The sequence below is a fragment of the Cinclus cinclus genome, chromosome 5 (genome assembly GCF_963662255.1).
Source record: "Cinclus cinclus chromosome 5, bCinCin1.1, whole genome shotgun sequence".
Lineage (NCBI taxonomy): Eukaryota > Metazoa > Chordata > Aves > Passeriformes > Cinclidae > Cinclus > Cinclus cinclus.
This window is the reverse complement of record NC_085050.1, coordinates 8,312,247-8,430,717: the sequence shown is the minus strand read 5'-3', so window position 1 is coordinate 8,430,717 and position 118,471 is coordinate 8,312,247. Positions and strand designations below refer to the sequence as shown.

The window sequence follows — 118,471 nt, the reverse complement described above, 5'->3', positions numbered from 1 at the left end:
TAAAATCTAACACATCTAACTTGATTTTAACTTAGAGAATTAAGACTCCAATGGTGTTATTTTTTTGACATGGATGAGTATGAGTTCAATTATACCACATGCATATAATAATAGAAGTAGAAAAAAAGTTACTCATTGATCTACAAATAAATTACAGTGATAAATACCAGTATTCTGAGCATCTGACCGTACACTTTGCAAAACCCATTTCAGTGGATGAACTTAAAATGCCAAAAGAGGAGAACTGGGCAACAGAAAGAAGTGAAGTAACGAGTGTGGGCTCTGCCTGCAGATCTGCTCTGAGGCAGGTACTTCTGCTTTTTCTAGAGTACTTACAGCAGTCTCTGCCCCTGGACAAGTGATTATTTCACCATTTTTCCAACTTTTTGGCAGACTGGTAATTAGTGGTGATTTTTTTCATCCTTGCAGATCAGCTATGTAGAAAGAAACACATTTTTGAAAAGAACCACATCATCACAGCTTTTAATTAATATTAATTTTATACATTTCTTTTTATGATGCTGCTGATAAAGGAATGTCTTCAAAACAAATTACTCCCTCATAAATCTGTTAAATTTGTTTTTAAACAGAGGTAGAGGCCATTGGTTATGTGGTATGAGCCAGTAACAATGCTGATATTTAATTCATTAACTTACACTTTCCAAAATTGATAGAAGAATAATTGAAACCCTTTAGGAACCCTTTAAGGAAGAGCTGTACTCCCTACAAATACTAATGGGGCAAACACATCAGAAATTAATTTTGCCAGCAATGAAATGAGCCAATTTGCTTAAGTGACTGTCTAAATGCACTGTTGTTAATTAGTAGCTGTAAAGAAAACATCCAAGTGTGTTCCGTAGCTATCCAGAATTAAAATGCAGGAGATATATGAAACAGAAAAGACCATTAGGTCACCTTGGATGTTCTCTCCGCCTGAAATATTGTAAATAATTCTAGGAAAGGATTCCTGGGGAGGCATGGCCCACCAGAGGCTTGCCTATTGGCAAAGCAGAGTGAAGGTGCCCCAAGTTCAGAATTCCTTTCTTTCATTTTTCACGAGAGGCATAAATTGGTTACACAGGATTTATGGCATTGGAAGGGTCTGTGTAGTATGGATGTTTAAGATAAAATTGTGGTGCAAGTGAAGCACTGACTGAGAGCCTTCTGCTGCTTACTGGTAAAATTGTTACCTAAAGGTGTTAGCAAGTGGGTTCTGTGCCAGAGCCTCTGGGTCCCAGAGCCAAAGGAATGGTTCATAGTCTGTGAGATGCATTTTACTGTATTATACAGATTCATTTGTACACACGTACATGGCGCTCGCTACATTCTGTAGCACACAGAGTATTGTGTTGTATCATTATCTCATCATAATATAAATACAAATTTTTATACCTTTTTGTTGTGTTATTCAGGTTTCTTTTTAACTTTCATCACTTGTTTTTTGTGTATAGTGTTTCTTCACAGTTCTTTCAATATTGCAAATCTACATGTCAGCTTATTTCATGTCAGCTATTTCATAAGAAGCTCACAGAGTTTTAGCTATTCAAATTAATAACATGGTATGAAGATTGGGTGCTCTAAGCTGCTGCTTAGAGTTCTTTTACACACACACTGGCCCCAAGAGTCATTAATCTTACTTGTGTCTAACCATGGGTGCTGTATAAATTTCCACTATTACATTTCTGAAGACAAACTAACCTGTTTGCAAAGTGCAAATTGAAATGCATTAGTGTCTGTTCTAAGTAATTACACTTGAAATAATTTCAGCTCTGTACAAGACAGGGAAAAAAGCATTAAAAGGCAGCCTACAAGTTATGCATGTTTATTTTGTCAAATATGAAAGTCACATCACAAGTGATGTGCAGCCAGAAAAAAAAAAAGCATTTTAGCTGATGAGAGATGAGAGGAGGGATGGGGCTGAAATCCTTCTGTGAATTACCTTGTTTACTCTCAGCTGCAGTGTCTGACATCCCCTGGTTTGTGTTTCAGTATGCAATGCATGTTGGTCTTAAACACAGTGATATCTTAAAAATAAAGAAATAGTAGTTTTACATTGAACTCATGGCCAGTAGCTAGTTGATATGCTTATATTTGATTTGAATAAGCTAAGCTGCTGAATCAGTAAGATACTCACGTGCAAAGCATAGTAAACTAATTTTTCTATCACACTTTTCTTTGAAATCCACATTATCACAAAATAAACATAAAATACAATATATCACTTAATAACTTATTATAAATTAATCTCCAACAGAAAAAAAAAGGTATAATAAAATTTTAGCAGTGCTGTACTTTGTGACAGCACCAGTTTTCTCAGCACAAGAATTGCACTGGGTAAAAAAAAAAATATTATAAATGTGGCGGCACTATTTTTGCAAATCCTGTATAGTTTATGATCTGTACAGCTTTGTTTATAACATTTGCCATATCATACCATTTATTTATAGGAAATAAAAGTTCCCTCATTTTGCTAATGATGGATGTTTCAAATTTAATACACTAAACATCCAGAAGCTTACCTTGTCTGTCAGGATTTTTCGTTCAAAACAGGGTCAGGAGAATGAACAAACAATTTTCTAGGAAAATTTCTGCATTATAAGTTTAAATCTGTTAGGAGTGGTAGCCCAAACATGTAGGAGCTTCTTGTATATTTATGGTACTGAATCCAACAAAGCTGAAGGAAACTAATCACTCTGACCTGCTTTTCTAAGAATACAAGATCTCAGAATGAAATCTACCATTCCTCTGGAGAGAAGATACATGCACTTGGCAAAGAAAGCAAGCTGGTGCCAAATTCCTGTCTTCTGACTTTGTTATAATAAAAGTTCACATGGCACTTCAAAAGTTGTGCTTAATCCAGAATACAAATTTGCTTAAAGCAATGAATTACACTTTAGGACAGGGTGTTTCCAAAGAGTGATTGTTGCTCCAACAATCTGCAGCAGGAACCTTTGCAATCCTGCTGCTGTGAGCGGATGTGCAGTATGATGTGCAAAATCAAAAAGCTTCTGTAGATACAGTTCACCAGCTAAAATCCTCCTTGCCTACTCCGTGTTGATTTTTTTCCCCCAAAACCAAACCATAACCAAAACAAAACCCTCAAGCAATAACAAGCAAACGACTTTGAATTTTTCGTGTGACAGATGTATCTTAGTGGGTGGGTTTAGGCTGGACAGCTGCAACGCCTGTGTGGTGGCACTGCACTCCTTGGCAGTTTGTTACAGCTCAGACGATGGGTAACCAAGAGCTCCTCTCTGAGGTGTCAGGCACAATGATGACATATTTTGCAGTGGAACAAACAACATGGTATGGATGGAATACTGCAGAGCTTGCAGACATTGTTCCAAAAATGTTTATACCTTGATCTGCTGGAATTCGCTGTAAAATGGCTCGTAAAGGCAATATGCTATCTAAGCAGCCTCTCCAGTTCTAGGAAACAGATGCAAAACAACTGCTCCTAGAATGGAAAAAAAGGGTAAGGTAAGCCTTAATTATGTTTTGACCGAACACAACAAAAAAAAAAAGTGAATCAGAGAAAAACAATCTTGACCTAAAAGGAGCTGCAAAAGCAAACACTGAAGCACATGGGTCTGAGGCTGGGTGGGGAAAGGGGCTGTCAGAAATTTTGACAATATATTTGTTGAAGACTGTTGCTTAATCACTGCCCTAAGAGCTGTTCGATGGCCTAACAAATGAAAAATTGCTTCTCTTTAGAGGCTTGTCCTTTCAAAATGAGAATTTTAAGTGCATAGTGTTCTGACCTAAAATATTTCAATTCTAGCCTGAATTCCTATGTCAGCGGGGATTATGAGATCATGCTGTCTGTCAACTCCTCTTTTGTCCATCTGTTCCCTTCCTCCTTTCCTTGATAACTTCTGAACCTTCTGGCTAATTTTCACCAAATTTAACAAAGCAGAGATAGAATGGAGCCTGCAATTAATAATCCATGATGAAAACTTTCATGGAAATTCCAAGTCTGGGTAGAAAGAACAATAATTTCCTGCATTGAACACGGCGAAATTGAGCTCTTCCCTGTTTTCAAGAGGTGGCCACTGGCCAGCACGGACGTAACTCCAAAGCTGCTACAGAATGAGCATGTAGTGCTGCTTTCCCAGGTAAATCGATGGGGACATAGGTTTTGGGAAAGGCCACGAAGGAGGTGGGACATCATAGCTGTGTGAGTCTGGAAAGAGGGAGAGGAACCAGTCACACAGGGAACTGAAGGAACTGAACTGAGTTGCAGCAATCCAGGCAGATAATTTGATATATTAATTTATTTGTGGACTTCATTGGCAGAGCTGATTTGGACAGCAGAATTTTAGGAATTTTTCTAGGTGTTTAAAATTTGCTTTTATGTGCGCATTTTTTACACGAGTAACACTGATATTTGTAAAAAAAACCCAAAACCTCAAACCACAACACCGTGAAACACAAGTCTGCAAAATACCACTGTAGGAGAAGTTGACTTTGGTGCAAGTAACTGACTGAACTGAAACAGCGAGGGCATTATGACATAAGATGGTGAATGCTTTGGTTCCTTTCCTGTTGGACAGACACAATGCACTTTATCTGCACGATGATTTGAAAATTTCAGCCAGCCTAAACTGCAGCTGCAGATCAGGCTGTAATCTGATGGGGAGGAATTCAACACTACATCTCTTTTTGCCCATGAGAACTCACTGCCAGGTCAAGGCTTAGTCTAAAAATGTCTTGCACAGACCACATTTATACCAAAAATCAACATTTTGCATTTTGTAAGTGATACAGGTGCTGATTTTGATCAAGAAAACCTAATGTGAGCTTGCCTTAGCTGTGCTAAGCTGCAAGGTTGCTCACTTCCCTGGGCTGGCTCATTTCAACAATTGCATTAAGTGAGATTAGAGAAGCTGCACATTTAGGACAAGTAGTGGGAGGGCTCAACCACCCACACACAGACTGGCTCAATGCTTCATCAGGGTGAAATGTAGAGATAGCATTTCTGGATACAATAAATGATTTCTTTTTAGAATAACTGTTCTTATGAACCACAACAAAAAAGAAATGCCATTCTGAATTTGGTCTTCACAGTGCAGAGGATCTAATTCAAGAGCTATTAGTGGGTGAGCTGCTCAATAGTAGCAACCCCAATATAATTAAACTTAACACTAAGATGAATGTAAGACAAATAAAGCAAAGAGATACTCAATTTTAAGAAAATGACCTATGCAAAAATGGGGGGGAATGCCAAAACAAACCCTAAATGAGCAGCTGAAAACCAAGAAGGTTTAAAAATATAGTTCTAGAAGCCAAGGTAAAATGTCTGACATAAATAGAAAAACGTGGCGTAGACCTCCCCCCCCCTTGCATGATGACTCAATGAGAAATTTAAGGAGGCTATTACAAGGCACATGGGGAAGCCCAGGAAAATGTGGCATGCGAAATGTAAAGAGGAAGTGAAGACAGCTGAAGTCGAGGAGTGGCTGATAAAGGATGCTCAGAGTATTAGTGACAAGTTTACATGATGCTCGGCAGAGAACCAGCCTTTGCAATGCAGAGGTTCTGCTATCTGTGGCGAGAGCTTTCTGGTAACTTCCCGGGCAGCAACAGCCAAGATGCCAAGAAAACGGGGAGCATTGTAAGGAAGGCACTAGGAATGAGGATTCTGTGGAAAACCCTGGTACACCCATACCCTGAGGACTCTGCAGTCTCGTCTCTGCACCCTGAGCAAGGCACAGCAATGCTGTAAAAGGTCCACAAGAAGATGTTGGGAACAATGTGGGGAATGGAGAACTGGCTCTACAGAGGCCAAATTTTGGGACTTTCCAAACTGGAGAGGACAAAGCTGAAGGAAGATGCTCTGGTGGTTGGTAAACTGCCAGGAACACCACGGGTAAGGTACGCGCAGAGGTGGCAGCGACCAAATCCTGAAATGCTAGTAACAGGATTTGATGGGTTTTAGAGAGAGCTACAAAACAATTCGGAAAGTGCCTTTTCAAGCAGCACTTAATGATGTTCTGGGATGTTGCCTTGTTATGTGTCAGCATGTTCAAAAGGCACCAGGCAAATCCAAGGACATAAAGCCCATGAACTACCGAACGGACTAAGCAGGGGTGAAAACCAGCACCACAACAGCATTGGGTACGGACGGCGAAGCGCCCGCCGCTAGCCATGTCTGTGCTTCAAGGAAGCTGCTAGGCACAGCGCTCAAAGCTGGGCGACGTCAATTGCGCGTAAGCCCGCCCCATCAGGCTGCCCCATCCTCCTCCCCCTCCCGCGTGCTGCGCAGGGGAAGCGGGGAGCCAGGGCCGCGGAGAGCTGAAGGGACGGACCTGCCGGGCCTGAGGGGACGGGACGAAGCCACCGGGTCCCCGCCCTGAGGGGAAGCGCGGCCGGGCCGGGCCGGCCTCGCCCACGTGACGTCATCGGCGAGCGTGCCGGGCCGAGGCGGAACGCTGCGCGCGTGCGCGGGGGGGCCCCCGTAGGCGGAGCGGGCGCGCGCGCAAGCGCGGCGGGAAGGCGCGCGGCGGGCGGTTCGAGCTGCGGGCGCTTCCCGAGTCTTCCCTGAACCTCCCCTCAGCCTTCCCTGAGTCTTTCACCCCACCCTCGGCCTTCCCGTCGCCGCCGCCGCCCCTTACCCTCCCTAAGCCTCTTTTCCGCCCTCCCGCCCCTTTCCCTCAGCCCTCCCTGAGGCTCCCTTCAGCTTTCCCGCCATTTCCCTCCTCGCTCCCCGCCCCTCGAGCGGTCGCTGCGGCAGAGCAGAGCGCTGGGGTGAGTATGGAGCTGTGCTGAGGGCTCGGGACTCGATCCGGCGGGACGGGAGCAGCCGCCGCCACCGCGTCCCCGCTCCTCTCCGACCTCTCGTCCCGGCCGGGGTCCCCGTGTGGCTGGAGGCAGCGGCTGCCCCGGGGGCGGGACGGGGCCCTTGAGGGGCCCGCTTGTGCGGCCCGCGCGGGTTCGGGCATCGCGGGTGCTCCCTCAGGGCTCCAGAGTTGTTTGTGATGTTTGGTGGCGGTGGCAGTGCCGTGGTGGCCCGGCGTGCCCGCGCACGGGGCTCTGTGGGGGCCCGTTATTTCACAGAGTCACAGAATCAGTAAGGTTGGAAGGGACCTTTGGAGGCCATCCAGTACCACCCCCTTCAGGGTCACCTGGAGGAGGTTACCCAGGAACGCGTCCACGTTGTTTTGGAATGTCTCCAGAGAGGGAGATTTCGCCACCTCTCCGGGCAGCCTGTTCCAATGCCCTGCCGCCCTAAACGTGAAGTTCTTCCTCATGTTAAAGTCAGACTTATTGTGTTTTAGTTCATGGCCATTGCTCCTCGTCAGTGCACACCACTGAAGAATGTGGCAGCATCTTCTTGGCACCCATACTTACGTATTTTTAGGACATTAAAACGTCCCTCCCTTTTACGCACGGAGGGCAGAGGACGCTTGGGGCGCTGCCCTGTGACACGCAACATTCTGAGTCATCTGTAGCCTCTGAGCTAAGTCAGACGCATGGGGAGCTTTGGAGGAATGGCATTACTTGTTCAGCACTCCGGGCTGGATGGCACAGTGGGGTTCTCTGGTGAAATGTATGTTTTAGAAACAAATAAGTAATATCAAACTAAATAAAGTCCCTTAATATTACCAAAGTATTGCACACAAGGCCTCCTGACTGTTGATAACTTATCCCATGTCCTTTGCTGTCTCTTACACATCCTTTAGGATCGCAAAGCTGATTATTTGTCTTCTGGGAAACAGAAAAGCAGCAAATTTCCTTTTCTTGTAAGTTGTTATTGTTTTCAGAAGAATAATTTTACACTGATCTTAATTTTATTTTTTTATAATTGATCAAAAACCCCGTAGTTTTATGTTGAGGTATTTATATGTTAAAATATTTCTTGTTCCATTTTCAGAGGAAACTTTGAAACAAAGGCTTAGAAGACAAGATTCTGCTTGCTGTTGAGGTAAAAAAAAAAAAAACCTTATAGCCAAGATCCTGAAGTGTAATGTCACTGTAGTTTTGTTTTAAGAGCAAACTGAAAACCCTGATCATTTTGGAAGATTTAAAATTATCGTGGGTGTTTTATTAAATGAAGGTGCGGAAAACTGTAAGTAAAATCACTTTTGCAGGCCAATGAATTGCTCAATATTAATAACATCTGTTGCTTTTAAATTAATGATACTATACTGTTTTCTTAAGTTTGTGTAAATTAAGGAAAAACATTAGTTCTTGCAATGATCTGGGATATAATACGAAAATATGTCCTGATTTGATAAAAAATATGTTAACATATCTGAAATTAAAATTGGTTTCTAGTCTTTGAATAGCCACTTTAATCCAAAAACAGCATTCAGGGTTGGTTTTTGCTTTTTTTTTTTTTTTACTGTGATCTGACACTTCCTTTTTCCTGTACAGACTCTTTTTATTAAAATACTGAATATTCATTTTAAATGGCAAAAAAAATAATGCTGGAACAATACCCCATATTTTTTCATGTGTTTGGATCTTTTCTGATTACAAAAATATTTTCATCATGAGCTGTGGAAAGGATTTTGTGGAAACTCTTAAAAAAATTGGATATCCAAAGGCTGATGAGCTTAATGGAGAAGATTTTGACTGGATGTTTGAGTTTTCAGAAGACAAATCATGTTTGGAGTGGTTTTGTGGAAACATAAATGAGAAGCATTTGGTATCTGAAGAAGAACTGCAGGATTTTGATAATCTTCTCCAGTGTGGTAAGCCTGTTTTGGAAGGAAATGCACTGGATGAAGTCCTTAAAACCTTGGAGCCCACCAGTTCGACAAACAGTAGCCAAGAGGAGGACAGGGAAGAAGAGGAAGAAGTGAAGAAATTAGAGAATGAACTTCAAACTCTTCAGAAGTTAAAAAACCTTCAAATTCATCGGCATAATAAGCTTCAACTGGTGGTTACTACGAACAGCCACGTGTTACAAACATTCCAAAGCAGAGAGGAAGAAGCACGTAAGAATTGGAAAGAAGGGCTGGAAGTGTTTACTGCAGCGAATAAGAAGCTTGACAATGAGCTGCAGTCTCTTACAGCTGCAGTGAAGAAATTTGCCTCTTTCTTCACTGCTCCAGGTTCAGAACAAGGGTTGGATACACATCCAGTGTTTTTTTCCACACTTTCTTTGGACAAATATTTGTCTGTGGAAGAACAAAGCACTGCAGCGCTTGCATCACACATAAAAAAGTATTTTTATAAAGGTGCGTTTGAATGCACTGAAGATACACATGAAGGCAGCTTTCAACTTGAGGATTTTATCAAGCAAGTCCCTTTTGATGAGACTGATGAAGTTTGTGAAGAGAGGCAAGAGGTAGCCAGGCTCCAGGCAGCATATATTTGTGGTCAGAACCAGCTAATTCAGCTGCAAGCTCAAGAGGAGGGCATGAATTCAACTCTCAAGTGTGCGGAGAGCCTGCTGCAGTCCTTGGACAAGGTAAGGCATGAAAGGTGATAGAAGGTTTTAAACAGACAGGCAAGTTCTGCTGGATCTAGTGAAAGGAATTGCTGAGTTATTGTTATTTTGGTTATTTTTATGTAGTGAAATGGCACTTTTATGAAGTTTGGGTCTTGCTCAAAAAACTGCTCTTGTGAAATATCTTCAGTTTCCATAGGTAGAAATTCTTCAGTGTGGTACAGTACCTTTAATTCTACTTTCCAGCATTACTGCCTTTAAAATTGTAGAATTCGTAGTATCTTTCTAGTTCAGTTTAGCTTTGAATTTTCAAATTAGAATTGGCTCTTTGTACAAGAAACAGAATCTTGGCTTTGATTGCAATTTTGTGGTATCAAGGAGCCAATCTGATAAATGTATTCCTGTTTATGTTGCATAGCCTAAGCTTAAAAAGTTGTTGTTCACTGGCTCTGGAAACTCAAGAATTTGTACCAAATCAATGAATCTCATAGTTGAAGCCTCACAAGTCTCTCAACAAGTGAGTGACAGGCAGATGTGGCTAGTGGGATTTGTGAAGAAATCATAATGAAAGGAAAGGTATTTCCTTATGCCAGTCGTGGAATAACTTGAGGCATCATGTCAGTTTGTATATTTTCATTTATGGATGACTAGTTTATAGGACTTGATTGATTAGAGTAATTTGAAAAGGATTGATTCTGCCAGCAGTATTGATCATCCAGCTGAATATAAAAAATTGTTTGCTTGTGAGATTTCAGTTAGACATGCTTGAAATAGATGCTAGATAAAATGCAGCTCTTTCATGTTTAACACAAACTGTTTCCTGACCCTGTGATAGAATGAAGTTACTTTTTACTGAAATATATTTATTATGGACTTTGTTCATCTGTATTTGCATTATTTTGTAAAATTCTGTAAAACTAGTTGTGGAGTTTTCGTTTAATTTTGTAGCTAAATGTAACATAAATATACTAATTTTATATGAACTGAAGAAATGGTTGGGAGGTGACATGGTGGGAGCCATGAAGAAATTCACAAATATTTTGTTTCATGCAGGGCATTGGACAACAGGAAAACATTGATGCTAAAATACCTAGTTTAAGGGCTGAAATTTCAGCAATTAAACAAGATATAGCTCAGTTAAATAATGAAGAGCTGCTTCCCCTTCTTAAGAAGAATGCACAACTTCTGACTGCCCCAGTGGTGAAAGAATACTTAGATCACCAAATTGCTCGGCAGGACTGCTATGCTGCACTTCAAGATAAAGTAGGCAGGCATTTGATAAGACAGAAAACATCATTTGAACTTATTCAGCTGGCCTGTGAAATGGAGATGAGGAAACACCAGGAAATCAGCTGCCAACTTGAGAATTTGGTAGAATCGCTGAAACAAAGCACAGATGAGTTGCAGCAGAGACTACAGGTGATAGCTGAACGAACTGAACGGGCAAAGCCAAGGAACACTATTAGTTCAGAGGATGGTTTATCTTGCAGGTAAGTATTATAGTCACTGTTGAACTTCCTTTGAAATGATAGTGGGGAGATGAAGGCTCAGGCAAGGTAAGCCTTGCCTGCTGCCAAGTTCTTACTTACTTGCTCTAGCTAATTAGAATTTTGAATTTTCAAGATCTGAAACCTTCCAAGATGTGAAACTTGTTTCTTCCTTGTCCTTTGAAATTATTTTCAGGTTTGCCCAAGGAAGAACTGTACAATTATCAGTCTTTTTAATAATGCTGAAGCATTTCTAATTAATATCCATAACATGAAGAATGTTTAAATTCAAGCCTGTTTTATCTGGCACCTCCTGATACTCTGGAGGTCTAGGTGTTAATAGCAGTGATTTCCCAGGTTGTGTGCAGGGGCTCATCGGCTGAGCCGGCAAAAACCCCCCGTGTGGTAGGAGAGAGGAATGACTCCTTCGGACTATGACGTGTGTTTAGCTCATTTTTGCTGCCTGAGTTGCCGTCTGGTTTGACTGTCCTGGCACCCATGTAGGAGTCTGGTTTTTCACCATCTAAATAACTAAGTCTCCTTAAAGTTCAGGTGATACAGTTAAGGATGTGTGCTGTGCTGCTCTTCCATCAAGACTAAATCTTTTGATGAGATATGTTGAATAATTATAGGTGTGTTTCTGTCAGATTTTTTCCTCCTTCTTTAAACTGGTGCTTTAGGTGTTTGTTTTTTTTTTAAAATAATTGATAAGTGATAGCTGAGTATGGTTTGGCACAGTGAACAACTGGAAGAATTAGGCAGAAATTTTACTCCTATTGTGTGTTTGTGTCAGCTTGTCACATTTTTGTTCAGGTTTATTATAAAGTCACCAAATCACTGAATGTTTCTGGCTACTTTTTTTTTAAAAAAGGAAAGGGAAGTTGAAGGAATTAAAAACCTTAGAGGGTTTGTAAACAGAAAGACATGAGTTGAAAGACGCTTGAAAGACATTCAGTTACTTCTGAAATACAGCTCCTCTTTTTAATAAAGCCAGTCTGATTTTATATCAGGGATCAGCTCCTGAAGATTGTTATGCAGAGGTGGCAGTAACATTTGGACTATGTAATGTTGTCTGTAATTGTATTAAGCCCATTCTAGATGCAGTGTAAGGTACAGATTGCTATAGTGTGTAACATTGTGTTTTGCATGACTTGCAACTAACTGGAGAATTTCTCAGCAGTCTCTTCATAGATAGAAAACAGGAAATACTTCAGTAAACTTGAAAATGTTACAAAGATTGTTCTTATTTCTCATTGGCTGTTGAAGTCTGCTTTCATTCAGCACTTTAAAAAAATCGATCTTATTTTGCAGCCCTTGAAGTGTTAGGAAATAGTTGGCAAAAGCACATTGTCAGCTTCTGTTTGTATTCATGAGGTACTTACTAACTGTTACTTTAGTATTTCATTGCTGCTAATTTGATTCTGAAATATTTTGGATTCCTATTAATCACTACTGTATACAGATGGAATCCTGAAATCAGTGGGAGATATAGCAGTGTTGTAAAAGTGCCCTCAGCAGTACTTAACTTACTTGTCCTCTGACTTCTCAGCACGGACATGTTCTCTTAACTAATGATGATAGAGTGCTTAGGAAAGTTAAAATATTTGTGTGTCTAACTTTGATTGTTACAGGCTGTATCAGCTATTGGAAGGAAGAAGTAAAAAACAACAGTTGTTTAAAACATACAAAAGCCTGGAGCAGATGGCTCAGAAGTTAAAGCAGGACTGTGCTACAGTACAAGATCAGCTAGCAGCATCTGCTCAAGAGCAGTCTCTCCTTTTGTCCAACCTAGAAAAGGATGTGGATGCCCTTCATGATGCTCTCTATTGTGGAACAAATCAGATACAGCTCCGGAGTCCAGTAAGCCCTTAATGATTTTTTTCAAATTGCTACGTTGTGTGTCATGTTCTTTTACTGTTAAAAGTATCGTGTGAAGGCTCTAGACATGCAAACTGCCCCCACTTAGCAGCAACAAAGTTATTAACATGATGATGCTGGATGCTGAACATTTGCATTGTTCTTGGCAAATGGTGGATTTTTGTAAACGCTGGCAGGTAATTAATATTGTTTTTTGTTTCTGACCAAACCATTGCATCTAACTGAATTTCTTTCAAAGGCATGTGCAGTCCTGTATTCCTGTAAGCTTGTGGTGTGGGAGATCCTTTGTCTGGATAGGATGTCACTGGAGAACTCATTTAAGTTGCTCTTCATTTCATATGGGCTTTTCTCCCCTGTTACCTCTCAAGACCCCAGTGGTACGCTTTGGCCCCTTAAAAGCCTGGCCATGGGTGGGTCATTTGGACAAAATAAAAATACCAGAATTTTGAAGGATGGTTGTAATAGGACAGTCCTGCTACACAGCCCTCAGGTGTTATGTTTAGAACATCTTTTAAATGGGAACAGGGTTTGTTAAAAGCACCTTGTTACGGTTTTAAAATCATTGTAGATACCTCAAAAATGCATCAAGGGAAATCTTCTGTTATGTAATACTTTCCTGGTTAATTACATAAAAATACATTTAACATTTATCTGTCTAATTTGCAATGTGTAGAACAGTTTTTATTTAAATATGAGACTGTTATTGGAACTGTAGGTATTTAGGGGTTGCACATTCCTATTGATTGAAGTTACATCTTATAATATGACATCCTGCTCTACTGCTACTGTTTCTCAAGAAAAGCAATTCATTTAATAAGGGAATAAAATTAGTCTGCATATACTGAACTATCATAAGAATGCCAGTTGGGAAAGTTGTAGCTGGTATTTAATGATTTAATTATAAAATCGATTTGGCTATTTTGTTGTGCTTTTTTCTGTTTGTTTCCTTTAAGATTTGACTAGCAATGAAGACTTGTAATTGACAGAAAATGTCTTTCACTCATCTCTCTAGGTCAGGTTCAGATTCTTATGGTCTTAACTCATCTGGTCAACAAGTAAATAAAATTACATTTGCATAATACAGTATGAGTTCTGTTACATGGAGCTCAAAAATTACATAAATAGAATGGAATTCCTTACTATCTTTGTTTCTGTTTTTTTGTGATTACTTTTTGATTATAACAAGTGGCTTCCCAAAGCAAAAAACCCTTTATATTTCTAGTTCAGCTAGTGTATTAACAATAGAAAAGTAATAATTTTTTTTGGTCTTTTATTTCTTTTTAGGAACTTACTGAGCAGTTTCACCAACTGGAAGTGGATTTAGATGAACTAAATCATCTCCTTAAGGATCTGGTTGCTGATCTGAAGTCGAAGAGAAGCTTTTTAGAGTCTAATAGGCTACATCAGATGGAAAGAGACTTGTATGTGCATTTTTTCAGAGATGAAGAGCACTTAAAAGAGATGGTGGAGAAGCTTGAACAGCAGTCTCAGGCTAAAGCCAGTGGCCTGGAAAACGAGAATTTCACAACCAGTGGAGTTTCTTAATGTCTAAACAGCAATGTACCCTTAAGAAAGGGAAATGTTAATGTAAACTGTCTATGAGTTCATGGAATAATAAGCATTAGGTTGTCAAGGTTGACACTTAGCTGTCCTTGCAGTGAATCTTAACTGCCACTGTTACCAGCTGAGATTGTGGTGCTTTATGGCTTCTGCCCACTGAATTCAATCTCAGTTTTGTCAGAATGCTTGGATACAAAGTAACTGTTAGTTGAAAGAAGTACATTCAGGCTGCTCTTCTGCTGGCCTGTGTGTTCATTTCTGCTGCGCACAACATAGCATCAATAGGAATGTGTCATACCCTTAAGTCTTTCTGCATGCTAAGAACTTTTGATTGAACTGCAAAGTAAATGTGGAGAAGACATTCCAGATTTTGGAACAATAATGTTAATGTACTTCTAGTGAAGAGGAGAGTTTTCAAAGGCAGCAGATACTCTGTGATGGTTTCCCTTACAGTTCTTCTAAGAAGACTTGGTTTTGTTAGAAATGTGTTGGAGTACCAGAATCTGTTTTAACTACCAAGACCATCTGTTTTAAGACCATTCCAATATGTCTTAGTTTAACTTATGGCCTATCTTCTCCATTGAAACCAGTCCATACTTATACTGGGCTTGTCAATGAACAAGAATTTTAAATTTGTCTTTTGCACTTCTGAGTTTGCCTTATAATTTATAATGATGGGTATTTCAATTCAGAGTGCTGATGTTTTCATACTTGTGCTTTCATGTGCATTGTTAGCCTGTTTATCAAATTTTTATATGGCTTCCTAATATACCAATGAAACTAAATGGGCTTGTATGATAAGTCTTTATCTCTATTCCAGTCTATTCCATTTTGATGGGATCAGCTGTGCCTGCTTTCAGGCACTGTACATGTTGATGAAAGTTAGTATGTTAGTTTAAATTCACTAGTCTTAAAACTATTTTGAGGGCAGACTTTTAACTTCTGTGTGATTCTAACTTATTTTGAAATGTGCAATTTTATTTTTTTAGCTTACTGGTTGGGTGTTTTTATGTCTGGATTTCATGCTGTTTATACTTTGTGTTTATTATTAAATGCCAAACTCCATCAATTCAGTTCAGAGTGGTTAATATTTATGGTGAATCTATGTGGGTTTTTCTAGGCCTGTTCTCAAGCATGGTGTCTTGTTTATATTTAGTCCGATGGGTTCTCATTTTGATCTGTCCCTGGGGCAGTGACTGCTGCTTCCCAGCCTGAGAGGTCAGGGAGTAATTTAGGCCTGTGTAGGAAAGAGGTGTTTCTCTTAGTCATAGAAGTTAGGAGGAGTTGAGTGTGGGGAAGGATTGTACTTCTGACTCCTGGAATGTCAGGGAGAAGAAAGCCATTCCACCTCACCCTTTCCTTCCATGGTTACTAATCAGATATAGCCAGTGCTAATGCAGTGTGGTGGATGTTCCTCTTTGAACTGGATGCAGCTATTTGCACTTGTGAGTATTAAGTTACAATATACCTGTGGTCTTGAGCCAAGAAAAGTGTTTCTGTGTAGGCAGAGGAACTGCTGCTTGCTGGTGGTTGACAGTCTGCTCATGCACTGTATCTAGTGGGAGAAGACCAGAGTAACAGGATTCCAGTTACCCACCTGTATAGGAATAATTGAGTCAACAGCAGATTTGGATTAGAGTGATTGATTTGTACAGCTTGGATCCTTTAAATATTTTGAAAGTGTTGGATATTTCTCTTGTTTTTGTGTCAAGTTTTACACGTTCTTCTGATCTAACTGTAAAACAACAAGAATTCATCAGTGTGGACACTGTTACTTGTGATTCTCCAGTGTGTGTTGTACCTAGGGATTCTTCAAGTATTTTGTAGGTATTACAGGATTTTAACAGGTCAGCTGGAAAAACAGCTCCTTTTCAGAAAAGGATAACATTTACAACAACAGTAGCTGAGGTCAAAGCTTGTGGAGACTATAGATGTTGCCTACCAGTTGCTTAAATTGACAAGCTACAGTAGCAATTTTGAAGTTACTGATTTATAGCAATATTTGAATGCATCAGTTATACAAAATTTAAGAAAGTAGAGGTTTTCTATGGAAAGTATTTTCTGAAACACCACGTAACTAATGGCTGTATATTGTGATAGTATTTCTTGTTTCTTTGGTCTTGTGTTGGCTTAATTTTGGCAATTACTTGAAAATTATTTGTGTTTTTCCTGATAAAATCCAAGCACTTGTAACAATAAATGTAGGCATGTGCTAGATACAGACGAGTTTAAAGATGCTAGGAGGGGGAAAGTATCTCAGACATACATACTTCTTGTTTTATTTGTCAGATTTTTTTTTTTTTTAGTACAAGTTAGCTGAACTTAGGACTGCTGATTTTTTAATCAGTGTATTAAAACACTATTTCAAATAAGTTAGTTTTTATAAATTATTGCATTTCTATTTCCAATACAGTACTGGTAAGTATGTCTGGGAGCGAATGTAATTTTCCATTGAGAATGAATGTTTAAATGTGTTCACTATATTTTGTCTTTAGCTTCAACAGAATATAAGTGAATGTTACTTAAGGCCCTGATTAATTCATAATTTGTGTGTTCTGTGTTTAGGTTTAATGTTAAAAATGGAGTGGTACATAGGATGTGAGATTTCTAAAGTGCCATTATCTGATATTGCTCAGAGGATTATGACAGCTTTGCAGTCTATTCCTGTAGAAGTTCAAACAAACAGAGAAAATAACCAGAGTGAGTAAATATTAGTCTATTTGTGTATTTCTGTTGAAAAATTGAAACACAGCAATATCAAACCTCTATTCCTTGTTTTTAAATAGAGGAAAAGGTGAGACTTCAGGTTTAGAAAAGGAATTTTAAGCTGTAACTGTGACATTTGCTGTGACTTTTCTGATTCAGTGTTAAGTGACTGCAAGAAATGGTACCACCAATTTAATTTTTTCTTTCTGTTCCTGCTGTGTGGTACAGAACTGTATGGGAATTTCAAACTGTTACTTAAGTACTACATTGTCATAAATTAGATGCATACATTAACTTGACTCTGGACTAGATATTTAAAGATCACTGGAGATACTAGGAACTTAACGGGAAACCTATGACTCTCCAGTGTCATGTCTGTCCTTAAAACACATTCATTAGCAGTGTGCTCCTTGTGAAATTCTAGGGGAAAGAGTGAACTAAGGTCCCAGTGAAAGAACAAATTAGGTAATGTTAGAAGTGCCTCAGCACATCTAGAACATTGTGGTTACTAGGGAGGTTTTGCAAGGTGCAGGCTTTATTCTCAGTTCTGTGCAAGTCACAGTCAGTCGAATTGTGGCTCTGGAAAGAAATAAGAGTTTTGCTTAATTTCAGTTGTCTATTTTCTCCTGAGAACTAGATCCTGGAATATTCTCTTATCAATGGGCTTTAAATCTAACATTTATTCCTGTGCACATTGTGTTTTTTGCAGCTACATTATATAGAAATGTTCGGGCTCCACTTCAAGTAAAGTATTGATCAGTGGAGCCTGGTAAATCAGTGATACACATTTAAAGAAATGTGGGATGAGTTAATTTTAAAATGTTACATTGTATGTGGTTCGTCTGAGACCAGAACCCAGATGATTTTAAAGACAATACTATCTCTTTCTTGCCTCAGTTTGATATTTTACTTCTCTTCCTACCTTGTCATTGCCTACACACAGATATTTGTGTGTGTGTATATATATATATATATATATATATATGTACACACATACACACATATAGCTTTGGTATGACTCTGTAAAAAAGTTTGCCTCTCAAAAAACCAAAACCAACTGCAGACCTCTGATGTTAGTTGGCGTGTTTCAGACTGCATTGAACTGTGTTTTAGAGATTAGATTTTTAAATTTTTAATTCTACTTAATGGAAAAAATGTTTGTCTTCAGAAGGTAAATGTTGGGCTCAAATAGAGCGAATATCTGGAATGTTGGCCTAGGTAAAATTCTGTGGTTATCCTGGCAGTGGAGCTCTAATCTTTCCATCAAGGCTTGAGGAGCTGGAAGGCAAGGACAGGTTTCTGCTGCCATCTGGTGATGCTTTGTCATAATTCAGAAACTGGCAAGTTGCAGATCTCTTCAATACCTGTCATACTGATTATTGTGTGCTGGAAGAGAGAAATGTAATGCTCATTGTCTTCTCTGGGGGTTGGATTTATCAAGGAAAAGTGTCTAGCTGTGAAGCAATTAAAAGCACTGAATGTAAACTCAGATACTATCATTCTTAATTTATTATCTTGTTGTAGAAAGTGTCAAGAAAATGAAATGTAAAAGGTTTGAAGCTACAAACACAGCTGTGCCATATTGGCTGTTCTAACAGCTTAGGTTAGACGTTTGAGCTGGAGCTAAATGTCTGATTATGCACTTACACCAACATGCAGAAATAAGCTTATTTTCTTCTGTAGACAAAGGTCTTGATTTGCTCAGACAAGTGTTTTAAAAACAGTTCTAATAAATTGAAATAGATCACTTTATGCTTTATTTGACATTGGTTAACACCACTGTTGTTTCAGAAAGTATCTTGCTGCTGGTAATGCAAATTGATAGCTGACAGCAGCAGTTTAGTGTTGTACTTCAGTGTGGGGGGACAAAATACATGCTTTGCCTGTGAGGTGTCTTTTGGCTGGGCAATAAGATAATCAGGACATAAAGGAATCCTAGCTAATTTCAAACTCGGGAGAGACCTGCACTTCAGGGTAGTTCTCTTTTTCCCTGTTCCTCTTTCTGTACCCACTGAGGGAATTAGTGCTATCCTGTTACCCCGGCTCCTTCATTCCAGGCTTTACTTCTCTTCTTGGGACTTGTGGACAATGTTAAGGCAGAAAAGAAATGTGTGTCCTAATGGTTTCACTTGCCATGGTTGTGAGTCTGAGGTGCATCTGCAAAGCCTTCTTGGAGCTGCAGCATCTGTGCTTTCAGAACTATGGGCTAAAGGTCTCTGCAGTTCAGTGGGGGCCCAGACTCCCAGCTGTGCTGTGCCCAGTGTCAGACCCAGCACTGGTAACTGGCCTGATCCTCGTGGGACTGGTGTCACCTTATCTTCCTGTCAGTTTGTCAGGTCTGAATTCTCCTTGCTCTCTCTTACCTGGTCTTAAAATGCCTATTCTGTTGCAAGATGAACAGTGTGAAAAAGTTATCCCCTGCAGGTAAAACATGGTCAGTTTGTAGAACATGATATGCTAAACTGAAATACAAATAATGCTTTATAGAAAAAAAGGTTTTATGCTGCTGAATCCCAAGAAAACAGTAAAGCTGTATAAAGTTTCTAGAGTTTGGGTTTTTCTTTTTTTTTTCCTTCATGCTCATACCCCCAGCTTTACTATGATCAAAATAAGTTGTGTTTTCTTGAAAGAGGGATATTCACAGAAATACAGAATTACAGTGATGCTTCCTCTGAATACCATGGAAAATGTTTTTCTGCTTTGTAGTGAATTTTAAGTATTTTTTTTCTTAATGATGACAGAACATTCTTTTGCATATGCAAATTTTGGAACCTGCAGGGCCCTTTTAAGCATGAGTACTTGATAAATGGTTGTTGAGGGAAATTTTTTTACAGTTCTTTCCATTTTGGTAAAAGTGTCAGTAATATAACCCTGTATGAAACCCAAGTTATATGGACTGCTTGCAGATTCATTTGTATCGTAAATTGTTTCTTCTTTCTTAAAGGTATAGAGAAGACAAAGGAAAATATACAAGGTGATAAGGATGCACATCTGAGAAATGAAAAGGCAAGCATTTTGTAAGATTGAAAACCACTGAAAGCAGTCTTTTTGTAGCAGGTTTGAAGTTATAGACTTGTTGTTTCATGACAAGCTCTATCATGATATATTTTGTACAGTCATAGTTCAGGTAACTTCCTCTGTCTTATTTTACACTTGGTCTGTATTTACCTATGAGAGTCCGGGCCCAACTTCTGTTCCCTTTTCACAGGAAGTTGTCTTTCATGACAGATCCATCAGAAATGAGGTTGCCACATTCAGGCAGTCACCAGAATTTAGAAATATTCCAACACTGCTGTCACTGAACAGTCATAAAGTGAGCTGATTCATATGAAAAATTACTTTGTATTAGGAAGCTTAATTTTGGGTTTAATCGTCTCTCTGAATTTGGTTTGATGTACCTGTGAGTGCGTGCCAGTACATGCGTGGGAACAGGTAACTGTGGCAGCCCCAGCTCAAGCTTTGCTTGTAAAATCCATCAAGTTGATAGATGAGCTGCAGATGCTGCAACTAATCACAGCTGCAAATTTCACAGCATTCCTTACTCTGGCTCTGGTGCATGTTGCACACTGAATTCCATTCAGTTGCTCAAGATGCAGAAAACTGATGCCTTGTGTAGAATGAGATAGTTTCCTACAAATCACACTGGCTCACAGGTGCTCATGCAGCTGTGGATGCTCATGCTTAGGAGTGGAACCCCTTTTTGTAATGATGGCAGTCTAATTTTGACTCACTGCATCTAATGAGATCCTCCTACATTGACATAAATTATGAAACTACATCCTGTGAGTAATTTTCTCTACATCCAGCCATGTCATTATTTCTAATAGAAGAGCAGTTCTTCACAGAAGCTGCTGTTTCTCTCTGTGGTTACTTATAGTTCCAGCTGTATTATTCTGACTTGATAATTAATTTGCTTTGTTAGTATTTTTTGAACCTTTAAAAGAGAATTGCTTATTCCTGGTTCTATAATTAGTAGAATGTCCTAATTTAAATTCTGCTGTTTTAAAAGATAAAACTATTTGCAGTTTGACTGGAGAATACACTTGAGTGAATTAGTTGACTTTCTATGACTCTTAAACATTTGGCCCTTCTGTGGTGTGATTTTCCCCCTTCTGATAACTATAGTGCCCACCTTTTGATTAGCATTGCATAAATCCAATTAATTTGTCTTCATTCAGAACAGACACTATTCATTTTGGTAGTAGCAGAAGCTGAATTAGCTTCCTTTTCCTGTTTGCTTGTAATTCTACTTTTGCTATAGAGTTGATTCTGTGAAATATGGTCTAAAGCAGTCTTAAGTCTCTTCATCACTTGGCCCTATAGTTCCAAGGTTTGGAAATATGGGAACTGGGTTGAGGAATACTGTGAAATCATAAAAAAGCCCCAAACTTACTGGCTTTGTCATTCTGGCTCATTCAATACAGGTGGGATGGGGGTGCACAGTAGCCTTTGATCAGTAAAAACTCATCTTGGGGACTGGAGGGAGCCTTGCAGGGCCTTGTGGTTCTTTTGAAGTGAGGTGGTCTCAGTTTTTGCAGTGGTAGTGACAGCAGATGAACTGAATGGGATTGAGCTAAAAGAGACCAAAATAGAGTAATTATGAGAGACTTCAGTTACTTTCCTGTGGAGTTAAGCTTAATATGGATCATGTATGATGCTCCAACTGAAAATTAGAAGACAACTGCTTTTTGGAACAGTTGGGGAATTCACGAGAAAAGTATGTTTTTATTTGATTCTGTGTGAGATCAGGTCCAAAATCTTCCCTGCTGACAGGTGCTCTTACAGAGACTATAATCTTTTGGAGGCATTGAAAGATAGATAAGACAGTAATGCTTAATTTTCAAAAAGAAAATGATATAAAATTGAAGAAGCTTTTAAAAGAAATTATATGGAATTGCCCTCCAAACCCAGAACATTTGTAGGTTGTTACAGGGATTTATTCAAAGCAGAATACTGAAGATTTGAGATGAATAGTAAATTGTGTCTGAATAAAGTAGTATGGCTAAGAGACAGTATGAAGGATACTAAAAATGTCATCATGCAAAAATGTGAACTTAACAGAATTTGTATTATTCTATACTTGCCTCATTTGACCAAGTTAAATGAAATATACAGTGGTATAGTTCAAAATAACTTTGAGGAAAAGCTAGCAAATGCATCATTAATACATGATTTTTTCAAATGCCTCCTTTCTAAAGGAGTAGAAAGCTTGCCAGCTCCTCTAAAGCCTATTGGTGATTGAGACATAAAAAGTATTGAGGGAAGATGTGAATCTGTAAATAGTTAAACACACATTTACATTGGAAAGGTCATTGATTGCTATTCTAGAGTCCTAGTTCATGAAATCAAGGCAGAGGATCTATTTCAGCTGAGGAGTTTGTAGAAGAAACTAGCAAAATAAATAGTAAAAAAGTACTAGGGCCAGTAGTATACCAAGGAAATTTCTGAAGGAAATAAGGATGAAGGAGTAGAATTCAAGCACTACCATGCAGCATCTTCCTTAAAGCTGCTGAGTAGCATGCTGCTGTAAAGGGATCCAGGGACTGTCTGGAGTAGGAAAACTGTTCTGGGTATAGTGGATTAAACGGACTGGAATATAATACTTATTCATACAGCTCAAAATACTTCTTCAGTGCAACTTTCTTATGTCTTGCAAGCCTGTAAGTTGATTGAAGGGATCCAGTTGATTCACGTACTTGAAATTCCAAACCAGTCATTAAAGTCCCTTGCCAAAAATTCTATGATTAATAAAGCTGTCATGAAAAGAGCTCTGAATGTTGAAGCTAAAGATGAAGGGACTATTCCCTCTTCAGACAATAATAACCTTGTCACTATGGAAGACAAGCTACTGGACTAGATTCATCTTACGGTTGTTAATTTGCCATTTTTTGTGTTGGACTAATTCTAGGTTTAAAAAAGTGGTTATAGATATAAACAATATATGTCAACAAAATCTCTGCTGATACTTACTTAAATTTTGGTTTATGTAATGTAGTTCCCCTAAATTGGCTCTGTTTTGTTAGTATGAACAGTTTTAATAGAATTTTGCTTTCTTGAAAGCTTGTCTAAATTAACTTTGTGCAATTTTTAGTTTCTCCTAATAAGTCAAATAATTGGTTTGATAAAAATTTCTGATTTTCCCAGATGGATTGTGATTCCAGAATTGCCATATTAAAGGCAACTGATAAAAGAACTGCTGGTCAGATAGTCAGGACAGTGCATATGGATGAAATACTTGGCTGTCAAGATACCAAAATATTGAGCTGTTACCAGGATTCAGGTTTCCCAAAATGGGGATATCAAGAAAGGAGTCTTTCAGTAGAAGAAAAAAACCTGAAGGATGGGGAAAAGAAAATAGTTATTCCTCTTAAAAGAAAGCAAAATGTGTCTACATCTTGTTCAGAGAAAACAAGAAGATTGCATATAAATACCTACATGTTCTCACATGAAAGAAGATATAGCTGTATTCCTGGACAAATAAAGTCTTCTGGAAAGTATCCTCGTGATATCAGCAGTTTAGGATGTGAAGAAAAATGTGAACTGCTTGCAACTATAGAACAGGCAGCAGCTTTTGTAACTACTATGATATTTCAAGATGGTTCTTCACAGCTCAACTCAGAGCAGGTTAGTGAAGGATGGGTTTTGTTTAGAGTCAGTTCTGTAGAAGCATTTGAATGTGCATGTGACTAATAGTCACAAACCCATGTTCATTGGCAACACATGTGTGTGGCATACCAAAAATATACAGTTAGATTACATTTTATTTTAAATTACCAAGTAAAGTTGGAGAAAAGGAAACCACTAGTATTTTTGTTTCAAGGCTGAAACACTTGCACGCTCCTCTACTCTGTCAATGGTGTATGCAGTAACTGTATTAGTGTACATAATAGCTTTCATATTGTAAAATGTTTGGGAATTTTTCTTTATAGGATTGCACAAAATCAGTCAGAGGAAACACTATTGTAATTATGCTTCACAGGCCCTGACCTCATCAGTAAAAGGAGTTGTTGTGCTGGTGAAGAATCAGACTGATCAGCCTTGTCCTCCCAGTCACACATCAACTGGCTGTACTTGGAATGCTGCTAATGAAAATGATAAATTAATTTATTTAAAAACTGAACAGTCATCTCTCTGGGAGCAAGAACAGGCTCACAAGAAATTTTCTTGGTGAGAGTATGTAGGAAAAAATACTGTTTTGCTTTACATATGCTTTCAGCAGTAATGATATTGGTTACTTAGCACAGGCCTAATCTCCTTGCATGTCAGGCTTGTTGAATTTCATTTTGGCCATGTTATTTCTGTATCAAGTCTGGCTAATAGAAACCAAATAAGAATAGACTGTTCCTTTGGGTCAGCATATCACTGACTGCAGCCCTTGCAGACTTTAAGTTGGGATTCTGGTAGGACCTGTTTACATTCACCTGCAAATCTATTACGAGCAGTTAAAGCTGGACAGCACCAAAGAATGTTTTGTCCAGGTTTATCTTTCTTGTATTTTGTCTTCCATTTCTTAGCTAGTACATTTTTGATGGACATTATTGTGATAAGCACCTTTTCTGAGCTTTGTTAATACTTAATTTTTTTTTTAGCATGGGTTTTTTTAATGGTTTTTGACATTCCAAATGAAGTTTTACTAATATTCAATAATAATACAATACAATTTTGGAAGTAAAGGCTTTATGTATCCACTTAATACTTGCACTAAATTTTAATAAAAATTGGACTATGTTTTAAACTTAGTTATTATAACCAAAGTCCATTTTATTCCTATTAGCTTGAAAATCATATGTCAAAAAGGGAGAAATGAGAATTGAATCTGATTTCTGGATGTAGTACTTTAGCATGTTAAAACTTCATCAGAATATTTTATAACTTTCAGTAATAGCTGTCCTATTGTAAACTGCTGAATTTGGGTTATTAAATTGCAAAACATTAATTTCAAGTTGTGGGACTTGGTTCTTAGCTGCATCTCTTCCACTGCTTGAAATCATGGCTTGAAACAAGTCATGACTTAGCTTCTTCAGCTGTCGTATTTGGGTTACATGACAAGTTCAATAACATGTTGTCAGCTTGAATATAGATTGTTGTGAACTGAGAATAACATACCAGTAAAGCATATACATATATGAACAGTAAAAATTTGATAAATTAAGAGTATTAGCATTTAGATGAAACCTATGGGTAATTATTTATTGTAAGATCTATAATGCATACAGCAGTACCTTGTGATCTGTGTGATTTCTAATATGTCCAAACCCTTGTGGACTCATACCATCAAAAATGTTTTATCAAAACTATTAGTTTTCTATATTGCCCAAAATGTAACTTATTTTAAAAAAATAAACATAGTTGGTAACTCTATATACTAATATATATGTTATTGCTTATATTTATTTGAAATATCATGAATGGGGGAATTATAGACATTTTCAAGAGGTGTGAAAATACATGATAAAGATGAAGCATTCTGGATTTAAACAGCATATTAACACATGGCAGTTATGGCAATTTAGATTGCCTAGTAACTTTTAAATCAGTGTTTTATAATGCTACATCAATTTAGCCTCTGTGATCTTATTTGGGTATATTGAAGTATTACAGGGATGTCAGTTGGTGTTTTGGTTTAAGATTGCACTTCAGGAGTTAAACAAGGATTTGTTTCCTTTTTATATACATGATAAAGCATATCTGCTAGGTTGTTTTAATTTCGTATAGAACATAGCTTTGAGTATTACTGAATTGAAAATTTAATATTCAAATGCAGTATTCTGTTCTTACAGGATTAAGGAAATGTCTTGGGTTAACTGTTTAGTATTAGGTGATAATTAAAAGAACAAAATAAATAGATTGACTAAATCTCAGCAGTATAGTGTGTGTTAATGAACTGCTTCTGTGCAGGCAAGTGTTGTTGCAAATGCTACAGTGCAAAGTTCCAGTAATTTGCTTCAATGCTAAAGATTTCCTGAGGACTCTACTTCAAATTTATAGTAATGAAATCAGCTGGAAACAAAGCAAGTATTGAATCTATGGTCTCATCCTGTAATCTCTGTGCTATTGGTGTTTCTGTTAAAAGCTCTAAGTGTGGAAATAACTAAATTGGTGGTTTAAGTAATATATTGGAAAACAGAGTTTAGTACCCTGAAAAAGAATGCCCTTCTTGGGGGAGGCTGTGACCAGAGGCTTGCCATGTCAAGATAATGTATTTTCTTCTCAGAGTAGGCACAAATCATTGAGTAACTTAAGGATAGCTTCCAGTGGAAACAAAAGCTCTCAACACAGTCCTGACTATAGCTGAAAAGGTCAAACTACTTTGTATTCTCTAGAAAAAAAAAAAAACTTCCTCTGCTCAAAGGGAGGGCTGAAATAAATCCCAGAAATGCTCATAGTTGTCAGAATTAGGAAATCACCTAAATGGGCCCATGTTCTTTTGACAGAAACAAGTAAGACTCTTCTCTATGGATTTAAAAGCAACTACAAACCTACAAACAACAGACATTAGATGTAAAGATAATGTGGTTTTTTTTGTTTTTGTTTTTGTTTTTTTTTTTGTTGCATATATCAAATCACTGCTGAGTGAGTTAGAAAAGTACACATGACCTTTCAGGATGGGTTCCCTCTATGGAGAATCAGCAGCTTGTGTTCAGCATCTAAAAAGTTTCAGTAAATCACAGTAAACTGCTGATTAAAATCTGATGCAAAGATCTGTAAAAAAATCAGCACTGGGAATGGGAAAGGTGGGAAAAGAAATGCTGTAATGGGAACTGGCAATAGTGACAGTTTTATAACTTGTACACACAGGAAGTGCTTGTGAGGTTATATCCTACCTGATCCATGGGATTTGAATCTGAAGTTTCTAGTAATCAAAATAATTCTTGTCTAGGCTTTTAAACTTCAAAACGTGATGCCTTGTCACACATGATTTCTACTATGAAAAAACAAAGCTCCAGTAAAACAAACAAAACCCCTAAAATTATCTTTAGAGTAGTCCTGTAGCTGTAACTTGCATAGTGGACATTAAAATTTACTTCCAGGTAACTGAGTCTGCAATGTTATGTGTGTAGCATGGAGCTCTATAAATGTACCTGTAGGTCATCATTTGAATTTACTTAGGGATTACTGAAGAGGATACTTAAGTTTATCTTTGGATACCTCACAAAGCAGTCACTAGTTTCTCCTGTTCTTTGTAGAACTGCAGGACACATGTTGAGACTGTAGTTCAAAGGGAAGTGAAACAGCACTGGGCTTACAGTGCCATCCTATCCCTCTATGTGAACATGAGGCTGCAGTCTAAGCACACATGATGCTAAAGGACAAAAGGTTCTGAGTTTTGGCAACAGTGCATTGTGCACCCGTATGTGAATTCATGTATACATTAACAGTCCTGGTCTGATTGCTTGGAAGTAAATCTCTCCTTGATCCCCAACAGTAATTTTGTGGGTATCAGTCAAGTTAACAACAGTAAGAAAACTGTACCAGAGGGAGACTCTCATAAAAAACACAAAATTTTAGCTTGAAGTTTTTCAGTTCTAAAAAAGGGAGATTTTTACAGTAAATCTAAGGAGACAAAAGTTTACTTTTATTTGAAAACTTGAAAAAATCAACAAACCAAAAAAAATCCACCCCAACCTCACAAAACACTCTTCAAAAATATGCAAGACAGAATTTCCTCCTGTGTAGTCATGATATTGCCCATGTGTTACAGCTCCAAATTCCATGTTTAATAGTTTTGTAGAATAACTGCTTGTCCTTTTATGATGTGTGCATGCAGGAAAGATGGGCAAATCTTTAGAGCTATTTTTCACTATGGGAGGTAATTTAACTATTTTGAATAATTTATTTTTGTAGTTGCCAATAGTGTCGTGTTAGATCCAAGGATTGCAGCATGGCTGATAAACCCCAGCGACACAGTTCCTTCCTTTCAGTGTTTAATACAGAAGTATTTTGAAAAGCCTTTTTCCAAGGGAGCAGAAAATGCAGATACAGGCACTTTGAGAAATCTATCTGTAAGTAGTTTTTTTTTCAATTGTTTGTGGCTGGGTTAAAAAGGGAAGGAAATGATAACAGAATTGCTATTGCTTAGAAAATACTGCAAAAGAAGATAGATAATGCTTTTTAATAGAAGAAAATTATATTAATGTTACATGTTGGAAATCTAAAGAAAGGGGAGAAGAGGAGGTTTTACTGCATCTGGCAAGATGGGAGCTCATTCTTCAGGAACAGCTGTAATATTTTCCTTTAAGACTGAAGTTCAGTAACATGATTAATTGCTACACAATTTTATATTTTTTCTCTTTACCTCGTGCAAAATGATTTCCAGCTCTCCTTGCCAAAAATGTCTAATGCTGTGTTCTCCAGTTCCTGTGCACCGTAGCTTGTATTTAGTTGATTGTTATTAATAATTCTGCTAAATTTCACAGCTGGTAAAGACACCACATCATAGGCTGAGAAACAGCAGGGAGCTAAATGTGAACCTTCCAGCATATGTATGAAAAAAATCTGTGAATTTTAATTCTCAGTGTGGGAGAATTCATGATGAACTTCTTGAGATGTTATCCCCTGCACTATGGAAAGTTCTTCCTGTGTCATATCAAATGTCTTCTGTATTTCTGTTGAAATGTAATTCCTGAATGTATATAAAATATTTATCTGTTTTGGGCCGTGGTGATCTACTGTAGACCCATTAACTTTCAGAGGTTGATTGAAGGATAAGATGATGTAGAGCAACCTAAATAATGTTTTTGGGTTTTTTTATGCCATTCACTTTTCAGAGACCTTGCTCATTCAGAGCAAGTATTGCACCACGATTATAGGACTTGTAGGATATAGACCAAACAGATGTCAAGTGGGCTTAGAGCATAAACAGAGGTTGGTTGTATTGGCCCCTACCCATCAGTGCAGACATTTCTGAGAAAATCAGGCAATTTACTTAAAAGCATTGGCTATAATCTGCAGTTGTTCAGAAGCTACTTCATGAATTAAGTTAGTATTGTAGGGAATAGACAAGCAAACAGACAGAAGTTACCTGTGGCTATTTCTATATGTGATGGCCTTGCTGTGAGTCAGCATCCTTAATCTTGTTTCTTCCCCTAGTTTGACTCAGTCTTTGTTCTTCGGTTATCACATCTGTTCTTAGTTATTTTTCAACTTTGTCATTCTGATTCCTAGCTCTGAGTTAAATATTGAAATTTTACTTCCTTCCTGTCCTACTTCAGGTCTCGTTTATTTCCTTTCCCCAGCCATCTCCAGTGTCTTTATGCTGACTTGTTCACTCAATTCCCAGTTAATGCCTCCTTGTAACATCCTGTGATTATTTCCCCCCCCCCCCCCCCCCCCCTTTCCTTATTCCTTAAATTGTCACCTGCACTCTCACCCTTCCCTTTTGGCTTTTCTCTTTGGTCAGTGAGTCCCAGTTCTTCCTGTGTTTCCTGGCTCTTTGCCAGGTTTATCTCTTCAATCTTTTTTTACTGGTAGATTCCTAACAGTTGTCTATACTGCCAGAGGGATCAGTGGTAAGTGATAAATCATCTTGTGCCTCACTACTTGAGTGAAGCTTCCTGTCTTGTGCTAGTCTTGTCCACCTACCACAGTACTTGGAATGACATATGATGGTTTATTCTGTAGTCCACAACTCACCCACATGCCTCTGGCATGAAGATGTGCTGCTTGTTTCTTGTCTGTTGTTTATTTGGTGCTGTGCCAAAGTGGTCATGGTCCATATTCCCTGAAACATTTGCTGGAGCAGGTGCTAAACATTGCGCTGGTCATGTCATCGCTGCATTTACTGATGAGGAATTTAGGTGTCAGTTGAAGCCTGTCACTGGGCTCTCTTCCACCTCCAGAAAGGGATCAAGCAAGCTCTCTGTATTTCACAGACAGCTCGTTTGTTCCAGAACAAGTTGGTTTCTTGGAGACAGGTTGTTGACTTTTTGCTGCAGTATGGACTAGAGTGTTTTAGAACAAGGATCATCACCGGTGGATCTGCCTATTTGAGATTTGAAGACAGCCCTCTGCATCCTACCTTCCAGAGCCTGCTGTTTTTCAGTCTTTATTAAGTTTATTTTTAGTGGTCATGTTCTTGGAGCTAACAGTCATTCTCAGTATATGTATATATTTCAAAATGTTTTTTTAGCCAATTGAAGGAGGTGACCTGGTGCTGTGTGGAACACAGCTGGAAGAGAAGGGAAGGAACTGAACAGTTCTGGCAGTGTCAGTACTAATATGAAAAAAAGAATGCAAGGAATTTTTCCTCTTTTTACAAGTCTAAGGGAACTCTGACTTCAGTGTCAAAGGCAGTTTATCAGTACTATATTTCTCTGTACTTGATACAAAATGTAAATATAGGAACAGGCAAAATCTGGAATGTTCGTGATCTAGTGCTGTGTTAATGATTTGGGTTTGAAAGAGATCTAACAATGTTTCAAAAATGTTAACAAAAGATAAGAGCACATTTTTACAATTTATACCTTTTTAAAAGATAATACTCTAAGTATTTTTGTGTTAGCAATAAAATTATTGATTTTTAAAAAAAATTTATATCAGTATCAAAACTTAGGTGTGAACTTGGCGAAGCTTTATAACGTAATGATGGACCTTGCTCAAGACTTAAAGGTAAGACAAAAAGAATTTGTTTGGGAATAGCTATGTAAGTATTTAATTAAAGAGAGTTAACAATGTATTTCTCATTCAAATGAGAATAATGCAATGCTTCAGTCCTTAGTGGTTTATATTGGCAGTCAACACTTAAATTAAATTGCCCATCAAATTTGCCATTTTTTTGTAGAAGGAGATGGTGTCAAGGTTAATCTTTAGGAGAAACTTTTCCCCTACTACATTTAACTAAATGAAGATTCTGAGAACAGGAAAGGTTCAGAATATTGACTTTTCTTTTAGTATTAAAAATCTATATATTACTGTCTTAAAAGTACTAGAAGAAGTAGAACATAGTATAGATATTTTTTCTATGAATTCCTTGCTTATGAAAACTCTCAGCATATCTTTTGTTCTAGTTTGTGTTAACCAAGCACTGGTCACATGCTGGGACAGGCTGCCCAGAAAGGTGGCTGGTGGCCCAGGCTTGTCAGTGTTTAAGAGGCAATGGGACAGTGCCCTTAATCATATACTTTAAATTTTAGTCAGCCCTGAATTGACCAGGCAGCAGGACTAGACAGTCATTGTAGGTCCCTTCCAAGTGAACTATTTTATTTCTATTTTATCCCTTATTGCAGTTTAGAATGGGATGTGTGTATTTAGTTTCTGCCTGTGATCATATACCTGGAAAAGTGCCAGAATTTAGGGATATGCCCAGGTTCTGATGGAAGGGGCATCATAGTTTCCCAGGGATTGTCTTTGACATTGCTGGTAGCAGGTGTAGGGCTTAGACCATTAGGTGATGGAGCCATATTAATGTGAATATCCAAGTGGCCCAGCAGTATGATAAACAATCCATGAAGGGAGGCAGCAGGGAAATACCAAAGTGACATGGAGCCCACAAGAGTTTTTAGACAAGTCAGATTGCTTCAGTGGTTAGAAAAAACCAGAATTTCTGTTCTCTGTAAGTAATTTGGGGACATAACCCTTTCAACTCTTATTTTCTCCTTAATGAAAACAAATTATGAATTATGAATTGTTGTTTAATTGTTCAAGTGAACAAAGGAAAAGGGATAACTGTGTGTAATATATGAAGCTTGCTTTAAAACTAAACTGCTTAGAAGAAGTGTACATATATTTCTTTATTAGCGTTCTTGCACAAAATGGTTACTGTTGCAAAATTCGTATTCCCCACACAAAGAAGTGTGCAGACAGCATTTAGATACTGTACTTTACACGAAGTAGTATTTCATGCCACAAACAGTGTTGTCATGTAAAAAGGGAATATACAGAAAGTGAAACACTGCTCACTGGAAAATACGTTTGCCTAATGACACTACTGTATGTTTTGAGATCCAAGTTAGCTGGTACTGAAGAATGGATTTATATCTTACTTTACAGGCTCAAGGTTTGTGGAACTTATTTTGCACATTAGAGCTTCCACTTATCAAGATTCTGGCAGGTATGAAAGTTCAGTTCAAAATATGAATCTCCACTATTTTCACTCAGCTGCTGACTATGCTCAAGTGGAATGTAATTGCTCAGAATATGAAACGTTATCTTAGCCTTATAACAGCTGTGTGAGTTTGAGTTTCCATTTTACAGTCTAAGAAGAATGTAAGATTGAAATTGTGAATTGTAAATGTTCTTAACCTAAAATTGTATTTACAGTGATGGAGACACACAAAATATATGTGAACAAACAAGAAATGAAAAAAACATCAGAGATTCTAGGGGTAAATTTTGTATTAATTTTTTTCCTTGAAAATTGTATCACATAATCTTTGTGCTTTTACTGAGGTTAACTGATTAAAAAGAGAAGGAACTTTTGTCACATATTATGTAATAGTGTGGTGGTTTTAGTATATTATTATAAATATACATAATTATATTTACATATTAGGATATGTCCCTGTTTATTTACACAAGTAAAAGAGATACCTGCTTCATCAGCCCTGCCCCAGAACTGAAATTGCATTGAAATTGCAAAATTCACAGGTCTCTTGGGGTTATGTGTTTAGAGTGAAAATGGTAATGACTCTTTCTGAACCTACAGTTTTCAGTAACCATCTTCCTGAGAAGCGAAAGACTTCTCTCCCTCTTTTTGTGAGCAATACATTCCTTAAATGAGTGTTCTTTGATAAAAATAACTACAAGAGGATCCCATTTTGTAACATAAAACTTGACTAGATAATCATACTGGTCTGACAGATCACTAATTTATCAGAACAGTTTGCATAGCTGTGTTTCTCACAGATCTCTGTAGGCTTCAGTAACATCAATTCTTTAACCACAAATGTCGGTACTTCTTACTGCAATAAATCTCCTTTCCAGATCACGAAGCACCATAAATTAAGGAACATATAAGCAATCTACTCAAGCAAATATTGATAGACAGCAATGATTACGCAATATCAAGTACTCAGTTTTTAAATAAAGGTCCAGTATTCTCATTAACCTTGGAATTAGCAGATATTGAAGAAAATAATAATGTGAACAGAGTAATTTTGTTGTCCTGATTTATAGTTGCGGCTCAAAGAGCTTGAACAGGAGGCTCATGAGGTTGCTGGAGAACGATTCCTTTTGACCAGCAGTTGTCAACTCCGAGAGGTATTATTTGTACTACTATTTCTTCTTAAGGTGCATGTTCTGTAGATTTATTGATGCACAAGAACTGTAAAGTGTATATGTCCTTACCACTTCTGACTTTTTTTCTATATTATCTTATTTTCTGATGTTAATGAAGGACATAGCAGTTTTTTCATAAATATGATGTTGAATAATCTGTATTTGAATGTGTGTACATAAATTATGCATTTTTTAGTAAGTATGTCACTGCTTCAATAACTCAAAAATAAAGATTTTCAGTTCTGTGTTAGTTCTCTTTGCTACAGTATTCTTTATTTACCTTGTAACCTGTTTTCTGTTTAAGTTCAAGCACGCAATGATTTTCCTTTCTATTTCAGCACTTGAAACACTGAAAGATTTATTGTCTTTTTCTTACTTTAGGTACTATTTGATAAGTTAAAGCTGCATACGCTGTGTGAGAAACTTCACAGAACTGAAATACAACAGCTCATGTCCACCTCAGAAGTTGTGGTGAGACAGGGAAGGGTTTTAAAACCAGCTGCATGATTTAGCAAAACTTTTAAGTTATATTCCAGTGAAACTGTGATTTGTCTAAAGTTTTTCTAATGATCTTTGTTTATTTTCGTATTGTACTAGTGCCAGAAAAGAAAGTTGCACTCCAAGGTAGGGAAAAACAAACCAGCTACTGAAGGTCTCCCCTGAGCCTCCTTTTCTCCAGGCTTTCATCCCTAGCTCCTTCAGCTGTTCCTCACCAGACTTGTGCTCCAGACCCTTTTCCAGCTCTGTTGTCCTTCTCTGGACTCACTTCAGCACCTCAATGTCCTTTCTGAAATGAAGGGTCTGAAACAGAGCATAGTTCTCACTGCTGAGTACAGGGTGACAGTCACTGCCTTGGTCCTGCTGGCCACACTACTGCTGTTCCAGGCCAGGTGCCATTGGCCTTCTTGGCCACCTGGGCACACCTGGCTCATGTTCAGTCACTCTCAACCAACACCCAGGTCCTTTTCCACTGGGCCCTTTCCAGCCACTCTGCCCCAGCCTGTGGCACTGCAGGGGCTGTTGTGACCCAGGGGCAGGACCCAGCACTTGGCCTTGTTGAATCAGATCACTGACCTTGGACCACTGATCCAGCCTGTCCAGATCCCTCTGTGGAGCCTTCCTGCCCTCCAGCAGACCAACTCTTCCATCCAACTTGGTATCATCTGCAAACTGATTGAGGGTGCTCTTGATCCCCTTTTCAGATCATTAAAAAATCATTTTGTGAAGATAATAATAGCAATGGAGATTCTTTTTAGAAGAGAAAAAGCTGCTGTACAGCTGCCTGTTTCTGATTTGGTGCCACAGTTGAATTGCTCTAGTGTACATAGGAGTGCACAACTCATTGCTGAACAGGAACATCTTTGGGGAAGGTAGAAAGGAAATACTTATTTCTTAAGGAGGAAATTCCCCTTTTCAGTCAAGTGTCTGAACTACCAAATATGATCTCCAGTAACCTCAACATTTTAACCGTAAAACACTACTCAAGGAGAAGGTTTCATAGATCAAACATAATCTTGGAATGACAGCCTTAGGAAATGGGAGGGATCAGTGAAATAGAATTCATGTCACCATTTTATGGGAACATAAGGTTTGTTGCTATAATCTAAGCAATGCTTTTATGTAGTCCAGTATTCTATTTCCAACAACTGCTGAGACTTAGTTATTTAGAGAAAGGTAGGATGAAACCTTCCAGGAGATAAATAGTAGACATTTAGTCTTAAGATGTTGTTTCTCCCTGATAGCAAAAAAAACCAAAACAACCCTTGTTTGTTTAAAGATGCATTCTGTGACAATTGCATCTTTTTTTCATCTTGGACTTGTAGTTCCAGGTATTTTTTGTTGTACTTATAAATATCCAGTCTCTATTTTAATAATTTAATTCTTTTCTCAATAGATTTTTTGGCAGTTTCCAATCAAAGTAATCAGAAATATGCTTTATCTTGTTGGTTTTTAATTTGACAGTTTGAATTTCTCTTGAAGTTTTCCTGGAACATTTAAGGCATGAACAGGAGAAATTCTCCTCTTGGACTGTGTGTGTATAAATATGTATGTGTGTGTATATATATAGTTTTGTCTATTTTCAAAATGTTCTCTCTTGCACTGGTGCTGTATAGCAAAAGAAACAAAGGGCCATAAATAATATGCACACGTCACACCCCAGTGTTTTCAAAGTTCCTGTGGGAAAGTTTTTAAGTCTATGTGTCTTTTTGTCCCTGTCTGGGACAGGAATGAAAATGAAATGGGAAGGAGTAATCTCCAGCCTTCCTAATGAATGCTACCTTGAGGCTGGGGTGGGACTGCTTGAAGGACATCATCCTTCAGCCAGTATTTTGTCCATTCAGCTTATCAAGAAAATTTCTTCCTCCAAAATATATTCTGTTAAGGTACTTTTAATAATATAACTTCAAGAAAAGCATGTCAGTAATTCACATTCTTGATTTTGCAGCTAAATAAATTGCAAGATCTTCATCCTTTGCCTAAGATAATTTTAGAATACCGCCAGGTGAGCTGATATTTTTTCACAAAATGTAGTTGCATTGAAGCAAAATTTAGTAAGATAGATAACAAATTTGTAGCTAAATAAGTTGGCTCTAGTGAAAGTTCATCCAAATGCTGATTTGAAATCAGTATTCTTAAGACTTTTTAAATTTTAATGCTTATAGTTATTTTATTCTGTGTTAGATTATAGCAAGCAAACAACTTGTACAATGTTTCAAAGACAATTGGGAAAGTTCACTGTTAAATTTCTGTAGTGATATAAGGCATACTTAGGACAAAACATCTATCTTATGGGTTCTGAAGAAATGCTTTACATAAACTGAATGAAATAACTGTTTATGGGGAATTTTGGGGTAACAAGCCTGAAAATCCAAAACTATCTAGTTAGTCTTCTCCCACACTTAATCATTAGGTTTTCAGTGAATGAGCTTCCAAGTATTTAAAAACAATTTAAAAAGGTAAAAAGTGTGGTTTTGTGTGTGTTTGGTTTTGATTTTTTTTTAAATTTTTTTTTGTGGGTTTCTTCGTGTGTATGGTTTTCATGTAATTTATTGACCTGGGGATATAAGAGGTAAAAGAATAAATTCCATTAGTTAATTTAATATTATCTGCAGGATCCTGTCTTTAGGTTATAACCAAGAACTTACCTAAGTTACATGAATAGGTTAAGCTGTCAGTGAGTATATAGCCATTATTTACTCAGATAAAACTGCCTTTAAAAAAGAAAAGTCTACAAACAGGATGCACTTGCAAATTAGGATCTTTAATTTGCAAAATACCGTATTTTTGTAACCAAACATTTACCTTAAAATTTTTGTATTTTAGGTTCATAAGATGAAATCAACTTACATAGATGGACTACAAACGTGCATGAAAAAGGTAGAAATATATAAAGTGGCTTTTAGTAGAAAGTGGCTTGTTAGTGAAATCATAAAAAGATGTGAAATTATTGCAGTGTTTACAGTTTAAGAACTTTTATACATGGAAAATTTAGAAGTATTTTTTATATTTTCTTGTTTTGATTGCTGAGAATTTTTATTCCCGATACTTATATTAAATAAAATATAGCTGTGTGTTTTCATTCTTGTTTTCATTTTTGTTTTTTACTTTACTTGATTGCAGGGATTTATTTCTTCTACTTGGAATCAAACAGGAACTGTGACTGGCAGACTTTCAGCCAAACATCCTGTAAGCGAGCAGATTGGAAGATTTGCATTTTAATTGGAATGAAAAAATAATATTCCTTGTACAAAATATGTAATATTTTTAACACAGGAAATGTTTGTTTTCATGCAAGTCTAGCAGTTGCTGTATTGTATCTAAATGGTGTAGACAGAAAAAGCTTATTAAATGGGTATTTTACTGTGGGACTGTTCTTAGACATATTTTGTGTTATCTGTGATCAGAATTAACATTGTTACCTGAAGTAGAGGAGTACAGTTCTACCCATGCATGTACCTTGAACACTTCCTTGTCATGAATTCCTGGTGTTCATGAAGCACTCCTTGTAGAGGGTCAGTGATCCTTGGAAGGTGGGTATTACAGAGAAGGAAGCTCTCTTCTGAAATTTGGCTTCAGGACTCATAGCAGTAAAGGGCTCAGCTGGCAGTGCTGGTGCTCTGGCAGTCTTGCTCATATGGCTGTGACACTTGGGCTCTTTGTGCTTCCTTTCTTCTCTCTAATGGTCTCCATGTACAAGGTTGTGCCTAAAACAGGTTTTGTTTCACTTTCTGGAGTGCTACAGTCTCAGGTTATCTCTGTTTTTCTTTTTTTTTTTTTTCCACAAAGTAGCCTTTCAAGGACTGACTTGAATGTATTCTATGGTCCTATTTCTCTTGGTGTTTCTCACTGACTTTTGGCTGTAGAGACTGGTGAGGCCTTTGCGTTCCCCTCTGTCACAGCCCATGGCTGCATGAACACGAGAATGCAGGACCTAGTGTGGGATGAGATAGGGCTGGAGAGCTCCAGGGACTCAAGGCATAGGTGAGACAACAGCAGAGCAAAAGTAGTGCCTGTCTATCTGAGGAAACTTTCTGTTTGGTTTAACCATGGTCTTTTCTAGCAAAGACCTGGCCTCTGGCCCTGTGGATGACTGGGAGCAGATGCAGAGATGGGACTTGTCTCATAAAGGCTAGAGGGAATCTGTGAGGCTGTTGTCCTTTTAACTTGTGACCCAGAGTGTTTTCACTTCAGATTCAGTTCAGTTTTCAGCACAGATTTGGGTACTGCTTATCTCTGTGCAGGACCCAACCTTAAGCTTCATGGGTACAAATGGCATTAGGAGCTTTCTGCAGTCTGGGAGAAAGGCCGTGGTCTTCCACAGCTCTGTGTGGAGCAGAGAGGTAAACCTGAACAGTTGTGCCCACTTTGCGTGGATGGGCTCGTGTGCTTCCTGGCAAGTCCTGCCTGGAATGTTGACTTTGAAGTTCTGACAGAAGGCTGTCCTGGGGGTTCTCACCCTCACCAAGACTGGTGATTTCCTTAGCTCTTCTTTCACCTGTCTTCACAGTTCATGTTTCATTTGCATCTCCCTACCCTTGTGGTACATATTTCCATACAATTTGTCATCAAACAATTTATAGGAAGTGCTTGTGCTTTTGCAGAGTAAAAATCAGTGTTTAGGATTCTGAATTGACAACAGAATGGGGAAGTGTTACTGCCACTCATTTCTCATGCACCTCAGATGGAAGAAAATGAGAGAAAAAGATGATAATGAAGGTCACAGTTTGCTGAATTCTCTGGTGTGATGTACAGGCATTTCCAAGTCAGAGCTGAACAGACAGCTGTCTTGAAAAGCCACATACAACACAAAGTAACCTTTGGCCCATCATAGTAAAAAGGACATGAAATCTATTTTTCTTAAAAGTTGTTCTTCTTCAAAGTGATGCTGCCAGAGTTAGCATCCAGGGTTGCCTAAGGCTGGCTTTTCCTTCTAAGGAAGAACACTGGCATGGCTTTTTTTGTTTGAAATGTTTATGGAACTTATACCATCTGTTTCTGAATCATTTATTGATATAGAAGATATACTGCAGTCACTGTGCTAAGTGTTAAAGGATTGGGAATATTCTTGCCAGAAATCATAAATATTGGAGATATTTTTGTGGTTACTATGATAGTATGTCAAATTTTAGCTGAATTTTTGCTGAGGTAATTTATTTTTAACTGTTTTAAAATGCTTTATCAAGTGATTAAAGCAAAAGAGAAGTGTGAATCAGATACTGTGAGAATTCAAATGGAAAAACATCCCATATTCTGCAGTGCTCCTGAGAGATAGGATTCCAAACAAAGGTTTCTTTATCCTTCTTTCGTTTTGTCAAAGTGATGGATCTATCTGTCCTCTGTCCTTTAAGGCATTTAATGGAGTCCAGAAGGGATTTACTTATAGGTTTGAGGGGAAATGACTAGACATTGGATACAGAGCAGAATTTCTTTTTCAGATAAACTCTGTCATATTCATTCAGACAGTTTCACATTTGATTTATGGATGATGTATATTTTTGGCTTTATGTGGGTTTTTCTCAATAGATGAGTTTATTCACGTGAATTTTTCTAACTTTCGTCTTGTAGCAACTTTTAGGGAGTTTCTTAGCAGCACTTTATTTCAGTGGCTCTCCATTTTAGTTTAACTGTCCATTTAATTTCTTTTAATTTGGTTTCTTTCTCTACAATGTGTGTGCTGTATAAATCATGTGTTTTTCACTAATAACTGTTAATGTATTATTGCTGAATAGGGACACATTTGATCTTGCAGTCTCCTCTTATTGCATTGTAGATGTCTGTTTGCTACTTTGGGAGAACCTGAGTGTATGAAACCTAAAAGTAAATATAAACCTTACAAATTATTTTATAATATATCCATACATTATACACTAGTTGTTCTTTTGTTTCTGTGATGGATTGCTTATGACTATTAAGGGAATTTAATTAGATTTATTGTTTGAATGTGCTATTTTCAAATAGCACATTTTTGTATAAACTTGTTAGTCTTGTCTACATTAGGATGCTCTTTGATTATATTGCTCATCAATTACTTTTCTATTAGATATATTTATGACATTCATAAAAGCTTGTTTCTGTTCTCCAAACCCACCTGGAAATATCTCTTCAGCCTCTCATGTTTTAAAGCAGAAATAAGTCAAGACACATGTGGAAAAGCATAAATCCAATTAAGATCAAGCCCCTTTCAGAATGCAAAGAGAGAAATCCTAATTTGAGATATAAAGATTATATAAAATTAGATGTTATAATTTGGTTTAGGATGTAAATTTCAGTGCTAGAATCAGCTATTCTGTCTTCAGGTTTCTTTTCCTCCAGGCTTCTGCAGCCGAGAGAACTGAAATGCTGCTAATGAGTTTATGCTTCTCTACCTCAGAAGACATTTGTATCATTAAACTGAAAGGCATAAAGTGGTGAGCTTCAGGGAGCATTTCCTTCCTATTAGTAACAAAAGGTTATGCTGAAGATAAATAAAAAACTTTCACCTTCTTGGAGCAAGTGGAAGAAAAAAACAAAAAGAAAGCATTCCTGTTTTCCTCAGGAAAAATGCTTTTACAGCTTGTCCAAAAAGGCAAATAAATAAAATAATCTAGCCTATCAAGTTAAAGAAAGGTATTAGCCTATAATTTGGAAATCAGGAATGTATTTTGAAAGAGAAACTAATTAGGGCATATTGAATGTTAACATGCTTAAGGAAGGATCATAAAGAGCCTGAAATATTGCATATATCTTAAATCTCTTCAACAGATACAAGATTTTCTGGTGGCGAATGCACAACAGAGAATTGCATGCTTGTTTATTAGAAAATGAGTGTTGCAATTAGTGTTTAGAATATGAATAATGAATTTACCCATCTGGTTTTCATTCTGAGGGGAGAAACAATCCCTTGAAGTAGAGGCCCCTCTGAGCAATTGACATCCAAAATGAGTCTGTTCTCTCAATTAACTTAGCAAACCAGTATTTCTGATTATCCATACTGTCTCCATGTTATTTCCCCTCTGGTCTGTTTTTTGGAATGAAAAAATTTCTAATTTTCTCTGAGATAAACTGGAAATGTGGTTTTGGCATAGTTTTTGGGATTGTTTCTGGACAGTGTGGATGGGATGCCACTTGTTTTTCTCCCTGTTGTAGCAGAATCCCGATAGGTTTTACATCTTGGCATGCCCACATGTGCCCTCCTAGCAGGGTGGTCTGACAGAATCGTGCTACCAAAGCTGTTGTGACAGCCCCAAATTTCAGACCTTTTGTCCAAGGCCTCATTAAGTCTGCAGGCTGGTTTGTGATACTATGGATATTCTTTCTGAAAGTTTGAAGTCTGTGATCACAATTGGATTCCAGCAGAAACAGGATGTTCTGCAAGGTGTTCCAATAGTGAAGAGATTCTGCACTGTCTTGTTTTATCCCTGCCCCTTTCTTCTGCAGCTTTTAGAAGGTTTGGCAGAGGCTGATGCAATGTGAGGAGTCAGACACCAAGTATGGGAGCTGGGATATGCTTGCATTTTGCACTTTTTTAACCCCCTCCCAAGAAATGAGCCAAGGCCTTGGATGCTTTTGAAACTGCACTGATAGGAATAAGATTTTTGTGAAGTTGTTGTCATACACTGTCTAGCTGAGAAGATTATTTACTTAAAATGAACAAATGGTATGGACGTTACATTTTCATTGATCTTGGGGTGTATTTATATGTTTTAAAAAGTGTCTCTATTGGAAAGCACTGGGCATAGAGACATGTCTGACACATTACAGGTTCATATTAAAAAACCCCATCTTGTCTAAAGTCTTCTAAAATATCATCTAGGCTAAAATAATTTTAGGTAAGTATTCCCTAATGTGGGCTTTGCTAATAACAAGGTGGATTATCTTAATGGATATAACAATGTGTCTATGCTTTCTTGGGCCTTCGGATTAAAGCAATTTAATGTTGTATTTTCTAGTCAGTACAAACCCCTGTCACTCAGATGAGCTGATGTGCTGTTAGAGAAAGCCAGAGTATGCTTGCTGATTGTTGTAGTTGATTGGTGTTCTCTGAGCATCTTTTGCACTCATGGCATACTTTCAGGCCATATTTCTTTTCAGTATGTTTATCCCAATACTCTTGAGTCATTTGGTGATTGTGACTGCACTAATAGCACTAAAATAGCATCTCATTTTATGAGTTATGATGTTTTTATAGTCTCTTTTGTTGTTGCTTGGTTTTTTAAAAAGTAGTCTTAATGAAGGCTTTGAGAAACTGTATTTACAGTGTTGGAAGTTCTGTATTTCCTCTTCCTCACTCATCACAGTTGAAGTTTTATGACAGAAAAATTGTGCTTAAAAGTGAGTGAATGGACGTGTGACAAGGCTTTGGTCCAATTGCATTTTTAGGATGAAGTTTTACATTAACTTAATATTGCAATAGAAAGTTCATAGGTATTAGTGTGACAACTGTAGTATGGAAAGTCACTGTTGTTCATATTGTAACACTCATATCTGATGCTCAAGAACATCATGTGTCCATTTATTACCCAAATACAGAAACAAGGCTTTTTCATTAATAGACCTTTGTTCTCTCAGCATCTCGGCTACAGTGTCCTTTTCTATGATATATGCATATCTTGGCATTCTGTGTTGTAATGCTTCTGATTTATGTAGATTGATTTATCTCATGGTGAGTGGGTATATCCAATACATAGACATTTTATAGCATAATTTGGCTCAGTAAAGCTTGTCAGATGAAAGCATCATCTGGACTGTAATTCTGTAAAACAAGCAGTTCAATCCTGTCCTCCTCTCTTCTGTTTGGGATTATCTTTATATATATATATTTGTTCCTGTGTGTTATTTACAGAAAGGTAAAGTGCAGCTGGTATAAATCTGCTTCCTTATAGTAATAACATAAAAGATACTTGGACTTTATTTGTGAAGGATAAGGTGGTCTGTCATTATTTGTTCTACAAGCTGAACATAAGCACAGAGATAAACAGAGCAATTAAAATTGACAACTCAAAAATGAAAGATTCTATACAACTGAAAAATGGGAAAAATATCAGCCTGAGTATTTTAGCACATTATGAAATAGTGACTATGGAGGCTGAAATCCTCCCTCACTGTCCTTTAGTGTCAGAAGAAATTCTGACACTTCACCTTTAGTGAAGAAATTCTCACAGAAGCTTAGATTTGTAGAAATGGGGGAAAAGGTTCCTCTAAAATCTTCCTATGCTAGAGAGATGACAGCATTGGATATTTCCATTTGTTTCTTTAAAATTAGAAGATAATATATTTCAATTCAGTATGTATAAATTAAATTGTCAGCACTTGAGCATTTACTGCTATTGAGTGGGTGTTGTTAAGGTTGTTGAATATATGCTGATTCATTTTATCCTTTAAATGGCCTTTGCCAGCAATCTTGGGAATGCTCCAGGTAAAAGCCAAAGCTCTGTTCGTGGTTTAGAAATTCATCTTGGAATACAGCTACTGCTACTGCCAGGCTATTTTGTCTATAATATGAATGTGATTGGAGCACGGAGCTAACAAGAATCAAAATCAGAATCAACCTTGCTAAAAAACTTGTTTTGATTAATGTAGCTTTCACTACCTTTAAAACACCCTTGAATTTGTAAGTGAAGTAATTGTAGTAATAGCTATTACTTGAAGTATTCTGTTACATAAGTTAGTCTACTCACTTTGTTGTGTTTCTTGGAATTTTATTAAGTCTGATTCCATGTAATCTGAGAATAGTTTAAGAGCAATATTAGCATGGATTTTATCTTACAAGAAACAATTAGTGACATTCACTCATAGCCTGTCATCGTCATTGTTCTGGTACTGTTTATCCATTCACATTTCATCTCCTGGCTGGACACTTCTCTTATGCCTGAGGTTGGCATATGCAGCACCTCCTGATGTCTTTGGCTGATCACAGTCACTGTACCTCTGTAAGCTCTGAGGAGTTTCATGGAGCCCATGTCCTGCTGAGGTCATTTTTACTGTCCTCATCCATAAGACCGTTGCTCAGACTGAATCTTCAGCAATGTGCAGAAATACATATGTGATCCTTATATTAAATATCTGTCTATTTGTTATTAAGTTTTCTGTTTGAATGTCTTGTGAGTTAATTAAGACTTTAGAAATTCTGTCTGATAGTTTTTTTGCTTTCATATGAAGCACTCCATTAGAGGGAGTTTTAGATGTACATTTTAGGAGCTACTCAGAGCTTGGAGACTTATGTTCTGACATTTAAAATAAAAGTCTCAGAGACACAAATTATGTCTTGTCTTACAAGCTCTCAAAAGGGGAAAGTGTAACTATAGTTCTCTGACGGCTGAATTCCTATTTGCAAGTACAAAATTGTCTTAATCTCAGCATATATTTCATAATGTTTTAACATAGCAAAAGTATTTAAATAGTTTATTTTGCTATGGAGTGTTCTTCTACTGTACAACCTTCTTCCAGTTTGTATCAAAGAAAAAATTAAAATATCTGAGAGATCTGACAAGACCAGAAATGAAGAATAATTTAAAAAATGGTTTATAGGAGAAGATCAAAAGTTAGGTAGATGAAAGACACTTCTTGTCTTGAATGGACAAGTTTTCATGCTGTAATGATTTTCCAAAGCTTTGTCATTGGCATTCTAAAGAAATGCAGGAAAATTATTTCAGTAGCTCTACAATCCTATTATATTCATCTTTCTCTGCTGATAATTATTTTTATTTCTGTGTCAATAAGTGGAAAGTTTGCCAAGTTTTCATTTCCTCAGCACCGTTTCATAAAGCCTCAGGAAACTTTGTGTAGAGTTTTAGAGACAGATGCGTGCTCTCAAGTTGGGAACAACAGTGGAAAAAAAAATAGTTGTTTGTATAAGGGTTGCTGAAGGTGGACAGAATAGAACACAGGCCATCTTGCTGACACTCATGTGGGCTTGCTGTCCATAGTTCTCCTGTCCCAGTATGATCATGCACTGGCTCTGACTCTTGGGAAATTACAGGTAAGGATCACTTCTGTAAAGTCCAGAACTGTCCTTCCCTCATTTGAGAGCAAAGAAACATTACTTACTTAGGTTTCCTTTAACTCCTTCAAGAAGCCTCCTGTCCACAGCCTTTTAAGAGGAATTCCCTGCTAACATATGCTCAGTAAATTCCTCAGTATGTGGAACAATCTTGTTTGAGATGCTAAGTTTTATCTTCTTCACAAAACAACAGTTAAATCTTTTCTTTTAACAGCAAATTCCTCCAGCCTGGAAATGTTGTAATTTTTTGTGGGGTTAGAGGTGTGGTATTTGACACTGTTTACTTTAAAGCTATAATATGCAGCTAATCTACAACTGTACAATATTTACTATCTCCAGCTGCCACTCAAAGAGTTGTTATCTCTATGCCTTAGCACTGGCTTTTTTCCCCACCAAAACCAAGTCATATCTCCTTGGAGTTAATCCCAGAGTTTGAGCTTCCCATATTAATGAATATTAGTGTAACAGAGCTGGTATTCTGTTGTATGATTTTCTTTCAGGAAAATGAAATTAAATAAGTAAGAAAATGTAGTCAGTTTATATATGGGGGGGAAAAAAACAATGTTTTTCTCTTGAAAGATGCAAAGAACTGTGTCTATACAAACTTCCCTGCTTGCTGTGCAAAGGTGAGTAATCTGTCAGTACAGAGCCAAGAATCTGGGCTGAACCCATGATTTGACAAAATAATTAATCACAGAACATAGATTTTAATCAAATAAGTGAGTAATTTTTTTTTTCCATTTTAAAAATCACTCATCAAAACCTTTTTCATGTGTCATTAAATCTTTATTACCTGAGATCACTGCCAGGTCTATATTTCAGGGAATATGGTAGAAAGAGAATTAGTTGTAGAAAATGAAACACACCATTCTTAGGGCCTACTTTCTGAATTGAGAAGTCACGAATGTTGGTTGCCTTCTTTTCCTTCCTTATGTTCACATCTTTCCAAGCTGATTAAGCTTGGGGGAATGGGGTGAATAACTTCTAAGTTTTCCACTTGTCTCATGTCTAAAACCTTGATAATTCTTTTCTGCTGGGTAAGGCAAGAGGGGAGTGCCTTACCTTTGATTGATTGTTCTCTGCTGAAAAGTGGAAACTAATAGCAAAAATGAAGGAATCCTTCTCCAGAAGTCTGCGTGATTCTGTGGTTTTTGGATAGATGTTCTTTATTTTCCAAAGGCCACTAGGTGGCAATTGCAGACAAGTCAAGATTTGCTAAGGCATGCATGTACACATCCATACCAGGCTGGCTTTGCTATGGTGACCTTGTTCATTTTCTTGTTTTCTATGTTTATTGAGATGCATGCCACATTTTAAAAATTAGATCTTCAGACTGTATTGAAATTGTGTTCCATCTGGAAGTCAGAGAAAATAGCTGTTTATTCCTTTAGAACTGTAAATTAATGATGCTGTGGACAATAATTAAATGTAGCAGTCTTCCAAAAGGTTTTTTAAAATTATTTTTGCTGTGTAATTTCCCATGAGTGAGTTGCCTCCAACTTTGGAGGTGCCAGATAAATTGAGTGAGTTTGATGTTGTGAGTGCCCTCAGGACCTTGTTGTGCATTGCAAAGATGCTCTTCTGGGCAGGGTGCAGTTTTCCTTGCTAGTTCTCCAATGGCTTTGGCCTTTAACAATGGAGCAAGCAGAGTGTTGATGGTTAAGGAAGCAGCTCACTGAACCTACGCTTATGTGTCTTCTCAAACTGATTAAATGAGATGTGAGAGGACAATTTATCACTAGATGTAGTCCCTTGTAGAGCAAGAAAAGACAACTGAAAATGAAGGAAAAGGAGTGAGAAAATTTTGAAGACGTAAATAAACCAGAGGGAACAATAAAGAATAACAGGATTTAAAAAAAAATAATTTTGGAAATAAAAAAATGCAATTAAAAATTAAATTTGGAATATAAAGCTCAAAGGAGTTGTCATCCAGCTATCTATTAGCATCGTAATGAAGTCTGGTCTTAGAGACCAAAGTCTTGTTTCTGCTCTAGAAGTATTACAGTGCTAGTTATCAAACAGATGGCATGGATTTAAAAGGTTACTTTTTGTTTCATTGTGTAGAACTGAGTTTGTTCAAAATAAATAGCTGTGACTTAATTACTCTAATAAACTTTCTGGAGAAGAAGTTGCTAAGAGAAACTGCAGAAACTTTTGACTTACAATGATTCAGTTTTTGCTGGAGTGCTACATTTCATGAGAGAATTTTGATGCTCTGAACTTTGTTCAAATGGAAAAGAAAATCCATGTATTTCTTAAGTATGAAGAAATAATTGGTTTCTTGAAGCAACATCTATTACAGCAATTAAATCCAACAAGATCACAGTCCCAGTAAATTTTATTACTTACAAGAAATGCAGCTAGCTTTTTCTATTTGTTGGGGCTGGTAGCCACTGTAAAACAATAATCAATTCCTTTATTTTGCTCTAGTGTTTGGCACTGTGCCTCACTAACAGCAGGTGGATTGGTCACCACATCAAAGGATATGTACATGATAGCTTTACCTGGTGTAGCTCCTTCCTTTTATCTGTTTGGTCTAACTCCTTGGCTAGTTTTTAACTTCCCTCATGACATATCCATCCTGTTTACACTTATGAATGGATACTCTTAGTAGTAAGTTTTGTCTCTGTTCTTATTTTTAAGTAAGGTCTTAGAACAGTGGGGGAATTAGTTCAGAATCAAATGCCCACAGAATAATCAGCAGCCACCTCTGTGCATTTCCAATTATTTCAGTAACTACCTGTTACATTGCTTTGTTCCCCTCCCTGCAGTTTGTAGGTCTTCAGAACAATGTAGTCCATAGAGATTTAGAAATGCAGATCTGGGTATTTATGGATTAATGAGCCATTTTCTATATAAAACAAAGAATGCTTATAAGTACTGATGCCTTTGTATACTGACATGGATGTCTATTCTGAGTCACTGGGGTTGACTGAGGTTGGTTCTTCAAAATAATGCTGCTGAAAATGTAAATGGGGAGGGAGAGGAGATGTAGGGTTAGATGAATCCATTTGAAAAACTGAAAGGGGAATCAGAATATAGGAAATATGATCAACAGCCCTACTTGATGTAGAGTAAGAAATAATTAAGATGCATCACCGGCCTCTGTGATTAGGTGAAATCTAGCTACACTGACTTCAAAGGTAATTTATCCAATATGTCTGTATACTGTAGTCCTTGGAAAGAATTGAAATAACATACTGGTTTTAATCAAGGAAGGAATAAAAAAAAAAAAACAGTGGCAAATGAAGATGTAGAATTTTTGATACCAAAAATAAGAAGCTCAACAGTGTTTACCTGACTGAGAAGAAACTCATAAAACTAGGAAACTGTCTATTTGTTTGATTTTTGTTAGGTATTATTTCATTGACAATTCTACTCTCCTTATGTATAGTGACTTTCCTTATGGATTAGAACATGTTTTTTTTCAGGGCTTGAACTTGTGCTTGTGAGGCTTTGAGAGAGACATCTGGAGTCTGTCAGTTCTGAGCCTCCTTGCCAGGACTGCTGGAGATTGTCTATTGAGGGTTTGAATATCTCCAAGGGTTGAGGTTTCAGAACTTCTCTGGGCAGCCTGTTCCAGTGTTTGACCACTGACACAGCAGAAGAGTTTTTCTTACGTTCAAATGGAATTTCCTGTAATGGTTTCTGATTGTCCTCTTGTCCTGTCATTGGGCATCAGTGAGAAGAACCTGGCTCCATCTTCTTTATGTGCTCCCATCTGGCATCCTGAGTAGACGACAAAGATCAGTCTCTTGGCCTGCTGGTGATGCTCTTCTTGATGCAGCCCAGGATGCTGTTGGCCTTCCTGAGGACCAAGGCTCATTGCTGGCTCATGTTCAGTTTCTTCACCATGATCCACAGGTCATTTTCTGCAGAGCTGCTTTCCAGACTGTGAACTCTGTGGGACCCTGACAGCCCATTTCTCCAGATGCCTGAGGTCCCTCTGAATCACTCATCTGACATGCCAAGCACTCCTCAGGGTTTTGGATTGCCTGCCATCTTGCTGAGACATCAGTCCTGTTACCCAGGTCATAGATGGAGCTGTTGGGCCTTATTTGCCCTAGGCTGCTCCAGTAGTGACTGCCCTCCAGCTGCCCTTTGTGCCACTAACCAAAGCCCTTTGGACCTGCAGTTCAGCCAGGGTTCAGTCCACCTCACTGTCCACTTATCTAACTTGTACTTCATCAGCTTCTCTGAGGCTTTTATGAGTGAGTGTTTTGAAAGCCTTGCTGGAGTCAAGGTAAACAACATCTGCTGCTCTCCCTGCATCCACAGAGCTGGTTACTGCATTGCACAAGGCTGTCACTGGTTAAACATGATTTCCCCATTCTGAATCCATGGTGACTACTCCAGGTCATCTACTTGACTTTAATATGTTTGCAGATCTTTTCTAGGATTATTTATGCTATCATCTTCCTGGGAACTGAGGAGAAGCTTATTGATAATATTGATATCGATATTGGCCTGTAGTTTTCTGCTTCTTCCTTGTCCTCACAGAAGGATAGGAGTGACAATTGCTTTCTTCAGAAATGTACCTTCATCATCACAGTTTTTCAGACATACTGAAGCTGGGATTTCGGCTTAATCTATCCTGCTATCTGTTGGAGCCTCTGGAAGTTAATTTTGGATTATGGTGTTGTTTTTAAATTTTTCTTTTAATAATGCTGGGATTTTCTTGTTAAACATCTACTAGAATAGCTTAGCCATTTTTTTACCCTCACTCAGAGACAATGAAGAAAAGTATTGTAATAGTTAACTTCCACAACCCGCTTTTCACCACACTGTTTCAAGCATTCCTTCTTGTCTGTTGGAACATGATCTTTCAAAGAGTCAATTTTGTTTCTCTTTAACTTCTAACAATATGTGGATACCCTTTTCTAACGGTAAGGGATAGCATTCACATCTCAGATTGGATCTGTGAAGGTTTTGCAGAAATACTTGAAATGTCCACATAAAAGCAAAAATACGGGCTGTATTATGTAGCCCAAAGTGGTGATAATCACGTGCCCAAACCACATTCATTTTCCACTTCTGATACAGTAAAACAGTCACCTGATTCAAGCAGAGAACTTGATATTTGGAAGACTCTTGTGAGATTGTCCTTTAAATATCTAGAGTAAATTCATCTCATCCAATTTGATGATCTAATTCTTAGAATACATCAGCTCCAGGGGAACCTTAGGACAACTTGTCAGTATGTGTCTTATACAGATAGGTTCAACTATCCAGAGGAGATTTCTGTCTTTGCTGGCTGTAGAGGTTTTCTACACAGCTCGTGCAAACCAACAACTTGCCTAAAATTTAATTAATCTAAAATTAGATCAGAGGGATATGCTAAACTATTCCAATAGCTTGAAGATGAGCATTACAACTCTCAAGTTTTGAGTTGGCTCTTTTCTGAAGATCTGGTCAAATTATGAGTTAACTAATTTATAAGTGAAAAGACATTTTGCACTTGTTATTACTTATTAATCTTTTCCAGAATTATCAGTAACATTTTTAAAATTGCATTAAAAGTAGACTTTGTACATATGCTCTCAATGAAAACAAGATAGCAATGTAGTGATTGATTTTTACATTGTTGATGGATTATGAAATACTTATTTTAAAAATTCACTTTGTTCAGGACTTTGAAGCCAATGAGAGGTCAAAACATCAGTGGGAGTAACTATGAGCAATCTTAACCTGTGCTGGAAATTACCTGATTAAGTATGTCTCACAATACCAGTGTAGAGCTGAATGAGAAGCCCCTCTACATCCTCTGTTAGAATGGTTCTATAAATCAGAATTAAAATGGTTTGTTAATGTGTGTAAAATTGTGTTCCCACATTCATTTATGTCCAGGTACATGATAAAGGCCTAAATTTTCTGAATTTCTGAGGATCTACTAGTTTCCATGGCCACTTAAACTGCATATTTTTCATATGAATGAGCACTAGTTCTTCAGCTTGTTACTGGTGGAAATCAATAAGTGTTAGTTTTGTGGAAAGTCAAATTGTTTTTTTTTTAGGAAGCCAATAGGAGTGTTAGTTTTGTGTACAGATTGAATAACCACTTGCTTCAAAAAAAGATTTTTAAAAATACATTACCATAAGCGTTGTCACAAGTGTGTTTTTAAATGTTTCTAGAAGCTAAAGAATAAAATATTCCAGCTGGCAAGTGTTTATTCTGGGTATTGATGCACTGAGAGCAGTGTTAATTTTTATCCATGCTGTGAAAATATTCTGCATGTTATGTGGTAGTTTCCTATCTCTCTCTCTAGAGTAGAGTACCTAGTAGGGTGCTGTTCAACTTCCATACATTTTATTGTACATCTTTAAGAGTGATGCTAAGACTAGGAATGCTATTGTTGTGGTTTGGGGGTTTTGTTCTTTTGCTTCGCTTTAAATTTCAATAGCTTTTGCTGTCTGATTGCATCCCTCTTAAGTTTAAAATAACGATTTTTGAGTTTAAAATTGCACAGAAAATGATGATTCTGATTTGGAAATTATATAGCACTATTCCCACTCTCTGATCTTTCAGTATTACATAATATTAGTATGTACATCTAATTCCTGAACCACTTGCAAATTAATTACGTGGAATGACAAAATCAGAGCTTGATATATTCTCTTGTCATATATTGCTGTCCTAGATAAAGAAGCATAATGGCACAAAATAGCAGAAAGGATTTGTCATGTGCATCTTTGATGCTTTAATGGAGGTGTATGAACACAGATCTTGAAAAAAAAAAACAAACCTGCTGCTGATCCTGGTCCTGTGTGTTGGTTGATAAAATGAGCTCTAGCTTTTAATCTGGACTGATGTGCTGTAGACAATAAAGGGTTCCTTATTTGTTTTATTGTACATTTAAAAAAAAGTAGGATTAGATACTAGAAAAAAATCCAAGAGGCTGAAAAATATTCAGTTCCTTTAGCCTGCACGCAAGATTCACATGTATTCTTTTATCAGAAGTAATGCACTATATCTAAAAGACACAGATGAAAGTAAGAAGAAAATTATTTTTATTGGATTACTAATTATCTTCTATGATGCATCCAGATATTAGGCTTTGGAATGACTGCAAGTGAGTAATTGTTCTTAGAAGCTTCTAATTTTTATGGAAGAGCAAATATTCAAAAGTGTCTGCAGATGCAGAATGTGAAGATTCCTTTGGAAGGCAAAGTGGTTAACCTTTCTTATTATATGGGAAAAACTTTTTGGCACTAGTATCACTAATGCTGGTAATAAACTGTTCCTAAACTTATTTTCATAAACTTGTACTTACTTAGTGTTTTGTTCTTCATGTTTGTAGAACATTCAAGGTATCTCTAAACATCCAGTGACAATTGCAAAGAAACAGTACATAAAAGGTAAACTGTGTTTTTTATTAAGATAAAAAGGTAGTTTTATCTAATTATTTTATTGAGTGGTATTATATTTTGAAGCAGACTCATAGGTCCAGCCTTAAATATCAGATGATTGATGCTTTGTTATACATTAGCATTTAAGCCGTTTACTTTTTCTGGTTGTTCCTGAAAAAAAATTTGGTTTTTCAGCACTGATTTAAATAGTTTAATCTTTTACAGTTTTTTTATTGTTGTTTTCCTCACTTTTTCCAAATGAAATTATGCATCTTAAAAACCTTAAATATCCTAGGGATGATTTTGTGTGTGTTTAGCTCATAAGGCTCTCCCTGAGTCAATGTTTAGGCTGGGTCATTTTAATCATACTCACAACTAGACACCAGTAGTTAGTCAGATGTGTTGTTTTTGATAACAGAAGTGGATTTAAGGCAGATGGTTATGGTTCAGAGAGAATCGAAGTGAAGTCTAGAAAAGCATGAGCCAAATGATAAAGAGAGAAACCCACAGTAGCAGGTTTAAATATAAGAGAGGGATTTTTGGAACACACATTCTCCTCCTCGAATGTCTGCAGCTGCAGCTGAGCAGTGCTGCTCAATGTGGTGCTTGGTTCTCTGCTAAGGGCAAGCTTTGCCTTTTCACAGCTATTCACTCCCTGTGCTGGAAATAATACAGGCCATTAAACAGGCTATGGAAGATAATGTAGAATTTTGACAGTAGTTTTATTTTATCTACACGAGTCATTTTTTAAAGTATTTTTTTAAAGTTGCTATAAAAATCTGTGCCAACAGGGGCAGCATAAACCTCAGGTGCTGGGCATACCTCTAGCACATGAAACTTTCTGGAGCTTTTGTTAATGATCTTATATGCTTCTAAAAATATATTTCTAAGTTTTTCCTGTATCAAGACACATTTTTTTCTGTTTTCTTCACTTTTATGCTGACCAGATTCTGTTGCATTTTAAACCACCATCCCTCCCTACACTATGTCAAGTGGTATTCCCTGGATGCACTCAGTTTCTGGTACCTTGTGTTAGTTTTTAATTATATTATTGGGGATTTCTGTCATTACAATCTGGATGCCTATGACAGCTGTATGTTCTCAATGTTATATTCCCCTACCATCTGTAACTCAGAATTTGGTTATTAACACATTGCTGCAGCATGTTCAAAGATACAAAACTACATATATTTACTTATTTTTATAGACCCTTCTTTATCAATGTATCCTTTATTAAGTGATCTGTGAATAATATTAGTTATTGAATATATTTGATAGCTTGTGTTTAGGGAAGGATTTGAGAAAAGAAATGAGCAATACTGCCTAGGATGGTGGAGGTAAAGTTGTACATGATTGATACAGTGAAATAATTGTGATTCTGGCAGTTGGTGCTCTGCTTGTTTTCTTACATTGCCATTTCTGTGGTGTTAGCTGTGTATTTAGTATAAAACCTCCTATGGTTTGCAGCACAGTATTTTTGAGCTGGTGTTTGGGATTTAAAAGTGTACCTCCTCTCTAGGAAAAGAAGAGGACATAGTAACTATTTCCCCAAGAACATTGTTTGTTTCAAAAAATGGATGTACGTTTTTAGCAGCAGGTAAGAGAGAGAGTAAATTATTATACTCATTAATATTCACAGTTCTGTTGTGTCTTTCCCCCTGTCCTTTGGATGACATATTTTACAAGGCTGTCAAATCCCTTAGTAACAATTAATATTGTTATATGATGTCTATTCCTTATTATGCTTTGGAAGTGGATGATGTTTAAGCCTTGTGAGTAGAAACAGAGTTAATAAGATTAATTGGCACTTGAAGATAATGAAGGATTGAGACACTTTGTAATCCATAGCTGGAATATAACATCTTCAGGATGAGCTTCTTACAGGCATCTGTCTTTTTTTGGGTATGAAGCAGTGATTGAATACTCCAGGCTTACATTTTAATTTGTGGTGGTCTGGTTGAAATTCAGATATGTTTTTATTTTGGTACAAGAGATGCATTTTAACACTGTTTTCTAGACTTTTCCCATATTGAGTTAAGGATCCTTGCTGACTTATCATCTGAACCAGAACTTCTGAAACTCTTCCAAGAACCTGAAATCACTGATATCTTTGCTACACTGGCTTCTCAGTGGTAAGATTAAATGTTGCATATTTTAATAGTAATTAGACAAAATAGTAAGAATAACCTAAGATATTTTATTACTGCATAATGATAACAAAAGACAGTATTTTGTTACAGTATCTATTGTTCATGTATTTTAACACTATGAATTCCCTTCTATCTTTCTGAGCCTTTTCTTCTCCACTGTGTTAATTACCACATATCAAAATGCTGCAATCCACCTGGGTGGTATGAGCCTTGTGGATAAAGATAATGCAATGATATATTGTGAACAGTGGTTGCTGATAACTTTCTCCTTGTATTATTTTTAACCAATTATTTTTAAAAATCCAGAGCAGCAGTTAGAGAGGTTGTCCATGTAAAAAAATGCAGAACAGCTTTTCTCAGTAAAAGTACAAGCATTTTTGAAATTTACTTAGATATCCAATACAAGTATTGGAATCAAATTACACATCTTTAAGAAACAGAGACTGCAGCTTATGGGATTTCTTTTGAACTAATAAGGGTTAATGCTTCCATATTCTGGAATGACTGGGAAAAAGTGCTACCCCAATAATTTAAAAAAAGGTAGATTTCTACATCTCTTTATCTATATAGTTATTTACTGATCTCTTCAGTATGCTGATTAAAAGATTAATTATCAAAAACAAAGATGAAATATCAGTCACTTAGCTGTTGAAGGTATTTTATATTTTTATTTGTATAATGGTAGTGCCTAAAAAATATCACTTGAGACTGAGGCTCCCTTATACTCAAAAGTGCAGGTACTCAATAAATGACAGGATAGATGTCAAGAAACTTGCAGTTTCAACAGACAGGTCAGAAAAAGATTGAATAAAATGCTGTAGCAGAAAACTGAGCAGATTGAAGTTCATGTAAATATTATGCAATTTACTTATTTTCTCTTTGTCTTTCCCTCTCTTTTATCTTTTTATCTCTATTTTAGTTGGAAGATTGTTAGCTGAAAATAAGAACAAAAATGCTTAAGTTTGAGCTCAATTCTCATCCTACAGTTTCTAAATTTTTGCAGGCGTAGTCTTCCCAAACATGGTATTTCCTACACACTTCGTATTTCACAGAATCTTAAAGTCCTAGAAGGGTTTGGGTTGGAAAGGACCTAAAAACCATCAGGTTCCAGTCCCCCTTGCACGGGCAGAGACACCTTCCTCTGTCCCAGGTTCTCCAAGTCCCATCCAGCCTGGCCCTGAAGCATATTTGTTAATACGCTCTGAAGTCATACAAAGAAACAAAATGGAGCTCACATTATAATTGTCCTGCTACCAACAACTGAATCAGTGCTCCAGGCATGTGCATTCTGGGAGAACAAAATTCAAGATCACAAACATTCCATCGAATATGTCTATGGAAAGATCACCTTTCATTTAGAGTTTCTTGGAAGCTTCTCTTGATACTGTAATAAATTCTTAGCTCTAACATGATATCTCTAGAGGCTCATGATGGAGTTAAATCCTTATTTTAGTTTGATGGTTTATTGGAAATGTATGCATGAAGATGAGTCAAATTTTGTCTCAGGTCTGGGCATGGCTCCAGAAATACCATTCTATTCAGCAATCTCATGGCTCTTGGCAGCCGTCAACCTCTTGCAGTTGCTACATGGTAACTTTAAATTTAACAAAATATTACAGGCAAATATTTTTATCAGACAGAATTGTCGTGGTGTGTCTACAAAATCATTACGTAATGATTCTGCTGACTCTTAAGCTTAAGTAAAGCTCATGCTTGGAAGAAACTTTCTGTTGAATCTATTAGATGGCTTCGGAATCACAGAAACAAAGAGGGTGTGTTTAATCCCATCTAACCTTGGACATCCAACACATACTTGGAGAGATTCATTTGGCTGACTGCTGATATGCCCAGTAATAAGATCAATTGCACAAAAAAAGTGTTGACTTCTCACAGTTGAGAGCAAAGTAGGTCTGGGATGGGCAGCTTAAATATAGACATCTGTATTGGTTCTGACAAATTGAATTCCTTCTGTTGGGTCAGTTCCTACTGAACTCATCTTGGATTTTTGAATGTTGTCCTTAATTTCTTTGGCACTCAAGAGAAGATACAAAATTACAGGTTTCACAAATGCCTTCTCATTCTGGATATTTATTCATCTCTCTATTCATCTCACTATTGATAAATAAAATCTTTAGGGCCAAAAATTATCCAATTGGCTTTATTATAGTTGATTCTACTCACTCGTATTAGAATGAGTTATGAGAAGAACAAAATAAACAACAAACCTTTTATCTTTTCTTGGTCTTCCAGTTTTCTCTGGGTCTTAATCCTTTAAAATCTGTGCAACTGATACACCAATGAGCATAGTAAATGTTTTGTTCAGTTTGAAGCAATTGCATGTTGTTACTATTTGTAAATCTTTCCTGACATATTTTGTACAATTGGAGATACCTTGGAAATTGGAAAAATTGGAAAAACAAAAGAAGGTTTTTTCCTCTAAGAGATCTATAAAGAATGGATTAGTTTCTGAAGCTCCCTCTCCAAAGACAAAAAATTAACTTAATGTTAGTATCTAGTATCATATCAGCTTCTGAATGCATGTCAGGTGGTATCTTTTAGCAGGTTTTCTGTATCTAAAAACCCTTAGACTGATGAATATAAAATCATAAATAGAAAAGAATACATTATTGAATAGAAATCTGAGCCACACTCCAGAGTCCAGCCAAGTTTTATATCAGTTTATTCACTTTTTTCTAAACTCCATGGCTTCTTCACTGAAACATAACTCCATTCCTCAGCTGCCCTTCAGACTGAAGCCTTCTATCTGAAATCCAACCTTTTTAAAAACTTCTACAGGCTTTTTATAGCTTTTGGCAGGAAATACACACGGGTGGGCAGTTTCTGCAAAGAGGTGAACTCCATGAGTTTCTGATTAAATTAAGATCTATGTATAAAAGCTTTCCTTTCATAATTTGGTTAGGTATTCTGTGCTGTGACTCAGCCTGTCATTGGTGCCTTAGAGCTGCATCTCTCTTGGAACCCTGTTGGATCCATGTTTCTGTTAAATATTGTTTGTATGGAATCTTTGCCCTGGTCAGCAGAGCAGGTAGAGATGTGTGTGTGTCAGCCCAGACTGTGTCTGTACATGGTAGGAAAGGGCTGAGTGAAGGTATTAACTTAAATGCTAAAATTCAGTCATGTGCAACACACTACCAAACCACCAACCCCAGTGAGAGGCAATGCTCCTGGTCAGGCTGGGCTGGGATCTTGTGCTGCTCTGGTGAGCTTGCAGAGACAGCTACTTCCAGGAGTAACTCAGCTCCACCACTCTGTGCTTCCCTGCACTGTGCTCAGCTGTTTGCTGATGTAGAGAGTTTTTGAAGTATTGTGTGTTCCCTTTGGCAGAACTGTCTAAAAGTTGTTATTCAGCTAACACTATCAGAAGCTGCAGTTAACTACTGTAGAAGCACAGAATGGTTTGTGTTGGATGGGGCCTTTAAAGATCATCTAGTCCATCCCCTTGCACAGGGATCTTCCCCTTAGACCAGCTTGCTCATCTCTGCTTTGCACAGCCAATGTATTTTCTGGTCATCTAACAGAGTTACCCCAGCTAAAACTAAGATGATGGAGATTTTGATGTTCACTTGCATATGCTTAGTGTTCTTTCTCCTGTTCTTCTGTGATGATGATCATAAGGTATTACCAAAATTATCTTACAGTGATATCTTAGAGTGAGTCTTCTGTTATGTCCTACAAAGAAAAAGCCTTAAAGACAGGTCAGCACCTGCTATTACAACACCAAGAGCGCATTACGTTAATAACTCACTGAACACGTGGCAAAGTTTCAAGGCTTGCCTAAACTTTTAAAAATTCATGATATAATGGATTCTAGCTACCTACAAGTTCACCTTGTGTTACGTTGTCTTGATGCCCTATGACAGTCATACTCCTTTTAAATCCAAATCATCATCCTAGTGCTGAAGGTGACGAGAGCTGTCCTGGCAGCTGTCTGGCCAGCCAAGGAACCTAACTGCCATTAGACATCCAAATGACAACAAACCTCAGCATGAACTTTTTCTCACTTCTTTAGCTTTTACAAAAAAAAAAAAGAAAAAAGAAAAATATATAATTGTATTTAAAATGCTGTTGATGTGCATATCTTAAAATTACTTTCAAAAATCGATGGTGAAAAATAAGTTTAGTCTTTTAGGTAGCCTGCACTTTCTTTGCAGAATTTCTTAATTTGAGATGTAGTGATTACCAATCTCTTTCAAACTGTTCTTTTGTCACCCTTCTCAGTAGGTTGTTGTTCCTTCATCATAGTATATACTCATATTGGCCACATTGAGTCAAAACCCAGGAAAAGTATCTTGATTTAGTTAAGCACTTAAACACACAGTAGTATGGGGTTTCATCCTATCTGACTTCTGCCCCCTTTCCTGTCTGAGTGCTTTTTTGAATTGGGTTAGTAGTGCTTCAGGGTTTATATGATTGGAGCAATAATCCATACTTAAAATATATGGATACGTCCTTTCCTTTGTTTCTTTAGTATGTGTCTCAGACAACTGGAGATCCCCAGTAGTGATGAGTTCAGCTGCATGCAGCAGAGCACAATGGTGCCCTTCATCAAGGGTCCTGAGGGCAGCCTGGCCATGCAAATGCAGCTCTGTTATTTATGTCTCTGAACAAGCTTTGTTTTAAGCTCAATTTAAGCTTGAAGATGTCACTGTGATCCAGTATTTGCTACAGATATTCCTCATATCTGCAAATTATATTTATGTTCTATGTTTTATGTTCTCGAGCCTGAAATAGAACACTGATGTGTCTGTCATAAATGGCTAGGAGATTTATGAGACCGTTTTGCCCTTTCTAAATCATAACTATGAACTAAGATGGAAAAACATGTAGACTCTATAGCCCCATAAACCAAGAGGTTCAGAGGAAAAGACCCTGTAAGTAGCTCAGTTGCAAATGGATTGAAGTGAAAGTCCTATACACCTCTATCCAGAAATTTCAGAAAGAAATTTGGAAAAGGAAGACCCAGATGATTTATAGTCTCTAGGGATAATATTAGAATATAAAACAAAGAACATTTTCTTGATCACATTCTTTGAGATTGAATATTTTTAGATTGTTTGTATTGATTTACTGTTATCTTCTCATGGTAAACGTACCTTTTCTTTAGATTATATTTGCTATTTCAGAAGGGGAGAAATTAAGAAAGATATTTAGTAAATTGCTTGTAATATGATCTACTTGCAAGCATGAATTTATTACTACTATAAACTGTATATTTTCAGTTGTGTGAGAGCAGGAAGATAATTGTCCCTGTGCACAAACTTTCCCATGCAGTGATAAATTACCTGGGTATTTTCTGTCATGTATTCTGTGTTATAGATTGTCTGTAGATCCAGCGTAATGATATCCAAGTTGGTTTATGCCTCAAAAAAAAGTCTTTATTAGATAACATGTTAGACAGTTGTACTCTGATTCTTTTTCAGTATGGAAATCAGAGAGTATGAATCAGAGAACACACAAAAAGTTTGCTTGTATGCAATGGGTTTTCCTTAAATTCTAAAAGCTAAAAGAGTAGGATAGTAGAGAAATTCAAATAATCTCTATTAAAAATATGTATTACTATGTAGTAGAGGAATAGCTCTGATACTGTTCAATATACAGATGTATATGAAAAGGTATAATAATCTGAATAATCTGATAACTGCTGCCATTCCAGCATTGTCTTTAAAGTACAAATTTCTAGTTCTGAACTGTAATTTAAGATGCGCACATTTACTGATGGTGAATTAAAGTAACAAGGTAATTAGTGGATACTCTTTAAAGGTGGTATTTACTCTGATTGTACCAATGAAAGGACGATTTGTGGCAGTTGTGTGCAATGCTTACACTCATGGCAGAATGTTTGAAAGAAGGCTGGAGAATTTGATAATGGTCTAGTTGCTCCTGTTTCACATTGAGATCAGAGTTTTGTAAAATCCAAACCACAAAATACTCCCTTCTCTCTCATCTGTCATCTGCTTCCTCATATTCATGCTATTAATGCTTTCTTTTGTGTGGTGATGGAGAACAGCATGAATACCTGTGCTTCTTCCAGGTATTGAATTTACCTTCTAGTAAAGGTAACTCTCTTTCAGAGAGTTAAAAAAGAAATGGCTGCAGATAAGAGGACATATCTCATTATGTCTTTGTAGCCATGGCAGTTTATAAAATGAAGTGCGTAATTATCCTGGAATTCCAAGGGATTTATAAATTCTTTACCACCAATCATTTTGAAAAATATTTCTTTCCATTATTATGACATAGCTTGGTTGTTTGATGCTTTTAACACATGGAAGGGTCTTTAGCTTATAGTAATTATCTTGGCCACAATCAGAGGAACATTTAATTTCCAATAACCTTGGGAATTGCAGGCTGTTTATAAAATGTTCTGAACACGATAGTCCATCTCTCCTGAGCTGGTATTTCTGTGGGATCATGGTAATATTTATTCTGAACTGTTTTATTAGGGACTGACATGCTGATTTTGGAAATTACTTAAGAAAAAGCCTAGAGAGAAGCAAAGCACAGAACTACTCAGAATTAGCATGTTGAAAGGAGAAAAGGCTTTTTGTTAAGTTTTTTGGGTTGTTTGGTTTTTTTTATAATAAGTTCAGCCATCCTTGAATAAGAAGGTGGCAGTGCAGAAAGGTTTGGTTTGTCCTTCATAGAATGTCTGACTTCATAAAGTGTGGAATTTTATTTCTTTACCACCTGCCAAGCAGGGGACTCACAGAGCTTACTATATCCAGTGGTGGCCAGGTGAGCCAAACTGTTGCATACTGGCAGTTGGTCTGATAGGAACTGTGTCAAAATAGGGACTCTTATTTTTCCAGCCTCTTGACAATTCAGGATACTTCCTGACAATAGCTCTATCTGCTCATACCCTGCTGAGTTTTGAAGAACACAGGAAATAAGCAGAGGTATTTTGGATATTCCTGAAATTAATCAAAATAAGTCTTCATGGGCTGAATTATACAAAAGGATGACTGGGTCTGTTTGAAAAAGATAAGGTCAAGTATGCAGAAATGCTTGATGGTAGGCTGTCTGAATATATATACACCTGCCCATATCCATTTCATACAACTTTGTTTCAAATGCATTCTTTGTATTAAACAGATTAAAGATTAATCCTCCACAAAATAGTATTTTTTCAGGTTAATTCATATAACTATAGTATAGTAGATATAGAATTCAGTTAGGCTGCCTACTCAAATAGCAAGAAGAAAGGGCAATTAAACAGGGATAAGATAAATAGATTTCTGAGAAGTGAACGCCACATCTGTAGCTGAATGGTTTTCAAAGAGATATGAATATTTATCCTTCTATATCACTTTTATGAAAATATTATCAACAAGTTTGAAGAGAATTATTATTAATCAAGAGATGTCACCTGTGTGTTTGATAGGTGATAAAGGAATAATTAAATAATCATGCTTATCCAGGTGGATTTTTATGAAGGAAACAGGAAGAGCTTTAGCTTTCCTGTCTCTGTTAGCAGATGCAGTTACAAGATACAGCCACAGGGTTACACAGCTCCCCCTCCCCCAAGCAGAGCTCTCTTAGTTTTGTTTTATCTAAATAATGAACTGTACCAGTTTAGGGTTCTTAGACCTCCTTATTTGTCTAAAGACTTTTTAGCTAATCCAGGCTATTTCATACACTTCTAATCTTCTAGGACATGTGGTCTCTTGGGTTCATTCATTTCCCCCCTCATTATGAGCTTAATGTCAAGTCTAAAATGAATTTGACTTAATTCATTTCACTTCATTCATTTCAAAATGGCAAAATCTTTGTTTTTGGAGTTTCAATGAAGAAGAAACATTCCATGCCACTGAGCACATATAAAATGGTGAAAGACTTTTGCTGTATTATGACAAGTTATAACCATGTCTACTCTTTGCTGGGGAGTATTTAGGGTTACTTCTACAATCCTATGAAGAGAGTAGAGAAAAGTTTTCCTGTGTTACATGGCAGCCCCCTTAACTAACTGTAACTGAGCATCTCTGCTGAAGTATCTGTTTAGAATGTGTGGCTGTGTTTTTGATCCTTCAACTCTGAAGTTTGGTCTGGTAACTCAGCCTGTATTGATTCACTGTAAGTCAGGAGGCCCTAAGCTCAGTGCTGCCTGCTAGAAAACTCTCCAAGGGTTAATATAACGTTTTTTCCATTATCATTTACTTGGCTCCTGTTATAAATTTTAGTTAGTTTCAAGGCTTCTATTTACTTTCCTTTGGTGAAATAGATTCTGAAGAAGCTTTTTTTGCAGTATATATATCATTACTATTCTGATCAATATCTAAAATATCTCTCATCTTGTACCTTTATTTAGATGATACTGACAATACTTGTGGAATCAGAGATTTGTTTCTTACATGCAGTTAAGAGATACACAATTTCAGTTTGAATGGGAAAGCATGCTGTTTCAAATCAAGTCACATATTTAGGGACAGGTACTATGTACAGGTACTACTCATTATGAATCTGGTATTTAATAACTTGTTTGGTAAAAAAGTTGTGAGGCTGTGCCACCTGCAGCTCCTGCAGCTGCTGTATGCAGTAAAAGGGGAAGATGTTCAGTTTGCCTTCTCAGAATCAGAGTTCTAAAACATTTTAAGCTCCAAGTTCAACACTTCATTGGTGTTGGTGTGGAATATTTTAACAGTGTTACTTTTGCAGCAAAGAGATTTCTATGTGTTTTGAAAGCTCATTTGCAATAGTTAACATTAATGAAATTTAATGCTTGTCTTGCTTTGCACTGTGACAGTCTATATGGCAACCTGTGGAAATTTCATCTTGTAGTTTACACTGCCTTGTAGAAGTGCAGCTGTGGTTTTAGATTAGCAGATAAAGCAGAGGGAATAAAGTCTTCAGGAAGCATAATGGCTTTTGTTTTTAGAAGCTTTAAATAAACCAGGCAGTTAACTAGAAGTTTAAGTAGACAGTTTAATTTTATGTCACATTGGAAGCTTATTATTAAATGCTTTCTTAACCCTCTAGAATAAATGAAAAATAAAGTTTTACAATTGCCACCACATCAACTAACAGAAATTAGAGAGAAAGTAAGCCCTGAGGAGGCTGGAGAGTTCTCAGGTTTTGTTTTGTGGTGTCTGATAAATTGTGGCTTTGCTAATTTCATAGAAAGGTTTTGTTGTGTACAAAACTCTTACCTCCAAACAGTCATGTCCTTCTAGAATGACTTTGATAAAATGCTCTGGTTTATGAGCACACTCCATAAATACTCAAACTCAAAAAACTCAACTTCAACTCTAGTGTCAAGCTAAATTTTGATGAAACCAATGATCAAGTAATGGCAACTTATCCTTCACTTCTACTTTTGCCTTTAGTTCAGTGTTGACCCATAGGTATAGTAGAAATTTAAGCTGAAATAGGTGTTTATAGAGATTGAAAAAGATGGGATGGGAAGTTTCTTATCCCTCTCTGCAGAATTTGTTCAAGACCCATATATGACTGATTCTTCCTTTTTTGATTGCTCGTCCAAGATATTTCAAAGTCTGTCTCTTTCTTTTTTTTCTGTATCATGTAGATGCAATTTGATGTAGTGTGACATCTCTCTTCCCCTGCCTATTTTTCCTGACCAAACTATACATTGTTAGAACAATATGATAGCTCCATGTTTTTGTTCTGTCTTATATCTGAGATGGCATTACATCATCTTTTGATTATATGTTAAGAGCTGTGTTCTTTCTGTTTCACTTTTCTGGTATTTATCTAAAGGCTGCTCTGTAGGTCCTTCTGTTTCTTTATGAGACTTTTGACAGGTCCAAGAAGTGTAATTATTTGATGCTCTGCTGCAGCTGCCTGGGTCATCTCCCAAAATGGTTGCAGTTCTCTCTTAACTACTTGAAGCTGCTTGAAGAAAAGCTTGAAAAGTATTTGTGATAAGTAAAGAAAGAACTCAAATGGCATTAATTTGCATTTGATCCCTCTTGTGTTATAAAAATGGCCTCTGAGAAATTTTATGTCATCCCAGTTTGCATAGACCCTTAAATGCATTAATATTTATTTGTTCTTTAAATGATGGTGCCCATTACTGTTGATGTTCACACCTGCACCTGGCATGGGGAGTTACCCTGACTTCCTTCTCTTCTGTACTCATAGACCCAGATACCCTAAAATAAGACTGCCCTTCTGACTCAGATATAAATAAAGACTATGGATATGTGAGATGAAAACCCATTTTTTTCCCTACGGAGTGAAGGAGAGGCAAGGTGAAGGTTGCAGGGTAAGGTGTGCTCTTTCAAGAACCTATGTCAATGTCAGGGACTTTCTGTTCCAACTGACATATGTCCAGAATTGTGCATATTTTTAGAAAAGTCTTCTAAGTGGCCTTTTTCTAATGAAGAGCACTGAAAATAAGTGCTATCTAATTTATCTCTTCAGTATCTGATACCTGAGACAGCAACATGCCAGTAAATATCTTAATAAAGATAATGGATCACTTCAGTCCCAAATTAATCTCTCAGCAAATTGTTACTGATGATAGTTATAGTTTATGACATAAACTTCCTGCAATTGCTTTATCTGGTTCCCTACTACTTTAAAATCTAACAGAAGACTTTTGACCCTCATAGCAAACTTCAAAGACTTGTCTTTATATTCTTTAAAACACATGAAAGTTAGATACTATGCTCTTTAAAAGGAGGTTGGGGAGTTTCAAAATAAATCTTCATGCAATGGATTTTAGAGGCTACTAGGACAACATAAATTATTTTATAATTAACTACTAGAAGAAGTTTTAAAATACTAAAAGGTGCTTCTGGATTCTTGCAAAAGTGTTTTATAGGGGTTGTAAAGATTTTCCTGGTGCTAAATAGATATAAAATAAATTAAACCACAGTTTGGTAGGGTGGCATACCCAAAGGGAAAAGAGATACAATGACAAAAACGTTTTAGAGTTGGCTGTGGTCTGGGAAGAATGACATGAAGCTGACAGCTGTAGTCTTTCATTCAAATAAATTGAATACAAATAAAAACTTTTAAAAAAACCTCTTAACTAAATAAACTACAGTGTTAAACTCCTCGATTGTGTGTTGTGACTCTCTTCCCTCTCTGTTTCAATAGATGACCCCTATATTTATGTGGGAGATCCATGCTAGAGATCCTCCAGCATGTGCAGTGGCTGCTGGAAGACAGCTCTGCCTCTCCTGATGTCAGGGTGGAGATAAATATACATGTGTGTGTGTGTATATATATATATATATATATATATATGTGTGTGTGTGTGTGTGTGTGTGTATATATATGTGTGTGTGTGTGTGTATATGTATATATATATATGTAATACTATGCACTGCCCTTCCAGTAAGGAGGAAGAGATGTGAGCGATCTGGTTTCCTGTGGTGTGAGGAGTTTCTCTGTGTTATTCTGTAACCTTTTATCTCACTTACGCAAACCAAGTCATGATAAAATTGCAAATACAAGTGTTTGATGTAACCTCTGAATCAGATATGAGAAGTGTTTAGAAGTGACATCAATGAAAAAACACAGCACAAACCTTTTATATACTTAAGTTACATCAGAAAGGTTTATCTTTCTGTTACTCTTGACCTTCTGTCTCCATAACAAAGCTTCTTGCTCATCCCTGCAAGATGTTAGTCTGCATTTTAGTCTTTGTAGATGCTTTATTTCATATAATCCTAGAATCCTACAATGGTTTGTTTTGGAAGGGACATTAAAGACTGGATAGTTCCAACCCCCTACTATGGGCAGGGGACACCTTCACTAGGCCAGGTTACTCAGAGCCCATCCAGTCCGGCTGTGAACACCTGCAGGAATGAGAACTCCACAGCTTCTCTTTGGAGAGGTTTCTTTCCTATTTTTAGAAAAGTATCTTAACTGTATTTCCATTCTTCTGGGCAGTCTAGAAAATAATTTTTCATCCTGCTGTCTCCATGCTCTTATGTGAAAGATAATCTCATTACTTTTTGTTTTGAACATAGTTGTGTAAATGCCTCGTGGTTATAGAAAGCTTAGAAACCATACATTGAAAATTTCTGTAGGAAAAAAGATGGGCTAATTGTGTGTCTCTTACATCTGGCTCTCGAGTGATACAAGACAAAAGTAGTGATGCATTTTGATATGACAGTGTCTTCAGGGAAACTGTTTCCCATCTTCTTCCTTTTCTGTATTTTATAACAGAGCTTAGCCAGGCAAAAGTAATTCTGAGTTTGCTTCTGCATATTACCTTACAAATGTCCGAGACAAAGTATGTCTGAGCCTCGTCAGCATTTTCCATGAGTCATGGAATAGCAGCTTTAAAAAAAAATTGTTTATTCTTGCTCACTGCATTAGCAGTGAGTGTACTGGCTTACAGGTAGCCGATTTTTCCCCATATCTCTTAGATACCTACATTGTTATAGATATTCTGATTGCTACAGATATAAGGTCTGCTAAACTGAAAAAGTGAACTTTCAGAATTTACCTCCTGCATGGTCTACCCAGTGGTGATAATGCTGTAAATCTAGGCTTTTCTTATTTTACTGATTAGATAGATTGTCTGTCCCCGTTTCATATCCCAACACAAAGTTCCAGGCACAAACTTACAGACTACAAAACCCTCATCTGCAATTAAACAGCAGCAGGTGATGGAAAATGAGATTTATACAGTTCACTGATGAAAATAATAAAAAAAAAAAAGCTGTCAGATGAACAAATGTGGACTCACTCATATATTCACTCATTTATTGGACATTAATGACCACATATAAAATGAATTTAATGCCACTCCGTCTCATTTCCCACATCAACAATTCACAGCTTGGACTTGGATTAATTGCATATGCAAGAGAGCAGCCAAGAGTTTGTGGCTGTTATGACTGAGCTTAGCTTGGCTGGAGTGTAATGCAGATCAAGGCAAGACATGCCTGCCAGATATTGTGTTTGAGGAGTTTGTTCTGCCTTTTCCTGTGCATAAACAGTTGACTTCCGTTGCCACACAGCATTTCCCAGAAATTCTGGAATGTCTTATCGCATTCTTTTAAGACTGATTTCCTCCTATTTCTACCTGTTCTCAAGGTTTTATTTTACCCCTACTCATATGTTATGCCCTGCAGTCTCTTTAATTATTATATATATATATATATGTGTGTGTGTGTGTGTGTGTGTGTGTGTGTGTGTGTGTGTGTGTGTGTGTGTGTGTGTGTGTGTGTGTGTCTGTGTGTTTATACTGTGTGAGTTTATTTCTGCATACTAAAATTCATGTTAGTTTTTTTTAGTGTTCTGTACAGGTAAAAAATAATCTATTGAGATGTCTACTCTGCATTAATGTCTTGTTTCAGTTTACAGTTCAGCTTTGTTAAAATTACAGATTTGTTAAATTACAGATATGATTGCTGTATTTTTCTTGGGTATAAAGAAACTCGATGTTCATATGTATTTAAGACCTAATTCAGTAGAAACTCTTCAAGATGTCCATTAGATCCCATTAATAAATGAAAATGAATAGTGAATTTTAGAGAAATTATGATAATATTCAAAGTATTTTCTGTGAAAAAGTAATAAATTATATATTCCTCCTTGTTTCCTATGTGCACTTGTTTTATAATCATAATTTCATGTTATCCTTCTTCACTGTTGGCTAGAAAGTTTTTCTCTGTGTTTTTTCCTCAGAATTAGGTAGCTATTCCCTTTTAGACACACAGCCCAGTTCTTAGTAGAGCCACATTTTAAAAATTTTGTGTATCTCTACTCTCACTGTGTTTGTTAAGATGTTCTATAATTTTTGTCTGCAAGTTGTTTGCTGCCCTTACAGACCTTTCCAGATTGTTTAGCTCTGCTCTTTCCCAGGATACTGAGATTTGCCAACCTGAACATGTCTTCCAGCTCTGAGGGCTGTTCTTTATTTTACCTAAGACCTGTCTATCAAATAAAATACTATAAGGCAAAGTATTTGCAATCAGTGCTAAACAAAGTAAAGGACAAACAAATCAGAGATGTGGAAATAGCTTGAGACAAGTATGCAGGCAAGGACAGGAATGTAGGAGGTGAAATACTGCACATTTGGAGATTTGAAGATGGTGAAAATACTGATTATGAAGTTGAGCTTTTTCCCAACATATTTGAGACAATAATGAGAAGGATGTAATAAAATGGAAAAATACATTTCATGCTAGAACTAGTAACTGCATATTTATTTCTTGCAGGACTTTTGGAATTTTGATGTTTCCACAACAAAATCTGCAGCAAATTCTTTTTCCTCCTGGGTTGTTTTTTTTTTCCCTGCATCCAATTTCTATAACATTGCATTAATGCTCTTCTTACTCCAGCTGTACAGATAGTGTGGAGTGAACTGGAGTTGCTGCCTCAGTGTCACTGCCCAGCAGCTAATGCTTTATGCCTGTTCCCCTTCCTTTTTTAGATTCAAATTTATTTAAAAGAGAGCATTTCCACTAAAGATATATGTTGTATCCTACCACACTTTAGCACTGAGTATTTTCATGCACTGAACAGCTTGTTAAAATTTCTTATGCAAGTATGCAGATAACAATGTCTTTTTTATCAATATCATGATGTTCCATGATGCGTTCAAGGCAAAATACAGGTTTTATCTTGAAATAGGTTCTCACAGTACCCATTAAAACAAATCAATTACCACAAACGTAAATTAGTTTGTAAAGGAAACAGGATAAAGCAGAAAGCCCCCTGGGGATTTCTAACATGGCTGCTGCAATTCTGAGAAACTGCACACCTCACCTTTAATTCTGTTATTCAAAGGAATAAACAGCCTTCGCCTCAAACTTCAGGAATGCCTCTCTGTATTACAGAAGGAATCAAACACTGGTAGAAGCCAATCATTGTCAATGCAAACAGGAAAAAAAAGCATTTATTAGAAAAAAAAAAGAATAGTCATGATTAATGACCTCTGTTTGCTCAAGCAGTTTTGATTTATATGGCAATTTCATACCTTATAATTATGTATTCTTTTATGTGGTACATACATTTGCAAATATCAGCCTCTCTGTCCAGGGCTCACATTTCCCACTGGCACACTTGAGGGTGTTTACTGACCATTTTGCTTGTAACTTTATATTGAAGGAAATATTTGTGATAAAGCTCTGAAATTTTAATTTTGTCTATGTGTTTCTTGACTAACCACAGTGACTGTTGGCTTGCCATGAATACATGATGCATATACATCTGCACCAGTAACTGTGCTAGGCAAGGTTTTATTGTGACTGCTGACACTGCCAGTCATGATTACAGCAATAAGACCATTTCTGTTTTTTCCAGTCAGCCCTCCAAGTTGAAGCTAGGATAATGCAAAATCATAATTAAAGTTCTAGTAGCCATTCTAATTGTGCACACAGTCCAGTTCTCTTGTCTTCTTTCACTGCTAAAACTTCTCTAGAACCACCAGTCCCTCCCAGAAAGTCTCACCTTTTATCTCCCTCAGTACCGTGGTCTGATAAATATCTGTGTTCTTCTACAGGTCTCCACGGTTCTTACCCACTGTGTCCTTTCTGTTGTAGCCCTTCTTTTCCAGAGAAGTGAGCAGCTGATGTAACCACTGCCTCTCAGTTGTCTCTAGCCTCTGACTTTGTAAATCTGCAAGTAAATTATACTGCTGTTCTCCCATTTCTTGACTTGTCTAATCCTCTAGTTCAAATTGTGCAGTATTAGGAAAGCAGAATTACATTTTCTAGGGTTTCCCCAGTTTCAGCATTCCCAAATCTTACTTTTGCGTGTCAGAAAGGTCCTCGGGTGATATTTGCTCTCATACCAGATTCTATTTTCCCTTGGGATCAATGCTTTATTAAGTGTCTGTGTAGTTCTCTGCCAGGTTCTACAGGAAATTCCTGCGGTCTTTGCTGGAGATTGTTTCAGGAAATCCTTAATGATGTCTAGTTTCCTAATTCTGCACTTATTAGCTCCTATAGCTACTTTGTCCTGGTATTCAGGTACAACTGGAAATCTCAACATACTGTATTCAGAAGATCCATGAACTTTTGACCTGCCACAGCTAAGAAAGTAAATTATAAGAGTCTCAAACTAGCAGAATGATTAAATGGGAACAGTCTTTGTTAACGGTGGAGACACTATTAAATTATTCTTGTTTCTCAGCTAAACTGAGTAGTGAAAAGTTTTGTTTCATCTTTGAGCAGTTAGTAGTATTCAAAGGAACAATGTGAGCTTCTGCAAAACCGAAGACCTTTTGCCCAATAAAAGCTTGAAATTATATTCAGTTTTATTTTTCCTCTTCAAAATTCTGCATTGCCATAAAGACTTGCTTAAATCTGATTTCATTCAAGGTCTGCCTGTTTATCATTCAAAATGCTTAATTATGCCAGCACTGAGCATAGGCTTGGCTAAAATCACTGTATGAAGTAAGCAAGCAAAAATTGGTGGCTCTGCTGATTTTCTAGGAGTTTGAGTATCTTAAGAGTGGTGAAAGATTTTCCTTGAAGAAGATACAGAGAAATACACTATTTTCTCAAAGCTCCTCAGCTAAAACCTTCACAACAAAGCATCTTTCATGACAAAAAAGCTTTCATTGCAAACCATAGAAAACTTTGCTTTTAAAAATGCAACCTGACTTGTGAAAAAAAGTGACAGTCTCATGGGGAGACTTTTTCCCAAATGGTGCAGATATCATCAAGTATGTCTGATAGAATTTATCTCCATGTTTCAATTACAATTTTTGTAGGTATTTGTTTTCAGAGTATATGATTTCCCCCAACACCCTTCCATTTAAACCAAATGATCAATATTATTAGTGCTTTCAGTTGTTAATAATGTCAGTATTCTTTCTGAAGCTGCATTTTGATAAGGAAAACTATAGGTGGCACGTACTTGATGATTGCAGAGTCGGAGCTTTTCATTTTTCACATTGCGAAATCTATTAGCATTTTTGTAGGACTGTTTAATGCCAGGTGAGAGAATGGGAACTGGGAAGGAGGACACTTGGCTGAAAGTAATCTGCATGCACTCCTGAGTTTAGAGTCAGCCTCTGCTGCTGTTTTGTGGAGCCTTCCTAATGTGGAGCTCTGTAAGACATATGGAGCAAGCAGTGCTTGCTTCTATCAGTCATTTCTTTTTAAAAGGTTGGATATTTCTGTTACTGAAGCCCTGATAATAATCTTATTTAAACAAGCTTTAGGTCAGATTTATGCTTTGAGTCTCTAGACCCTCACATCTTGAGAAATGCTGTTGCTGGAAATAATTAATTTTTCTCATGAGCCATTTTTAAATCCTCCTCAATCTGAAAAATCAGTAATTTAGTAGTAGGATTTTTCCAAACCAGGAATTTAATTGAAAAGGAAAGGAGAAGATTAAAATTAAAATAAATATTTTCATTTACTATGGACTATCACTATGAAAATTTGTAAAGAAGTTTTGCATTCCTGGCTGACAACAAAAAGCCCTTAAGTGTGTCTATTAATATCTTACACTTTTGTAGTTATTAAATGATTATTGACTTTAAATAAGTTTTGTCTGGGGATAACAACTTAGTTTTAACTGAAAATGTGTGATTTTTGTTTGTTTAGGAAAGGGATTCCAAGTGAACAAGTGAAACATGCTGATAGAGAGCAAGCAAAGCGTATAGTTTACTCAGTGGTTTATGGAGCAGGTAGGCATTTTTAGAAAAAACCCAGCTACTGTAAATTTATATTTATTCATCATTTATATAAGTAGACTGAATTTCTTAAGGTGAGTAAAAGTTTTTTCAGAGTATTGCATTTATATTTTTATCTGGGATTATTAAATCGTCTTCTCAGTTTAAAAATTACGAACTTAATGTAGTTACATTGCCATATACAAATATTATCTGATTTTGTATTTCTTTACTGCTGATATAACTGAAGCATTTATCTAATTTTGGGTGGACTTTGTAGTTTCTCGGTATATAGACAGAGACGAGAATAACTGGAATGAAATTTTAAAAACTCCAATATTATTTTAAAACACATTTGTAGAATCAAGGAATGGCAGGGATTGGAAGGGACATCTGGAGGTCATCAGATCCAGCCACCTGTTCAAACAGGGACACCTTGAGCTGTTTGCCCAGGACTGTGTCCAGATTTTCAATGTCTTCAAGGCTGGATAAAAGGCTCTTCAAGGCTCCAAGACCTCCCTGGGCAGCCTGTGCCAGTGTTTGCTCAACCTCACAATGTAAAAGTGTTCCCTTACCTTGAGTCTTAATATTTGCTGCCATTTCTTCACAACTGCAGAAAACTTACAGAAATCCACTGTTACCCATTCTGCCTAAGTCCTGACCAGGTCCTGGATAAGTCAAGATGTTCTTCATACTTTCCAAAACTGCCTACTATTTCTTAAATTATGCCAAACTCTCCTTATGTTTCATACATGCTTAGAGTTACCTTTTCTGGGTAGATAGAGGCATGTATGTCATCAGCCTTGAAGCTCTTGTGAATTGGTTTCAGTGAGCAGCTGACTAACTTTCTCTACAGAGGATGAGTTCTTGAAAAAGTTATTTAGGAGATGAGAGCCCTTGTCTTCAGGCTTTATGTAACTTGGAAACACTTAATGCTGCATCTTGGGTTCCTGGTTATGAATGCTTTCTAAGCCATCTTTTGCACTGTGTCCTTGAACCAAAGGCAGAATCAGCCAGGGTATTCCATTTATCATTTATGGCATTCAGTTGGGAAGAAATGCATCAAATTCAGCTCTCCAGAATATATATTTTATCTTTAGATATGTGCATCGTTCATATACACACGTATGAGAATATGTACATATATACATACACACCTGCATTTTTTACATTAAGCTGTATTGCATTAAAAACCTCTGTGTTTAAAATCTATATATTAAAAGCCCAGCGCTATTACCCTACACTGTAAATTTAGACCTGCGTGTGCTGAGGCTGGAATCAAATCTTCAATTTCCCACCTGAATGGTTTCATCACTGGGTTATTTTACAAAATGCCAGCATTATCACCCCTTCCCCTTGGTCCATGCAAATGCTATACATTTCCTATCTCTTCCCTTCACTGTGGGTGGAACAGGCTGATACCAGATGTAATCAGATGAATCACAACTGGTTGAATGCCCTGTAGTTCTGTGTATAGTCAGAAATGCCTCAGTTCCTCAGTGGAGGCTCATAGGCTCAGTGGAGTCAATGTCTGTCTACTCATCTACAGAGAACTTTCATGTTTACATTTAAGCACAGTATTGGCACTCCCTCACTTGCTCTGAGCCAGGCAGTGCAGCAGTGCTTTGATATGTGTCTCCATTTACTTGTTTGCTTTGTGTCCCTCTCTCTCAAGCAAGGGCAGTTGAAGCACCTCAAAGATAAGAAGAAGTTTCCAGTTCCTTAGAATTGTGATCAGATCCTAATTAAGACATGAAATTATATCATTAAACCACTTAGATGAGAACTGGGCTGACAAAAAGTAATTGTTAAATACCTGAAATTGATGGACTGAATTCCACCCACAGTTTTTCTCCCTTCAAAAGACAGCTCACTTTTCATTTAGGAGACATTTTGATACAACTGAAGAGTGTGAATAATACTTCTTTTAGGATTGAAAGCTACAAAAACTCTTCATGAGGAGCTTGCCTATATTATGATTACAGGAGTTACTAAAAACTTTTCATGCAGTAAATAGTAATTTTTTTTTCCTTTTTGTTTTCTTAACTTTAGGTTACACTTGGTTCATGTATTCAAGGCCTTTTCTTTATTTCTGAAGGCTAATAAAGGAAGAAGAAGGTTGATTATTAGGAAAAAGTTTTCACCCAGAGAGGGGTGGTTGGGCACTGAAAGAGGCTCCCCAGGGCAGTGGTCACAGCCCCAAGCCTGACAAGAGTTCAAGAAGCATTTGGACAACACTCTCAGGCACATGGTGTAACTCTTGGGGTGTCCTGTGCAGGGCCAGGAATTAATCCTTGTGGATCCCTTCCAGCTCAGGACATTCTATAAGTATTTTTGATTGATTTGGAGCAGTTCAATTCACCTGCTTCTGCCTAAGTCATCTTGTAGAACAAAAACAAGGCAACTTGAACATCTGTGAAATAAGAAATTCCTTCTATTCAATGGCAGTATGTTCAAGCCCTGAATTGACACAGAGGGCTACCACAGTGTATAAATAGAAACTGATGCTATTTTCATTTTTGAGAGATGATATTGCAGAATAGAGGACACTGAAACTCATAGGCTGCTGCTAATAATTCCCCTGGGCACAGATAATTCAAGAAGAGTGCTCAGAGAAGGTTCAGTCCACTCCTGGGCTTTGCCTTGCATGGCCTGTGCTCCTGCATTGTGGAGCATGATCTGACACAATTATGTGGCTGTTCATTCCCCTCTTTTTGCTTCCCAGGATCTACATTTCCCTGGGACCTTTCAGACATCCTTGCTAATACTGTGCTTTAAGTTTTGTGGTATTTTTATGCAATTGTTCTGTGTATTAATAGTTCTTTAAATGTATAACATGGGCAAACTTAGATGTTACAGTTCTCTAAGGAAGCTACTGTAATCTCCTAGCTGTTAGCAACGTGTACTTTATCAGATGGATTTGTCATTTGCTGACCTGGGAAGAAAACCCAAATTAATTAGATGTTAAAAAAAGAAAAAAAAAAATAGTACAGATCTACAATAGTTCAGCAAATGTCATCCTGGATGTCTGTGTGAATTTTTTCCTCTAGCACCTTGTCCATACTGGTGTTCTTGCAGCTCAGTGCAGATCCTGGCATGACTGAGAACAAAATGCTACAGCAATTGTTCTGAAATGCACATCAGCCTGACAGTGATGGCATTTAGGTAGCTAAGATCCTCTCTCTTTTAAAAGTGCTAGACGATTTTTCTTGACAGTCTTACCGTGACAATGACTATTCCATGCCTTTGGTGCCTTGAGGTGTCTCCTCTCAGCTTATGTTCTTTGCAGCCACTGCTGGTTCTGTGTTGCTGTGCAGCTGACATAAATATATCTGTCTTTCAACCTTCATATGACTAATGTTGATGTATGTTTTATTTTTACTGAAGCTGTTTGATTTATAAGTGAGTTTGAACTGTAGCTCTTAGTTTATATTTTCACACTCTGGAATATCTTCAGATTTTTTCCACCTTTTCTTGTAAATGCTTTTAGATCCAGCATAACAGATATTGTGCACCTATATCCTGCCCAAAAGCTATTATTCCTTTCTCTCTCTGTTGAAACACTTCTTCTGTTTTTTCTTCTTCCATTTTTTTTCTTTTCCCAACCCTTTAATCTCAAAACTTGTACCTGAATTTCTACTGACATTGAGGAGCCTAAGACTGAAATCTGTGGGACTCAGACTTCAAACATCCTTTCTAAATTCAGGCTAAACTCTAAAGTTTCTAACTAAACTCTACCTCAAACATCTCCATTCTTTTTTAGATTGTCATTATATTTGTGTTTGTTTAAAGTTAATTTCAAATCTTTATCTGCTCTTCAAACTTTGGAGATTGCAACACTGAACTAGTGAAATGATACTCAAAGTAACAGCATTGCTCTATGAACAAAAGATATTTCAACCACATTAGAGTTATAAATTATAACTATTAATTTCTTTATTGCATACTTCTTATATACTTCTTATTAATTATACACTTAACCCAGTAACTTCAGTAAAACATTCAAGCTCATGGTTAAATATTTATTTTGTTGCAATATGATTTTAGTATATCAGATCCATCCTCTTTCATAGAGGTAAGTAAAGTTAACTAATTCCACTAATTGTGCATGAAATGGTGCTATTGTTTGTAGTGGTTTTCTATTCTGCTTTATTGATTAATAGAGAGAATTTCTGTACCCCCAGGTAAAGAACGTCTTGCTGACTGCTTGGGAATTACTCCTGTTCAAGCCAGTCAATTTATAGAAAGTTTTATGGAAAAATACAAGAAAGTACATGAATTTACAAAGAAAACCATTGAACAATGCCGAAATAAAGGTAATCCAAAGTCTGTGACCATATTTTGTTTACTGCACCACTGTGACAGTGGTGAAGACAAGATTCAACTTGACCCTAAATCACATAGTTACAGGACAACAAAAAAAATGGCATATCCTTTCTTGGTGAATCAGGTTTGCTTTTTTCCCTTTTTTAGCCCTAAAAAGAGCTGGTTAAGTCTGCCTTTTCTCAGAAAGATACTAACAGAATTAGACATCTGTTCTCAGAATGAACCCCACTTAATGTCAAGTTACACTGCATCATTTTGACATATAATGTACTCCAACAGAAAAAAAAGCCCAAGGAATCTTCTACCTAATAAATTTGGTACATGGCTGCTGGACTATGGAAGTTCAGTCAATTTACAAAGCAAATTTCTTTAAACTTATTTTTTCTTTGCATCAATCAGAATTTATGTTCTTGAAGTTCAGGTGGTAGCTGCAGTGACAGATGTGTGCAGAGTGCTTCTTGAGCCAGCAGCTGCAAACTCTTCTTGCATAAAATTTGTTTTTAGTCTACATATTCATTTATATTTAGTGAATCCTAGGAGTGCAGTAATTTGAGAAGAGAAAACATAGCCTCTTGAAATATTGTCTTTTAAAAGCTAATTAGCAGAACTGTCAAAATTGAGTCCTTATATTTCTTAATAGAGCATGCAGTACTAAGACATTTTTTAGAAATAAATAGTAAATTTGCAATATAATATTACCCATCACTGTATGGGTGTCATGACAGAAACATATAATTCACTTATAGTTATGAAAATTGGTAGTATTAATTTTTTGTACTTCATAGGGCCTCAAAATCTACTGGAAATAGGAACTGTCATTGTGTCACACATTTACATTCCTTTGTTTATTAATATTGCTCAAGAAAAGTGAAGTTACTGAGCATCCATTTTTAGCTGTAATTAAGCCAAACGTAACATACCTAGTAAAATATTACACATTTATTATATATTTATGTTATATTTAAAATAACTTAGCATTCTTTTCTGAAAAGTGAATGAATTTCAAGAAATTTACTTCTGTGCAAGAGGATCTGGTTTGTGAGTTTAGTAGACAGGAATGTCATGCCTAATGTTCTAAAGTCATCAAAGCACACTTGTCTAATTACTTCTTACTCCTTCTTACACGCCTGTCTATCAACCATTTTTAACCACTAATGATAGAAGAGCAATCTGTTTAGGTTGTACAAGCTTTGGAAATCTGCAGCAGATCAATATTATTTAATATTTTTATTGTTAATCCACCCTGGATTCTAACTTTCCAACAAAAACATTCCAACCTATTGAGTTCATTTAAAGGTAATTTTTCTTAACTTATCTGCAGTTCAAAGGTGAGCAGCACCTCCCTGACTAATATTATTTAAGTGTTATGAATGTCTGATACTCCATGTAGACATCAGCATATAAATAATTCTTCTATGAGGAAGATATTTGTTAGTGTATATATTACTATACTGCTGTTGTTTTTTATTAAATCATTGACATATTAGAAAAGACTACAGTAAGAGCTCATTCAGGCATGCATTTGCAGATTAATCAGTGACACCAGGCACCTTCTCTGCCACTGTTACATGAATGATGCTGTTTGGGGATGCTTCTCAGTTATGAGGAGTCACATCTCACAGGAGTAAGGATATTACAGAAAGTCTAATTTTACCTAAGAATACAGTGTTTCAATAATTCCATCTTTAAATACTGTTCTCCATGGAAAATGTTAGGTAAGTTGGGAAGACTGATTTGTGCAAGAATACCCTAATTTCCAGATAGCTCTGTTCCTTGTTTCAAAACCAGTACTTTTGGTATCAGTGCTCCTGGAAATGCAATAATTCACAGAAAGCTGAATTAATTCATCCTCTGCACACAAGCCTGGGTACGTGTTGTCCATAATAAAGTTTTTGTTTGAAGAGGTCTCCTCACCACTTATGCTTGCATAGCAGAGGAGATGAAACTGTGTCAGTCTGAGCTTCCATGGTATCTAAAAATTTGTGGGTAGTTAAAGTGATCAGAAATATAAAGCAAATTTTTTACAGGATGTATTTTTAACATGGATGAATTTTCATTTTTCTTAAAATAATAATAGAAGTTTATTTTTGAGGATAAGCTAAGTTTTGTGTGTGTTATTTTGACATCTCTTTTCCTCTCTCAACTCCTCTCACTTGCCCTCCAAATAGAGTTTTTTTTAGCAAAATACATCATTAGGCCTAACGTAAAACTTTAACTGTGTTTTTATGTTTCTTTTAAACTAAAAAATCCCACAGCACTATAGTTAAGGAAGTTTGGCTGTGAAAGGAACAGAGAAATACTGCATAAAGAAAATGGAAAAAAAAATACAACTTTTATTCCCCCCAAAAAAACTATTTTACCTTTCTGGGAAATATTCATTACTGATTTAATTACTCTACAAATTGATTTTTCTTTACTATTCCCAAGTAAACTATTCATGGTGTGGAAAGCTCTAATTATGGCTACTAATAGATAGCTAATTCTGCCAGGTATTTATAGTTTCATTTCCCACAGAGAGAGTTTGCTGGTTTATCAGTAGACATTCCTAATAAAAGCTTAACAGCCTTAAAGAACAAAAGTTTTTCATGTATAGCATGTACTAATTCTCTGAATGAAATAATTCTTGAACCAAAAATACAATAAGCATTGAAGGTTTAAATAAGCTCTAACTATTTTCAGATGACAAAATATTAAACTGACTCAGGCAGCACATACTTACAAGTATTTGTATTATCTTCAAAAAGAATTTTTGAAATTTAATTTTAATCACTCTATATCACATAATAGTAATTTTTATTTAAATCCTGCAAGGTTATGTGGTTTCCATAATGGGACGCAAAAGGCCACTGGCCAATATCAATTCACAGGATTACAAGCTACGCACTCAAGCAGAGAGGCAGGCTGTCAATTTTGTTGTTCAAGGTAAATATCTGCCTCTCTGCCTTCCTATCAACCCACCCTTCTCTATCCCTGCTTGGCTTTAGTGGGCAACAACTCTGATAATCTCAGAAGAATGGAAATTCCAGTGGTCTGCTGGAGTAGGCGTGAGTTTTAATGTGAAAAATAAGTTAAAATTATGTATTCCATCTACCTTGGAAATTACCAGTAAACAAAATAATAGAATAATAATTAATAATAATGGTAATATTAATAACAGCAACAGTATAAATATTCTAGCACACTGGAGTGTTCTGTGATAGTTAAATGTAGGTATTGATACAAACTATGTACAGAGAAAATATCTAGAATTCTGTTCTTTAGATGCATTTTTTCTTTAAACCCTTTCCTTTCTGGTTTTTACAGTATGTTACTCCAGAAGGGTTTCTGTGATTACGTTTCTTACAGATTCCAGCTTCTATTTTTCCAGATGGCTTTAGTTTCAGAAATATAGAACGTTACAATAATTGTGCATTGTTATTATTTGGTTTTGAAAACCTGCTCATTATTTGCATAAATTTTCAAATTTAATTCTGTGGAGGGCAGGAAAAAAGGTGTTTTTCCCCACAGAAAAACATTTAACATGTAGATTGGAAATGTAAAAGTCAGCATTCTGTGCTCACATGTTAGCTAATCTGATACAATAACATACTCTGTTTGAGTCACTTGGGGCTCAGGTGTGTACAGGATTTAGCCACCCAAAGGAAGAAAAACCTGAGCTGTCAGCCCAAGACTGAGATCCCTCCTACCAAGCTGTCCCTTAGAAGAATTATTTTTTTTTAACTGGATGATGCTGACAGGGTTTTCCTTAAGTTATCCTGGAAGTGTACAATTTATAGGCAAGGAAGTAGTGTTTTCTAGATATGCATGATGTCTAGATGATGGCTTGCTCCTTCTAAAGTTATTTGAGTTTTCCTTTTGAAAGTATCACTTTCCTCTCCAAATATTATTAATTTTAATGCTTCATTTTTAAAATTAATTAAGTATTTATGTTGTGTTTGACAGTCCTTAAGTACTGTCTCTGCAAAGAAACCTACAGATCTAGAATTCTAATTCTCATTCTCATTCTATGAGTCCTGCAGTGCCACAGTCTAGCACTGATAAAGAGACACAGCCCTCTGAGCAGCATTTACTGTGTCCATCTGTGCCAAGAGCTGGAGCAAGGCTGTCACAGGACTGCCCATGGAACACTCACTTCTATATACCTATAACAATAAAACTGTCAGATTTCACTGTCAGTTCACGTCATACTGGAGGACAAATCTGATGAAAAATAATGTAATTGTTACTCAAAATGGAATGTTAAAGGTGTGGTGAATCAAGGATTAAAAACTCTAAAATATTCAGTATTCCCAAATTTTATTTAAAAATTCATTTTAGACTACAATGATGTTTTAACATTTCAACTATAAGGTAATATTCGAAGACTATAAAAAACTTTCTAAACTATGATAAAACCTTTTATCTTATTTAGTGTACTAAACTGCATTTAATATGTGTTTTTTAGTTAAACCTAATAGTCTAATTAATTTAAGTAATTTACATTTTGATTACGGTAGCAGCAGCTGATAGCAGAACACCTCAAATGCATGACAATATTGAGAAGAATGTTGAATTGCAGCTTTGAATTATTACAATTAGGTTTCTCATACTTGTTTCATAGTGCTTGTTTCTCTTTTTGAATATTTCCCGGTTCAATAGTTTTCACCAATGTACAACATATTATTCTTCAGTTATTATTCAGTTGTACCTATCCCCATAGAGCAAATAGTTCATTTTATCTTTAATTATTTATTTATTTTAAACGTTTAAAATAGGATACCTCTAAAAATCATATTTCAGTAAAAAATATTTTAAGAAGTCTTTCAAATTTTATTACTGTACAATGTTTAATAAAGAACATATCTACAACAACTCTTTTGTGTTTGACTAAATGCTCAGTATAGTTTTATTCACTAAGAAGATATTTACCAGACCTTCGCTGGAACATCCTTTCTTGCTTTTTATATCAGTTGTCACTTTTTGTGATGTGTTGAATAATTTGATACATCATTTGAACAGGAAAACAAGACTGGTATTTGAGGCTAAACCTGCAGTCAGACATCACCATCTCGATGCTGAGTGTCTGCACTTGGTAGTTAATGAACAAAACAGTTTCAGGTGGGGTTCAGAGGAGGCACTTTGTCATAGATGGCTGTGGAGAAAGAAGAGATGTTAACCCTTTGTCCTCATTCTTGTAGATGTTTTTCCTTAGCCAAAAGGGCCCACTGTATCCTGGGGGACATCAGGCACAGCCTCACTGGCCAGTCATTGTCCCACTCTGCTCTGCACTGCTGTGGTCCCACCTCAAATCCTGTGTGCAGTTTTGGGTGCCTCAATATAAGAAGGATATCAAACTGTCAGACTGTGTCCAGAGAAGAGTCAGCAAGATAGTGAAAGGTCAGGAGGACAAAACTTACAGGGAACAGCTGAGGTCCCTTGTGTTGTTCAGCCTGGAGAAGAGAAGGTGGCGGGGTGACCTCATCGCAGTCATCAAGAGGGGCAGTGGAGGGGGAAGTGCTGAGCTCCTTTCTCCAGTGACAGCTGTAGGACCAGAAGGAATGGCCCGAAGCTGTGTCGGGGAGGTTTAGGTTGGATATCAGGAAAAGGTTCTTCACCCAGAGGTGTCTGGGCACTGAGCAGGCTCCTCAGGGCAGTGGTCACAGCACCAGCCTGACAGAGCTCCAGGAGTGTTTGGACAGTGCTCTCAGTCATATGGTTCAGATTTACAGTTCTGCAAGGAGCAGAGAGCTGGGCAGTTGGAATTGATGATCTCTGTGTATCCCTTGTGATTACAGATATTCTGCAATTCTCTGACTACCTCTCAGCAGAATATCCTGGTCATTTGGCTACCTGGCTACCTGTTCTCTGCTCCTATTCTGAAAGTTGGAAGAAAAAAATCAGAATTCATGGAATTACAAGGTTGTAAAATGGACCATGTTCTAGGACATTTAGGGTGCTTAATGGCACAAGGAGGGTTATGGCTTCCACCCTGTACTCAAAAGATTGTTTTTATATTTTATCAGATAAGTCTTTTGTGTAAACTGTTCAGATCAGAACAAAGCACTTCACCAAACTGCAGGCCTGGAGAGTCATTCTGCCTCTTGATGACCAGAAATGTGTCTATTCTGTGCCATGACACTGTTTTATACACCACTGCTCTTAACACTGTAATATAAAAAATTACATACACATACATTACATACACATGGAAATCTGAAAAAGTGCAATATTAAGGCTCCAAATTGAAATGCAGCACTGAAACTATGTTCTGACCTTCTGTGACATTAAATTTTAATTGATTAATTGGTACATTTTAATTAAAGCTTAGAGATAGATAATTTCATAGCTTTTTTATAGAAAGCAATTTTTCAATGTATAGTCATGAATGACAAATTCACCTTTAATTATCATGTAATTTCATATTGTTATTTTCTAGTTTTAATTAACATGTAATTACTTCCTCTGTTATTTATTTATCTTATAATCTGTTTCAGATATTACATTAATTGGATCTACTAGTTTTGAAAATTCTTACAATTCCAAATCTTCTGATGTTTTTTGTTCCTATACCATAGTCCCAAGAACATTTTCCTTTTGCATACATTAAATTGAAAACAGATCACTTTCTTTCATAGGCTCTGCAGCTGATCTTTGTAAAATGGCTATGGTGAAGATTTTTGCCTCTGTTGTCATTTCTCCAACTTTAACAGCCAGGTTAGTAACGAATGACTGCAAAACTGTTTGGTTTTAAAACAAAATTACTTGAAATGAATATGTTTCTGGTGTTTTAAGCAGCTCTAGAACTACCATGTGCACCTCTGAATCTTTCAGTAAGTAAGGACATGTAGAATGGTTTTATACATTTAAAGTTATATCTTTGTGCTTAAATCTGTAAATGGATCCCAAGGCTGTGTTGGATCTTTAAATGCATCCCAAGGCGTTGAAGCACCCCAGGGTCATTTAAACTCAGTCAGATCTAATTCAGTGGTAGTTCTGCACCTTTGAAATCATGCCCACTGATCATATCCTTCCTGTATTTCAGTGTATTGTACAGTAGGAATTGAACATTCAATGAGCTGGGGAAAAAAACAGGAATCAGGAAACCAGTGCTCAAGCAAAATAAATGAACATTTTTTTATTCTTGCATAGATGGCTTTTCTTGAAAGAAAAGCTCAGTCATGATTCTCTTCTGTTATGACTGCTCAGAGTTGGGTGGGAGATCACAGAATGTCCTCAAAGAGTTCTATACCAGTAGCAGAAATAATGAAGTCTGTTTTCCTGTGGAGAAGTTGGTCCAGACAGCCAGTGAGCATTATTATTTGCTGCAATAGAAAGAGACTTTGAAGTCAAACATGTAGAAAAAACCCCAAGTATCTGGTTTCCCATCTTTGGTAATGCAAAGATTTTATAGCAAACAATCCAGTAGAATATGAATTGGTGCAGTAGAAGTTCAGACAAAAGCAGAGTAGTGCAAGTTGTGCAGAGCATCTATGTTTCTGTTGTCATCTGCAAGAGAAGATAGATGATAATTAGCTGTAGCAATCATGCATTGAGAACTTCTGTGGGTGTTTAGCTCAGTACACAGAAATAGAGTTTGTCCTTCTGAATATACTTGGCAGTTATGGGTATTGTCTAACCCTGTAAGTAATTTGTGTGTCTTAGTGTGTGTATCGTTTATGCACAGCAGTGTTGTCTTATTTGATCAATGTTTGAAAATACAATTTTTAATTACAAATAAAAGTTCAGTTTGTTAAATTCAAAGTACATGGACTCATTCCTGTGATGAAAATAAAATAACTTCAGAGTGACTCTTAAATGTTCTTGCAACTTTTTAGGCAAAATACTAAATTTGAAAAAAAAAAAAGAAAAAAAAAAAGAGAGGTAAGTAGCCCACTACTACAAATCTGCAAAGGGAAATTGTTCTTTGGTGGAGATCCTGCCTGCACTCAGACATTGATACATTTATGTATTAAATGTTGGATGAGGCACTATCACATAGTGCATTGTACATTTTCAGGCAGATTGTCTGCACTGATTATAATTAATTTTGCTACCTGAGTTGAATGAAGAGCCCAGAATCTGTCAGCTGTGGCATGGGTGAAAATTTCTGCAGGAATAGCAGGCATAACTGAGTTAGAGGAGTGATAGAGGAGCAGCCAACAGCCTTTAGTGGAGGAGGCAAGTGGAGGTGGTGCAAGGGCAAAGAACGTACTACATTCTGTAGTTCCAGCCTGGCACACAGATCTTTAGGTTCAGCAACTGGCTGTTGTCATTCTGAGAAAGCTGAAGTTTTTTACTACTAATATCATGTCTGATTAAGCTTGTGAATGTTTCTTTTCTCTCAACAGAAAATTTTACTTGGGTTTTTCTTTCTCAAAACTATTTCTTTTAAAGAAGTAATGTCACCAAATGACTAAGGAGGTAACGGACATGGGGAAGTTTTGGAGCTGTACATGTTGGAATTCCTGGTGTTGTGAAAGCATAGGGGAATGGCTACACCAAATAACAGAAAAATATCACTGCCTATTCTGCTTGTTCCTATCATAAATGTCACAGCTGGGAAAGACCAACACTGCAAGGGCATTTAAAAAGGATAGACTGTTTTAAACAGGGGTTTTGAACTTCTGCCAGCCATTAACAACTGGATGGGTTTGCTAGAGGAGAGTGTTTTAGTAGTCAATAATGGCTCCTTGCTGTAATATTTAGTAGGTACTTACAGGCCAGGCTTGTCAGAAAAGCACAATCAATGCCTTTGTAAATTCTGTGAACACTTCCCTATTTGGACAGTGGCAACTGAAAACATCAGAAGGATCTTGCCAAAAGAATATGGGGCTGAAACTTGAAATATTGTGTTTCTGCTTGTCTACCAGGTGACATTCAGTTAGTTATTTTTTCAGTGGTCTGTTTCTTGATTTTCTTATCAGTAAGGTCAGGATAATGATTCTAACATCCTTTGTAAAGCCTTTTGAAAAATATTGTTGAAAGGAAGCGTGGACATAATTGGTGCTATTGTAACAGTGGGAATGTACAGTAGCTCTTCCAAAATGAGAAATATAATCAATCTTGTATTATCACCCCATCAGATCATATTCATTCCAAAGACAGCACACAACTATCTTTACTTCTATCTTCATCCCCTCATTAGTATCTTTATTTCTCTGTTAGAATTTCTAATTTTGGAAATGGGGTTTTCACTTTGAACAGCATATCAAAGAGAAATATCATTTTTAGATGCTTTAGAAGTGATTATGAACAGTTACACTGGGAGACCGTATGCTCTTAAGCATAGCTAGGTTTTGGGAAACGCTCAATATTTTGTCTTCTTTATCTTAGAAATAAAGAAAAAATAATTCTAAATAAGGTCTTAGTTTTTAGTGTTAGTTTGTAGGTATGTTTGCAGTCTTCACTCACAACACTGCATTCATTGTTCCTGTGCTGGAGGCTGTTCCTGTGCTGTGAGCAAGCTCTGACCCAATAGTGTGAAGCTTCATTTTTTTGTGACTAGCAGTCAGTAGATTTTCAGTTATTGTTTGCACATACGATGCTGTATTTGAAAGTCAGGAAAGCTGATGAAGTTATATTTTCATGGTGCTTCATCATAGAGGTGTTCTTGATGAAACAGTGTATTCCACTGTGACTGACCAGTTCTGTCAACTAGCAGTCTCATTTTTCTCTTTATGTTTCTTTGTCTTTTAACTCAAATACCAGCCTAGCAGCTTGTGCAGTTGACAATAACAAATCAATCAGTTACTTGGAGGCAATTTTACAGAAATTAGGAAAAGTAGTATTAAATGTAATATATATGATACAGATCTAATATTAGTTGACTACTGGCATCTCTGTATTTTGTGTGGTACTGACAAGTAATCAAAATTTTTTAGACTTCTCCCATATTACCTGGATCTTTCTTAAGATGTTGTTCTGCTGCTGGCCAAGTTGCTCACTGAAAATGTGCTGCTAGCATAAATTATTGAAGTGCCAGCTTTTACCTGTCTGATACAATACAGAACCTCCACATGATGCTTCCTGTAGACAGATGATAGCAGAGAAACTTCTGAAATGAGATCAAGGCATACAGTAGCAGCTGAAAGAAAGATTTATGGAATTGGTAAGAGTGCAAAGGTAAACTTGGTGGTCTCAGATGGACAGTTGTAGTTCTTTTCGGTGTTTAAAAAAAACACTGCAGTGGCAGTCACATGGAAACTTGATGAGAAAGAAGGATGCTGGAGAATTGTGAAGGAATTGTTGCCTATAGCATTGCTTGTACATATTTCATTTTGTAAGCTGAAGAAGCACCTATGTTACCCAGAGTCTACCTAGTATTACGTGGACTTCTCAGTATCTCAACAACATGCACATGAATTTTAACAAGTCTACAGAACTATTGAGTAATTTGGTGTGAATCCACCAATTCTGCTTTTGCACGAAATTATTGTTCCTTCGGCATTGGACATGTGCCACAAACACACAGCTTTACTTTCTCAGCATGTCTGGAGCCTAGTTAAAGAGGCAGGTTCAACAAAAGGCCAAACATAAAGGAGTAATTTGAAAAGGAGAAACCACCAGCAAATAAAAGCAACAGGTTTATTTTCTTGGTTTGTCCCAGATGCTTTTCAATAACAGTGGATGTTGGAGTTTTGTATATCTTCGTCAGGGAACAAACAGCTTAATCAACCTAATGATTTTCTGGACTGGTGAGTTGTAAATGCAACTCACTTCTATAGCTAAATTAGTTAGAAACCTTCTTATTGTCCCAGCAACAAGCATTGTTTCATGTGACCTGGATTTTTTTCAGATACAAGGCATGTGATAAATCAAATGATTCGTTTCTTGGAAGTGGCTTCAGTTTTAGTTCAACACAAGAATCTAGAGGCATTTTTATAAGGTGTGTAGGGATTCAATAATTATTAATTTATAAACTGCTTATAATCTCTCAGATTCATAGAAGAGGGCATATTAATAAACCCAACTTCCTGATTACATCATAATTTCCAACAAATGCATTAAGTAAAATTCTTAGTTCTCTTGCTATGTGTGTTGATTTTCTTTAATTCTGGGCATAAATCTTATGTCCCTTTATCTGGTTCTTCAGGAGTTAAAGAACTATTTTTACTCATGTTTCTTCTCTAGTTTTTTACCAGGTTTTTCAAATAAATGCTTTTTGCTCTGTATTCTGCCCACAATTCCCACTCTGTATATGCCCAAACTTCCTTAATGTATTAACTCTAGCCAGGTGGTTAACTTTTATCCTTTGCCTAATACTGGAGAAATTGAACCACAAGGAAAAGTTGTGGATTCTGTTTAAGAGGAAAATAAGATTGTTGTTTCACAGACAAATGCTTTTGTTTCTGTAGCAGAAGGAAACTTCTGAGGTCATATTGCACTCTTCATAGCTATTGTCCAATATGTAGCTCTATGCCTCCCAAAGTAGCCAAATAACATTGAATTTCTATACAGGCTGTAACTTAGAAAAAACATCATTTTCCTCAAGCAACCTCAACCTCTCCTCAAAGCAGTATTTTGCATGTATACACAAGAAGGTGAGCTGTTACCTGAACACTTCATGCTCAGTGAGCCAGAGCAAGTCAGAGTAAGTTATTATCTATAGAAAAAAACAAATATATTTAATATGCTGAAATATCACTGCCACAAGGGACATGCATGATATAGCAGGTTTTTCACTATTCCTTTATGTAAGACATTCAACACAAATAAATATATTTCATTTAGAAAACCTTTTTGTAGGTCACTTTTAGGTTGGTATGTTTTCATACATTTTGGATTCATGCAAAAATTCTATTATCTTTAATTAGCCATCTGTTCAGTTTCCCACTCGTCATGATGTAGCTGCTGAGAAAACCCATTTCACAGGCTAGCTGAATTTTTATGGTTAAAATATTAATATGATTTGGTCTTTATAATGAAAACACTGAAAGAGGTAGCTTAAAGTTAATGCAAGTAACATCTATTCAGGTGTGATGTATCTGAGCTATAACTTTAATATTCCAACATTGGGAATCCACATAGCTTCAAAAAAATTTTTGAAAGGGAAAATTCTACAAAATATTACAATATGCTAATAATATTGTTCCTTACTTACATGACAATAGGCATTCTGTCCACTGGAATCTGTAGGCTTCTGTGGGGAAACTGGCACAAAAACAGGTGGTTGTAGTAGTAGTAGTATCAGAAAATAAATGAATAGTGTTTCAGTATAGGGAATGTAGGTATTTCTAGGAGCAATTGGATCCAGCTTCCATCTGGTCCATTATCATTGAGCGTGGCCAGTAGTAGATGTGTCAGGAGGGAGGTGTAAGATCTGTAGTAGAGTGGCCTGTCTGTCTTTTCATCTTCCTCTGCTTCTGGGGATGAGTCTAAGTTCTGAAATGCAAGATTTAATAGTCATCCCACAAAATTATTGTATGTCATAATTTCTAAATGTTCTTAAAACCATGCAAGTGTTTGTTACATGAGCCACCATTCTGGCTTTTTCTGGCAAAGTGTTTTATCATGTGCCTTTTAAGTAAATATTTTATTTTATTAAATATTAATTTATTAAGTGTGAATGTGTCAATTTTTCACGTGATTAAATTATTTTTTTCATTAAAAAACCATGAAACATATTTCCTTTTGTTTCTTGGTTTTGATGGCTTGGGTTTTGTTTTTTTAACCATCTTTCCACATTTGTCTGATTTCAAAATACCTTGTTGTTTTTGTCATTTTTTTTTTCCTAACCACTTAACGGTTTTTATGCTTTATGGGTTTATTTTTAAACTTTATATGCGAAGCTCTTAACTGTGTACTCCCATATCAGCAATTTTGAAGTCTCCCATTAGGCATTTATTGGTTTCAAATTTGAAACAAAAAATGTGGTGTTACTAGTTGGATTATTATTTTATTGATTGGTTTGATTTTTACTCAAACCATTGAGTTATGATGGATTTCAAATAATTCATCTTCTTCACTCCTTCTCCAAAGAAGATCCTTTTGCTTTAGGAAATCTCTTGTTCAGATATGACTTAATTCTCAGTATATCTTCCAGTTAGAAATAAAATATATCATTTGTTGTGCAAATTTTACACTGGAGTGCTGTAGTTCAGAATCAGACCAGTGACCTTGTCCTGCACCATTTTTTTTCTGAAGATGTAGGAGTTTCCAACAGGAACCATCTTAAACTTTAGTCTAGGCTCTCAGCCTGGCTCTTGGTCAGTCTTGAGGTGCCCTGGATTCCTTACAGAATTATAGCATCTGTTAGGTTGGAAAATACCTTTGAGATCATTGAGTCCTACCTACTATGTTATGCATGATGATCAAACCCTCTTTTTTTAAAGTTTTTCCGATTGTCCAGTGTTAAACCTTATTTTAATTTATTTTCTCTTCAAATTCTTAAAATTGACAGCTTGATGTAATAGAGAATCACAGAATCAGTTAGGTTGGGAAATACCTCTAAGGTCATTGAGTCCAACTCTTAACCTGGCACAGCCAAGTCCACCACTAAACTGTTGGTGGTTTATATTTTATATTATCTTTCTACAGACAAATCTGGAAAGTAAACCATGTTATGCTTTGTATGTGCTGTTAACAGTGGTAAAAATTTCCCTGGTGATGCAAAAAATGTATCACAAAAATGTACAGAAGGTTAATCTCTGTCTAACTTCAGGTAGCTGGGAGGTTGCACCCCCACAAAGTCAACACACAGAGCTTGGGTTTTCCAAGTGTGAATTCAGAACATCTAGGTCAGAACCAGGCTTAGTCCCTTGTCTGTAGAAGGAGGATGAATTTAATTAGTTTGAACATCTCTTGGCACATTCTAACATCCGGAAGCACTGCATGTCACTGTTAAAAACCTCCTTCTGATGAACACTACTATGACAACCTTGCCTTTTTTATCCCCTTCTCCTACACTGGCCTCTTGTAGTGAATATACCTACACTGGAGCCTGCAGCATGTCATGCCACAGTGCTCTTTTTTTGAGTTTAGACAGAAAGTTGTTTCCTTTCATGATAAAGAAAAGTACAGTTGCTCACTAAGAAGGTAACAGCTGTTTTGTTGAGGTCAGTGCAATAATGTAATTATTTCTAGGTGTTTGAAGCAGTCATGGAAAACCTTGCAATTCTGTACTTTAGAACAAACGAGTCCAGACCTGGAATTTATTAATTTCCAGTAACAAACAAAATCCTTATTAGTTCTTTTATTAGATAACTGGCCTGGTACTAGGGAAAGGTATGCTCTAACAATATGGCTTCATAAATAGAATACTATGAAAAAAATCTTTAAAGAAGAGTTTATTTAGTTTTGCCATATATAATTCATTAATATGATTATGATACAGTAGTATTAGGTGGGTGGATCCATTGGAGGCCTGAGAATTTAGTGTCTGTGTTGCTTTATAGGAAATTGGAAGAATGATCAATGTAGTGTTAAGAAAATGAAAAATATTTTCTAAATTCTGTAATATAGCATAATGGTTTAAGATAGCTTTTGTATGCTGGGCACACTAAAGTGATGTCAAAAGCCATGTTCAAACTGGCAGTCACAGAATTATTTCTGCATTTGAAGGGTCAGGCTGTAGCACTATTTCTGCTCCACTGGCATGCTCAGATGCAAGTCATGTTTCTCAGTAAAGGAAGTCATATGTGTACTCATCAAAAATGATGCCTAATTTTCAGTCAGGCAAGAAGATAGTTAATAAAATACTAGTTTCTAAATCAAAGGCATTCTTATAATCTGTAGAATTAAAAATATACTAGTCTCTGCCTGGTTTGCAGTTTTTAATCCAGTTGGCCATACCTTTTATCACAAGGTAATGAGAGGAGCTTGCTATTGCAATATTTCTTCCAAGTGAAGAGGATTCAATTAAGCTATTAAGCAAAAGTATAGGGGCTTTTTGAAACTTATTTCACTCAGGCTGTGCAGTGGCTGGGTGGGTGCATGCAGGGGAATGGTGAAAACTAAATTTTGAATGTACAAATTGCTTTGATTTTTTTCTTTCATCTTTATTGATGTCAAATTGAAAGCTTCCTTTTGTGGAACAGCATATTGCATGCAAGTCTTATTAGTTAGGCAAGACTGAAAAAATACAGGTGGCCTTGTAGTGTGAGACCAAAACTCATTATTTGCTGTGAAATGTGTAATAAAAAGACATGAAACATAATCCAAAAAATATCTATCTTGTTTGATGAACATTAAGGAGGAAATAGTGTGTACTATTTCAACTATTGGCATCAGTCTAAGAAATCATGTTTAGTGTTGATTGCATCTTCTGTAATATCTTTCATTTGAAAATAGAAGTGTATTAGAAATACTCATTTCTTATATCTCAGAAATATTATTCCCATTTTCTAGCTGAAGGCATTAGTTAGGAGAGCAGCAGTGCTAGACAGAGAACCAGCATTGCCAGCTTCCTGTTCTGTATTTAGCAGACAGAGCATGGTTTTGAACTTCAAATTAATCAATGCAATGCAACTGAGCTGATGGGCTGCACTGTTCAGGATGACATGAATGAGAAACAGGTCCTTTAGATGGAGAGCTAAGCTAAAGGAACTGGGCTGCATTCAGTAGGTGAACTGGAGCATGCAGAGTTATATCAGGTCTATTTTGCTGTCCAGAGAGAAAATTTCAGTTAATTTACATTGCTTCCACAGGTTTTTGGACACACATAAGGTAGCACTTTATTCTGGTCCAACCCTGCTCCTCCTGTTTTACTTCTAGAATGGAGGTGAGGTGATCAGTTGTTAAAATGCTGAGAGGTTTTGAAAATCCAATTCTTTCATTCTTAAATCCTGATAAATTTATGATGCAACTTTTATGTTTATTGTAAATTCTTCTAAGAAAGGACTTTTCCTTACGAAATGTTCAGAATATATAGTGCTTTAATCCTGACTGAAGGCATGAGACACTACTCTGGAACAAACAATAACCAAGCTATTGTGTTTTTACTACACTGGTTGAATAAATGCAATTGTTTTCACTTACTCCATTGATTGACTGTTTATTCATCTTTAATATTCACTGTTCTGATTTATACCTTTTGGATGTCATTTCAGTGGTTATGAGGACACTCTTGCCTTAATTAATTTACATGAATTAGAAATAACAACTTTTCATGTAACTGTATTCTCTTGCTATAGATGATCCTAGTCTTTTCATCTATTTCTTTTTTGTATCCTGTGTCCTAATTTCCTATTAAAAATATGTTAATCTGTTTCACTCTGCTTCTGACTGTGTTGTAAGTGACTAATAATTTAAGATCTATTATTAGAGCTCACCACATTGTTAGTCAATGTCACATTGTAATTTAAGGCAGCGTGAAACTATCTTAAGAAGCTGTGAAAAGTTATAAGTCATAACCATACTGATGTTTCAGCTACTTGTAGAGAATTATTTACTTGAATAACTGTTATTATTAAGAAAAGGTATTAAGAAAAGTCTACAAGTGACATTTAATTTGAATAATGGAATCACAGAATGGTTTGGTTTGGAAGGGACCATAAAGACCACCTTGTTCAACCCCCTGCCCTGGGCAGGGACACCTTCCACTAGACCAGGTTGCTCTAAGTCCCATCCAACCCAGCCTTCAACACTGCCAAGGATGGGGCAGCCACAAATTCTCTGAGCAACCAGTTCTAGTGCTTCACCACTCTCATGAGGAAGACTTTCTTCTTTAAATCCAATTCAAAAAAACAAGCAGTATTAACAAAACATAATCCGTCTCCATAATTTCTTGCATTTTTCTGCAAATTATGTTGGCTTTAAGTAATACCTTGTCATGTCATCAAATCCCTGAATGACATTTATAAACTGGCAAGCAGAGTTTGGGTTTACAGCCATAGCCTTTATGTTTCCAGAATATAGGGAGGGGCAATTCTTAAGTTCACGAATGATTTTATAATTTTCCTTGGATGTTTATTTTCACTTTAACTTATCCGTGAATGGAAAGCACTGTTAAAATTTTTTTGCATGTATTATCTGATGTCTCTGAAATTTTTCAGGTTAATTGCCCAGATCCATGATGAATTGTTGTTTGAAGTAGAAGATTCTCAAATCCAGGAATTCTCAGGTAAATACAATCTCTCTTGCTCTTTTCCTCCCACCCATTTTTACTCTCTGTATCCTGTGATTTCTCAGAGAATAAAGAACTAATGTAGTGAGAAGAAGCACATTGATTCTCACAATTAAGAAAATGTATACTAAGCAGATTTTTCTGAATGTTTTCCACCACTGGCTCTTATGTAGATAAAATGTGATATACTCATTTGGAATTCATTACCATGGTTATCTGTATTTAGTTTTTATCAAGATTTCATCATCCACTGTGTGAATCCTGTAAAAGTAAATAATATTTCCTACAAGGTTTTAGAAGGAAATAAACCAGTTTGAAGTACTTTAGATAAAGGGCTATTACATAAAGGAGGATTCAATTGTTCATGTAAGATTATACTGTACTGTAACTTCTAAATTAGTTTACTGCTTTTTTACATTAAGAAACCTTTAGGATGGCACTCTCAAGGTTAAGGTTAGTAAAAGTTCGTGCCTATGTTTCTATCCTCTCATCTGGCTTACTTCCAGACATTATTCCCTAAGCCAGAGTTTGTCTCAGCATCTGGTACAAATTTAGCAAGCAAGCAAGGGCACACAGCAGATGTTGAGTGTCTTCTCCAGTAAGGAGTGGATTTATTCCTGTAGGCACCAAGGGTTTATTCACAAACTTTGGTCTAGTTTGAAGCTCAACAATATGTTTGGCTAAACCGATTAGTATAATGTCACAAATATTTTTTATTAAATTTGTTTTATTAAATTGGTTGATATTTTTATTAAATTTATTAAATATTAATAATTTCTGTATTAAATGCACCAATACAAGAAATAGCTTTCATTATAGCACAATCATTTAATAAAAAATTAAATTCAGCTTCCTGTGCCGCATTCATTTGAACAGTGCAATTTGCTGTATTAGTCTCATTTCATCACTGATCACTCTTGTGAGTAATAGTTCAAAATGAGAACATTAAAACTCTATCTAATATAAACAAACTACCTGGGAATTATTTCAGCTCAAAATATTCAGGGCATTGTAATGAATTAAGTTACTATATTAACATTTGACCTCTAAATAGAGGAGTTAAAATCTGACTTAAATTTTAAAAACCATGATACAATTTATTGGAGATTGCAATGTCTGTTCAGAAAAGGCAGTGTCTAAAAGTGACATAGTTTCAGAGTTAGGAAACGTAGTGTATTAAAAGACATTTGTAGGACAGAATAGAATGATTCTATTATCTTATTTTACATCAATTTGCATCAAGTATAGAGCATAAAGATAAAAATGATTCATGGTTGATTATACATTTAGAAAATCATAGATTCTGCCCCCACTGGGTCAAATTCAGTTCTCCAGTACTAGTCTGAATTTGTAGCAAATGCAGAACAGTCAATACTTTTCAAGTATAACAGAAAAAACCTCTAGCTATCATATGAATAATAGTCATACATTATCCCACAATGGAAATATGATGACTGGAGGGTTTTTTCTGAAAATGCAAAAAGTGCAGTTCAAATATTCAAGTTTAGTGTATGCACTGCACAGTAATTAGTTTGCTGATCTTCAGGTCTAGCTGCAGGGTGCAGAGCAAACATACCTGTAAATTACTTGTTGCACTTCAAAGTTATCACCCTATAATTGAAGTTCCTAAGATGACCTTTAGAAAATGGACCTGGGCAGTCTAGATGTCTGAGATACCTTGGAAATTGTCATTACATTTAGCACAGGCTGCCAAACTTAAGCGCTCAAGATGGAAGTTGGTTTCATTCTGCTGATTGAAGACTGAGTTTTCAATTTGTCTCTACTTTGGTCTAAGACTCAAAGAAAAAAAGAAAACTCTGCATTACAGGAACTTTTAGATATACTCCTGTCAGAACAGAAGAGTGATAACTTGTCTTATTCTTAACACAGAGGACCAACCTCAGACATTGATTTCCTTCCTCTTTATTCGTCACTGGGAGAGCCTTACTTGGAGTACTACATCTGGTTCTGGGCTCCCCAGTATAAGACTGAAGCAAGTGCAGCAAAGGGTAACAAAGATGATGAAGGGACTGGTGCATCTGTTCTATGAAGGCAGGCTGAGAGACCTGGGACTGTTCAGCCTGGAGAAGAGAAGGCTCAGGGAATCCTACTAATGTATATATCTTAGGGGAGTGGGCATAGAGGAAGTGGTGATGCCCAGTGGCAGGACCAGAGGCAATGGGCACAAACTGAAACACGAAAGGTTCCCTCCGAAGATCAGAGAACACTGTTTTATTCTGATGGTGACTGAGCACTGGCACAAGTTGCCCTGAGAGGGCAACTCCACTGTGGAGTCTCCATCCTTGGAGAGGTAAAAAAGCCATCTGGACAAGGTCCTGGGCAACCAGCTTGAGCTGGCCCCTCTGAGCACAGCAGGACTGGGCCTAGATAACCTCCAAAGGTTCCTTTCAACCTCCCTGACTTTGTGTTTTGCAAATAGTTCTGCTAATGGTAGAAGAACTAATCCAAGGTGTCTTAAAAGGGTACAGAGCTGGCTATTCTTCAGTCATTAATGAGGATTTCATTTGATCTGAATAGGCAGCAAAAGGGTGCGTCCACACTGGCATCTCACTTCCAGGCAGAAGCAGTGCTGAAGCAGATCTTGGTATTGTCCCAGCCCATGGTGTGAATGATTTCAGTTCACATCACAGAGCAGCCTGAGAACAGTTCACCTAGATTCCTTTCAGATGAAACTAAATAGGAACACTCTTTTCTCCTAATATTTTCCAATTATTTCGGGAACTCCTAAGTGAGGTAACAGATTAGATATCTGAGTATTAAACCAAAGAAATGTCAGTAGGATGTGTGTTCCTAATTCACTTAATTACTTTGAAAGTCCAAAGATGGTTTTTATCTCTTTACCTAAAGTTCTTTCACCCTTTTAAAAAATTCTTACTCCTCATTTTTATTTGCCAATATTCTTAACTGTCAGCTTTGTCTTTACATATCTAATGAGCTTTTGTCCATTCAGAAACTTTAAATTACAGAACCTGCTGACTTGCATTTTCCAGCTTGCAGTTTAATGATCCAGAGAGAAATCTCAGTTGTAGAGTCACAAAGGGAAAGATGTGGACTTGAAGCTAAAGAGCAGTGTTTGAGGGTTTTAATGGATTACACTTCAGTGCTGTGTTATTCTCCTGCATTTAATGTGATCCAAGAAGTACTGGCCTACTATTCAGCATGTTTGCATTCTGATTCCAGTCATGTTTCTGATCTACTTTTTCAGGAAAGCAACAACAAACACGTCTCCTTTTTCTTGTTTGTAGAATGGACATGAAACTTAAAATATTTTTAAGATTTATAAATTAAAAACATAAAGGTAAATAGTGTTATTTCATTAGATCATGGTACAGGATATAAGCCTTCTCAGGAGATTTCCCTGATTGGAAGAGTCTCTTTTGAATTGCTCCACAACATTAAAATGTCCTTTTACTTCTAAGACTCTCCCAAATAGCAGCTGAAAATCGCCATTCAGGAGTCTTAGAAGCAAAAGGAATCGTAATACTGGCACTTTCTTTGGTCTTGCTTAGGACTTCATATGCTCCAATAAGAATTTTCAATATAGAGAAATCTCATTTATAGTGCATCTAATAATGCAAAGATAATTTGGAATTTTTTGAAGCTAATAAACAAGAGGCAAGAAAAGAAATGTTCTATTTTTTCTAGATCTACTTCTGCACAAAGTACTGCATGAGGTGGGTCATCACAAGGTCTTACCTGTATTTTGGAAGAATGCCTCTTCAAAAAGAATCCATTGCCCACAGTTTTATAGTACACATATGGCTCACTCTGAATGGACAAGACAGAACATAATTTATTTACAATAAGATCTTGACTGCCCAAGCTTTGACATACTTTGAAATACAATGAAGCACATACTACTCTGAATGGTGCCATTTTCATCAAAATATGGCATATTATTTCTCTCAGTTCTCTGTTTAGAATAAGAACATGACAGCAGAAGAGCTTTTTAAAATCCTAATTTCCTATTAGAGGGTGCTTGGGAAGTTCAAATCAAAACATTTGGCAGAAATTTGTTTGGCTTGGGCAGAAGACTCTCAGCTTTACCATCAATAATCTACCTGGTTTCTGGCCAGTTTGCATGTCTGGCTTCCTCATGTCTTGAGCTCTCCAGCAACCCAGCAAGCAGAAAGGCAGATGATATTATAGGAATGCCCTTGGATTTTGCTGAATGCATTACAGCTAAAAGGGGGAATACACTTCATGGTAAAGAAAAATAAAATATTTTATTTTTTTTACAGTAGAGGGATACCTGTAGTTTTAACTGTAGAATCTGGCTTCTAGTGTGTGTTCCATAAATAGCTGATGAGTTTGAAAGGTGAACTTTGCCAGTGGCAATTACTGTGGGTTCTTCCATGCCTTTCTGTCAGCCTGATTGCATCCATTAGTGATAATTGAACGAATGATACTTGGTACTTGAAATAACAACTTTTTGTAGAAATATATGTATTCCAGTGCTTTGTGTTCAATATCACGGTGCATTAGAGTAATTTTTAAAGGTGGTTTTCTTAGAACTCATTTATAATTATAGAGTATTGATAGAATTAAAGAATTTCTGAATCTGTTCCTATTTTTTGTAATGTACAATGTAGAGTTTGAAATTTCTATTTTTCTAATATTTTACCAGGTATAAAATATTTCAGCTGAAGTACTTACCTTAAATCAAAGAACACTGAAACGACCAGTAAAAACAAAACAGAAACAAAAAACAAACAAAACAAAAAAAAAACTCCACCAAAAATCAATATAAATTAAACCTATTTATGTTGGTATTAAGATCACTTGCTACCGAAAGAACAGTGTCTTAGACTTTTCTTTAACATCTGCCAGTACACATTTTTGGCTCACATACAAATTACATGAAATTTCACTTTATTCTGCTACAGTTTTATGCTTACTAGGTACTGAGGTAGCTGCATAAAAATGTGCACGTGTTCAAAAGGGAACTGCAGTAACAGGAGAACAAAAGAATGAACTGGGTATCACAAGCTAGTGACATTTTATGTCCTCTGAGCTTCTGTTTTCTAACTTGAAAAACACCGGTGCATAAACTAAAGATGCCTCTAGATAGCTTTCAATTTGCAAAAATCCCTGTTCCATAGATCATATGTCTGGCCAGCTTTGACATGTTTCTGGAATTATAATTTCATAGGTGAGTGCACTTGAAAAATGTCTTCAGTTCGATAGGGACAAATAAGCTTTTGTTCCACAGCAGGCATGCGTGTCTTATCTTTGTTTCTATTCACAGCACTTTCAATAAGCATATTTATTCTGGTCAGTATCAAGAAAATCTAATATATGTTAAAACATATGTTAAAATTTCAGTTCCTCTATATTCTTTTACCTTTGCTCTTGCAATTTTTAAATACATAGTATTTTAGCTTGCATATTTATCACCTACAGAAGATTTCAAGATGAGTATAATCAACAATTCTCCTAATTGCTGACTATGGGTTTCAAGAGATAACTTGCAAAGATTGGGAGAACAGCTTTTTACAGATGCCATTGCAGTGTATGGCTGGCTGTAAAGGAACATTTTAAAATTAATAATTTATGTGCCCCAGATATACTAGATTCTCGACTGAACAGAAATAATCATTATCTCCAAAGTCTCCAGTCTAAATCTTAGAAAAGAAGCAAAAAAAAAAGACTGGTAGAGACAGATCTTTTTAAACACTGTAATTCTATTTTTTAGTGACTACATTCTAAAATGTATATGAAATAAAGAAGATATAATTGTCTGATTATATTGAAGATATAGTCTAATTATTTATTCTAAACCTTGAGAAAGAGGGAAATTTTCAAGGAGATTTGAGAAAGTAGTGGGAGAATGGGATATTATGTACATGGCACTAAAAGGGACCTCTCCTGTGATTACATACCCCCATGCCATATGGTCTCTTTTATAAATTATCATCTTCATATGAAAAATTACTCCCACTAAGGACTATTCCAGAATTTTGTCTCTCCAAAATCTAGAACTTTGAATTTCCAGCCTAAACGTATTCAGCCACTATATTTATTTTTGTGCAAATGCTGTAATGTAGTTTAAATGCTTCCTTCTTCACTGTTTACAGTCTTAGCAGACCACTGAAGAGGAATGGCAGTCCAGCTGCTTTTTCTTGATATTTGCAAAGGAGTGGTTTCAAAAGGCTGGAATGCAGGCACAACAACTTCAGATTGCTTGAAATGAATGGCTTTACTAAACTCTGGGTAGAGAAGTCAGTGTGACATGAGAAAGAGAACAGGGAGCTGAACTGACAGAAAAAAAAGGAAAGAAGAAAATTAATCAAACCCATGGAGAGGTTTTTAATGGTTGTCAAAGTGAATGAGGAACCATTGGATTTGTTCACTGATGTGGCCACTTTAATCTGTGCATTTTAAAATTAAGAGTATTTAAGAGAGCAGCAGAATTCTGATTATGCCAGATGCCTTAGAGCAGAAAGTGTGTGAACCAACAGAGAAAGCTGTTGCAGTCATTGTTGCCATCATGAATCCCCTTTCGGGGACAACAGCTAAATGGGACAGAACTAGTCCAATTCAGAGGTCCAGAGAACTTGGGGAAAACAGGTTAACTCAGTGCATAGGCAGGCAGCAGTCTTTGTCATATCACTCACACATTTCAGCCCCAGAAGTGATGCTGCTGACTCATGCTCCATCTTTAGTGTCTGTTGGAACTCCTTTTGTCAAGAAGACCTATTCCTCTCGTTGCCCAAATGCTCTATTGTTGTTTATTTATCTTAACAGCACAAAGAATGTTAAGCTGCACAGAGTTGAGTGTGTCCTTAACAAGTGTCTGGTGGAACATACAGAACTGAGTGATTCTGCATGAGAAGGGCAGAATTCACAAAAGTTTTGTGCAGTCATAGCTTGGAAAAATGTTTACCTGGGACTGACTGGCAACACACTGAGCTTTCTGAAGCCATCCCACCTGGCTGGGGTGCCCCAGCATCTGCTGCATTGCTGGCCTCATGGAGCTGACAGCTTGTTGAAATTCAGAGTGGGCTTCTCAAGACAGAGGCAGTCCAACACTCCTCTATTAATAGTCATGTTCATTTGGACTGGATTACAGATGAGTAATTATTTAGGCCAGCACTTCTCCTTTCACAATCTGTGGATTGCAATGTTTATTTCTGCACTTCAAAAATGTTGCTTTGTACTACACTGGACCATGGACTACCTCAAAGCTAACATGAATTAAGTCTACAGGTGTAGCTATATGTGTTAACATATGTCTTGGTTTCCTCAGCTCTGGCACTTGATCTGCTGGTACTTTGAGTCGCTGCATAATTTGGACTTCATGGAAAAGCTTATGACAGCTCATTAGCACACAAATCTGAGTGAACTAGCATGGTCTGAGCACTGTTCAGGCAGAAGCTGGTTATCCTCATCATTATTATCAGGCCAGCCTCAGTGTCAGTGACATGACACGAAGCATTACAGACTGCTCTTCATTGCTGGCATCATTAGAAAAGGTTTTGGCAGCAGCCAGAGCAACAACATCCACAGCTTCTTAGAGTTCTTGTCACTCCTTTGCCTCTGACCTCAGCTGCCAAAGAACTGTGATGTGCAGTGAGGGATAACTTCAAAGGAAGCTGCTCAGTAATCATGTGGGTTTTGCTCTAGCAGCTACCAGCTCATATCACAGACCCTGCTCTTTCTGTGAGGCACATGACAACATACATTATTTAATCCTCCATCCTGTCAGAGCAGTGCAGGTTCTGGGGCCACCTGGTATTCCTGCTTCAATTTCACTAGCCAAAAATGTCTTCCTTTGTAAAAGCTGTTGATCCATTGAATCTCTCTTTGATTTTTATTGGAACAGTATGTGTTGAAGCAGCAATCTTTGTCAAGCAAAAACACTAATTAGCAGGACAAGTGATGGCAAATCTGATCCCAAATGATTGATTTGGCATAATTATAGATGCATTTGCACAATAATAGTGAGCACAGTGTTACAGCATGATGAGTTGTTAAGTTATGTGAATTATACTTGAATTATACTGAAGTTTAATTGTTTAGAGTCCTGATAGCTCCACTATCCCATAGGGATGATTTTTTTTTTTTTAAATTTGGCTCTGATCTTTTTACTTTGAAGAGGAAAATATTTTTAAAAGTTCAGAATCTTGTGGGCTTTTCTTCTAGCTTCTTTTTCAAGTGAGTTTTATGGCCGCACCAGAAAATTAAAATATAAAAGATGTCTTCAAACAGATAGTTACGAGTAGTGAAGTTGAAAACTGGGCACTCGCACATGCTCTATATACCTTTATATGAAATGTAGTAGTGCTGTACTTCATATATAAGCTATATAAATTAAATAATTCTGCAAATTTTGCCCTAAAATTCAATTCTATAAAAGAAATTAAACAGTTCACAAGAGATAAAATATCACTGTAAAATAATCTTAAAAAGTTGTAAGTGGTAATTTTTTTATGCAGAAATGCAGGTATTATATAACAGAATACATATATGTATATATGTATATATGTATATATGTATATATGTATAACAATTGTAACATGGAAAATAAAGCTGTAGATTTTCAAATTTACCTTACAGCACTGGTAAAAAGAACAATGGAGTCCCTGCAGCAAACCACAGCCTTGGAAGTGCCACTGAAGGTAGGGACAGTTTTGAATTCCCATTTTTTTCTCAAGCATACTTAACTTTGTACATCATTGTCGTCATCATCATATCAGGAATCTAGAAACAACTATTTTGCTTTTCACTTTAATAGTTTCATTTTCATAATTTTGGTAATTGCTTTTTTTCAAATTACTATAAAAGTTCCAAAGGAAAATAACTGAAAGAAAATATACTCCCTTTTGGAAAGTGAGATTGTCGCAGCAATGCATATGGTGATTTAAAAATCTATTTCATTCATTACCATGAAACTTCTGTTGGGTGTGGTAGAGTGAGAAATGTGTCCCTTTAATAGGCTTTCTAGATGTGCCAGGCATTCGTTACTGCTGAAAAAATATTGCAAAAGATCTTTCTTCAGTAATTTTCACTTACAAAATGGGTCTACTTAACATTTCTGTGTGGATGCCTGATACACAAAGCTGGTCATTGCTAAAGGTAGAGGAGATCATCTACCAGACCAACATCTGTAAAAAGTGAGTAGGTAACCACACAGCTATCTATGTATTGGACCTAACTGTAATTATGTTGTAAAATAATTATTTTTTCTCTCTACAAAACTGGTACCAGTCACTGTAGCCTACTGCTCAGCTTCTGTTGCTTGGTGAAAGACTAAAGCTCCTGGGAATCCCTAAACTTCAGTGAGCAACAGCCCAAGGGATTCCAGTTTCCTGACAAATGGAGTATTTGGTGTTGCCAGGTCATTCACTCAGCAGTAATACTCAAGAAGATTCAGAGACAGAAACAGCTTTATTCTAATTATTTCAGAAATGGTTGCAACTTACAGACTTGCACAAATGAAAACAGCTGAAAAAGAAAACGACTTGATAATGTGTTTTGTATTTCTTCCTCCAGATCTTCTGTATCTATTGCAGCATTGCAGCCAGTTTGTGAGTCTTCCTCTGGAGGTCTTGCAGTTACAAGACCCTTTATGGGTCCTTAGGGAGCCCATCCTTCCCACAAAACTTGAGAAAGGATAGTGAAGGGTATCCAAGATCTAAATTACTCTTTCTGATTCCCATACTTATTTTCCCCTTCACTGTTCACTTAACCCTTGTAAGATTTTACATTCCTGTTTACTAAATATGGTGCAGTGAGACTTTTTGGCCACACGGGGATTATAAATTTCTTGCACTGATACTCCTAAGCTTTGCAAACTGCATTTCTCTAGGTTGCTTACATTATACACCTATGTTTGCCTTTCTTCTTTTGTTACAAATTCCTTGGGGGGGGAAGAGGGGTGGGAAGAAAAAAAGAAGATGCCAGAGTGGTTTTTAAAGTATATTACATTTAAATATTTTTAATTACTGTATTAGATACCTGGGATTCATGCTGCTATAAAGTTCTTAAAAAGAACGAAATATGGTATCTTTGGTGGCATATGAAGTGAATAGCAACACTATAGTCCTTTCTGGATAGTTTTAGGAGACTTTTTGGTGGCTTTTTTAGCGGTAACAACCTTCATACTTTGTCTGAGGAAGTCATGCTCATGAAATAAATATGAGCACTCTAATAGGTTTCTAAGAAAGACAAATGTTTACATGGTTACTGAGAGTGTTCATAGTTACAGGGGTAGAATATCATTTTAGTGTTACAATTTTCAGACTAACCAGTAAGTGGCAAAAGGTTTTAATGTCCTGTGGACAAATGGGACATATCTTGTTATTCACCTCTGCCTAAAGTGTTTTGCTTTCACACACTGACAAATCCACCTCAATGCAATAAATAGACAGATTCAATATGTCATTCCCATGAGAACAGTAACTCTTTATTAAACACCAACTATGCTTTAATAGGTGAAAAGAAACACATTCTTGGACAATAAGTAGTTACTGGGGCTTTCAAAAATTAGGACTTTTTAGTAGGCAGTAGAAATATTTGGAGATACACATTTCATTAGCCTTGTTTGGTCTCCTTTTCCTAAGCAAATTACTGTAGGAGTCCTGACATACTTTTGCTCGTGCAGCACTTTAGACTGCATCCATCATGAAGATACTTCACCTTCCTCTGGAGCCTCAAAAAGAGATCAATGACAGAGGCCAGATAGAAAGCATGAAATTTGATCTCAGGGAAGAAACTGAAAGTGATTTTTTTAAAAAAAGTCTGGTTTTTTTGTTCATGTTGTTTACCCTCCTATACAGAAGGAAAATGTCTTTTAGGATTAGAGATGTTGAAGATGAAAAGATATTTGTGAAATGCTCCTGCTCTCCTTCAACAGACTCACTTCAGCTAAATATGTATTGTGTGCTCTGTTAATATGAATATTATTTTTTAATACGGAGACAAAATGTCACTAAAGTAGAGCACACATATAGTCTTAATGGAGATAGATCTCTTTTTCTTCTTTGAGGTAAAGGATGCTTTATCTTTGAAGTAGCTTTTTCCCCCCAAATATAGTCCATGCTAATGAGGCAGCTTTCATGTCAACAAATCTACTGTGTACAAGAGCAGCAGGAACTGCAAAACAAGCTGAAATTAAACCAAAGCCACAATAAAAATACCCCAGAATTTGAAGGGGGGGTGGGGGTGGGTAAAAAACCATAGTATCTTTATGCATTGCTGATGAAGTTGCTGATGATAAACATCAAAATCATCATTTGTAGCTCTTTTAAACGCATAAGATGAATTTCGTTATAGGGTATTCCTTACAAATCAGTAACATGTATTTGCCATTTGAAAACTAAAGTATAGTTTAAATTGTTAAGGTATTTTTATCAGAATTTGAGTATTCATAAAAATGAAGGACATTTCACATTGGATAGGCATGTAGCAGTATCACATCCAAAGGGAAAAGCAAAAATAGTAATCTTGCTATATGTGATGTGTTTATTTGTTTAATTTTTTTTTTCCTGACAGGTTCCCTTGAAAGTGATTCTCACCACTGGGAAATCATGGGGGTGTATGACAGAATTGCAGGAGATGTAAAGCAGTCATTGGGGATGTTATTCAGTACCCAAACACCTCATTGGCCTGTGCTGATTCCTCACTGAATCACTAGGCAACAGCGCTGCTGGATCTTTCATAAGCACCTAATACTCTGCATGTGAATTTTTTTACTTCATTTTGTCTGTAGCCCTAGGCAACAGCAGTGAGATAAAACTGGTTTTTACCAGTTCATTGTGTTTCCTTTATCCAAGGTATCCAGCGGGGAGCTGCTTTTGTTCACAGCAAAATTACTACATGTAAGAAATGAAACAAGACAGTGTTAACCCTTTGGGAGCATCACAAATATATTTGAGTTACATGGATGTTTAGACTTTAATGTTAAATATTTTGTGATGTGCTTGTGTCAAAATACTTATAAGCTGGCAGTATTTGATCTGTGTCAAATGCTTAACTGTTGTGTTCAGCTTATTTTGTATTTTGTGAGTAGAATATATCTGCTTGGTGTTCATTACATATTACATATCCCATTCCTCAGACTTAGAAAAAGAGGTAATGAACTTAATTTTTATCTAGAATTTTGAAGCAAAACAGGTAAACAAAACTAGAAGCCTAAATGTATTAAAAATAAGGAGATTGTTGTTGATTCAGTTAATTTCAAACTGAGTTTGCACCACAGCCTTAGCATACTTCAGACGAAGTATTACAGTTTTGCCTAATCTATTATTTTTATAACTGATGATAAATATAGCTTAGATAAATTTTAGGATTCAGCCTTATCCTTTTTAGGATTCAGGCTTTTGCTTCAATGTTTGGATTTTTGATTAATACTTTGTTTTTCTGTAGAGTTCATTCTTCAAATGAGATTTGTTTCATAACATTACTGTTTTACAAATTCTGTCTCTGTGCTTGGGGAATATGAAATTGTCCTTGAAGTCTACTAATTATTCAGAAGTTGAAGTCAAGCACAAAACTTTTAAGAGTTGTTCAGCATGTTTCAGCATTAGACATCAAATTATCACAGTAATTTGAATTTAAATTTTAGAACTGTATGATTGTAAAGACTTTGCAGCATTTTAAATTTGTATAATTAAATGATTTTACTTTGCACTTACAGCCATTAAACTATTAAACATTGTTTTCTTATGTTGCTTATTAATCATACATAACCTGTCAGCTGACATGAGTCAGTAGTTTCTGAAAATTGATTCTTATAAAACTGGCATTGATCATGTAAGCAAAGTCAGAACATTCTGCATATTAATTTGGGTCAGCTTTTTGGCAGAGGGATCAAGCCTGCATGGCTGTGACATCGTGCCAGGTCCTGTGAACAGAGGCCCTGATCCCACCTCTCCAGCAGAGAGGAGGTTGCACAAGTTTTCTTCTGCTTTTTGCTATTTTCAAGCCCTCTGTGTTTCCAGTGGCATTGAATAAGTGTGGAATGTTCTACTGTCTCACCTCTTTCACTCCTCTTGAAGATCTACTGGTTTTGGGAGACCTCTGCTAACAAAGCCCTGTTTCTCTAAGGCTACATTGCTAACCTTCCTACTATATGGAGGAAATAATAATTTTTTGGCATATTTCCAGCTGATTTTCACCTTGTGTATTTTTCTTAGGATTTTGTACTTTACAATTAGATGGATGGTGTGTTTTTTCAAGCCCCAAACGGCACTAGGAATATCCTTCAGCTTAACAAAAAGCAAAAATATGCTTAAGAAAAAAAAAAAACTTCAATCCACTTGTGAGAATTAACATCTGTTCAAATATGAAGCTACAGAAATGCAGAGGTCACTATACAAATTTTCAAACAGAACCCTTCACAAAAGACTGTCAGTCGCAGTTCCCCAGATGTGCACTTTGTGTAGGTTGTCATACAAACAGACAAAGTTAATATTTTATTCTCCTTGTGTCAAAATTTCTTCAGGGTTTTAAATTCCCAGAGAATCAGTTAACAGAAGGAAGAAGGCCAAGAAATAAAGCACCACTTTATTACACGTGTCCAAGTGCTCATTCTGTGTACATTGGTGTGAGGGCAAAAGGCAAACTCATAATTTTGGAGGGTTGTTGCTGACCGAGTCTTGAGACTTGGTGACGTTTGTGTCCCTGCATTTTGCAGGATACTTACCATGAATTTGGGATATCATTACAGTGCTCCAGATTCTCCAGTAAAGAAACTGAGAAGCTTTCTCCACTTGAGAAAGAGTAGTGTTTGCTATTCATTTCCCAACAAGGTCCTCTGGACAAGGCATCAGTTTTACCACACTTGTGTACTGATCTATGTATAATCATAAAGTCTGTGCAGTGCAGTTTTTCCAAACCTTAGTCGAGGTCTGAATCTAAAGAGCCATTATAGGAAGCACGGCCAGTTCTGACCACAGATTTCCTCCCAAATAAATATAGGTGAAAATATTCAGCATTTGATGACTGCCTCGAATTCCTTTGGGTGGCACAATAATTTCACACCACAGAACTCAAGAGTCTTATTATAATAAATAACTTGTCAAGCTATTTTGGTTCTGTGTGAAAGGGGCTTTACAACATGGTTAAGCTTGAGCAGGAACAATCATAAGAGTACTTTTGTTTCCTTAAAGCTCTCGATTTGATCTCTAAAATTATTCCCTTTTCCTCACAACCTACATTAAGGAAATGGGAGAGCAGGAAACAAAAACTTCTGTTTGAATTGCAGAACCCTACAACTGTACTGACCAATGAGCATGGGAAATCACAGGATAGATGGGCAGAGGGAAATAACTGGTTGTACCTAGATTCAGAGCAGGAGTTTCATTAATTGATTCTCTGAACACAGTAATAACACCCTTTCGAACTGACTTGTGTTTGGGTTTAATTTCGGGCATGTCTTTGATGGCCTGAATCTTCCTTTAGATCATCTGTAAGTCTTTGTTTACCATGTGAAGTACTGGGGAAAGAGCACTATTTGAAAATACTTTAACTCACTCAGTGTCTGTGAGAAACGGAACAGCTCAGCTGTTTGCTGGTGCTTGCACGGGATGGCATGACCAATACTTCCCTGCTTGCAAATCTTGGAATGTCCCCATGCAACTGTGGGACAGCAACACTGATCTTCAGTGCTGGTCCAGCTTGATAATAACCATAGCTCAAACACTGGCCTCAAATTTTATGTGAGCAAGACATTTGAAACATGGGAAGGAAAAAAAAAGGTGTGAGTTTTTGAAAAGTATGAGTAGATTAATGGATTCTACTAGATCACCCAGGACATAGTTTTGTTCCTGTTAATGATTAAGAAGAAGCCCTTCAAAATAAACTAATTTCATCTATTGGGAATCAACAAAACCCGTTCCTTTCATTTCTTTTTTAATCTCATTTAAAGAGGAGGCCAAAGAACAGGTTCAAGGTTGTATTATAGTTTCTTGATATATTTCCTCAGTGTCCTGAAACATCTTTTCTTGCTTCACCATTAGAATATCAGACTGGACAAATCCCTGAGCAAACTCTTTTAGACCTCATAGCTCACACTACTTTGAGCAGGAGGTTGGACTTGAGACCTCCTGAGGTCCCATCCAACCTGAATTTTAGTCCTATGTCATTCCTCAGCTAGACAACAACAATCACCTGTGTGGAACATAAACCAGAAATTCCCTTCAAACATTCTGCTGCACCATATTAAGGATATAGTGCCATTCCAGAAGAAGCCCCAGAAATGTTTTGGGATTTGCCTTCCCACCTGTGTTGCTTCATTCTGTGCCAACATTTACTATATTCCCTGGCTCACAGGCTCACTTTTGGCTGGCATACTTCCTTTTGGTATTAGCACGTTGTCAGAAACATTCAGGGACTGGAAAGGAATCATTTTTTCTGCCATTCTGCAATGGTTTTACTAGAGAGTGCATCTCTGGGTTTAAAATAAGTCTCAATTGTGCCCTGTCTTTGCCTTGCTGGGAAACATCCCCAACCTAATAATCAGCTCATCCCTTCTGGAGACAACAGCCAGACTGTTGTCACTGGTCAGCTCTTGAGTTCTCTTGAGATGTATTTGAAGTGCACTTCTACCACCTGTTTCTGGAAGTCCCTTTTTTGTTATCAAGCGTGTTATCTGCTCTAAGTCCAGGCAATTTTTTATGCTGTCTGCTTGTGTTTTGAATTGTGGAGATCCAGCTTCCAGCCAACGTTTGCACATTTTTTGTGCACTTTTCCATTTCACCTCCTCCATTCAAGGTTACTTAGTTGGACGAGTTTTAGCTTCTTTCTCTCTCAACTCTTGCTTCTTACACTGACAGTTTTCCATTGTTAACCTTTCCTCCCACTTCATAGATACTGTCATTATTTCTAGTAAAAATCTCACTATTAGTTGTCCACAAGTTAAAAAAAAAATTGCTTATGGTTTTACCTCTAATGTTTGTGCCCTCAGTTCATTCCTCTCTGCCATTTGGCATGACATTTATGCATTTATGCCATTTTGGAGGCTGTTCTCTGGCTAACTACATTTTTTTACGGTAGTTGTTCATGATCAATTTTTCTAGGCTATCAAAAATTGACTGTAGAAATCCTCTCTGGTCCCACACCCCACCCCTTATATTTTTGGCAGCTTCATCTGCTGTGCACACTGAATTTCTCACATCTAATTATTCAAAAGTGTCGTGCATGAGATTACAATCCCATTTTCCAATTTGTGTGTTAAGCAGAGTACTGTAGTTACAGGCTCCTGAGAATCAACCTCCATCCTCCCCACGAGTGGCTGCTGCCTGCTACACTGCCTTTCTGTACAGAATTGGCTGAGACAAAATTAAATATCTCCCTGGGTTACTTGGCCTCTTTGCACTGATCCATTAGTCCACATCCAGCTGAGTCCAGAAATTAGTTAATTGCTGATTTATCCTAAATGTTTTATTGGTATCTGATTAGGTGAAGAAGACAAGTGTCCTCAGGACTTCTGCTAGAATTTTTTTCCCTCTCTTTTTAACTCTAATCTCTGCCCCTGAGCCGGTTCAGGCTGATGACTGACTCCAAACTTGAAAGACACCTATAAGAACTTCATTTCTTCACAATGAATAAATTCTGCAGCAGTTTGAAAGCTGAGCCACCCTACTCGCCTGCCAGCGATCCCCATCTCTGTTTATCTTCCCATCCATTCACTTGAACCATGATGTTAAATTAAATAAGCTTCCCAGGGAGGTTTTCCTTTAAATATAATGAGCTTTTGTAACGTGTGAGCTGGGAGAAGTCAACATCTTCCCTTGGGGCCTCTGTGGGTCTCAGATGACATTAAGAAAGTGTTGTAAATGTTGGGCTGTAGTCAAACTCTCTGTCTGTTTCTGATATTATGGCTTGTGATGTATTTGATTTTTCTTCTGGAGCTGAATGTTTTCTAGTCCTTTCACTTCTTCTCATACTTGAACTAAAATTTAACCTTCTCTTTTAACACCTTCCATTCCCTGGAAATCAGGTTAATAAAAACCTCTTTAATTCATCCTGCACGTCCAGTCTGGGCAGACATTCATCATTGCACACAAACCAAATATTTTTCTGACAATGAATCATATATTTCTTTCCTGGGAAGGTCTTGAATCCTGTTTATATTGCTTTTGTAGAATTGAAATCTTGCTTTAAATCCTTCTGGCCAACAGGTTTGTAATTCAAAAGGATTTTAACACAATGGAATAGTAGTATAAGATGAATATAAAGAAGTGAGGATAAATGCAAAGCTTCACACAAAAGCAAAACCAGTTAGCTACCCAAATGTAGGCTACCTAAAATGTAGGGAACAGCTAGTTAGGTATCAGTTTCAGGAAAGGACCTGGGGATCTGAAGATGTTTGTAGCATGATCAAAAGTGGTATAACCAATCCCTCCACTCGCTTCAGCCCCAGCATTTCAGAAAATAGATGGAGCAACAGGAATCCATTGGAGACCAACAAGAGTGATCAGAGCTATAGACAGTATCACCTGTGAGGAAAGGCTGCAAGAATTTAAGTTGTTTAACCTTGAGAAGACTGAGGAGAAATCTAGAAGGATTCATCCAGTATAAGGCAGGCTTCCATAAAGGTGCCAGTGAACTGCTCCATAGGTCCCCTGGAGACAGAATGAGAAGAAAGGGGCTTAAATTTCAGCAGGGTATAACTAGGGAAGATGTTAAGCAAATCTTTAAAAAGAATGCTATTGAATATTTGAACGGACTTGAAAAGAGCTTTCAGGTATTTATTGCTATGCATTTCTAGAATGGGATTGACAAATACATGTCACAATATACTTATGTTTCTTTGATCCTTCTTCAGTCCACAGTCAGAGGCTGAGCAGCACATTGGGATCTTTTCCAACCCTACTTCTGCCTTCAGAGGGTGCACCTACAGCAACAGAAAAGGTGCCATTGGCTCTGCAGTGACACCAGCAAGCCAATTCAGTTTACATCCCCACTGCAAAATGAGGGTACTTCCAGTACAATGTGTGTTACTAGTTCTGGGCAGACTCTCTACTGTATAAGAGAAAATAAAGCTGCCTGCCATTCCTCTCTTTGAAGCTAGCCCCTGGGGACAGGAGTAGAAGGAACCAGCACAGATCCTTACCAACCTTAATTATTCTGTGAGTGTACAGCAAGGACCCTGCTTTTCTGCTGGGTCATTCCCAGCTAGAATCCTGGTCCAGCTCTGCAGTCTGCCTGGATGACAGTGCCAGGTTCTTATTAGCCTCAGAGAAAGTGTCCATAATGGTGCTCTTTAATCACTATGGTTTTACTGGTGTGGAGAAAACTGTAATTTTCTGATGAAGTCTGTCTCAGCTATTGCAGATAGACTTTTCTTCACATTGAAACAAAATAGTTAAATTCTGACCTGCCCACAATCTTTCAAGGATTGTGATATTTTGACGAAGCAAAAAAAAATAGTAGTGTTCAAACTCTCTAGACTTTGTGGTTTCACTATCTCCCCACACATCTTCCTACTTGCCAGTGGCTGTTCATTGCCAATTCCCTATGGATAACACAGGAGCGACTGCATCAATGTGCTGCTGAGCGAGCTTTATTGGGACCTGGCTGAGGGAGGACGGGAGACAGGGCTCCCCCCCATAATTCTTAAGGAGGCACCTTCTGCTGGGTGAATTGAAACTTGATACAACTTTTATCTGTGTCTTTGCAGGTGACTTGCTGCTCAGCTGGTGGTTTTGACATATTTCCTTACCCAGGGTCATCCTTTTTATATGTTACATATGAAAATATATGGATAGAACATTTACATAACTCTGTGGTTGTTTAAACACAGCAAAGTACAAATTAAGGTCTTTTCTCTGAAACAACATACAAGATCAGTAAGTCATAAGACAGAACAGTATTCTCAGATTAATTTGCAGACAGCTCCTTAAGATTGACTAAAGTTTGTATTCATCAGTCTTCCACCAGAAATTACTGGATTTCTTTCAATGTTGGGCAACAACTGAATTTCTTGAAATATTATTTCCACATATGCTAATCTGTTTAAGGTTTAGACTTCAGAGGTGATTTTTCCCTCTGCTTCGATTTTGAGGAAGACATGAGTCTGCAACCTGCAAGCTCAGATCACAAAATGGGCATAAAGGCTCACAGTCCCAAATACTCCTTCTGGTGCATTTAGTAGAGCTCCTCACTGTGAGGCATCTACACGTCGATTTTTTTCTAACTGAACACTTTCTTCAGATCTATTGCTGTCAGTTCATTTGGGAGCTTGAAAGCAGTAAAACCACACATCTGCAACTTAACTCAAAGGTAAGCATGAGCATGTATCCTTTGAAAGCCTCAGCACCAGGCAGGCACCATCAGGAATGTGTTGGCTTTCGTGTAACAAGTGCACCTTGCCCTTGATGCAGGCCAAAAGCGTGTCTGTGTCTCCCAGCCCACCCCAGCACCACCCTCTATTTCCTGCTCACGTTCTTGCTGTGTCCATCCTTGCCACGCAGGGAGCAGTGACCTGCTGAGCTGGGTGCTTTATCTTTGCTTATCTGGAAGTCCAGCTCGGGTCAAATGAACTTCTGACCCTTCTTTTCATCAGCTGCTAGCGTGAGGATTACCCAGCCTGAGAGGAGTAGCAGGAGCTGGCAGACTGTTGGTGTCACACAGCATTTTTTGGAATAGGTATACACTCAGCACTTCACAAAAGACCTGTCCGTTGTTTGATGGTCCTCTGAATATCCAAGTAGCCTGCCCAAAACCTGTGAACAGGGAAGTGATTGATTCTGCCCCTCTGGAGTTTAAGTGCCAGCCTGTGGGATCCTTTCACTTCCTTGTGACTGATACCAGTGGCTTTTTGTTCTACAATTCTTGGCTGTTCCTTCCTTCAAAAGGCATTCAGAGCAATGGACGTTGTTGCTGCTCCTGTCCTTTTATCTACAAAGTGTAGGAAACCTTTCTCCCTGAAAGGCTTTCAACATCCACCACCCACAGGAATGCACAAATCACCAGATTACAGGATGTTCTGCTGAGAAGCTTTCTGTGCTCCCTCTTGGGGCTGGCTACTGCATTTGAACTAATCAATATTTGCTCTGAGAGAGAGGGGAAGGGAAAAAAAAAAAAAGGCATGACTGTCCAGCCTCCAAGTTACTGCATTCCACAGAAAAGCCTGGCCTCTGTCTCCAGTCTTCAATCCAGGTAATGCTTCATGTTTCTAAGTATGTCTTTGCCCACAGGTACATCCCAGTGAAATCCCTGCCTTTTGCCCTTGGGCTGGAAGGCTTTCCACTTTTTTCATTGCTCCTGCATTATGGATCCTCCACGTCCTTCTTCATGCTCCCCAGTGGTGGTACAGAAACAGGAATGTGTTTCCTTGTCCCTGCTTCCCCTCCATCATCTCCTGACTCAAGGGTGAGGATTTAAGCTATTTTTATGTGATGTCTTAGCCTTAAAACTCATTTCTAGATTCCTCATATTTCAGTTATTTCAATAAATTATCTTAGCAGAAGGTGTTATTCACTCCCCATCCCACTCTACCTCCTGCTTTTTTTTTTTGCTCATTGATACTTCTATACCTAAGAGTTGCCAATTTTTTTTTTTACCCCTTACTCCAAGGACTTTCATCCTTAACAACAACAGTGGCTCTTTTTTTAACTTGTGGGTTTTTTAAAATTTTTTAAAAATTTCCAAATCTGCCATCTTAAAGCATTGTCCTGTTTGTGGTTCATTTAAACACATTAGTCATAGGGGGGAAACAGTGGAATTGGAATCTCTTTACTGCCTACATGATCCTCACATTGTAGGCTAAATGTTTAATCTTCAGATATTTCCTTTTCCTGCCTTGGAGAAATGGGGAAGTAAGCCATCAAATTGTCTGGTTCATAAAGCCATTGAATTAAAAGTCAATTTTGAAAACACTTCTTGATATGCCATTGAAAAAATGTGGTTTTTCTTCCCCAAAAATTAGCAATATGACAGAATTCAGCAGAAAAAAAAACTGAGCCTAAAGGAAACCTGCATGGAAAAGATTCAATTCAGAAAGTATGGAGATGCTCTGAAGAAGTCTCTGTCTTTCTGCTTCCCACAATTAAAGAACGGGAAAGTTTTGAAGCCTTTGGTACTGATAACTGAACTTCAACATCACTGCAAGATCTCAAGCCTGCTTTGTAATTTTAGCATCTGCAAGAAGTTTAGAGAACAGCCACAATTTAGAGCAGCCCTCTCAGTGTGTATCTTTAAGTGCATCATGATTTCTTGCCTCAGGTTCTTTGAAATTTCATCTGAGCCATCTGTCCACCACTACTCTTCCAGAAACTTGGTGCTTACAGGCCAAGGCATTCCTCCTCACCATGTGTGCTGGGATAGATCTCAATTTTTGCTTACAGAGAAACAAGGTTTTCAGATCACTTCCTTTTGGAATGGTCAGTGGTGCTCTTATTCCATAAGGCTATGGCAGAGGGCTGTGAAAATGCAGCCTCTGACAGTGCTACCAGCCCAGACACAAGTATGAAACCATTACCAAGGCAGGCTGTATCAAACGTTTTATGGGAAGTGGTCTTATATGTCTGTTTATTTCTGTTTTCCTTACACTCTGACATGCCTTGTCTATAAAGACTGATCTTGAGTCACCTGTACAAAACGTGGCTCTTCATGATCCACCACAAAAGACTCCAATGCCAGAGCCACAGAGATTCTTCATCTCTTTGTAACCTAAATAAAACCAGCCCCTTTGGAGATCTGCCATTGTAATTATTGGGATGTTTTTTGTGTAGAAGTCATAAATAGTTTTATTAGGCCGAGCAGGATAGACAAAATGCTTGGCATTTACAATTTAAATGTCTAACTCTGATAGCACTCCCAGAAATAATAATTAAGTAGGAACTAAATGGTTTTCTTTAATCAAAACATTTTGCTGGGAAAATAACACTGTTAGGTGCTTCACTTCCAAGAACTTCACGTCTCAATTAACTGACCAAGGGTTACTATATTGAATTTCAGCAAATACCTCCACATTCATGACAGGAACTCACTCTCAGTGCAGTTTGGGTGGCTCAGTGATGGTGGAGCAGCAGAGAGCATAGTGTGGGCTGCAGGAGCCACTTGGGAAGGTGACTGCTCCAGAGAAGGTCCTGTGGGAAGCTCTGCACTCTTACTGCTCTGCTGTAACACCTCCTAGGGACTCACAGACCCAGAGGAATTCCTTTCAACTCCCACTCCATGGGCATTCCTGAAGTAAAGAGGTGAAGAGGGGCAAAGATACTGTGGCCCATCTCTTAAAATGCCTGCAACAGGTAGAGGTAACCCCACCACATGTTTAGGAGCTGCCTGCTGCGGATGCTCTGCAGCTGCAGCCATGCTGGTTTAGAGCATCATGTTCAGAGCAAGAGCCACCAGTGGAAGCAGCTTGAACTTGTTGTCAGCTCTGCAGCATGAGAAGCACACAACCTTTATTAAAGTCATTAGCTGTAGAATGAATGTAAGGAGATTTGTGTGACGTTCTCTAATTTAGTGGAAAGGGAACAAAGAAACAACCTTAAACATTGCTCCTTTCCCAGACCTGGTGTTTCACACAGATTTTCCACAATACCAGACATCACAGCAAGCAAAGCTCTCTGGGCAGTCACCTGAGTGCCTGGAGATTGAGCTCTACAGCCTCCAATTCTGTGTAGCTATTAACATACACACAGTATGAGGCTATTGCACACTGATGGTAATTTAATTGTTCAAACACACAACTCTAAAAAATATTTTTCTGAGAATGAGTTTCTGAGTACAGGGCACACTTAGATACTCTATTCTATACCAGCATGCTCAAAGTGTATTAAGTTCACAGCTCTTACCCATCTGACACAGCCTTTTGTAGGGCCTGAGCTTCTGTGCTGTTTTCCCTTAAGACTTCTTTACATATGCAAAAAATACTGAAAATCTGTGCGGAAGCTCTAGTGACAAATCCTTTGAGACTATGACATGACGAAGGAACAAGCCATCTCAATGAATAATTTTGCAGTTTATTAGCATAGTGAAGTGTTTTGATTACTTTTGCTTAAGTGAATGACAAAGGAAGCCTTTTATCATGTAGCCTGCTCATTTCACTATTATTTGTCCTATTGTAAGCTATCTTTTTTTTTTTTTTCAATTAGGCATAAGCATAGCACATTCTTAGAACCAGAGGTGTTATGACACTGATATTAATTAAAAGGCTACTATAGAAATAATAGATAATGATGTGATTGAGCTGTGTGCCTCAGATGTTCAGAATCTAGGAAAACAAACAATCCCAGAGGGGTAAAGGATAGTTATATTTTAGCCTTCATAATTTGCAAGTGCTCAAGGTATCTGTGTGACTTGTTCACATTTGCCATGCAAACAGAGCATATAATACACCTTAATGACTCAGCACGAGAGTAAGGGAGAAGACAACAATATTTCTTACCTTTCCAGCTGGTTAACACTCCCAAAACTCTGCTCACAGCCTGGCTGGGCTCGCTTCAAACCATCTAAACACAGGCTGTCTCAAATGATAGTAGATCCTCATGTTTAGCCAGCTGAATGATGTCCTTTGTGTTTTTCTATAGGGCATTGCTGTTCATATAAAAATCTATTGTGTTTCTATTAGAAGGAGTGTAAAAAAAACAGCATCTGCCTTCACTAAATGCACTATTTCTGCAAGTCACAGGGAGGGAATTGTGCCAGGCTGCCCAAAATCTCAAATACTGGTTTTAAACACTGCAACAGAGCTGAAGCATGACGGAGAATTGCAGTTCTCCTCCCCATGACCAGACTGAAGGACATGGTGTGTGATAATCCTAGGTATATTAATTGACATTTAGGAGACTAATACTGCAATGACAAGATGTTCAGATCTAGCACCAGTGAGAAACACCTCAGCCTTGTGAAAATTTAATAGGCTATCATGGCTATTTTCTGCAATTTAATGTACCCAAGTGCCAGCCATGCAAATTTTTTCTATCTGGGAACCAAACTGGAAAGTCTTCACACTATTGTATTTATAGAAACTAGCTATCAGTTTGACTTTTTTTTTCCTCTTTTCCCTTCCCCCCCCCCCCCCCCTTTTTTAATTTTTTTTTTATTTGCTCACCCTTTTTTCAGTTCTCCACTTTGCCCAGGACATTGATGACTTAACACTATCTGAAACAGAATCTGATGAACAGAGCTGTGCATTTTCTGCTGTGCATTAACCCCTACAAAACTTAATATGAATGAATTAGGGATAGATCAGTATAATTTTCCCTGTCATTTGAATTCCATTCACCACACTTGGCCATACAAAAGGAAGATCTCCAGTTGGGCTCTTTCTTGGATTCAGTGGGAGAGCTGGGTGCATAATATACATTTTTAAGAGAAAAAAGGTATCTTCATTACAGAAATATATATATATTTCATTCTTTATATGAATTGGCATGCGTACAGGCTAATAATGATGTTTTAGACATCATTCTTGCATTAGAGAGTATTTTGAACAGAATGCTAATTACTGCAATGTGAGGCAGAACCACAGTGTGGCTTTTTCCCTGTGGTTAACCTTGAAGTTATTTTAGGTGGTGTTTTTCTGGATAAGCTGCACTGAAATGAAAGGGAGAACTGCTTCTCTGTCATGGCCTTGTGTCTGTGTATACCCACAAGGGGATGTGCCCACAGTGGCAGCTGCAGAGCAGTGCAGACAGAGCCCTGCTGCCCCTGCACACCCCTGCATTCTGCTTTCAGAGGCAGGGAACAAAGTCCCCTGGGTTTGGAGCCTCTCACCCACCTACTGGGCTGGAGTAAAAATTCAATTCTTTGTGCAGGTTTGACTTTCAGTGTGAGGTCATTATTCAGGGTATGGGGCTTTTGTCAGACCAAAGCAATCCAAAACCTACAAACACCTCTTGGATTGCTCAGCTCCTCTATCCATGGAAAAAAAAATTAAATCTGTATGTGAAGAGAGCATCCAATCCTAAATTCATGTCCTGGGGTGATCTTTTTGGGTTTGAAAGCTTGACCTTCCCCTTCTAATGACTGTCTAACAGGTTTGAGACACCTCATGTTTTAAGAGCAGGAGGAGAAGCTCATCACTGTGGGACTGGAGGGTTCTCCACCTTCCACACTTGGCAAAGGCCAAGAACAGCATTTGTAGCCATTTAGTCATCCCTCCCTCAAACATTCTTTGATGTTTTGACAATTCCTAAGGAGAGGGAAAAATCCGTCCTTCCCACTTGGTGGGTCCTGGTCCAGTACTGAATCCTCTTCCCCTTGATGCTCTGCCCAAATATCTTCCCAGTGCACATTACTTTGAGGGGCTTTTTTTAATGGTCCACTGATTTCTAGCATTTCTTTCTCTTCCTTAATATACTCCTAAAGAAGTCACAACCTGTAAGACTTAAGCAT

At 37.1% G+C, this 118,471-nt stretch overlaps 2 protein-coding genes across 2 annotated transcripts; both read left to right on the top strand.

Moving 5' to 3' along the window:
• Window positions 1–6,529: 6,529 nt before the first annotated feature.
• HAUS3 (HAUS augmin like complex subunit 3) lies at window positions 6,530–15,380 on the top strand. Its single transcript, XM_062493325.1, has 6 exons — window positions 6,530–6,747; window positions 7,683–7,742; window positions 7,874–9,418; window positions 10,451–10,887; window positions 12,516–12,744; window positions 14,047–15,380. The coding sequence occupies exons 3-6, from the start codon at window positions 8,495–8,497 to the stop codon at window positions 14,305–14,307; spliced, it is 1,851 nt and encodes a 616-aa protein (XP_062349309.1). The 5' UTR covers window positions 6,530–6,747; window positions 7,683–7,742; window positions 7,874–8,494; the 3' UTR covers window positions 14,308–15,380.
• Window positions 15,381–16,523: 1,143 nt separating this feature from the next.
• POLN (DNA polymerase nu) lies at window positions 16,524–104,951 on the top strand. Its single transcript, XM_062493326.1, has 24 exons — window positions 16,524–17,022; window positions 19,973–20,034; window positions 23,173–23,652; window positions 24,008–24,195; window positions 25,927–26,039; window positions 27,874–28,031; window positions 30,568–30,636; window positions 32,017–32,077; window positions 32,287–32,351; window positions 33,142–33,225; window positions 33,625–33,714; window positions 35,690–35,746; window positions 36,568–36,621; window positions 36,865–36,930; window positions 52,020–52,077; window positions 53,588–53,665; window positions 54,086–54,200; window positions 71,720–71,802; window positions 75,972–76,103; window positions 78,925–79,035; window positions 82,728–82,806; window positions 93,084–93,151; window positions 101,735–101,796; window positions 104,672–104,951. Exons 1-24 carry the CDS (start codon window positions 16,893–16,895, stop codon window positions 104,738–104,740), a joined length of 2,532 nt encoding a protein of 843 aa, XP_062349310.1. The 5' UTR covers window positions 16,524–16,892; the 3' UTR covers window positions 104,741–104,951.
• Window positions 104,952–118,471: the final 13,520 nt, after the last annotated feature.

Excerpts from the sequence above, each read along its gene's own strand:
- POLN (XM_062493326.1), top strand. The coding sequence starts at position 16,893 with ATGTTAAAAATGGAGTGGTACATAGGATGTGAGATTTCTAAAGTGCCA. Across the intron at positions 33,226-33,624 it reads GCAGTTGTCAACTCCGAGAG|GTACTATTTGATAAGTTAAA; the intron begins GTATTATTTGTA and ends TTCTTACTTTAG. Across the intron at positions 93,152-101,734 it reads TCAAATCCAGGAATTCTCAG|CACTGGTAAAAAGAACAATG; the intron begins GTAAATACAATC and ends TTTACCTTACAG.
- HAUS3 (XM_062493325.1), top strand. The coding sequence starts at position 8,495 with ATGAGCTGTGGAAAGGATTTTGTGGAAACTCTTAAAAAAATTGGATAT. Across the intron at positions 9,419-10,450 it reads TGCTGCAGTCCTTGGACAAG|GGCATTGGACAACAGGAAAA; the intron begins GTAAGGCATGAA and ends TGTTTCATGCAG. Across the intron at positions 10,888-12,515 it reads GAGGATGGTTTATCTTGCAG|GCTGTATCAGCTATTGGAAG; the intron begins GTAAGTATTATA and ends TGATTGTTACAG.